Source organism: Leucoraja erinacea, chromosome 1, assembly GCF_028641065.1.
Source record: "Leucoraja erinacea ecotype New England chromosome 1, Leri_hhj_1, whole genome shotgun sequence".
NCBI classification, from domain to species: Eukaryota; Metazoa; Chordata; class Chondrichthyes; order Rajiformes; family Rajidae; genus Leucoraja; species Leucoraja erinaceus.
The window spans coordinates 70,644,219-70,766,114 of NC_073377.1; the positions used below are offsets into that span (position 1 = coordinate 70,644,219).

Consider the following 121,896-nt stretch of genomic DNA (forward strand, 5'->3'; position numbering starts at 1 on the left):
GCCCTGATTTATTCTGGCCTTTTCTCTCCTCCAATCCCACCCCCACCCCTGCACCGCCCCCACCTTGATTTTTCAATCTGAAGAAGGGTTCTAACCCAGAACGTCATTGATTTTTTTTATCTCCAGAGATGCAGCCTGACCCATTGAGTTACTCCAGCGTTTTGTGTCTATCTCAGCCTCCAATCTGCCCCTTTGCCTCCAGTATTCCCCCACGGCTATTCTCCAGTCTCTCTAATCCCACTTTTCCCTCCTCTTCCCAACAGCGGTCTGTTCCACAAAAGCAGTTGCCCAGCAACCAGCCTGAGCTTCTCAATCTAGCACAAAGTGGAAACAAAGCAAAGCAGGACCCAAGAGGAAAAAGATTCAGCTGGAAATAGCCATCAAATCTATCCAGCACAATCCATGTAGAAATTTCATATCTATCCTCCCATTCAATATCTTACAGAAAGATTACACAAAACATCTCTCCATCATTTTCTCAAAAGATAAATTGAGAGAGGTTCTAGGCTTCCTACATTGACACCATCCTTGATAGTGGCCTTTAAACGCCTGGCATCTATTTGATTGAAGTCATGCTGTCAGTCATGTTCTGTATCTTGGCTCTGCTACTTCACTTTGGCTGGTAAATCACTAGTCATGTGGAGAAAGTCATGCCACCCTGGGAAGATGTATACAAATTAGCAAAGAACGTCACACTTTGTTTATATGAGAAACATTGACCTAATAACCCAAAAGGGAAAAAAGTTTATATATTATGGGTAGACAAAAATGCTGTGGTAACTCAGCGGGTGAGGCAGCATCTAAGGAGTGAAGGAAATAGGCGGCATGTCGGGTCGAGACCCTTCTTCATATATTATTATTCATTTCCAATATTTGTTGCATTTTGACAGCTTCCCCAGTACCATTAATGTGCCAAGTCTTGAGCAGGAGGGTTAAATAATTTAAATGCAAGTTGAGCTGTCACAATACTTAAGTTGTTTAAATTATTTAAGATGAAGAAATACGTGGGCATTTTCTAGCTGAGCATTTTTTCAGTCACATAATGAGCTGTGGTCATTAGAATGTTAACCAAATTAGATTTATAAAATTAGATACAATTACAGTAATTGAATCGAAACAGCTATGGTATCATATGACGGCATTATGATAATTTTCTGGTGGGTCTGCCCTGTAAATTAAACATAGGTAGGCATTCCTTTGCTTCCTAAAATAACCAAAAGGCTGCATTATCTACGATAAGGCATATGCTTTAGAAAAACAGTTGTTAATCTACCTGGGTTACAAGGTTAATCCACAGAATGATGGTTGAATACCCTGCAGGATATGTTTTCCAAGCTACTTAGTGCTGTATTTACTTACTTAGTAAGCTCGATGCTGAAGTACACTGGCGTAGATTTTCATTGTTAACATTGTCTCAGTGGGACATAACAAAAAAGCTGTAACAAGGTGTTGGCACATCAGCAACAGAGTCACCTGGGTTTTCCCTCAATTAAAATTAAAGGATGGGCAGGTTCTGCAAGGAATGTGTGACCCTTCCCATCATATCTTCTCTTTTCTATACATTACTCGTGCAATGCTTCACTGCCAAAGAATAAAATCGATTGCAATCATTTAGAACGTGCATCTTTATCCATATATTTCACATGTCAATATTCAGTAAGAAACAAGATGTATGGCGCTGGCATTGGGGTGGGTGTGGGAGAGGGGACATCCACTTTGTCCAACCCACTCATTAAGGAATGCATGAGATTTTGTGCAAAAATGCCACTTCCAAAGGGCCCCGACACAAAACGTCACCTATCCATTTTCTCCAGAGATGCTGCCTGAACACTGAGTTTAGTTTAGTTTTAGATTAGAGATACAGTGTCCCTTCAGCCCACCGAGTCTACGCTGACCAGCGATCCCCGTACACCAGCACTATCCTACACAATTGATTAGTACGGGTGTCAGGGGTTATGGGGAGAAGGCAGGAGAATGGAGTTAGGAGGAAGAGATTGATCAGCCATGATTGAATGGTGGACTTGATGGGCTGAAAGGCCTATTTCAGCTCCTATTTCTTATGATCTTATGACATTATGCACAGTTTACAATCTTTATCGAAGCCAATTAACTTACAAACCTGTACGTTTTTGGAGTGTTGGAGGAGCACCTGGGGAAATCCCACGCAGTCACAGGGAGAACGTACAAGCTCCGTACAGACAGCAACCGTGGTCAGGATCGAACCCAGGTCTCTGGTGCTGTAAGGCAGCAACTCTACCACTGAGCACGGTGCCTGCTCTTGCTGGAGTTACTCCAGCATTTTGTGCTATGATGCCCTCTCCAATGTTTATCTGCATCCAACCCCATGAATTAATTGCAAAGTAATGGTTCCCTTCTTAACAAGTCATACATAACCATTGAAACATTAACATTTCCTTTCAACTCCCTCATTTACTTTTCCGAATTTGAATCAAATGCAAAGCCAACAAAATCATCATAGGCCAGAAGAAATCCATGAATCCTTTGCGAATACTAATTTCCTGTTTGGCAAAACCAGCTCTGCTGACTAAGGCGCATGAAGTTTCTTTTTAATACTGAAAGTGACTTGGTTTAAATAATTAATCATTGCAATTTACTAATCAGTGAAGATAAAATGCAAGTCAATAAAGTTACTGTATCTGTCTTAAAAAAAGCAAGAGTTTTTATCTAATTACTGATCGCGGAGAATTCTTCCACCAATACATAACTCTAAAATATGAGTGTGTAAAATTATTCATGCATATTTGGCATATGATTGATTCACATGATCACATGACAGTCCGATGCAAGTGTTGGTCCACATAACAAGGCAGCATTGTAGTGTTTAATGTTACTGATTTAGTAACCTTGCACTAAAGAGACTTGCACTAAAGATTTGAAGTAATGAGTTCAGATACCGTAGTCTTATCTAATCTCAGTTTATGTAATGTTCCAGTCTCGGGACAATTAATTCATTAAAAAAAATAATTACAAATTAATTGGAGGAAATAATGACTCACCTCTTGCAAAACATAGATTTTTCTATTATTTCATTGGTTTCCTTTATTAGCCCTTTTACAGTTCCATTTAAAAAAATCTATATTGTTGTATATTTTTTGTTTGTATTTTTCACTCATCTTTTGTAATATGTATATGTAAGTATCATTACTTTAATGATGCCACATATGAATTGTAATGATTGTTTGTGAATGAGGATGAAACAAGTGGGAGGGTTTAACCCAACTTGCCTCAATATTAAATTTAATTTAATTTGCGGAATAGCCATCTCATAGGTAAACTGCTAATGATGTGTATTTATTTTGCTCTTCCAACCAGAGCAAGGCGGCATTTAGGATTTTAATTTCCATTACAATTAATTAGTGCACTGGAATTAAGATGAGAAAAGACACTTTCCTACAAACACATTCACTGTTGAGGCATGACAAATGTCATTACAGTGTTATTTTCCATGATGATGGGAGTTTGACTTCACACAGAGCCTGCAATGCTGTAATCCATTTTCATTGCAAGACGTACATTTGAGGCATTTAAAGGAATCAGTGAAGCAGTTTCGAAACACTGACATCTTGCTCCCATGGCACACTGAACACGGAACAAACGCAAACCCTCCACATGCTGAGCACTCCAGTGGATGCTGGACTTTCTAAAGGAAAAAGAGACAAAACACATGTTTTTCAGCATTGCCCTTTTTAAAAATCTTTAGAAAATAAAATATACAGGCATAACTTGACTCAGAGAAAAGCAACTAAAATTACTATCAGAGTACAAACACAACATTATCAAAATCACAAGAACATTATTCAAAGTTATCCAAAAAAAATAATTGTCTCAAGTAAGATAGTACATAAACTTGGCCCATGTCTAGATTTACAGGGAAGATTGTAATTATATCAGGAGGGAAGCTGGTGTGTTTCTGCTCAATGGGTGTTATAAAGGAAATGAATTAAGTGTACGGAGGTGTGCCTGGCTACAGTGAGATGTTCTTATTGCAGCACTGCAGAGTAGCTCTGTTATTTGATATCTCATTCTGCAATAATTCTGAGGAGAAACACATTATCCACCGAGTCCAAGTGCCCAGCTGGTTCTATTGATAAATAATTCACACAGCATTACGAAATGTAGAAGGTTGGGGTAATATTGTCCCATCAGTCCCAAATATCCAATTGGTCATATTCAATCTTTAATCTTATATATTATGCTTCTGAGGTAAACTCACCATTTAAGGAAGCAATTTGACCCATTCAATCTATGCCTTTATACTTGACCTACTTCCCTACCTTTTCTCCATATTTTGCACTTTCAAATACTATTCAGTCCTCCTTTGGAAATTCTTAAAGTGATAAAATATCCTAAGATATCAAAAAATAAAATGATCAAATTATATTGTTAATAGGCCAAGGAAAGTAACAGTAGGATATGCTATCAAACGCTTGGGTAAGGAGTCGGCTTTTAAGTAGTGTCTTAGGAGGACAATGGGATGGTGAGGTTCAGGGAGTGAATCTCTAAAGGGCTCAGATTGCTAAAAGCACGGTGGTCAATGGACAAACAAAGAAAGCGCGGTATACAAGAGCACAGAAGGAAATGATCTACTGATGGCTCAGTCTGTAGGTTGTTACAGAGTAAAACAACTGTGAGATCATCTTTATCCAACTCACCAATACACTCGAGGCGGTGATGAATCATAGGGAAAAATTCAAAGATGAAGTTATAAAATCTCTCTTTATCCTCTCCTCAGGGACAAATGCAAAAACTGAGATATCACTCCCCCATACTGCATTTGCATTACTCAGTCCTAATTGTACTCCAATTATATAATTTACAGTCTCCCAGGAATATAGGAATTGTTACATTCTACATGATAAGCACACTCAAAGCATTTGCGGTACCTGTAGAGACCAGCAGTGCACAACAAGATTGTGTGTGTGCAATCTTCATAATTTTCTGCTCATTAATATTAATGTAGAAAGTTGGCAAAAAAAATCTCTCTGCTCCTCCAGTCCTTGGTGTTAAAATTCATTCCCCTGCTATTCTTAAACATATCAAATGCTGATCGCCTGGAGGTTTCTCATCCCATAAAAGGCACTAAGAGTTGTACTGTGAAACTATTGGCTGTTGGCTCCCAAGAAAACATTGTTTTGTTCATGAATTTCTTACCACAACATGACATTTAGCCCAATAATTTTATGGATGAAGAAATCTCTCAATTCACTGATGGTTTCACTTGAAGTGACTAACTCAGCCAAGCATTGTTTAAATCCCACAGGAGACTCAAATCACCATTCAGGCTACTTTTCAATATCACCTACTTTCTATCACACTTTAAAATTATCACAGCATTATTTGAAAATGTGATATAAAATCAAACTCTTAGCTAGATTTTCAGTTTCTTGATGGAGAATGAAGAGTGAATATACCCAACATGCAAGCCAACAGGGCATTATTAGTCTGAAGAAGGGTTTCGGCCCAAAACGTTGCCTATTTCCTTCGCTCCATAGATGCTGCTGCACCCGCTGAGTTTCTCCGGATTTTTTGTGTAACCAGGGCATTATTAAGCCCTTCCCAAATAAAGGAAAATACGCCAACATTCCGAAAGATCCTTAAAAAAATAACAAGGAAATTCCAGGCATCCCAAGGATTGACTTTCTTGGCTCATAAAATACAATGTGATTTTGTCAGAGTAAACATTCTGATATTCTGATATTCTAGAATGTCATTTGCGTTAGTGTGAAGTAACAGTTATAAAATATTAATGAAGCAAAAATTAAACACACAAAAGTAAACATCTGATTCCCACAGAGATTCCTTGGGATCTTCACCTCCTCCATTTGGACCACCTATGAATCATGGCATAGGTTTTACGTTTAGAGGGAGGGGGATACTGTGCTGTATCACACTTTGAATCAATCACAATGCAGCCACAGTGATGCACCAGGAATCACGGAACCTTAACATAGAAACATAGAAACATAGACAATAGGTGCAGGAGTAGGCCATTCGGCCCTTCGAGCCATTCAATATGATCATGGCTGATCATAACAATCAATAGCTCAGAAATGGGCTTTTCAGCCCACCATGTCCATGCCAACTGTCATGCCTGTCTACACTCATCCCACGCCCATATTAAGCCCATGCCTCTCTTTGCCTTTTCTATCCAAGTACCTGTCCAAATGCTTGTAATTGTATCTGCTAACATCACCTCCTCTGGCAACACTTTCTAAATATTTACTAGCCTCTGTGTGTAAAACCTACCCCTCAGATCTCCTTTAAACTTCTCCCATCTCACCATCAGCCTGTGCCTCTAGCTCTCGAGGGCCCTGGAAGAAATGTTCTGACTTTCTCTTTTAGTGATGCTCTTGCAGGAACTACCAGAAAAATTAACGTAGCAAAAATTGTGCCCAACCTCATGTTCAATGGGCTTTAGTGGCTAGCTTGTGCATGATCTAATATTGGATCATTCTCTCATTTATGGTACACTCACTCTCTAAATACACATGCGACAAAAAAATCTGAGCATATCAGACCCCAGAGATGATCTTTCAGGTAGTCACTATCATGCATCCGGGAATTTTAAAGGATTTTACAGTTTGATTCCCTTTAGTCCTGTTTGAGAGTTGGATATTTTCTTGACAACATCGTATACTGGTAATCTCAGACCGTATGCCGTCATTATTGTATTAAGCCCCTGTAAGCATAATTCACAGTGAAACTTTCTGACGATGATATAACTGTTGCATGTGCCTTCTGCTCCTTAGCCAAATCTAAATATAGCTAGGCTATGTTCAGTAAACACGCTACTATAATTTCATTTCAGGCTTTGCATCCATTTTCTGAAACTGCTTCTTTGAGCAATTGTTGCCACCTCAGTTTACAGTTTTAGTTTAGTTTAGTTTAGTTTAGTTTAGTTTAGTTTAGTTTAGTTTAGTTTAGTTTAGTTTAGTTTAGAGATACAGCACAGAAACGGGCCCTTTGGCCCACCAAGTCTGTACCGACCAGTGTTCCCTGTACACTAGGGACAATTTACAATTCTTAACGAAGCCAATTAACCTACAAACCTGTACATCTTTGCAATGTGGGAGGAAACCTGAGCACCCGGAGAAAACTCACACGGTCACGGGGAGAACGTACAAACTCGGTACAGATTGCCCCTGAGGTCATGATCAAACTCGGGTCTCTGGCGCTGTGAGGCAGCAACTCCACAGCCGTACCTCTGTGCCCCGAAAATCAAACTATAGCATGTACAACAGGCAAGACTCTTGATTAAATATTGAACAGCACTGACTTCCTGAGAAATGAAATATCTTTATTTTTTTAATCTTTGGAAGCATGCCCCTGTGCATTAGATTGGAATTAACTGTTTTCAAATTAAATATCATACCATGATTAAAGCAGTTTAATAACAGTGTAATGAAACACTCAACTTGCCCTTAATGTCAAAAGATAATCCTCATTGTTATAAACTGGAGTGCGCTATGTTGTGAAAGTTATTGCCATATTTATAATTTCATATTATGCCTGGGTCGTTTATAAATTCAACAGAACTGAAAAGGTCTGAATCCAACAGCTGCTGGTAGCTTTCATGTCCACTGGCATGCAAAGACAACAGATGTGCTGCATTGGCATAAGGATGGGCATGGTCATGGAGGGAGAGGAGAACTTCCAGCACATTGGCAGAAATGGAGAGGACAATCGCAAAGATTGTGGCCCAAGGAAGATGGCCAATGCCACACACGTATTAATGACAAGGAGATCTGGTCAGGTTCAGTGGGAGGTATATCCAATGCGTGCACTATTACACTCACACGGACATCAAACACAACACATATTCACATCTATTCACCCATGGCAGGAATATCCACAAAACGCAGCAGCTCACTCACCAACAATTTTCATCCTTCTTGCAAGAGGTTGCTTCAACAGCTGACTGCAGTGGCAGGCTGAAGGGGTGTGGGAGAGGGAAAGATCCTACGATGCCCGCATTGCCGTATGTTGTAATGCTGGGCTCTGCCGCATGGGTCCCATTAACCTTCCTACACCCCCATTCTAACTCAGCTCATAATCTCATAATAATGTGTAGGAAGGAACTGGAGATGCTGGTTGACACCAAAGATAGACACAGAATGCTGGAGTAACTCAGCAAGTCAGGCAGCATCTCTGGAGATAAGGAATAGGTGACATTTTGGGTCTGAAGACGGGTCTCCACCTGAAACGTCACCTATTCCTTTTATCCAGAGATGCTGCCTGACCCGCTGAGATACTCCAGCATTTTGTGTCTATCTTCCCTTAACAAACAAGCTGTTTAAGCCCGATCCTTATCTCTGCTCTCCACTCTTTAATATGAGCAGGCCCTTCTCACTTCACATACAAGATATTCTGACAGAGATGCAATGGGCAGAGCAGATCATATTTCACTGCATCCGACACTTGCATCCAACAGATTAGGTCCTAGTACTGTACAGACTGCAGAGGGTGATTTAGAGACAGGGTGCTTAGCACCAAGTGGACTCTGGACAGTCCCGCATGAATGTAGGAACTTGTGTGGCAGCTTACTCACTGGGTAAAATGCAGGAAAATAGGAGGGGGATTAAGTCACCTTGCCCCTCAAGCCTGCCCTGACAATTTTGTTCAGTATATTGTCATGCATACCAAGCTACGGTGAAAAGCTTTCGTTGCTTGCTAACCAGTTAGTGGCAAACAATACATGATTATAATCGAGCCATCCGCAGTGTACTACAATCAAGTCATCCACAGTGTCAATATAATCATGTGTAGGAAGGAACTGCAGATGCTGGTTTAAACCGAAGATAGACACAAAAATCCGGATTCAGATTCAGATTCAGATTCAATTTTAATTGTCATTGTCAGTGTACAGTACAGAGACAACAAAATGCATTTAGCATCTCCCTTGAAGAGCGACATAGCAAACGATTTGAATAAAAAATAAATAATAAGTGTCCGGGGGGGGGGGGGGGGTGATTGGCAGTCGCCGAGGTACGTTGTTTAGTAGAGTGACAGCCGCCGGAAAGAAGCTGTTCCTCGACCTGCTGGTTCGGCAACGGAGAGACCTGTAGCGCCTCCCGGATGGTAGGAGGGTAAACAGTCCATGGTTACACAGAAAAGCTGGAGAAACTCAGCGGGTGCAGCAGCATCTATGGAGCGAAGGAAATAGGCAACGTTTCGGGCCGAAACCCTTCTTCAGACGGGTTTCTGCGGGTAAACAGTCCATGTTTGGGGTGAGAGCAGTCCTTGGCGATGCTGAGCGCCCTCCGCAGACAGCGCTTGCTTTGGACAGACTCAATGGAGGGGAGCGTGGAACCGGTGATGCGTTGGGCAATTTTCACCACCCTCTGCAGTGCCTTCCGGTCGGAGACAGAGCAGTTGCCATACCATACTGTGATGCAGTTGGTAAGGATGCTCTCGATGGTGCAGCGGTAGAAGTTCACCAGGATCTGAGCAGACAGATGGACCTTCTTCAGTCTCCTCAGGAAGAAGAGACGCTGATGAGCCTTCTTGATCAGAGTAGAGGTATTGTGGGTCCAAGAGAGGTCATCGGAGATGTTGACTCCCAGGAACCTGAAGCTAGAAACACGTTCCACCTCCGTCCCGTTAATGTGGATGGGGGTGTGCGTGCCACCTCTGGACTTCCTGAAGTCTACAATGAGCTCCTTGGTCTTCTTGGAGTTAAGGGCCAGGTTGTTGTCAGCACACCATGCTGCTAAGTGCTGGACCTCCTCCCTGTAGGCCAGCTCATCGTTGTTGCTGATGAGGCCAATCACCGTTGTATCATCTGCATACTTGATGATGGTGTTAGTACCATGTACAGGTGTGCAGTCATAGGTGAAGAGGGAGTAGAGGAGGGGGCTCAGCACACAGCCCTGAGGAACGCCGGTGTTCAGGGTGAGGGTTGAAGAGGTGTGCTTGTCTAACCTCACAGACTGGGGTCTGTTGGTTAGAAAGTCCAGTATCCAGTTGCAGAGGGAGGGGTCGATGCCCAGGTTACCGAGTTTGGTGATCAGTTTTGATGGAATAATGGTGTTGAATGCTGAGCTGTAATCGATGAACAGCATTCTTACATAAGTGTCTCTGTTGTCAAGGTGGGAGAGGGCGGAGTGAAGTGCCGTTGAGATGGCATCCTCCGTACTCCTGTTCTTGCGGTAGGCAAACTGATAGGGATCCAGTGTGGGGGGTAGGCAGCTTTTGAGGTGTGCCAGGACCAGCCTCTCGAAGCACTTGGTGATGATGGGGGTAAGTGCAACTGGGTGGAAGTCGTTGAGGCTTGCCGCAGTGGAGTGTTTTGGCACTGGCACGATGGAGGTGGCTTTAAGGCAAGTGGGGACAACTGCTTGGGCAAGTGACAGGTTGAAGATGTCAGTCCAGACGTCTGTCAGCTGCGCAGCACAGGCACTGAGCACGCGCCCGGGGATGCCGTCAGGGCCAGCAGCCTTACGTGCATTAGTCCTACTCAGTGCCACGTACACGTCGTAGGGGGTGAGTGTGAGGGGTTGGTGATCGGCAGGTAGCACAGCCTTGATGGCTGTCTCTAGATTGTCCCTGTCGAAGCGGCCATAGAAGTGGTTAAGCTCCTCAAGGAAGGAGGCGTCGCTGGATGCGGGGGTGATGTTGGAGGGTCTGTAGTCCGTGATGGCCTGGATGCCTTGCCACATGCGTCGGGGGTCGGAGTTGTTGTTGAAGTGCTCCTCAATCCTGAGCTTATGGCAGTGCTTGGCCTTCCTGATGCCCCTCTTCAGGTTAGCCCTGGATGAACTGTAGGCTCGAGCATCGCCTCGAGCAAAGTTGGAGTAACTCAGTGGGATAGGCAGCATCTTTGGAGAGAAGGATTGGGTGACGTTTTGGGTCGGGTATGAAGAAGGGTCTCGACCCAAAACACCACCACCGAGTTGGACTGCAGCGGAAGCTCTGGTTGCTTCACATGGGTAGCAATGAGGTTGGCTGTTTGGTGCACATCTGGATCCTATCAGTTTATAGTACCCGTGTCTGGTTCATCAGGGATCATTAGTATATATTATTGATCTCCAGACTTTCCGCTCTGGTTATGTTATTTCTCCAGTCCCTACTCCACCCTCCCCAACCTTTAGCCCTGCTTTCTACAATCATGAACTAAACTAAACTCAACAACCTTGTACAATGTTTTCTCTTACCATCAGGTTCTATCTTCGCTCTTGAACTGCTCATGGTTAACTTTTTGTCCCCGGATCCATCTCTGAACTTCCACATTTGCAAGGATGCCCTATATTCTAGCCTATCCCCATTCCTTCCCATCAGGGACCAGCTCGGAGATGCTCTATGAATGACCACATGTCTTACAGACAATGTAATACAATTGACAGTCAGCCATGAAATCTGATAGGACTTCATATTCCCAGCACTCTCACATTGCCTGGCTGTTATCACATTCAGCCATTCTGTCCCCTTATAATAATACAAGCATTTACTACACCCTGTACTACACTCATGTACTACATCCATATGTTAATCCCTTAAATTGTTTGCTGATGTGAAATTATAGTTAAAGGAAAATCAGCAAAAAGCTTATTTTGATTTGATTTAGGAGTGGCACATTGGCACAGTGGCCTTGCAGTGGAGTTGCTGCCTTGCAACACCGAGACCCAGGTTCGATCCTGACCTCGGGTGCTCTTTGTACAGAGTTTGTACATTCTCCCTGTGACCGCGTGGATTTTCTTTGGGTTCTCTAGTTTCCTCCCACATTCCAAAGATGTAAAGGTTTGTAGGTTAATTGGTAGATTTGTAAATTTTCCCAAGTGTGTAGGATAGTGTTTGTGTACGGGGTGATCGCTGGTTGGCGCTGACTGTGGACTGAAGGGCATGTTTCCGCGCTGTATCACTAAAGTCTAAAGCCTAGAAGCACTGAGAGAAAAAAAACAATTAGGCAATAAGCATGCAATAGGAAAAGGTTAAATAATGTGGTCTGCATAATAAATAGGGCAAAGAAGCAAAAACATGAATTAATATTAAGATTATCAGAACTTCACAAACAACAATCTACTGTGAATTAGTACAGGCCGTCCCCTGCTTGCAAACCACTGAATTATTGACACCCTTCATATGAATGAGCTCCCACAATGTTATTAAATACAAAACTGCAATATGGTACATCCATTCATTCCTACAACAGCAAAACTAATTTCCTCTTTCTCTCTCCACTTTTAATAATTGTTCTTTCTTATCATTCTTATGTGCTTTTGATGCCATTTATTGCAATGCCATGGAGGTTAGGTTACCAAGCCAAAATGATTTTTATTTATGTTCTGTCTTGTGGACAGAATTCACATCCGGACCTCTGTAATCTCGCTCTTTATCCAGGGACGGCCTGTAATAAGCTCTGCGCTTGTTATTGTAGGAAACAATGCAAGCATGTTAATACATCTGAGAGATGTCTGCTCCCAAAGAATGCCATTATTGTGTCAAAAATATATTTACCTCAATCTTTGTTAAGAGATCTTGCAGCTCTCCTGATTCATTCATTGACAAAATTTTCTCTGCACCCTGTTGGCAAATAAATGCACAATAGCACCAAGAGAAGCTTCACATCAAATCCCCCAAAACTGTTGAGCATTTAACATTTTTTTATAGTACTAATTTAGATTATTTTTGAACTATATGAATAATCACTTGGTGATTATTGTAGCTAGTTAATTTCAAATATATTGGTACAAAAAAAACAATTTCCTTTGCCATAATAAATTATGGGCTCCGTGTATTCTCCAAAGACAATGATTCCCGCTGTGGTTTTGCTGGTACTTTGCTGTGCCCTATTAGTACAGGCCAAGCCAGGGAATGTCAACACTCTGGAGAACCACTGCAGGAGAACCACTGTCAGGCTCAGTGCAGTCTTCACTTGTCAGTGTCAGGCAGGATATGCTGTTTTGCACTGAGACAGTGAATTATGCCTCTTGCTGCCTTCCTAACTCTGGCTTGTCACAGTTGTCACATCCCAGCTGCAGCCCCACTGATGCACATAGGAGACGATGATCAAGATAAATGAAATACAAAACTGCAGCAGATTTTACCCGGATATCTTGCAGATTTTCCTGAGATCCTTTCATGTTGGTATGCACCTTGAGCACTCTGATGCAGCACTGTACACGTAACGTACTGAATTATGTGCAATAATAGTTGTATCTCAGATCAGTTATCAGTACGGCTGGTTACATATACATCCAAGTGTATTATGTGCAAATTCTTTTATGCTGAACATCCAGTTACACTGCGTGGTTAAACATCACCTACCTATGCTGCAAACTGCAGCAATCTACTCAGTAAATAGCCATGTTATCCCTATTTCTGAACATAGATTCAGTTAGCATATCTCCAATTTTGGTTGGATTTTTTTTAAAAGCAAATACAAGACTTAAATAATAGCATAGGTGTATGTCAAGAAATTGCCTCCGCCTCCATCATTTCCTTCACACAAGGATCAATATTTCAATTAGTTATTTCCTGTCTTGTTTAATTATAGCTGCCAATTGTGTTGCAAATAGCTCTTACAAATCACGTGCAGGTGGGCCCGAATGCCTATGTTTGAACCTCCTTCCCAGCATGCAGATTAAATCACTTTATCTTGGCATTATGTTTGACACAAACTTTGTGGGCCGAAAAGCCCTTTCCTGTGCTGTACTGTACTGTGTAGTTTAGTTTAGAGATACAGCATGGAAACAGGCCCTTTGGCTTACTGAGTCCGCGCCGACCAGTAACCCCCACACCCTAACACTATCCTACACACACTTGGGAGATAATAAGCCAATTAGCTCACAAACCTGTACGTTTTTGCAGTTCAGGGAGGAAACAGGAGATCACGGAGTAAACCAATGCACATTATGCTGTAGAAACCTGTAGTCTAAACCCATGCACATTATGCTGTAGAAGTACCTGTAGTCAGGATTGAACCCAGGTCTCTGGCGCTGTAAGGCAGCAACTCTACCACTGCGCCACCATGCCACTGGTTCTATGTTCTATATTCTATACATGACAAATGTCTGGCTACTGTTTGGAATCTGCCCACTGACAAACATGGAAACTGTCTGAGGAGAGTTCTCAGAAAATCAAGCCTATTCTACTAACCAGTAGCTCAGTGAAGTGGAAATACTGACATTGTCTGATTTAAATGGTCCACATTAGTCCTGATAATATCTCTCCCAAGTTTCCTTTAGAATTGTTTCTCCCCCAGCACAGCTCTATTTGCATCACAAAAGCACAGAATGGAATCTTGGAAAACTATAGATTACAATTTCAAATTAAAAAAATCAACACTAAGAAATCTACTAAGATTTAAATCTCAGTGTCAGCAACTTATTTGGAATACAGATTCTATAATCAAGCAAATTATTTTTTACATGCTATTTTATGTTTCTAGATTTTGAACAATTTGAAGAATGAAGGCAGCAAACTAGTCAGAACTGTTAGACTCACACATGGCATGGTAACAGGCATGTGCCCAACTAATTTGGGCACCATCTAAGGAAGAAGGTGCTTTCTCTGGAGAGGGTCCAGAGGAAGTTTACAAGAATGATCCTAGGAATGAGTGGGTTAGCATACACTGTTTAGAAGAATGAACGTACAGAATAGTGAAATGCTTAGATAGAGTGGATGTGGAGAGGATGTTTTCACTAGAGGGACAGTCTAGGACTAGAGGTCATAGCCTCAGAATTACAGGACGTTCATTTAGGAGAGTGTCAAGTCAAGAGTGCTTTGTTGTCATATGTCCTGGATGGGACAATGAAATTCTTACTTGCTGCAGCACAACAGAATATGTGAATATGTAAACATTGTGGCGGCTCCTAAGGGTCGTGCCATTATACTGCCGAACCCCTCGGCACAGGAGTGGTGCAGTCCGGAGGCGGCCCTCAGCCGGAGGGTTTAAAAGGCAGGGTTTGGGTGCCATCTTCCTCTGGTTTCGTCTTCCCTTCAACCGGGAGGAATACAATAAAGGTGCTTCTCAAAACACTGGACTTCGTGCCTCCTTTCGAGACCCACGCACCACATTGGTGACCCCGACGTAGACACAACATAGTACATAGCGGAGGAAGAGAAAAAAAAGAAAAACTTCAATAAATAACAAATAACAAATTATAATATAGTCTTTTGCAGTTCAGAGCCCAGAGCTCATTCGTTGTTGTGTTTAATAGCCTGATGGCTGTAGGGAAGAAGCTGTTCCTCAACCTGGACGTTACAGTTTTCAGGCTCCTGTACCTTCTTCCTGATAGCAATGGTGAAATGAGTGTGTGGCCAGGATGGTGTGGGTCCTTGATGATTTAGAGGCGGTGACTACAATAGATGAGGAGGCGATGAGGATGAATTTCTTTAGACAGAGGGTGGTGAATCTGTGGAATTCTTTGCACAGAAGGCTGTGGAGGTCGTCAGTGGATATATTTAAGGCAGAGATAACCAAGGAGGGTCTCGACCCGAAACATCACCCATTCCTTCTCTCCAGAGATACTGCCTGTCCCACTGAGTTACTCCAGCATTTTGTGTCTGTCTTCTATTTAAGGAGATTCTTGATTAGTACAGGAGACAGGGGTTATATGGGTAGAAGGCAGGAGAATGGGGTTAGGAGGGAGAGATAGATCAGCCATGATTGAATGGCAGAGTGGACTTGATGGGCCGAATGGCCTAATTCTGCTCCGATCACTTATGATCTTATGAACGTGTCCAAGCTTCCCCGTACGAGCTGGTCCCTTTGCCCATATTTGACCCATACTCTTCTAAACCTTTCCTACTTGTCCAAATGTCTTTGAAATATTATAATCGTATAATAATAATTATAATTATAATTTTTTTCAAAGGAACTCGATAGATACTGGTTAAAAGCAGCTTGAGGATTGTTTTGGGCACCACATAACAAGAAAATCATGAATGCACTGTGGATTGTACAGGAGATTTCTGAGCACACAGATAATGCAAAAGAGCAGGTAATCTAAGATAAGACCAAACATTGTTGGCGATGCTCAGCCTGCATCTGTAGAGATTTCCAGTTTCTGCAATTTTTTGCTTTTGGGTAAGCTTTATTTGGAACAGTGGCTGAAAGGCAACTTAATAAGCAAGTTCGGTATTCCAACTACGCATGCCACTACCACATAGGTCATTAGCCACATAGGTCACGGGCTATAAACAGTCTTGGTAACGGTGGTGCTACATTGTGTGCAGGCAAGAGTCCGTGGTCAGGGTCAGGCCCAGCTCTCCGTCGCTGCGGCATCTGTTGAGTTGCTACTAGGCCATCCCCATCCCCATCCCCATCCCCGTCCCCTCCCCAGTGTCCTGTCCCTGTCCGGAGGTGTCTGGGATGGACCAGGGCTGGCGGGGCGGCCCTGGATTTGCAGCCGCTGGCTCCAGCTCGGCTCTGCCTGTCCTCCTGGGTTGGCCGGCAGCCCTCCACCTCCACCCTCCCCTCAGTCCACACCAAGATCCTGCTGAAGATGGACAGCCGCCGGGCGACTCAGAGCCGCTGCTGCTGGAATCATCCTGGTCGGAGAGAGAGCCTGCGGACGGGCACCTGCCGGCCATGGGCAGGCCGGGCGCCCCCTGGAGCTGCTGTTAGTGGTGCTGGCGGCAGCAGCAACCTCCTCTCCCTCCCATGCCCAGCCCCAAGCCCAGAGTCCGGGCCAGCTCCAACTCCAGGTGGGGTGCTGGGCCGGAGGAGGCGGATGAGGCTGAGCCCAGGCTGGCGCTCTGGCAAAGGCAAGGCCGGGGCCCTCGCTCCTCCTCGGGGTTGTGGATGAAGTGGCAGCGGGTACCGTAGGGGCAGAAACCGGTGGTGTGCAAGGTATGTCTTGTACTTGGGGTGGCGGCTGAGGGAGCGCAGCTCGGCCAGGCCGTGGACGAACTGGCACTTGTCACCGTGGTGGCCCTTCGGGGAGCGGGTTCCTCTGGAGTTGGAACGAGGTTGGGCTGGAGTTGGTGCTGGCTGCTGGTCTGGGGTCGCTGGTGTCGTTGGTTCGGGCTGTCAGTTGGCCCGACGGGAGAGGCGGAGGTGACCTGGGGACCGGTGTCCCGTCGGGCTGGACATCTCTGGCCAATCCCCGGGTGGGGATGGAATACTCGAGTGGGGAATGGTCCAGTAGTGGTTCGGCAGCGCTCCCCCACCCCCAGTCACCCCCCCCCCCCCCCCGCGGGACTCTCCACCCCCCCCCTACCCCTTGGTCTTCCCTCCCCACCGATCTCCCTCCCCCCAAGTCTCCCTCACCCCCCCCCCCCCCCCCCCCCCCGTCTCTCACTGAAAAATGACAAAAAAATCTGACCCAAATTATACTCACTGAATCTACAGCACTTTGTTCGATCTTTATTTATAGCATTCGATCTTTGACAAATCCCATGATTCCTTGCATTTTTCGGAATACCAAACTCACTTATAATGATGTATGGAATTATGAGGGCTGAGATAAAGTAAATACAAGGGACAGTGGTATAGGTGCCGAAGGGTCCCGATCTAAAATGTAATCCATATTCTCCAGAGAGGTCATCTGACTAGCTGTTACGTCAACACTTTGTATCTTTTGTTTTAAATAGGAAGATTAAAAAATATATATTTTTGTGGGGATGTGTGCTTATTGGCAAACTCTATGTAGGTATAAATGCCTTTGACTCTTTCAGTCAAGAAGGAATTTGGAGAATCCTTCATACGTTTGGCTGCTCTCAGGAATTGAGTTCTACAAGTATGACATATGACATGGGAGCTGTACTGTGGACTCATGGAATTATGGACTCATAGAGGCAGATAGAAGGGAAACAAGCCTTTTGGCCTACCAAGTTTCTGCTGATCATCAAGCATCCATTTACTCTAACCTTAAAAGGATGGGTGTCTGAGGTTATGGGGAGAAACCAGGAGAATGTCCATCTGAAGACAAAATCTCCAAAGATCAAGTCTTCAAATCTGGCACAGTTATTCATTTATTGTGCATTCAATTTTATCAAAATTGCACACCTAACCTCATCACCAGAAAGATGAAATATCAGTCTGTTGTCATTATTCAAATTCATAATTATACAAGAGTAATAATAAGGACGGAGTGGCAGAGCAATTCTGATAATGTCAGCTGCCTTCCAATTATGTCATGTTGACCATTTTCACATTGCCTTGGATCACACTGGCAGTTTGACCAGGCATTTCACAGAGTAATTTAAACGTGTGCCTGTCCCACTTGCCGATTTTTTCGGCGACTGTCGGGGTCATTGACTAAAGTATCAGGGTCGCCAAAAGATTTTGAACATTTCAAAATCCTGCGGCGACAAAAAAAATGTTGCTACACATGAGGAAACACCGCGTGTCAATACATCATCACACCGCGTCACACCGCATCACGCCGTGACTTTTTTGGTGACCTAATACGTCAGTCAATGATGCCAACAGTAGCCGAAAAAAATCACTGTGGGAAATACTTTTTAATACAGAGAGTTGCGAGTCTCTGAATTCTCTGCCTCAGCGGGCAGTGGAGGCCGGTTCTCTGGGTACTTTCAAACGCGAGCTAGACAGGGCTCTTGATGATAGCGGAGTCAGGGGATATGGGGAGAAGGCAGGAATGGGGTACTGATTGTGGATGATGAGCCATGATCACATTGAATGGTGGTGCTGGCTTCAAGGGCCGAATGGCCTACTCCTGCATCTATTGTCTATTGTCTATTGGGACAAGCCCTTGATGTAATTCATGCATCAAACACAAAGATGATATCATATCATATCTATATACTATTAAAACTCTGTGTGTGGCTGTGTGTGTTTATTTGTGAGTGTCAGATTTGGCCTTTGATTCCTTAGTCCACCGAAACCACATGCTAAAACTCCGAGATTTTTCCCATTTCACTAGCGAATTCACTTTTACATTCACTAATGCACTCCTCAAAACATTTGGACATTTTTATGTACACATTTTAAAATAAAATCCTCCCCCCCCCCCGCACTCATTTTGTCGCTTCCTGCTGGCCAGCGACCATAACGGCTGCTGACGCCGGGCTCTGCTCGAAAAACGGCAACATTTTTCCCAACCGGTGTCTGAAGCACGTTCAGGGACCAGACCCAACGGGTCTGCACTTGATCTAGTATATATTAAAACCGTGTGTGTGTGTGTGTGTGTGTGTGTGTGTGTGTGTGTGTGTGTGTGTGTGTGTGTGTGTGTGTGTGTGTGTGTGTGTGTGTGTGTGTGTGTGTGTGTGTGTGTGTGTGTGTGTGTGTGTGTGTGTGTGTGTGTGTGTGTGTGTGTGTGTGTGTGTGTGTGAGAGATTTTTCCTTTGAAACGTATTTTCTCGAAAACCAGATGGAAATTTAACTTGCGATTTAACTTACAATTTCGGAAATCGATGCCTCCCTAAATTTGATCAATTATTTCCCCAGATATTTAATAAAGTTGTTCACAAAACAAACTGTGTTTTTTTTTCAAACCGCTGCGGCAGCTGCATACGTCACAATGCCCTTGCTCGCGGCACCACCCACTGCCCCCACCCCCCCTCCGCCCTTCTGTCTCTGTCCCTCTCTCTCTGTCTCTCCACATTCTCTCTCAGTCCATTCTCTCTCTGCCCTCACTCTCTACCCCCCCTCCCTCAATAATATTAATATAATATCAAGGGGGGGTAGTTAACGTGTGTGTGGGGATGGTTCGTGCGTGTGACGCTGCATGCCGCCTCTCCCAGCCCCCCACCGCAACCGGGCGTTGGAGGAACAGACCCAACGCGTCTGCACTTGGTCTAGTAATTCTTTATTTTCCTCTTGAGAATTCTTTTAAGAACATTGTAGGGAATCGTTAATTAAACTGAGCCTTCCCATGACACATCATGAATGGAATATCTGCAAGATATATCCCTTACCTATTTGGATTATCCCCTTCTCCACAACACAGAAAAATATACCAATCTCCACCTGATCTTAATAACAATGTACAAGGCATGATTTGTAAGTTTGTGAATGACATGAAAATAGGTGGTATGTAGATTTTTTCCAATCGGGAAGGTTGGGGGCTAGGCTTCAGGGGTTAGGATTATCAGAGAAAATTGAAGCGTCAGGCTCTCTTGAACATTGAGATATTGGATGCTGGAAGGAAGAATCAGTGATGGATTAGACTTCACAGGATTGGGAGATCAAGTTCGGGACCTCAAATGATGCCACAGAATCGTGGTTATAGAGTCATGCAGCATGGATACAGGCCCTTTGGCCAAACAAGATCCCCCATCTAAGTCCGTCCCATTTGCCTGCATTTCTTGCAGAGTTGATGGTTATCAAGAATTGCAATAGGATTTTGATGAGCTGGGCGATTGGGCTGAGGAATGGCAAATAGAGTTTAATAAAGATACATGTGAGGCATTATATTTTATTCAATCAAATCAGAGGGAACCATTTGAATTTCCAGGCCACTGTGATAGAGGGAATCAGGGGCAGCAATAAACTCAAAGGGCTTTACTAATTCCGCCAGTGCAACCAGGAAAATTAATTCAAAATTTCACTTGGCAAATTTATGCAATTGGTCACCGGAGATCGTCATACAGGTGCACAACCTTTTATCCGAAGATCCAAATAACGAAAACCTCCGAATAGCGATATTTTTTCGGTCCTTGAAGAAAGGTCCTTGAAAACGTTCACCGAGGGCGGCCCGCAGAGGTGACAGCGGAACCTCCGGTCGGTCCTCGAAGAAAGGGGAACTAAATCCCCATTCATAAAAGAGAAGGTGAGGGTATATTGCGCGGGAGGGTTAATAATTGACAATATGCTGCTACCTGCCAGCTGAGTTAAAATGTTCCCACGGTAGACTCACGATACACAGTGTATCGTGAGTCTTGCGTGGGAACCTTTTAACTCAGGGTGCAGGCAGCAGTAGATTGTCGCTCCCTTCAGCTTCACCCCACCTACACCCCTCTGCTTCCCGGCCATGTGTGTGACCCCTTCCCTCCCCTCTCCAGCTCCCCGCTCATTGCACCGGCGCGGGGGCTTTGTACTGTCTTCACGTCGCGATGCTAGCAGCACAGTGCCAGTCACCGGAGACGTCAGGACCAACGGGACACCGACCCCCAGGCCCACTGCAAGCACGGAGATCCCAGATCAGCAACTCCAGCCCCGTTCCAACTCCAGAGGAACACGCTCCCCGTATGGGCAGAAGCTGATGGTGTGCAAGGGGTACGTCTTGTTCTTGGGGTGGCGCAGCTCGGGCTGTGGGCGAACTGCCACTTGTCGCCGTAGCGGCCCATCGGGGAGCGGATTCCTCTGGAGTTGGAGGGGGAGGGGGGGTATTGTGCTGTTTGATCGCCCCCTACTATTCCAGGGACAGGGAGACAGGACGTTCACCGAGGGCGGCCCGCAGAGGTGACAGTGGAACCTCCGGTCGGTCCTCGAAGAAAGGGGAACTAAATCCCCATCCATAAAAGAGAAGGTGAGAGTATATTGCGCGGGAGGGTTAATAATTGACAATATGCTGCTACCTGCCAGCTGAGTTTAAAAGTTCCCACGGTAGACACGATACACAGTGTATCGTGAGTCTTGAGTGGGAACTTTCTAACTCAGCGTGCAGGCAGCAGTAGATTGTCGCTCCCTTCAGTTTCACCCCACCTACACCCTCTGCTTCCCGGCCATGTGTGTGACCCCATCCCTCCCCTCTCCAGCTCCCCGCTCATCGCACCAGCGCGGGGGCTTTGTACTGTCTTCATGTCGGCGATGGCAGCCAGCAGGCTAGTGCAGTCACCGGAGATGTCAGGACCAATTGGACGTCGACCACCAGGCCCACCGCAAGCACGGAGAACCCAGAGACCCACAGCCAGCAGCAGCCCAGCCCAGCTTCAACTACAGAGGAACATGGGTTGCGGATGACGGGGCGCAGCTCGGGGCGTCGTAGGGGCCCATCGGGGAGCGGGTTCCTGTTGGTCCTGACGTCTCCGGCCACCTGCTATCCTCCGGGAACTGTACCGCCCTTGCAGGAGAGTGGGGTTGTTTGCAGTTGCAGAGGGAGGGGGCAAGGGCGGTACAGTTCCCAGTCTCAGCTCCAGTCCAGGGGGGTGGCCGGAGACGTCAGGACCAACGGGACAGCGACCCCCAGGCCCACTGCAAGCACGGAGATCTCAGAGACCCACAACCAGCAGCAACTCCAGCCCAGCCCCGCTCCAACTCCAGAGGAACACGTAGGGGCAGAAGCTGATGATGTGCAAGGTGTTCTTGGGGTGGCGCAGCTCGGGCTGTGGGCAAACTACCACGTCGCCGTAGCGGCCCATCGGGGAGCGGATTCCTCTGGAGTTGGAGGGGGAGGGGGGTATTGTGCTGTTTGATCGCCCCCTGCTATCCCAGGGACAGGGAGACACAGCGGCGTTTTAGACTGGTGGGCAATCACTTCCAAAGTTCTGCCCACACAGTCAGTACACCTCTCCTACACTGCATTTCATACAAACATTTATTCTGCATGAAAAAACGACATTGAAGACTCAAACTCGCGACCGAGTAACTGCCGGGATCAAGGCGCAAACTCGCGACCTTGCGGATATGAGCCGAGCACTCTACCACTGAGCCAGCCATTAAAATCTACGCTAAAAAAATTCCATTCCGAAGACCGACAAATTCTGAATTACGAAAAGTGTCTGGTCCCAAGGCTTTCGGATAAAAGGTTGTGCACCTGTACATGAAATAATTAGCAAAAACATAAAAAATAATATGTTTGGTGCGTCATCCATAGCAAGAATCTTTCATTAATTCCTGAAATAAATATGATTGGTAAAACATTGAGTCAATAAATCCGCTGTTAGCTTTTAATAAGTAAATGCTTAAGCAGGAGGCTACAGGCCAGACCTCCAGAGTCCATTGTAGCCCGAAGATACAGTTTGAGATTTCTGGCAAGAGGCTGGCCAGCAGTATTTCTTTACAGAATGTTTCTGTTGCTACTAATCCTACACGCTGTTGTGAAAGGAGGGGGTGGCTCCATTTTAATAGCATTTATCAATATAAAAAGAGAAAACATTTTCCAAAGCAATTTGGAATCACAGCAAGCAACAAACACTTGGTACATTCTGCCCCTGCTCATTCCCGAGGACCAGAGAACTGGAGGGGAGAGAGGAGGGAGTTATCGATGGCAGACGCAAGACCAAAGGACTGGTTAGAAGAATCAAGATCTTACGTTCCGCGCCCTCAAGGTCAGCTGGGGGAGGCATCCCCGGGGCTCAAAGGCTGAATGGTGGCCGGGTAAGGAGAGGGATGATGGTTCGCTGGACGATGCAGATGGACGCTACTGCTGCAACGGGCCTTTATAACCACCTGCAGCTAGGACTGGAAACCTGGCGACTATTGCAGTTGGTCTCAGTGGGCTATTTTTATACACTTTGTACTTAATCTGGGAATGTATTCATGTACTGCGATGCATGCAAAAAAAAATTCCTGTATCTTGGTACTTGTGATAATAAAGCATTGAACCATTGAACCTTTGCTCCATCTCTATACATATAAAACTCTGATCTTGGATGTGTATTTATTTGTGTGATGTTCACGTGCGATTCACATCTCCTAGAAAACACTAAGCTCTAACGGTGAAATTTTAACATTTTCAGATAGAGATTTACGCTGAATCTCCTTATCTGAAAATTTCATGCATGATTTCTCGAGTTATTTATGAAAATGTTCAAATAACTTAATGAGCTGATGACGTCACAGTGGGTCTGCTCGCGCGCCATGTGCGCACTATTTTCCACGCGCACCTGCTGCGCACTGTTTTCCACGGGTTACACCACCCCCAACTCGCAGTCATTTGGTCGCCGCCCGCTCGCCATGGGCCCTGCAGCCTGCTCGCCTTGTGCCCCCGCAGCCCGACTCCCCTCCTCCCTCTCCCCCTCCTCCTCTTCCCCCCTCCCCCCTCTCCCCCCACCGCCCCCCCACCCTCCCCCCTCTCCCCTCCTGCTCCACTTCTCTTTCCCCCCCTCTCCCTCCTCCCCCCTCTCCATCCTCCCCCCCTCTCCCCTCCAGTCTCCCCCCCCCTCTCACCCCTCCCCTCCCCCCTCTAACTCCCCTCTCTCCTCCCCCTCCCCCTCCCCCCTCTCCCCCCACTCTCTCTCCCCCGTCTCCCTTACTCACCCCCTCTACCCACTGTGTGTGGAGGGGTGGTTAGTGTGTGTGTGAGACGCCGCAGGCCGCCCCCTCCCCGCAACTGCGTGTTGAGGGGACAGGACCCAACGGGTCCCACTTCGTCTAGTTGATTTTATATTTTTATATTTTAAAGATACAACATGGAATAGGCCCTTCGTCCCAGTGATTCAGCACTGACCAACGATCACCCTGTATACTAGCACTATCCGACATACTAGGGACAATTTACAATAGCCAATTAACCTACTAACCTGTACGTTTTGGGAGTGTGGGAGCAACCTGGAACACCCGGAGAAAACCCACGCAGTCAAAGGGAGAACGTTCAAACTCTGAACAGACAGCACCCGTGGTTAGGATCAACCCCAGTTCTCTGTTGCTGTAAGGCAGCAGCTCTTCCGCTGTGCCACTCTGCCACCCACAATTGCCTATTGTGTTTGTGGAGTTTGAATAACAAAAAAATAACTTGCACATTATCTTGAACATTACACGTCATTATTAGTTCAGAGAGCCCAAGAATACATTTATACAATTTCATTTCAATGCAGGAACCAATTTAAAACCTGGGATGAATGAGGGGACAGAAGTGTCTCCTTCCCATTTGTGGTGCACATACATATAAAATAGCTGTGGCCAACAGGTCCTGGTGGGAGAGCATATACACAACTAGAAAGATCATGTACATCGCCAGGGACATGGGTTCGATCCTGACTATGCGTACTATCTATATGGAGTTTCTATGTTCTCCCTGGCATCACGTGGGTTTTCTACGAATGTTCTGGTTTCCATGTACATTCCAAAGACATGCAGATTTATAAGTTAATTGGCTTCTGTAAATTGTCCCTAGATTCTTGGATAGAACTTGTGTATGAGTGATCGCTGGTCAGCACAGACTCGGTGGGCCGATGGGTCTATTTCCACGATGTACCTTTAAACTAAACTAAAGTAATAACTAAACTACATAAAGTAACTTCAAAAATCCTCAAATGCTCCTTCCACTTTAAATACAAAAATCTTTTAATTAAATTATTGCCGTGTAAGCTTTAAGAGTCAGTGCACAATTAAAGCATCACCTGCAAGTTGTCACAAACCATTACTTCGCCATCTCATCTCAAGAACTGCAGGGATTCATAAAGGTAGCTCACCAATACTTTCTCAAGGAAAATTAGGGATGAATAATGAAAGAGAGAGAGAGAGAGAGACAAAAATAATTCCTTTTGTATCTCCCTTTCCCCTGACTCTCAGTCTGAGGAAGTGTCTCAACCTGAAACGTCACCCATTCCTTCTATCCAGAGATGCTCCCTGTCCCTCCGAGTCACTCCACCATTTTGGTTCTGTCTTCGAGACAAAAGGATTTGCAGATGCTAGTTTACAAATAAAACACAAATAGAGGATTAACTCTGTCGGTAAGGCAGCATCTCTGCATTACATGGACAGGTGCCATTTTGAGTTGGGACTATTCATCAGACAAAGTAAGAAATGGCTCGGCCTGCAAAGCCCATGGCCTTTGAATGAATAAAAAAAATAATTGATCAAGTTTTGATTTCACTTTTCGCTACACCTGCCCATCCATTTCACCATTATTTTAACCCCCATAACTTCACATTTTATATCTGATTCACACTCTTCGCCCAATTTAATTATGTGTGGTTTTGTTTGCCTCCAGTTATCTCAATGAAACTTTCAACACTGCAAGATATTGATTTCATCCAAGAGCTGTGGGCAGAGAATTAGAACAATGAACAAAACAGATTCGCTGTGGGAATTGGGAGAGCATGGTAACTAGTAACTAGAAGAGGTAGGAGGTGCTGGGTAATTTAAACCAAGGCTCAATATGAATATCAATATATAAATAAATAAGTCATCATTGGAGTTAGTTGGATCTCAAGCAATAACATTAAAAATCCATGTTTGCCAACATTAAAGAGAGCTGAATTGCATTAAATAAAATCTAGTTTACATAAGTAATGAATGGTTAGAGATTGACAGTGTTAGAAGACAGAGGTTCATGATAGATGGATAATATTCAGGCTGGAGACGTGTGACGAGTGGAGTTCTGCTGGGACTTGTGCTGAACCTCTGTTGTTTGTGATATATATAAATGACTTGGACGTAAATGTAGATAGGTTGGTAAGTAAATTTGAAGATGTCACTAAGATTGCTGAGGTTGCGGACTGTGAGGAAGGCTGTCAAACTCTTTTCGGGAAATAGATCAGCTATAGAAATGGGCAGAGAAATGGCAGATGGAGTTTAATTGGAGCATAAGTGTGAGGTATTGCACTTTGAGAGGTTGAATGTAAAAGGAAAATATGCAATTAATGGCATGACCCTTAACAGCATTGATGTACAGAAGGATCTTGATGTCCAAGTCCTAACTCCCTGAAAGTGGCAACATCAGTAGTAGATAGATTGATAAAGAAGATATATGGTACGTTTGCTTTCATAGGTTAGGGCATTGAGTGTAAGAGTCAGGAAGTCATAATGCCACTTTATATGACTTTGCTTACGCTGTATTTGAAGTATTGCATGCAGTTCTGGTCGCACCATTATAGGAAGGATGTAGAGGCTTTGGAAAGGGTGCCGAGAAAATTTACTAGAATTATGCCCAGATTAGAGAGGTATTAGCAACAGTGAGAGGTTGGACAGACAATTGCAACACTGGAGGTTTCAGGGTACAAGTATATAAAATTATGAGAGGCATAGATAGAGCATACACAGAATATTTTTTTCAAGATGGAAAATCAATTAATAGAGGACTTTGTGGCAAGAGAGGCAAGAGAGTTTAAAGAAGATGTGCAGAGCATGTTTTTTTTTTATTGAGGGTGGTCAGTCTCTGGAATGTGGTGCCTGGGATGATGATTGAGGCAGATGGGATTGTGGCCTTTAAGAGACTTTTGGATAGTTGTATCAATATGTAGGTAATGGAGGGATATGGTTTAAATGCAGGCAGATAAGAGTTGGTCTTGACATTATGTTCAGCACCGACATTGTGGGCCGAAGCGGCTGCTCTTGTGCTGGACTGTTCTATGTTCTACATAACAAGACATAAGGGGATACTAAAATAATGAATTTAGTGAAGGAAAATGAGGCATTATAAATAAACCTGAATCAAAACAAATATATCTACTAATTATAATGTAGGTCTCAAATATGTGAAATGAAGTCTGGAAGTGACAGCAGTGGCGGCTCGCCTGCAGTCCGTTTGGCTTTTCTTTTTTTGTGTGTTCTTTTGTCCTGTTATTTTAATTTGTTCAGTTTATTTTAGTTGTGTATGTGTGGGGGGGTGGGAGAAACTTGTTTTTAGTCTCTTCCTTCGGGGGGGGATGCGACCTTTTCTTGTCGTATCCCCCGTCTCCGTCTGTGCTGAGGCCTAATGGCGGAGCTGGCGGCCTCCAACTGGCACCGACCTCGAGGCTCTGGAGGCAGAGCCAGGACACAGAGCAGAACCAGAGGAGGTAGAGAAATATGTGTGCAGGGCAATTGATCGACCTTACAATGTTCATAATAACTGTAAGGATAAAGAGGATGTCTTCAGCTGACAGCAGTAGTGGGGAGCTTGATTTGACACATTGGAGAAGGGCTGTCTAAAGGTGGAAGAGTAAATTAAATGTAATTGTTATAGCCAATTCAATAAATAAATGGAGGATAACAACCACAGTAGCTACAATTAAGAGTATCTAAAAGTGTGTTGTCAATGGGGGAAGGGCATCTCAAAGTGGCAGGAAATTAATTTGGAAAGGAAGGAAGATAAAATTATTGTTGTAGTTCATGCCAGGCCTAAAGGTATAAGAAATATAAAGGAGGAGATTCTGCTGAAAAAGTAATCTGGGCGGAGAAACCAAATTGTAAAGAATGGCCTCAGATGTGGGAAGATCAGCTTTAGTGGCCAGTGGATTGACATTAGGAAGATGGCATCAAGACTGAAGACCTCTTTAGGATTCCTCACAATAACAGCATTAATAAATAGGGGCATCGGTCACAGAAAAAAAATCAGCAGGAGTAAGAAAGGACAAAACCATTACAGGCCTCCTATAGGCAATGCCAAGGAAACCTGCATTGATCTGTGGAATAGAGAGGCAAATGATAGGTTGCTTCCAATGAAGACTAATTTTCTCATTGATTCAGAAAAGCACAGTAGCTTCTCGGCACCCTTTCCAAAGCCTCCACATCCTTCCTATAATGGGGCGACAAGAACTATATGCAATACTTGAAATACAGCCTAAGCAAAGTCATATAAAGTGGCAGATGTGGTGAATTTCCCGAGTACATTCAGAAGAGTTTTCGTGAAGAACATGTTCTATCACCAGCACAGGCCATGGTGTTATTTTGTGGTAATGAGTTTAGAATTGGGCTTAGTTAATGATTGACTAGCATCTGGCATGACATGATCAACTTCAAGTTGGATTCGGAACATCGGAGATTTAACAGAGTCACCTGTACACACAGATTTTCACGGGAATGGATATTGTACAATTGTTCTCTCAGCTCCAGGCTTCAGACAAAAAGGAATCGTGTTGGGAGTTCAGTGGTGGGTGTCAGAATGCCTGACCTGAATTTTCATTTCTTCAATTCAATGTTAACTTGAGTTCTGACAGAATGTTTTTAAAAATCAAAAGCATGGGGGAAGCTCACCTTTCCCACGTTCAAATCGCCCCCGTACAGAGATTAGATTGTTTGTGTTAGGTGAAGGAAAAACATGTTCAAGAACCGATGTTATGGCAATTAATATATGCCTGTTGGTTGTTACTGTTTAGCAAAACATATTTAAATGTGTTGATTAATGCCGACCACAGAGTCTTAGCAGTATGCTACCCAGCAGTACGCCTGACAGTTCCGTGAGAAATGTTAATTTCCTGTAATTCAAAGTGATTAGAGTAAATCAGTGGGCTTCCTGAGAGCGAGTTACGTTATTTACTGATCTATGAGAATTAAAGGGAACTGAATTGGGTTCACATTAAATATGGGGGTGTGGATAGCAATGTGCAATGAAGCTTTCTGTAGGGTTTCTGAAGTAGGCGGCACAGCAGTGTCATCCTGGATGCTCATTTATATAATGCCTGCCTGCCCCCAGCTCTTGTCGTGGTGCTGAGTTGCTATATGACTCAACAGGGAACCTATGTGTGGGTCGTAGCACCAACTAAAGGCAGTCTATGACAATAAACTAATTCACGTTCACAAGTTATAGGAGTTATTAGGCCATCTTGGATATGAATTGTGTGGAGTAAGACTTTGCTATTGACAATGGCTCTCACTGGCATGAATGTTAATAAATACTGAAGTTCACAAGTTATAGGAGTAGAATTAAGCCATTCGGCCCATCAAGTCTACTCCGCCATTCAATCATGGCTGATTTCTGTCTCCTAATCTCATTTTCCTGCCTTCTCCCAATAACCCTTGACTCCGGTTCTAATCAAGAATGTATCTCTCTGCCTTAAAAATATCCACTGACTAAAGAAGTTCCTCCTCACCTCGTTTCTAAAAGAGCACTCTTTAATTCTGAGGCTATGACTTCTGGTCATAGACTCTCCCACCAGTGGAAACATCCTTTCCACATCCACTCCATGCCTTTCATTATCCTGTAAGTTTAAATGAGGTCCCCCCTCAACCTTCTAAACTAAAGTGAGTAGAGGCCCAGTGCTGGCAAATTCTCATCATATGCTAACCCACTCATTCCTGGAATCATTCTTGTAAATCTCCTCTGGACCCTCTCCAGAGCCAGCACACCCTTACTCAGATATGGGGCCCAAATTTGCTCACAGTCAGGGCCGGCCTTCGGGGGTGCGGGGTCCAACTGGGAACCATTTTGGTGAGCCCCAGGTTCCCAGCCAAGGTCTGTCAGCCCAGTTATTTAATAATAATAATAAATACTTTATTAATCCCCTTATTCAGGGGACATTCAGATGTCCTTGCAGCACACTAATAAAAATACAACATAGCATTCAAGAGGTTTAACATTAAAACATAAAAACATCCCCCCACAGTGGTTCCCACACAAAGTCTTGTCCACCCAGAGTCGGGCCTATAAAAAAAATTAGTATATATTATGAAATTGTACACCGAGGAGCTATGGATTATACACTGTGTGAATCTCTCCTGCTCCCGTTTGACTGTCAGTAGCTCCGCTGGCTTCCAACCTTTACCGTAGCAGCTAATTAACATTAAACTGCATTATGTGATTGGACACAATGCCCTTGGAGACAGCGGCTGATTGAACGGGAATTTTATAGATTGTCCAATTTGATTGGATGGGAATTTTAAGGCAAGCTGGTTGGTGATTGGACGCAACCACCTTAGAAACAGCGATTGATTGGCCGCCAAATAAAATTGACACATAGGAAAACAAAAATCGCTGGTCGGTGCAAACTCAGTGGACTATAACCATATAACCATATAACAATTACAGCATGGAAACAGGCCATCTCGACCCTTCTAGTCCGTGTCAAACACATAATCTCCCCTAGTCCCGTATACCTGCGCTCAGACCATAACCTTCCATTCCCTTCCCGTCCATATAACTATCCAATTTATTTTTAAATGATAAAAACGAACCTGCCTCCACCACCTTCACTGGAAGCTCATTCCACACAGCTACCACTCTCTGAGTAAAGAAGTTCCCCCTCATGTTACCCCTAAACTTCAGTCCCTTAATTCTCAAGTCATGTCCCCTTGTTTGAATCTTCCCTACTCTCAGTGGGAAAAGCTTTTCCACGTCAACTCTGTCTATCCCTCTCATCATTTTAAAAACCTCTATCAAGTCCCCCCTTAACCTTCTGCGCTCCAAAGAATAAAGCCTTAACTTGTTCAAACTTTCTCTGTAACTTAGTTGCTGAAACCCAGGCAACATTCTAGTAAATCTCCTCTGTACTCTCTCTATTTTGTTGACATCCTTCCTATAATTAGGCAACCAAAATTGTACACCATACTCCAGAATTGGCCTCACCAATGCCTTGTACAATTTTAACATTACATCCCAACTTCTATACTCAATGCTCTGATTTATAAAGGCCAGCACACCAAAAGCTTTGTTTACCACCCTATCTACATGAGATTCCACTTTCAGGGAACTGTGCACAGTTATTCCCAGATCCCTCTGTTCACCTACAATCTTCAATTCCCCACCATTTACCATGTACGTCCTATTTTGATTTGTTCTGCCAAGATGTAGCACCTCACACTTATCAGTATTAAACTTCATCTGCCATCTTTCAGCCCACTCTTCCAACTGGCATAAATCTCTCTGTAGACTTTGAAACTCTACTTCATTACCCACAACCCCACCTATCTTAGCATCATCTGCATACTTACTAATCCAATCATCCAGATCATTGATGTACATGACAAACAACAGTGGACCCAACACAGATCCCTGTGGCACCCCAATCGTCATTGGCCTCCAACCTGACAAACAACCATCCACCATTACTCTCTGGCATCTCCCATTCAGACACTGTTGAATCCATCTTGCTACTCCACCATTAATACCCAACCATTGAACCTTCTTAACCAACCTTCCACGAGGAACCTTGTCAAAGGCCTTACTGAAGTCCATATACACAACACCCACTGCTTTACCCTCATCAATTTCCTGAGTAACATCTTCAAAAAATTCAAGAAGATTAGTCAAACATGACCTTCCAGGCACAAATCCATGTTGACTGTTCCTAATCAGACCCTGTTTTTCAAGATGCTTATATATATTATTTCTAAGTATTATTTCCATTAATTTGCCCACCACTGACGTCAAACTAACAGGTCTATAATTGCTAGGTTTACTCTTAGAACCCTATTTAAACAATGGAACAACATGCGCAGTACGCCAATCCCCCGGCACGATTCCCATTTATAATGACACTTGAAATATTTCTGCCATAGCCCCTGCTATTTCTACACTAACTTCCCTCAATGTCCTAGGGAATATCCTGTCCGGACCTGGAGACATGCACTTTTATATTTCTCAAAAGTGTCAGTACTTCCTCTTCTTTGAATCTCATAGTTTCCATAGCTACTCTACTTGTTTCCCTTACCTCACATAATTCAATATCCTTCTCCTTGGTGAATACCGAAGAAAAGAAACTGTTCAATATCTCCCCCATCTCTTTGGGCTCTGCAGATAGTTGTCCACTCTGACTCTCTAATGGACCAATTTTATCATTCATTATCCTTTTGCTATTAATATAGCGGTAGAAACCCTTCGGATTTACTTTTACCTTACTTGCCAAAGCAACCTCATCTTCTTTTAGCTTTTCTAATTTCTTTCTTAAGATTCTTTTTACACTCTTTATACTCCTCAAGCACCTCATTTACTCCATTCTGCCTATAATTATTGTAGATCTCCCTCTTTTTCCGAACCAAGTGTCCAATTTCCCTTGAAAACCATGGCTCTTTACAATTTTTACGATTTCCTTTCAACCGAACAGGGACATAAAGATTCTGTACTCTTAAAATTTCACCTTTAAATGTATTCCATTTCTCTTCAGGAAGTGACTATTCGCCTCCAAAGAGCAACCCTTTGTTAGGTGGCTTCACTAAATGGTGTGACTCAATATTCCTCCAGCAGTTTTTTTATTTTGTTCAAGATCTGCAGCATCTGCAGTCGCTTGCGATTTAATACTATGTTCTGCTGCGATCTAACTAATGGATGGCCTATGCTGAAGCACACACAGCATTGATATGCTAATACGACAATTAGCAAGAATATTGAACAATACAGTAACACGTAGCTCAGAGGACACTGGGGTTTAATTTTCATGAAGCAAGTCACTTTTGGCAACGATACCAGTTTTAAAAAAGGCAGACTTTGCACTGACCACTTGAAAATAAATCAGTGATTAACTGGCAATGTTAACGTGATGGTGTGCCTGCCACCAAAGCATCAGGCACCGTGGGAGGAAGGTGGGGGAGAGGGAGATGAATGTAGAGGGACAGGGGGTGAAACAAAAAGATAAAGAGCTGGTTTCAGTCCAACAGCAGTACAGTCACAGGGCTAAGAGGCTGAAATGTGTCAGGCTGCTATTGGACTGAAACCAGCCCTTTATCTTTTTGTTTCACAGAATCACTTCAAGCCCGATCTCTGCATTATAAGTGCAACATGAACAGTGATGGAAATGGGTTTTAGGAACTAGAGCTACGCTAAGGTCCGTGAGGCTGAGGTTGGGAAGGAGGGGGAGGAGGGGGAGGGGGGAGGGGAGGTGGGGGAGGGGCGGGGGGCGTAGACGCTATAAGCCACCAGTGAGAAATTTTATTGAAGATAGACATAAAGCTGGAGTAACTCAGCAGGCCATGCAGCGCAGCGACTCTGGAGAGAAATCCCTTCTTCAGACTGAACTGAACTCTCGTCGGTGAGAGTACTTGTGATTGTCTGAAGAAGGGCCTCGGCCAGAAATGCAACCCTTTCCCCAGAGACCATGCTCGTTCCGCTGAGCCACCTTCAACTTCAGAGCCAAAAAAAAACAGAGTGCTGGAGGAACTCAGCGGGCGAGGCGGCTACCTCACCCGCTGGCTTCTCCAGCATTTTTGTCTACCGCAAAACGTCAATGATTCCGGAAATGCCGAGGCGACAAGGTGAGAGAGAGGGAGTGAGAGAGCTAGAGAGAGACAAGATGTAGTGGGAGTGAGAGAGCGTGAGAGAGAAAGAGAGGGAGGGAGAGACCGAAAGACAGAGAGACACAACGTGTGTCATTAGGTGAATGACTAACCTGCACACCAAGGAGAAGCCCCTTCTCGCGGTCTGGAGCCCTCAATCATGATGGTGAATATTAAGACATTCTCAATGTGTCATCAATGCGTCGATCTACATTCCTCAGTAAATGTAATTGTGTTTTAAACACGTATTAATGATGCCGCTTGAATTTTATTCAAAGGAACGCGGCGTCATTAATACTTGTTCAAAACACAATTACATTTACTGAGGAATGTGGATTGATGCATTGATGACACATTGTATAACTACTTGTTAGCTACTGGCTGTTAACAAGTGCTAACAGTAGTAGTTAACAAATCGTTTGTGTTTGATGGCCGTGCAGCGGTTGTTATCCATGTTCGTTTAAAAAAAAAAAATCCGGATGGCGAATTAAAAAAAAAATCTTTATTTAACAAAGCGAATTAGTATTTCCATATGAAATACGGAATATTAGTGGGGGGGCCCCCTTAGGTGCGGGGCCCAATTGGGAGCAATTGGTCCAATTAGCTTAAGGCCGGCCCTGCTCGCAGTACTACAAATGCGGCCTGACCAGCAACTTACAGAGCCTCAGCATTACAACTAATCCAAATCAGAATCTGAAATGTGAAGTCTGCATGAATTAAAGCCAGCCTGCGCCTTTTACAAGGAGGTATGCAGGTGTACTAGGCCTATGGGACTCATTCTGACAGAGCAGATTTCAAGCCGTTCCAATGCAGAATTGGAAACCATGCTGACTGTTAATCGGGTGATAATGGAAAGATTAATTGAAAACTTACCGTTTGAAGTTTGATCTTTATTTTATGAGAAGTTGAAGTGAGGGATTATGTGAAGAGCCCACCAGCCCGCATGTGCATCAGCTTCAGAGCAACTGTATGACACCACAGACCACTTGCACAAACTTAAACTATAGAAAGATTAATAACCGTTGACTTACCGAATGATCTTTATGAGATTCAGGGTTGGAAGTGGAGGGCACGTAGTCCCTCACTTCAACTTCTCATAAAATAAAGATCAAACTTCAAACGGTAAGTTTTCGTTTAATCTTTCTATTTTATATCGAAGTCACGTGAGTGACTACGTGAAGCCTTCAAAGCTCTGTGGTTTCATCCAGTAAACCAATCTGTGTGAAACACTTAAACAGATAAACTATAAATGGTAGAAAATACATGGGTTATTTACAACATGATGCTAACTTGCATACATGGCCATTGCCATTAATCGGCCCACAGTCCCAATTGGCTGTGAGTCAGACAATAACTCATGCAACATTGTTCAGAATACTATCTCCAATCATCCAGGCATATTCCACCAAATGTTATAACTTCTGAAAGTGCACTATGTAAGCCTCCTTCTGTTGCCAGAAGATGATCAAATGGGAATATCCATTCTATTGGCTGCTAATGAGCCAGCCCCCTTGGAAGAGTGAGACTTGAAATTATTTGAATTCACACCCGCTATTAGCTGCTTGCACTCTATTCATGTTGAGAAGGTCTGCATCAGCAATCTCTTGAGAAAACTATTAAATAACAATGAAGAAACTATCTTTCATCTCATAGGTACTAGCAAGCTCAGTGTACCTGTATACATAATAACACCCCCAATCTCCGATCTGGTGGGTATGCTGTCAACTCCAAATTGTACCCAAGCATGCCTGTTTTGCTTTATGAGATCATTCCCATAACAAGCTACCCTCATGTCAGTTATGACCCAGAGACCGAGCCGGAGATTGAGTAAAGACTGTGTTCTTTGTGCTGAAGTCAGTTGCTAAAGCATAATCAACTTAAAAGATACTGCTCCCATTAGGAATACGGATGAATGTCTGCATAATAATTTACTGATACACATTCCACACTACTGACAATAATTTATTGTCCCACTTATGGTACTAGAGAGAATGACAAAGGAGCACAAGCAGTGTCAATTGTGCTGTAACATAATCGCTTCTCTAAGCCCAAACTGAAAGAAACACAAACCTCTGCTACTTCTGTTTAAAAGTAACTCACATGTCTTCTTCACAAACTTTCCATACAACCGTGTAGAGCTAGCTACACGAGAAATAGGCTGAACTAGCCATCACTCGTGACTTTGAGTAAATAAGAGCTTCTTTCAGCTGTCTTTTACAATGGACACCGTGAATGAGTAGGCTAAATTGGCACTATTAAAATTCATGTTGCCTTATCTTTAATATCATAAGAGGCATCTACTGATAAAACCCCTGAGTCTTATCAGCTGCAAAAGCATGTTGTCTATAAACTCCATGACACAATGCCCTTTTGATCTGAGTAGGGCAGCATTAGCTTTAGAATCTTTGTAAATAGCCTACGCCTGAAGACGACCCCTAGGCAGTGACTAAACTTTCCATCACTGGCTTTGTCATCAAAAACACCAGATATATCTGTGCCTCTCGTGTATAGATATGGAAAAGTATGCATCTTCAAGACCGATTGAGGCCATAAATCCTCTGAATCAGCTAAATTGCTGAAAGACAATTATCCATGTTAAACTGGTTAACCAAACACATGATAAGACTAGCTAAATCCTAACTTGATTCGGCATGCTACATTTTCTTCCCCTGAGAATTCTCAAAACTTTCTGGGGTTAAAGCCTTTCGACTTTGGTTTTGCCTCAACTGATGGCATTAACCTACAAACCTCCAGTGTCTGACAGAATCAGAACATACACCAGATCCTTATGCGACTAGAATTGAAGCGTAGCATCCACTTGGTGTGGGAATACGAGTTCCCTGTCAACTCCTCACAGGCAGAATCACCCTCAGATTGGAAAATAACATAATGCAACCGTGAACCAGGAGTTTCTGCCGCAATCCTCTGCCTGGAACGACCTACCTCAGTTGCCAGTGTGCACAACACATTCTCTTCACCAAGGTGAGCACAATGGCCCTGGCCTAAAAAAGGCCTCTGGCTAGGTCTGAATTGAGTAGGCCTGGTGTTCCAACCAGACTCAGAGTAATGATCCCTGCCATTTGTTATATATAGAGGTGGTTTGCCCGCTGAAATACTGAAGCCTTATCCACATAGGATGGTTCTGCCACCCCCACAGCCGTCTAAAAATTTTCCTGCACGTCTTAAACTTGCTAACATAAGTCCTCTTTGAAGAGATACTTTGCAGGCTGCATGTTACTGGCCCTGCATAAATGAGCAAACATTTTTAGGAATACCTCAGGCAGATACCTCTGTGCAGATACTAGTGCCATAAGCATGAGCGTTTTTAATGTTAATTGCTCAAGGCTGAGGGATCTTGCTGGTGGTCTGTCCCGAAGGTATGTCAGCACAACACTGATGTCCCAAATTTGAGTATATCTAAGCTTGGGGGGCTTGATGTTATATATGCCCCTCATCAGTTTGACCACCAGCGGATGGGACCCCATGGGCTGATGTCCTGCAGGTTTGAGGTAGTTGGAGAGGGCACTACGTGCCGTGTTGATGGCACTGTAGCTCATATCCTCATGGTGATGTAAGTAGGCCAGGAACTCGAGAACATTGGCTACTGTGGTTGTTTCGTAAGAAGTCCCTGTTTCTTGGCAGTACCTCTCCCATTTCTTGATGTTGGTTAGGTACTGCCTCTTTGTAGATGTTCTCAGGGATGCTGACATGGTGGTGATGGTTTGTTGCGATAATCCCAGGTCCAGATAGGGTCGGTTTAGAATCTGCAACCCAGGAGTTTCATGTCTTGATGGCATGGATGGCTTATGCCCGACACTGGGTGAGTCAATAGCCCTGGATGACTGGGAAACACCATTGGTGATTCCACCACCATGTCATGGAGTACTGGGAACCATGGCTGTGTAGGCCAGTCGGGCACCACCAAAATTCCAGATGCTGAATCTTATAGCATTTTGCGGAGGCAATTTAGCTCCAACTGCGTATCACATAAAAGTGATGATGGATCTTCTGCACTATCGAGAGCTGAACACATCAACTGCCCTTGCAAAGGCCGAAATGACATCAGGGACCAGTCTTTTGGATACGCTGAAATTTTAAATCTCTGCCCACGTATCACCACTGAGCTATCCCAAATAGTGAGATTGACATTTGGAACATCCAACGTCAGGTAGTTCATCTGGACTGACATATTTCCTAGCCGTATCCAGCATACCCCTCCTTAGCTGATAAGAAGTTAAATCACTGATGCTCTTTGCCAGATCTTCTCCAGTGGATCTCCTATTCCCGACGGGATGGCAAATTATGTGACAAGAGACGGAATTCTCTTGTATCCTTCATAAACTGCAGGATATCCCCCATAAGTTCAGGGGATTCGAAATCCTTGTCGATATCCCCATAATCGGAGTTACCTATGTAATAATTTCCAGTACTCCCGTCTACTGAGCGGGAGCTAATGTAACGCAACCCTGAACCAGGTGTTGCTTCCCCTCTTCTGAGCGGGAGATATAACGCAACCTGTAGCAGCTTGTAAGTGTCTCCCGAGCCTGGAGCACAATTGTATTATATACTGACTGGACAGGTCGCACCTGCTAATGACTCCGAGTCCAGCCTAGCTCCCTTCTGGGGCCATAATGGAGGTGAGCCTGCTCCCTTGGAGCCCCAAAATGGAGGTGAGCCTCAATGGCGGTAGCTGCACCGGCCATGCCGTCAGCCTACTGAATCCGGCCACCTGCTCCCACTCAGAGCCTAACGGCGGTAGCTGCACCGGCCGAGCCGTCAGCTTATTGATTGCAGCCGCCTGCTCCTTTTTAGAGCCTCCACGGCAATAGCTGCACAGGCTGTGCCAGCTTCTCCGGGCCCTCTGCACCTATTTTCAAAGTAGCAGCCAGGTCCTGAAACCAAATTCCGTACCTGCCAGTGTCTCTGACCCCTGGTCTCCCTCCTTGTTGGAGCTTCAGGGAATTTCCATTGCAGTTTAAGTCTGACCACATATTGAGCCCCATAGGACAGACAGCTCCTGCTCCTACAGCCTCTTTGGAGCCTTGCTAGAGCTTACTGTGCAGGGCACACTACCAGTTTTACTCCCAGCCTGGTTAGCCAGGCCGCTCCTTTCAGCCCTTTCTGTTCCTTCGGAGCCTCAGTACTTAATTTGACAGTCTTCTGCCTTTTTTGGCTGATCGCGCTGCCAGTTTCTTCCAGCCTGGATCGACAGGCTGCTCGTTTGGCCAGCTGCTCCTTCAGAGCCTCAGCTGGCTCACTGGACAGGTCATGCCTGCCAGTGCTGTAAGCCTGAACCAACAGGCTGCTAAGCAATAATGGCGATAGCTGCACTGGTCGAGCCGTCAGCCTAATGAATGAAGCTGCCAGCTTCCTTTTTATTCATTCATCTATCTAGTTATCTAGTTATCTATTTATTTATTATTTGTTTAAGGCCTTGTTCCGGCTGAGTCGTCAACCGATTAAATTCCAGCCACCAGCTCCTTTATGGAGCCTCCACAGCGGTCCCTGCCCCGGCTGAGCCGGCAGCCGCTATTTATAGCCGCCAGCTCTGTACTGAGCCTCCACGACGGTCGCTGTCCTGGCTGCGCCGGTTTAAACCAAAGATAGACACACAATGCTGGAGCCTGACTGACTTTTCGGGTCGAGACCCTTCTCCAGAATGAACACATTTCAGGTTGAGACTCTTCTTCAGACTGACCATGAGTCAGTCTGAAAAAGGGTCTCGACCCGAAACGTCACCCATTCCTTCTCTCCAGAGATGCTGCCTGTCCCGCTGAGTTACTCCAGCATTTTGTGTCTACAGTTGAACATGTGATTAGCAACAGAAAGGGCCCCCTGTTATGTCTTAGTTTGTAGTTTAGAGATCCACCATGGAAACAGGCCTTTCAGCCCACTGAGTGCATGCCGACCATGGATCACCAATTAGCATATTTAAGCAGCTACATAATAGAATGAACAATTGTTGAGACATAGAAATGGGCACTGAATGGAAATTTGCGATTATCCTGAATTTGCTTTATTACAGCACTTCACTACACCAAACTATCCTGTACTCTAGGGCAGCATTGTGATGCAGCAGAGCAGCACAGTGACATAGAAAGTGTGGTACAGTGGTGCAACAGGGCAGCACAGTGGCACAGCTGATGGAACAGCTGCCTCACAGCACCAGTGACCCTGGTTCAATCCTGACCTCGGGTGCTGTCTGTGTGCAGTTTGCATATTCTCCCTGTGTGTGCGTAGATTTCCTCCAAGTGTTGAGTTCCCGCCCACATCCCAAAGACATGTGGGTTTGTAGCTCATGTGGCTCCAGTTAATGTTGCTCTGTAAATATCCCCTCTTGAAAAAGCTAGCTTCTTCCAGCTTCGCATGATAGCTAAAATAAAACCATTTCTCCAATTTGATGACTTGGAAAAGATCATCTACTCATTTATCTCCTCCCGCCTCTGCAACTCCCTTTACACTGGCATCAGCCAATCATCCCTGTCCCACCTGCAATTGGTCCAAAACGCCGCAGCGAGACTTCTGACGGGCACCCGAAAAAGGGACCACATCACCCCGATTCTGGCCTCTCTCCACTGGCTCCCACTGAGGTTCAGAATCAATTTCAAGCTCCTCCTTTATGTATACAAAGCCCTTAATGGGCTTGCTCCCACCTACATTAGAAATCTGCTAACCCACCATACTACCTCCAGGTCCCTCAGGTCGGCCGACTTGGGGTTACTGGCCATCCCGCGGTCCAGGCATAAGCTCAGGGGCAACCGCGCTTTTGCGGTTGCAGCACCGAGACTATGGAACAGCATCCCTCTTCCCATCAGACCTGCCCCCTCCATCAACTCTTTTAAGTCTAGACTTAAAACTTATTTTTACTTACAAGTGTTTCTTGAGGTCCTTGGAGGGAATGCTGTATGTATGTATTTATGTATGTATTGTTAGATCTATGTACCACTGTTTGTAGCACGTTAGTACCTGCATTGATGTAAAGCACTTTGATTCAGATTCAGATTCAATTTTAATTGTCATTGTCAGTGTACGGTCAACGAGAGTTGTTTTTTAATGTGCTATAGAAATAAAATTGACAATTTGACTAGTGTGTTGGGAGTGGGAAAGTGAGATAACAATGAGCCAGTGTGAATGGGTGATCCAAGGTCGGCATGGACTCAGTGAGCTGAAGGGCCTGTGCTATGCTAAATGCTAAGACACAACTGGAGGTCCTTTCTGTTGCTAATTACATTTTCAACTGGTACTAGGTTAATTAACACCCAATTAACAGTCCTAGCATCAAATTAGCATTGTATATTCTGCAATATCACACCCAGTCTGTTCTGCTTACTTCTAGTGTGTGTTCGCTTTGCATACATGAGAATGCCTGCATCAAGCAGCATCTGGTATGATTTGTAACATAAATACACAAATTTACAGCAGTTATTTCATTTAGTTTAGTTTAGTTTAGAGATACAACGCGGAAACAGGCCCTTTGGCCCATCGGGTCTGCAATGACCAGCGATCCCTGCACATTAACACAAGCCTACACACACTAGGGAGAAGTTACACTTACACCAAGCCAATTAACTTACATAACTGTACGGCTTTGGAGTGTGGGAGGAAACGGAAGATCTCAGAGAAAACCCACCTGGTCACGGGGAGAACATACAAACTCCCAACAGACAGCACCCGTAGTCAGGATCGAACCTGGGTCTCCGGCACTGCAAGCGCTGTAAGGCAGCAACTCTACTGCTGCACCACCATGGTCACCCATTTCTCATTGAAATGGATTGTGCCAATAAACACACACAATGCAAATTCCTAATTCATCAGTGGAGTTTTATTAAGGTGCTGGCTATTTGTCTCAGCAACAAGTATACCATTTTGGATATTATTTGGTGGGGGTAGGGGGGAATGTGATGGGCAGGGGAGGTGTGGCCACTCAGAGTAAAGCGGCTGCAGTAGCCAGGTTTTTCGCTCTGATGCACAGCAGGGAAGAGTGGAGACAGGGACAGCTAGGTGATAGAGATTTACACAGGAGATTCTGTGTCTGCCAAAGGGATCTCTGGATGGTATTAGTAAGGATCTTGATTAGTAAGGGCATCAAAGTCATTTTTACAAAAGGTTAGGGAGAAGAGGCAGAGAATGGGGTTGTGAGGGAAAAGTAAATTAGCCATGATTGAATAGCGGAGCAGATTCGATGGGCCGAATGGCCTAATACTGTTCTTATGGCTTATTGTGGAATGGTATGTTGTATCTCTGTTGCCAGGGTTAAATATTTCTCTGAATGGCTGTAAAAAATTCTCAAGTTGGATGAGTAGCCAAAGGTCCTTATCATGCGTCTATCCAACATAAATGGCTCAATTGTAATCATGTATTGTCTTTCCGCTGACTGGATAGCATGCAACAAAAGCTTTTCACTGTACCTCGGTACACGTGACAATAAACTAAACAATATTGGCACTAACAACATATGGAGAAAAAGGGACGAGGTCCTGTAGAGTGAATATAGAGAGATAGGCAGAAGATTAAAAAGCGGGACCTCAGAGTTGGCAATCACTGGATTACTTCCAGTGCCATGTACTAGTGAGAGTAGGAATAGGAGATTATCTAAAGTGAGCTAGCATAGAAAATTTGCATTAAATTAGGAAATAGAGAGTGGTAGCAAGGGTTTGCTTTGCAGACTGGAGGTGGTGTGCCACAGTGAATGGTATCGGGATCAGTGTTATTCACTAGTTAGGTGAACAATTTGGATGTGATTGTAGGTGACATAATTAGTAAGTTTGCAGATGACACAAAAATTGGTGAAATATTGGACAGTGAAGGAGACTATCTGTAATTACAATGGAATCTTGATCAAATGGGCCATTAGGCTGAGGAATGGTAGATTAAATTTAATTCTTATACGAGCGAGGTGTTGCATTTTGGTGGGACAACCCAGACCAGGACTGCAGATATATAGTTCCTTGAAGGTGCTAAGCAAAGATCATAGAGCGGAGATCTTTGGTGCTAAGCAAGTGGATAGCATAGTGAAGAAGGCATTTGGCAATTTGCACAGTCAGAGTATTGAGAATAGGAGCTAGGACATCACGTTACTATTGTACAAGATGTCGGTAAGGCCACATTTGGAGTACACGCCACATACTATGGGAAGGATTAATTAAACTGGAATGGGTGCAAAAAAGGTTTATGAGTATGTTACCATGTCTGTATGTAATGAGTTACAAAATTATAATTATAATTGTAATCCAAATTAATCAATATTTCGTATTGGGAAAATCCTAGAAATTATAGATTTGTTTGACTGTCTTCGGATGCAATGAAATTAGTCAAATCTATAATTAAAGACAAAGAGAATGTGCACCAAGAGAAATCCAAACTAATTAGCAAAAGCCAATGTGGATTTGTAATGAGCAGGACATGTTTAATGATTCAGACACTCGTTTTGATGACTCACCTAACGCCCCCGCCCCCCCCCCTTCGGACAGCCATGCCTTTGGTATGTTTTATGTGGGGGGGATGGGGAGGGGGGGGGGGGTTCGGGGGGGGATACTTTTTTTCAGGTTCTTACCTTCCCGGAGATGTGATCAATTTTCGGATCACATTCTCTGGGATCTGCGGCCTAATATCAATGGAGCTGGAAGACTCCTCGGACTGTCGTGATCCCCATCGCGGGGCGGGAACTTAACATCGGAGCGGATCCCTTGCCTGGGATCACTCCCACTGTGATCAGCATGGACTTACCAACAAGGGCTTGCAGTGTCAGTTGAGGCTAGTCGGGAGCTCCTACGCCGCGGAAGGCTCGACCAGCCCCAACGCGAGGTTCACCCGGCGCGGGGGAGCTAACGTTCCCCCAATGCGGGAGCGGATCGCCTCGATGCGGAGGACCCAAATGCCTCTGGCTACGGGAGTCAAGATCATTCCGTCAACGGGGGCTTGAGGCCCACAACCGAGGAAGAACAAAATGAAGTACTTGAACTTTATTTTGCCTTCCCATCACAGTGAGGAATGTGTAGGAGTCACTGTGGTGGAAGTTCGTTAAAATGTGTTTTTGACTTATCTGTTACTTTTAATTGTATGACTGACCTGGACAATGAAATTCCTCGTATGTTGCAAAACATACTTGGCAAATAAAGTGTGATTCTGATTCTGATTATCTTCAATTACAATGGAATCGATCAAATAAGACAAAGGGCTGAGGAATGGCAGATTAAATGTAATTCTGATAAGGGCAAGGTGTTGCATTTTGGTGGGACAACCCAAAGTAGGTGTTCTGTAGACCAGATACACTTAGGAGTGCAGATATATAGTTCCTTGAAAGTGCTGAGGAGGTAGACAGGATAGTGAAGAAGGCATTTGGCACTCAGTATTCAAGTATTGAGAATAGGAGTTGGGATGTCATGTTACTGCTGTACAAGATGTTGGTAAGGCCACATTTGGAGTACCCTCTACAGTTCTGGTCAATATGCTATGGGAAGATTTAATTAAACTGGTATGGGTGCAAAAAAGGTTTATGAGTATGTTACCGAGTCTGTATGCATGGAGTTATATGAAGACGCGGGAGAGGTTGAGTTTTTTCTCCGTGGATTGAGGGTTGCCATCATGGAGGTATATAAAATCATGAGGGGAATAGATAAGATGAACAGCCACAGTCTTTTGCTCAGGGTAGGGGAGATTTGAACCTGAGAGCATAGGTTTAAGATGAGTGGAGACAGATTTAAAAGACACAATAGACAATAGACAATAGACAATAGACAATAGGTGCAGGAGTAGGCCATTTGGCCCTTCGTGCCAGCACTGCCGTTCAATGTGATCATGGCTGATCATCCCCAATCAGTATCCCGTTCCTGCCTTCTCCCCATATCCCCTGACCACTATTTTTAAGAGCCCTATCTAGCTCTCTCTTGAAAGCATCCAGAGAGCCTGCCTCCACCGCCATCTGAAGCAGAGAATTCCACAGACTCACCACTCTCTGTGAAAAAAAGTGTTTCCTCGTCTCCATTCTAAATGGCTTACTCCTTATTCGTAAGCTGTTGCCTTGGTTCTGGACTCCCCCAACATCGGGAATATGTTTCCTGCCTCTAGCGTGTCCAAGCTATTAACAATCTTATATGTTTCAGGACACCCGAGGGGGAAATTTTTCACACAGAGGGTATTGTGTACATGGAATAAGCTGCAAGAGGAAATGATGAAGGTGGGTACAATTACAAAATGTAAAGGTATATGAATAAGAAAGGTCTGTTGAGTTATGGGTTAGACACAGGCAAGTCGAATGAGCTTAATTAAGCAACTTTGTCTGTATGGTCAGAAGGGGCTGATTCTGTGTTGCATTGCTCTATGACTGGATTGTAAGATGGTCCAATAAGTACTTGCACTGAGGGTAGTGTTTAAGAAAGAACTTCAGATGCTGGAAAAATTGAAGGTAGACGGAAATGCTGGAGAAACTCAGCGGGTGAGGCAGCATCTATGGAGCGAAGGAATAGGTGACGCTTCGGGTCGAGACTGAAGAAAGTTCTCAATCCGAAATGTCGCCTATTCTGCTCTGAGGGTAGCCATTGTTTTTATTATTGGGTAGCACATTAGTTCATGCTATTCAAAATACAAAATCTATTTCAGTAAAACAGTAAAAACAGATACCAAAAGAGAAAATACTGGAAACACTCAGCAGGTTTGGCAACATCAAGAGAAATCGGAAACTGTTAATGTTTCAGGTCTATGACTCTTACACAAAACTGGCAACGTTTGGCTTTGTCGAAGGGTTGCAGATCTGAAACGTTAACTGTTTCTCTTGCTACAGATGCTGACGGACTTCTTTGAGATTTTCCACCATTTCCTGCTGTTACTTCAGACTTCCAGCACCTGCAATTTTTTTGGTAGAAGCAAAATACTGGCAGTATCATATAATAACAGAAAAGGCTCGGGGTACCCAGCAAGCCAGCCAGCTTCCTTGGAGAAAGAAACAATATTAACATTTCAAATGAAATGATTTACCGTAGGATCATTGACTTGAAGTCTGTTTTTCTCTCACGGATATTGTTTGATGTGGATAATAATTCCACAATTTTCTGTTTTCATTTCAGTAGATATGGAATCGTAGTGCCCTAAGCGTAATTTTTTTTAACATTCATCATTCTGAAATATCTTGAAAAGTGGTCAGAAAAATGTCACCTACAGAATTGTACAAACACCAATAGTGATCATGAATTCAGCAGATATGTGAGAAGGTTGGAAACTGTAGTGGCATATAAATAACTTTCTTTGGAGTAGCTTTTCTTACATGGAAATCTGTATTTCCCATATCTGGTGCAATTAGTTTATCTTCACAATTGGTAGTTTCTTCAAAGAGTTTATTGACTAAATCAATTCTGTAAATTCATGTCCATTGACCATGATTCTTCCTAAGAGTTCAATGGTCTGGGTGGTACAATTTAACTGTAGGTCAGTTAAATGGCCTCATCACATCACCAAATAGCACTTCATGCCAAGTGGGCACCTCACTTCTATTCTGCCATGTCTGGGCCTCAATATATCAATCAGATGATAAACTATTTGTTTAAGAAGGAACTGCAGATGCTGGAAAATCAAAGGTACACAAAAATGCTGGAGAAACTCAGTGGGTGCAGCAGCATTTATGGAGCGAAGGAAATAAGCAACGTTTCGGGCCAAAACCCTTCTTCAGACTGATGGGGGGTATGATAAGATGATAAGCTATGTTCGGTTACTGCAAAGTAGACTGGAGGTGCAATCACAATGTTAGTACAGGGGGTGAAATGAGCAGCCCAGATCACCGACCTTGTTCCTTTGTTGTCCAGAGCAATATGTCTATACTTCCTGGCCCAATTGCCAATTACTGAGACTCTTTGGTAGTACTGCCAGCCAAAATCCAGGGCAATGTGCACATGACATGCTCCATTGGGTTGCTTTCCAAAATGTCTCTGCAACTGTGCAGTCAATGACTTTGAATATTATAAGATATAGAATGTTATCCTATGCTATGAGGGACTGTAAGGCCTATAACGGATTATGTTCTGGCTGCCAAACTGTAAACTCCATTAAGGATGGAACTTATCAGATCAGGATTGCTCTGCAATTCTCTGCCATCTCACAAAAGCTTTTCCCATAAGAGTCTGCCAACCTCTAATATTAAATTAATTGTTCTAACTTGCCTTTCAGAAGATTTCATGAAAACCTTACGCTGGAGACTAATGGGACAACAGGAAGAATCACACAGTTGATTAAAGTTGATTAATGTCACCCAGAGGGTGGGTGTGAAGAGCAAAATTGGTTGTTGGCCAGGAAATACCCCAGACGAAACACGCCATTTCCACGCCATTTGTGGGCTCTTTTTCTGGATTAGCAATGAAGAATCTTTAATTAAGGGACTGAGATGGTACAAAATGGATGTAATACCAAGAAAGACCAAATAGAATTCAAAGAATAAAAATCCAATTGCCACAGGAATATCAACCTAAGGCAACTCATCGCAACACCAAAGCGTCCAAAGAATTAGTAGCACTAAATTAAACCAACCAATCATGAATAGATAGCTCATCAAATTACAACTATTATTTCTCTCTGAGTTTGTTTGCTCGTGTGTCAGACGATGACACACGAGCTCGCTGTTGGCTTCTTGAGTAATTGGCGATTAAAGTTTATTATCGTCATGCATACTAAGGTACGGTGAAAATCTTTTGTTTGTGAGCTGTTCAATCAAATCAGATAATACTATACATGAGTACAATCAAGCCAAACTCAAATGTAAAAGGTAGAGTGAAGAGAAAGATACAGTGTAGAATATAGTTCTCAGCATTATAGCATAAGAGTTCCAGATAAAAAAAAATCCAATGTCTGCAATGGGGTAGGTTGCAGGATCAGGGCCGTACCCTCACTTGTTGAAGGACTGTTCAGAAGCCTAATACTTAAATGCTGTAAATAAAGTTGATACAATGGCAAAAGAAAATTGTGTTATTTTGTGGCCAAGGGGATCAGAGGGTATGGAGAGAAGGCAGGTACGGGATACTGAGTTGGATGATCAGCCATGATCATATTAAATGGTGGTGCAGGCTCGAAGGGCCGAATGGCCTACTCCTGCACCTAATTTCTATGTTTCTATGTCTATGTTTCCAAAATCAGTTCCATCCTCTTTGGGCCATTTAAGCTGAATTTCTCTCTCAGCCCATGACTTTCATTGGTAGCTCAAGCTGGTACAGAATTGGCACTAAATGTAAAAAAAAACTTGCTTCATCATTGAAATGGTGAAACTCGCATGTCTGAGTTTAGATTTTTTAAGATTTAGAGATACAACGTGGAAGCAGGCACTTCGGCCCACAGTCCGTGCCGACCAGCAATCCCTGTACGCTAGCATTATCCTACACACTAGGGACAATTTACAATTTTGCAGAAACCAATTAATCTACGAACCCATCGGTAATCTTCCTCCCACACTCTTTGGCGTGTGGGAGGAAACTGGAGCACCCCGAGAAAACCCACACAGGTCACAGAGGGAACGTATAAACTCTGTACAGACAGCACTCGTAGTCAGGATCGAACCCAGGTATCTGGCGCTGTAGGGCAGCAACTTACCACTGCGCCATCGTGCAGCCCTTAAACTAAACTAATCTAGTTTTGTGTAGGAAGGAACCGCAGATGCTAATTTACACAGAAGATCAACTCAAAATACTGGAGTAAATCAGCGGGCCAGGCAGCATATCTGGAGAGAAGGAATGGGTGATGTTTCGGGTTGAAACCCTTCTTCAGACTGAAAGTCGGGGGAGAAGAAGTTGCAGTTTTGCCCTTAACTCTTCACATTTTTAATAGCAAATACCGAGAAAGGCATTTGGTTAGAACATTTCAACTTACCCCCAAGTAATAGCCATCGATGAACACTACAGGCAAGGAAGGAGATTCATTTGCCCGCTTGCATCGTTCTTCTAACTCTTTTCCATAGTCACTGTTCAAGGCTATATTTTTTTCTTCCAATTTTATTCTGTGATTTTGGAAGATTTTCCTTACTAACTCACAGCGATCAAATGTTGCCCGCACAACACGAAGGCTAGTTGTGTAGATTACTATTCTTCCAAATTCTAGAGTGAGTGGTGGCTGCAACAAATAAAGAGAAGTCTCAAAGATAGCATTGCCTGTATCTTATTGTGTTAACTTTCTAAATAACTTATATTTTCAAATAACTTTGTTAAGTTCTCTACAAACTTGCACACTCTGCATCCACCACAAACAATTCCACATAGCTTAGTTTAGTTTAACTTAATTTAGTTTAGTTTTGCTTAATTTAATTTAGTTTAGTTTAAATTAGTTCAGAGATACAGCGTGGAAACAGGCCCTTCGGCCTGCCATGTCCTCGCTGGCCAGCGATTACTCCTGTACACTAGCAATATCCTACTCACTAGGGACAATTTACAATTTACAAAAGCCAATTAAAATAAAAACCTGTGCGTCTTTGAAATATGGGAGGAAACCGGAGAAAACCCACACGGTCACAGGGAGAACGTACAAACTCCTGTCAGACACCACCCGTAGTCAGGATTAAACCCAGCTCTCTAGTGCTGTAGGGCAGCAACTCTACTGCTATGCCACTGTGCTGCCCCGGGATTCTAGACTAATGGACTAGAGGAATAAAGAAGTTTTAGGAAAACAGGAGAAATATATCTCTAAGCAGACTTGTAAAGTATCATAAACATAAGACAAATCATGAGAGGTAGTATTGAATTTATTACCCATTGCTCTTCAGCGAGATTTTATACCAACCATGACCAGGGAGCTTGTACACCTGAGCTAATCTGTATTATACTAAAGGGCCTGCCCCACCAGCGTGCAACTGCATGCGGCGAGCGCGACCAAACCGGAAGCGGGGGCCGCGCGGAGGCCGAGTGAGTGACGTGAAGTTCGAGCGAAGTCCGCCGGATGTTCGCGCGTGACGTACGGCATCAAGACGCTGCATATGCCCATCGAGGCGGTGCCTCAATGCGGCTGCGGTCCGGCAAGCCGTTGCCGCGCAGAATTTTTGAACACTGTCAGTTTTCCGGAAACCGGCGCAATGTCGGGACCAGCTCCGCACAACTCCATGCGGCTCCAGCGATCAAAGTGGGACCGGCCCCCCCGCGAGGCCGTATGGCTCAAGCAACCACGTTAGGTCACGCTTGCCGCATGCAGTCGCATGCTGGTGGAAGGCCCTTTAAACTCTTCCCTTTGATCTCAACATTCTAAATGTCTGTGTGAGCCAGGGTTGTGTTGGCATTCTGTTAATCTCCTTAATTTGTATCTTCTTCCAAACACTTGGCCACAGCCTTTCCATTTTCACACATGCTACTCACATTTTCTCCCCCGACCGGATACGTATCTTCTCAAGGCATTTTAACCGATATTTCTCGTTATTAATCTTTTAAAAACAACTTCAAAATATTAAAGTTTTCAACGTTCTAATTTTGAAGAAAAAAATGCTGACTGACGTCACAATCATTCCAACCGTCTCAGCCCCGCTTGGATCCCTCACCCTCTCCATCTCTACCCTCCCTCCCTCCCACTCTACCCCCCTCTCTCTAACACCCTCCCTCTCTGCCCCTCTCCCCCTCTACCGCCCTCACCTCCATCTCCCTGTCTACCCCCTCCTCCTGCAGCACTCCAACCCGTTCAGGCCCGCATGCTCAGCTCCGCGCACACAAGGAGGGCTCCAAGTACTGGATTCGGTACGAGGGGCCCATCGTGGAGAGTTACATCGGCTTGATTACCGTGACCCCTATGGCTCCAGAGGGGAGTTTGAAGGGTTTGTGGCGGTGGTGAACAAGGACATGAGTGCCAAGTTCACCTGGCTGGTGGCCTCTGCTGAGCGGCTGCTGCCCCAGCTACCCTGGCTACAGCCCTTTGAGAAGGAGCAATTCCTCAAACCCGGCTTCACCTCCCTCGATGTGATCACCTTCGCTGGCAGCGACATCCCAGCCGGCATAAATATCCCCAACTATGACGGCATCTGTCAGACGGTGGGGTTTAAAAACGTCTCACTCGGTATTGAGCTGGCAGTGGCCTGCCCTCTCTCTGTCTCTACTCTCTCTCTGTCTCTACTCTCTCTCTGTCTCTGCTCGCTCTCTGTCTCCATAAATGAACAAATTACACCCATCAGTTCACTCTTAATTTAAATGTTTGTTTGTTGGGTTTTTTCTGGTCCCTAAGGAGGAAAGTGTGTTGGAGGAAGGTGGGAATGAAAACATTTTTAAATGTCAGGCCATATTCCTATCCACCTAATTGTGGTTTCAGCAATTAAAGTCTTCAAGGAAGTTGAAGAAATCAATTTTAATAAAATGCCTATTTATAAACCTTGGCAGATGGATTTTTCACAGATTAAAGAATCTCTGCTGGTAAACAGCAATGCAAAGTGCCAGACTTGTGATGTTCTTTCCAATTCTCGCATGAAATTTAAAAAGGCACTGAAATTGGCCATCCTTTCATGCCCATCTCCTTAATGCTGAGTGCACGTACAAGGTTGCCAGAGGGTCAATAGGAGGAAGGATATTTCCACTGGGTTCAATGTGAAACACTTTCCCTTTCCAATGAGCTCCAATTTTCACAAAAAGGGCACTCGCATATACACACCAATGGCCCAATCCCCTCCTGCGATTTTCCATTTGCTCCCATCGATCCTATACTCAATCCCTCATAATTTGGATTCCTCTACCTCCCAAACCCAATCTCCTGTCTCCCATGTCACCAAATTGGAAATTCTCTGGCTGTCCCTAATCCAATCGAAAAACCGCTGAACACTGACAAGTTGCACCATCCTCCCCCACATTCATGCCTAACCCTCTGACCTCCCTTTCAGCCACTCACTGTTTCCCACTTAACTGGTTTTCAAGTAGTCAACATGCACAAAGACATTTAAAAAGGTGTCCTCTGGCAACTTTCACCCCTTATGTTCTGGTTTCCTATCAAGAATACTTACTGAATCTCAAAGCAAGGCCCCATCTCTCTTCACACGTGGCTTTGATCTTGGAGAAAACATGACAGCATCTGTGCCAAAATATGATAACCTGGGGATATTTCTGCTTGATTTTAAATCAGATCACCTTTGGATCAGTACTTCTAAGTGTATCAATTAGACTGTCTAACCACTGCAATTTCCCTCGTTGCCTGTTAATAATAATATGCTTTTAATTGTCCTTTTTAGTAATGCTGGAATTTAAGTGAAAGATAAACGTAGAAACATGGAAATATAGAAAATAGGTGCAGGAGAAGCCCATTTGGCCCTTCGAGCCTGCACCACCATTCAATATGATCATGGCTGATCATCCAACTCAGTATCCTGTACGTACCTTCTCTCCATACCCCCTGATACCTTTAGCCACAAGGGCCACATCTAACTCCCTCTTAAATATAGCCAATGAACTGGCCTCAACTACCTTCTGTGGCAGAGAATTCCAGAGATTTACCACTCTCTGTGTGAAAAAAAAAATTCTCATCTCGGTCCTAAAAGATTTCCCCCTTATCCTTAAACTGTGACCCCTTGTTCTGGACTTCCCCAACATCCGGGAACATTCTTCCTGCATCTAGCCTGTCCAACCCCTTAAGAATTTTGTAAGTTTCTATAAGATCCCCCCTCAATCTTCTAAATACTAGCGAGTACAAGCCGAGTCTATCCAATCTTTCTTCATATGAAAGTTCTGACATCCCAGGAATCAGTCTGGTGAACCTTCTCCGTACTCCCTCTATGGCAAGAATGTCTTTCCTAACAAAGGCTATATGTAGTAAGTTAACATCTGCAAATATTAATTCCTGATTTTGACCCACTCTCTCGGTGTAAGTGCACAACCATACACATTTATAAGATGGTGTGCCCCAGATGGTTTTTATCGTAAATCTTTATATTAAAAGTAATGTATTCTGATTAGCTTCCATATGTATGTAAAGAGGTTTTAGTGAAACAAGTGATGGTCCTCTATATTCAGAATCAGTACAATTTACAACGAGAAACTATAAATTGGTAGCACAATTAAACAAATACTTTGGTTCTGTCTTCATGGAAGGAGATTTAAAAAATCAGAGAAATGCTAGGGAACCAAGAGTCAACTGAAAAGGAGGGATTAAAGAAAATTAGTATTATCCAAAAAACTGGAGAAATTAATGCACTGAAAATCAATAAATCCCCAGGGCCTGATAGCCAGCACCACAGAGTACCATGAGATAAACGTCACCATGGAAATAGTGGATACATTGATTGTCATCTTCCAAAGTCCCATAAATCACAGAACAGTTCCTACAGACTGCAAACATAAAACCACTATTCAAGAAAGGTGGGAGCGAGAAATCAGGGACTTCAACATCAATAAGATTAATGTCAGTTTTAGTGGAAATGTTGGAATCTATTATATCAGGTAATTTACTATCGAGGACCAGAAGATGAAGTTGAGGCACCCTAAGTTGAAGGGGAAAAGATTTCATAGGAATCTGAGGGGTCTTATTCACACAAAGGGCAGTGGGTGTTTTTCACACAAAGGGTGGATCCCAAAGTAACATTATCAAATTTGCAGATGACACAAAGCTGGGTGGCAGTGCGGACTGTGAGGAGGATGCTATGAGAATGCAGGGTGACTTGGACAGGTTGGGTGAGGTTGGGTGAGATGCATGGCAGATGCAGTTTAATGTGGATAAATGTGAGGTTATCCACTTTGGTAGCAGAAACAGGAAGGCAGATTACTATCTAAATGGTGTCAAGTTAGGAAAAGGGGAAGTACAACGGGATCTGGGGGTCCTTGTTCAACAGTCAATGAAAGTAAGCATGCAGGTACAGCAGGCAGTGAAGAAAGTGAATGGCATGTTGGCCTTTATAACAAGAAGAATTGAGTATAGGAGCAAAGAGGTCCTTCTGCAGTTGTATAGGGCCCTAGTACGACCACACCTGGAGTATTGTGTGCAGTTTTGGCCCCCTAATTTGAGGAAGGACATTCTTGCTATTGAGGGAGTGCAGCATAGGTTTACAAGGTTAATTTTCGGGATGGCGGGACTGTCATATGCTGAGAGAATGGAGCGGCTGGGCTTGTATACTTTGGAGTTTGGAAGGATGGGAGGGGATCTTATTGAAACATAAAAGATTATTTAGTGTTTGGACATGCTAGAAGCAGGAAACATGTTCCCGATGTTGGGGAGTCCAGAACCAGGAGCCACAGTTTAAGAATAAGGGGTAAGCCATTTAGAACGGAGTCGAGGAAACAATTTTTCTCACATAGAGTTGTGAGTCTGTGGAATTCTCTCCCTCAGAGGGCGGTAGAGTCCAGTTCGCTGGATACTTTCAAGAGAGAGTTAGATAGGCTCTTAACGATAGCGGAGTCAGTGGGTATGGGGAGAAGGCAGGAATGGGGTACTGATTGGGGATGATCAGCCATCACATTGAATGGCTCGAAAGGCCAAATGGCCTACTCCTGCACCTATTGCCTATTATCTATTGTGTATGCAACAAGCTGCCAGAGGAGGTAGTTGAGGCTGAGACTATCTCATCATTTAAGAAGCAGTTAGACAGTTACATGGATAGGACAGGTTTGGATGGATATGGACCAAGAGCAGGTGGGACTAGTGTAAATGGGACATGTTGGCCAGTGTGGGCAAGTTGGGCTGAAAGGCCTGTTGTACATTGTATCACCCTGTATCACTCTATTGAATGGCAGAGTGGACTTGATGGGCCGAATGGTCCAATTTTGCTACTAGAACTTATGAAACTTCAGAAATTATGGGACTACTTAGTTCTGTCGAGTACATGCTATTTTGCTGTTTAGCTTGCATTGTGGTCCTTTAGTTTCACCAGATTTGTACCCACTATTAGTTGCTTCGGCTGTTATTCCCTGCAGGACTTTCTGTACTGCTCATTAAAAAAAGGGTTGATCCCATGGTTTGGCTGTAATAGTACAGTTAGAGATGCACCAGTTCACAAGGTGACAAGTTTATTTATTTCTGCCCATGGTCCACGGCATCTCATACATGCCCAGTTTTCAGTTGCTCAATGTGTTCTGAGTGTATCCAATTCAGCACAGCTGTAGTGCCACACAATGAATATCCATGGCATGTGCAAAGTCGACACCTTGACTTCACAAACATCGTGCAGTCGCCATGTCTACCACTGGTATTAAGGATATATGCATCTGCCTCGGAGAGATTGCTGATCGAGTAGATTATCCTTTGTGTTAGTTCACTCACTGGCTGTTGCAGTATTTCATGGCTCAGCTGGCAAAGGTGTTAACAAAGGAATGTCAAATATTGAAGTCCTCCACCCAGAGTATATTTTACTCCTTTGACTACTAAAATGTTGTTCAATACAAGGCAGCACTGATTCATCATCTGAAGCAGGGCGATATGTGGCAATCAGAAGGAGGCTTCTTTGCCAGTTTTCACCTGATTTCATAAGGTCTGTGGTCAACATTGAGATGTCTCAGGGTTACTCAATCCCACCTGAAAACACAGTACCACCACCAACTCTGGGGACACGGGCCAGGCAGTAAGAGCGGAACTCTCTATCAAACATGGAGGAGACGGGGGGGGGGGGGGAACATTTTTTTTGGCGGCCACGCGCGCATGCGCGCACTCACACACACGCGAGGCTTCAGAGGCTCAATCCAGCGCTAAAAGCGGAGATTTCAAAATCGGGATCACAAAAACTTGGGGGGGGGGGGGGTGGATGTCCACCACTTCTCAAAACATGGGGGTGGCGTGTCCTCTCTGGCCCTCCCGGGTTCCCCGCCCCTGCCAGTCGGTAGGAGACTGGATGTACTCAGGCCTCACATGAAGGAATCTGTGAAGATAATTTATATCTAACAGCAGCTCTCAGATATTTGTGAGAAGGAGTTTACAGGATTAACTGGGTTGACATTTCTTTGACTGAGTATTTGATGCATCTGAATTGAGAACCCAGGTCAAGTCTGTGGTCCATCAAGCTTATTTTGTTTATTACTTTTACATTGCAGTTATGAAAGGCAAACACATTGTTATATGTCTAGGATCACATTGTACACCAGATCAGGTCAGGATATCAAACATACCCAAAAAGGGTGAGTGAGATCAGTTTTTAAACAACAACTGGTGTTTCATGGTCTTCACTCACTGAGACTCGTCTTACAAAAGTCTGGGTTATTGGATTTAAATTCCACAGCTGCATGAGATTTAAACTCACATTTCTATGTTGCAAGTCCAGTAATTTATCCATGACACCACCATCTTGTAGGTTGGAGATAGCACCTTGTGCTTTATGGACTTACTAGTGTTGGACTCAGGAACCAAGTACCCATTGGCCCATGCAGAACCTGTAAACTAACCCACCAAGGGATACTGGGCATTTCTAGTGCCATATTTTCTTTGATCACATCGATCAATTTATGATCAGTTCATGTTACTATTTTTGAACAATTTATATTACTGCTTTCAATCAATTTGTCATTGATCAACTCACTCTATACTTGCTCATACATATTCCCATGATTTAGTGCAAGATTTTATACCATTATCCATATCTATTATTTTGCGTCAATCGTGAGAAGTTGACTTCATTGACAAGATCTCACTTATTTTGCATCCTAATCTCTTTTGTCAAGGTTGTTTTGCACCACCTATGTAATCCACCACAGTCCTGGTGAAAATAGCCCCATGTAGTAAGCTCCACAATTTTCACCAAGCAACAATAAAGGAATAATAATATGTTTCCACGTCAGTAATTAGAAATATCTACAAATTTTGAAACCGTATCTCCAATTTCAGAAGACAAATCATTGTTTAATGTATTAAACAGCAACAGCCCAATCACAGATCCACAATGAACACTTCTGTACATACTCTGCCACAAAAAAACATTTTCTTCCTTAGATGTCCCATATTCTCTCATTTCAAACCAGCTTGCAACTGCCAACTTGACCAAGAAGGTCTGGTGTTACATTTTTCTAAAGCACATCACCAATATTATCATAGGTCAGGAAGCATTGAAGAAAAAGGATGGGTGACATTTCGGGTCAGGACCCTTCTTCAGACTGTATGAAGAAGAGTCCCGGCCCAAAACATCACCCATCCTTTTACTCCAGTGATGCTACCTGAACCGCTGAGTTAATCCAGCACTTTGTGTCTATCTTCAGTATATACCAGCATCTGCAGTTCCTTTCCAGCACCAATATTATCATTGTCTGTTTCGTGTTACACAATAACACATGCCGGAATATACCATCAGGTCCTTTAAATCTGCCACACGATTCAATATGATCATAGCTGATCTCCCCAGGTCCAAACTCCAATTATGTGCCTGGTCCCCAGTCCTCTATTCCCCAGCCTTTCAAAACATTATAAACCTCTTTAAATACCTCTTTTTTTGAGATGAGAAGAACTTTTTTTGAGATGAGAAGAACTTTTTTCGAGATGAGAAGAACTTTTCTCGAGATGAGAAGAACTTTTTTCACGCAGAGAGTGGTGAATCTCTGGAACTCTCTGCCACAGAGGGTAGTTGAGGCCAGTTCATTGGCTATATTTAAGAGGGAGTTAGATGTGGCCCTTGTGGCTAAGGGGATCAGGGGGTATGGAGAGAAGGCAGGTACGGGATACTGAGTTGGAGGATCAGCCATGATCATATTGAATGGCGGTGCAGGCTCGAAGGGCCGAATGGCCTACTCCTGCACCTAATTTCTATGTTTCTATGTTTCTATACATTCAATGATCCAGTTAATGTAACCACACTTTTTAAGAAAGGAGGGAGAGAGAAAACAGGGAATTATAGACCAGTTAGGCTGACTGAGTAGTAGGGAAGATGCTTGAGTCAATTATTAAAGATGTAATGGCCGTGCATTTGGAAAGCAGTGACAGGACCTCCGGTGGTGCTGTGGCGACCTAAGACATGCGCCATTAAGCTCCGCTCCGTTGAAATCGCTAAAACAGGCCGAAAATACATAAAAACGGACAGAAGAAATCGTTTACCGGCAGACGCTTGTTGTTGCATAAGTGACATCATCAGAAATCGACTCCGGTATTTTAAATGACCGGTAGCAGGTACCCCAGAAGACTTCATAAAGTTCCAAAAGGGTCTAAACCACCTCGGAAGAAATGCCCTGTGGAAACTGTGGAAAGTGAAGAAGCCTCTGAAGAAGAAGCCTCCACTTCAAGTATGGAAGCAGCTAAACAACCTTTGATGGAAGAAATCAAAGCTTTATTGGGTGAGCAACTTGTGGTTATAAAGTCGGAGATCGCTGCTGGAAGAACAGAAATCTGTGAAAAGATTGATAAGATAGATGTCCGCATAGAAGAAGTGAATTCCTCTCTGAAGGGGGAAATTAAAAGTCTCGAAATTGATATCAGCAGTAAGTTGGAACCCATTCTCGTTACTTCTAAACAACATAGTGAGCCTTTCGAGAATTGGAAGCTGCTACTACCGAAAATGCTCAGACAACACACAGACTGATGGCTGAACTGGAGAGTATTTCTGGGCAGCTTGCCAAGGTGGCTGAAAAATGTCTTGATCTGGAAGGGCGTTCTAAACGGCCGAATTTATGAATTGTTGGGGTGAAAGAAGGAAAAGAACAGGGGAGAGACCCTCGTGATTCTGTGTCCCAATTACTCCAAGATGTACTTAACCTGGATGAAAAACCCAAATTGGATCGGGCACACAAAGCTCTGAGAACCCAGCCAGGACCCACAGCTCAACCAAAGCAGCTGATTCTGAAGATACATCCCTCCTATGTTTTAGAAGACATCATGAAGAAAGTTGCCAACAACAGAAATCTGAGCATTGAAGGGGATAACATACGAATCTTCAGAGATTATCCAGCCGAAGTCGTCAAGAAAAGAGCACTCTTTACCAAGTCGAGAATTATTCTGAGGGACATACCAGATCTCAGATACGGTCTACTGCATCCAGCCAAACTGAGAGTTACATATAAAGCGAAGGAACACCTCTTTACCGATCTGCATAAGGCATTCAAATTTGCCCAAGATACTGCTGATTCCGTCAAGGATAAGTAACTGTCTTACTGAGCTTATCTCATGATGCCAATCAAGAGGACCAAATTGTATCCACACTGATGTCGTACGGTGACTTTAATTCGTTCTAACTGTATCCACTTATACAGTGGTCATAACAAAGGTTAAGGGCCTGTCCCACTTACGTGTCCTTGGCACGCAAATTACCTAACCTCGTGATCGTGTTGAGGCGCACAGGCATCGTATGGCCGGGCGGGGCCGGTCCCACTGAGAAGCGCGGAGGGGTATGTAGTTGAGCGCGACATCGCGCGGGGCTCCAAAATTTTTGTAGTGAACAAAATCTTTGCGCGCCAACGGCCTGTCGCGGAACTGATGGCCAAAGTGGGACAGGCCCAAGACCCTGGCGCGACGCAACGTGTCACCTCCAACAGCAGCAGAAGCAGGCAAACGATCACCGAACTCGTCCTGGGGCTCACGGCCGTTGTGGTCCGGCTCCGCCCCCACTTCTACTCCCAGAGCGGGGCCAAGATTGAAGATAGACACAAAATGCAGGAGTAACTCAGCAGGACCGGCAGCATCTCTGGAGAGAAGGAATGGGTGATGTTTCGGGTCAAGACCCTTCTTTTCAGACTGAAGAAGAGTCTCGACACGAAACGTCACTCATTGCTTCTCTCCAGAGATGCTGCCAGTCCCGCTGAGTTATTCCAGCTTTGTGTCTATCTTCAAATGATGTCACACGCTCCAGACAGCTGTGCGTATGCATATAATCACACCCGACCTTCGCGGGACCATCGCGGCTCAACGTGACCACGAGGTCATGTAATTTGCGTACCAAGGATATGTAAGTGGGACAGGCCCTTTAGGGTTTACACCGGGTTTATAATTCATTTATATTGTATGCATTTATACTGTGTTTATATTTAATATACTTTTATAAGATTGCCGACACAGTGTCGGTTAATACTCCAAACAGAGAACCTGAGAGACCGTATGACAGAGAGAGAGAGAACAAGGCGGGGAGAGGTAGGGGCAGAGTTGTAAAGAGAGAGAGAGAGAGCGAGAGGGAGGGAGAGGGAGTGATGTAGTGTAATAGAAAGTCAATGTAAGTGAGAGCTGGTCAGAGGAAGTTTTGGGAAGGTTTGGGGGACTGGGGAGTGATGGGGTGGATGAGAGGGACAGGGAGAGGGAGGACAAGAGAGAGAGTGTGGGTAAGTGCTGGGAACAATTGAGAACATTTTGGTAAGTGATTTTGGCAAGTTCACACATTGAATTGGAATGTGTGGGAAAGCTGGTGGGAGACAGAGGGAGGCGGAGAGGGAGGGAGGGAGGGAGGGAGGGAGAGAGAGATTGCTTTGTCTATGTAAACCACATCTGTAATCAACAACCTGTCGCAAGCTTACCAACTCTGAATCATTTAATAGCTTATTTAATATACTAATATTAGTAAGTTACACAATAAGTCTCGTATATTAATCTAATATCCAATATTTTGTTATCAGATTTATTGTATGCTTTTATATTGCGTTCATATTTAATATGCTGTTATAAAGCTGCCGATACAAAGTTGGTTAAAATGTTAAACAGAGAACTTCACAGATTGCATGACAGAGCAAGAGGGAGTATGGTAGAGAAAGGGAGGGGTAGGGGTAGAGCTGTAGAGCCTCAGATCACGTACTAGTAGGATGAGGAACAGTTCTACAACAATACAATCACATTGCTGAACTCGGAGTCCCGCCGATAGATTTCTCTGGTCCCTCCGTCCCCATTGTTTAATTATTCTGTATTTCTTGATTATTCTCTCTTTCTATTTTTATTTTTATTTTTTTATTTTTCTTTATGCACAACTACTACGGACTGACGCAAAACTGCATTTCGTTGTACTCATACTTGTATTTGTGCGATGACATTAAAGTTGAATTGAATTGAATTGAGTTAGAGATAGAGGCAGGAAGAGGGAATGCGGGAGTGTTATTGAGAGCCATCGTAAGTGAGAAGTAGATAGGAGAAGTTGTGGAAAGTTTGGGGGAAGGCGAGAGAGACAGGGAGAGGGAAGAGGGAGAGAGAGAGAGAGAGAGAGAGAGAGAGAGAGAGAGAGAGAGAGAGAGAGAGAGAGAGAGAGAGAGAAAGAGAGAGAGAGAGAGAGAGAGAGAGAGAGAGAGAGAGAGAGAGAGAGAGGTGTTGAGTAAGTGTTGGAAGGCATGGAGTAAGTTGTGGAAAGTTTCGGGGAATTTTAGAAATTGTGTAAGCTCCGGAATAGTATTAAGTGTTTTCTTGAAGAACAATGGGCTGTCAAAATTTGGTCCATAAACGTTAAGGAGGATCGCTTTAAAAAAATATAATTCACCCACCAAGTATAATATATCTACCATCGATATCCGCAATAGTTGATATATGTTTAAAAGGTATGCCCTTATGGATTAAAGTTGCAACCCTTCAGGACTTATGAGAGAATGAGGAGTGATACTTCTCACTGGGGAGACTTTAAACTAGAATGGTTGGGGGGAGGGACTCATGTGGAGAAAGCTAGTAGACAGAGTGTGAGGCAGGAGGCAGAGAAGGGAAGCACTCGGACCCAAAATCTAGGGGAGAAAGAAGAAAAAGAAAATAAACAGAGAATAAGAGGGGGTGGGTTTCTTAAATGTGTATATTTTAATGCTAGGAGCATTGTAAGAAAGGTGGATGAGCTTAGAGCCTGGATTGACACCTGGAAGTATGATGTTGTGGCGATCAGTGAAACGTGGTTGCAGGAGGGCTGTGATTGGAAACTAAATATTCCAGGATTTCGTTGCTTCAGGTGTGATAGAATTGGAGGGGCAAGAGGTGGAGGCGTTGCATTGCTTGTCAGGGAAGGTATTCCAGCAGTGCTTTGGCAGGATAGATTAGATGGCTCATCTAGGGAGGCTATTTGGGTGGAACTGAGAAGTGGGAAAGGTGTAGCAACACTTATAGGGGTGTATTATAGACCGCCAAATGGGGAGCGAGAATTGGAAGAGCAAATATGTAAGGAGATAGCAGATATTAGTAGTAAGCACAAAGTAGTGATTGTGGGAGATTTCAATTTTCCACACATAGACTGGGAAACACATTCTGTAAATGGGCTGGATGGTTTGGAGTTTGTAAAATGTGTGCAGGATAGTCTTTTGCAGCACTACATAGAGATACCTACTAGAGAAGGGGCAGTGCTGGACCTCCTGTTAGGAAATGAGACAGGACAGGTGGCGGAGGTATGCGTTGGGGAGCACTCCGGGTCCAGTGATCACAATACCATTAGTTTCAATATAATTATGGAGAGGGTCAGAACTGGACCTAGGGTTGAGATTTTTGATTGGAGAAAGGTTAACTTTGATGAGATGCGAAAGGATTTAAAAGGAGTGAATTGGGACATTTTGTTTTATGGGAAGGATGTAGAAGAGAAAGGAGGACATTTAAAGGGGAAATTTTAAGAGTACAGAATCTTTATGTCCCTGTTCGGTTGAAAGGAAATCATAAAAATTGGAAAGAGCACTGGTTTTCAAGGGAAATTGGACACGGTTTGGAAAAAGAGAGAGATCTACAATAATTATAGGCAGCATGGAGTGAATGAGGTGCTTGAGGAGTATAAAGAATGTAAAAAGAATCTTAAGAAAGAAATTAGAAAAGCTAAAAGAAGATGTGAGGTTGCTTTGGCAAGTAAGGTGAAAGTAAATCCAAAGGGTTTCTACAGCTTTATTAATAGCAAACGGATAATGAGGGATAAAATTGGTCCATTAGAGAGATAGAGTGGACAGCTATCTGCAGAGCCAAAAGAGATGGGGGAGATATTGAACAATTTCTTTTCTTCGGTATTCACCAAGGAGAAGGATATTGAATTATGTGAGGTATGGGAAACAAGTAGAGTAGCTATGGAAACTATGAGATTCAAAAAAGAAAAAGTACTGACACTTTTGAAAAATTATAAAAGTGGATAAGTCTTCAGGTCCCGACAGGATATTCCCTAGGACATTGAGGGAAGTTAGTGTAGATATAGCAGGGGCTATGACAGAAATATTTCAAATGTCATTAGAAACGGGAATAATGCCAGAGGATTGGCGTACAGCGCATGTTGTTCCATTGTTTAAAAAGGGTTCTAAGAGTAAACCTAGCAATTATAGACCTGTTAGTTTGACTTCAGTGGTGGGCAAATTAATGGAAAGAATACTTAGAAATAATATATATAAGCATCTGGATAAACAGGGTCTGATTAGGAACAGTCAACGTGGATTTGTGCCTGGGAGGTCATGTTTGACTAATCTTCTTGAATTTTTTGAAAAGGTTACTAGGGAAATTGATAAGGGTACGCAGTGGATGTTGTGTATATGGACTTCAGTAAGGCCTTTGACAAGGTTCCTCATGGAAGGTTGGTTAAGAAGGTTCAATGGTTGGGTATTAATGGTGGAGTAGCAAGATGGATTCAACAGTGGCTGAATGGGAGATGCCAGAGAGTAATGGTGGATGGCTGTTTTTCAGGTTGGAGGCCGGTGACTAGTGGGGTGCCTCAGGGATCTGTGTTGGGTCCACTGTTGTTTGTCATGTACATCAATGATCTGGATGATGGTGTGGTAAATTGGATTTGTAAGTATGCAGATGATACTAAGATAGGTGGTGTTGTGGATAATGAAGTAGATTTCCAAAGTCTACAGAGAGATTTAGGCCATTTGGAAGAATGGGCTGAAAGATGGCAGATGGAGTTTAATGCTGATAAGTGTGAGGTGCTACACCTTGGCAGGACAAATCAAAATAGGACGTACATGGTAAATGGTAGGGAATTGAAGAATGCAGGTGAACAGAGGGATCTGGGTATAACTGTGCATAGTTCCCTGAAGGTGGAATCTCATGTAGATAGGGTGGTAAAGAAAGCTTTTTGGTGTGCTAGCCTTTATAAATCAGAGCATTGAGTATAGAAGTTGGGATGTAATGTTAAAATTGTACAAGGCATTGGTGAGACCAATTCTGGAGTATGGTGTACAATTTTGGTCACCCAATTATAGGAAGGATGTCAACAAAATAGAGAGAGTACAGAGGAGATTTACTAGAATGTTGCCTGGGTTTCAGCAACTAAGTTACAGAGAAAGGTTGAATAAGTTAGGTCTTTATTCTTTGGAGCACAGAAGGTTAAGGGGGGGACTTCATGGAGGTCTTTAAAATGATGAGAGCGATAGACAGAGTTGACGTGGATAAGCTTTTCCCATTGAGAGTAGGGAAGATTCAAACAAGAGGACATGACTTCAGAATTAAGGGACAGAAGTTTAGGGGTAAAATGAGGGGGAACTTCTTTAATTTGGTGATAAACCGCACTTCTGGCACGCCAACTGAGAAAAATGGAAAAGGATCACACGCTTCAAAACATTAGATCAGAAAAAGGTGAACTGCTCACACTACCCAAAGGTATTAACGAAAGATTCCTAAAATTCAATCAAAATCTATGTGCATCAAACACATCAGCCGACTCTGTAAAGATCAAGAACTTTCATGACAATTGCAATCTTCCATCACTTAATGAGGAGGAATAAGAAGAATTAGGTGCTGAGATTACAATAAAAGATATTGAAGAGACCATTAAATCACTGAATAGTAGGAAAAAAACATCAGGTCCAGATAGATTCAGTAATGAATTCTATTAAAAAAATCAATTATTTAATTTCCCCACGCCTACGAGCCCTTTATATACATGCTTTTAAAGGACAGACCTTACCACAAACCCTTGCCAAATCAACCATTACATTAATACCTAAAAAAGTCAAAAATCTTGAAGAGCCTGGATCATTCAGAGCAATAGCTCTTCTAAATACAGATCAGAAAATATTAGCTAAGACTTTAGCAAGAAGACTAAATTTGTACATTAGTAAACTAATACACTCAGACCAAACTGGGTTTATACCTAAGCGACATTTGTTTCATAATTTGAGATGCCTGTTTAATATAATGTATTCACACAGAACGATAAATGAAGACTTCACAATTATTTCTTTAGATGCAGAAAAAGCATTTCACCAAGTAGAATGGGCCTATCTCTTTACAGTGTTGGAAAAATTCCTAGGAGAAAATTTTATTTCATGGATAAAGCTGTTATATAATAACCCGACTGCCAGAATATTGGCTAATCAAATTCTGTCACCTAAACTTCAATTATCTAGGGGTAATAGACAAGGATGTGCCCTTTCACCAATGCTATTTGCCTTAGCCATAGAACCCTTAGCTGAAAATATAAGAGTACATCCGAGCATTCACAGATATAATACTAAACATACCAATAACAAGATTTTGTTATATGCAGATGATGTACTTTTATACATCACCAATTCTCAAGTCAGTATCGCAAATATATTAAACCTGATAGAACAATTTGGTTCCTTCTCAGGGTATAATGGAATAAAAGTGAAATTATGCCAGAAAAATACAAGACCCTTTATATCTCCAAAAATTCCCTTTCAGAATTGTTACTGAAAAATTTAAATACCTTGGAGTCTATGTGACTAGAAAATACACCTCTCTATTTCAAACAAGTTTCCCACCATTAATTACTAAATTAAATGCCCTTATTCAATTTTAATCCAATTTAATTTCTTTATTCAATTCAACACTCACTATTTCCCTTATAGGTAGAGTAAATGCCATAAAGATGATTTTCCTTCCACAATTCCTATATCTATTTCAATCAATATCGATTTATCTCCCTAAAAGTTAAAAAAAAAACTTGATTCTGTTATTACAAATTTCATTTGGGACTATAAAACCCATAGAATACACAAACGACATTTATGTAAATCTAAGAAAATGGAGGTTTAGCACTTCCCAATTTCCTTTTCTATTACTGGGCGACTAATATTAAAAACTTAATCGACTGGATGGATGATACATGTCAACAGGTAAACTGGTTAAAAATGGAGAGGGAAGATTGTTTGCCTTTTAATATAGGCGCGATTCTTCTTTCTCCAACACATCTGAATAAATAAACGTATGAGCAAAATCCGATAATACACAGTACCCTACTCATTTGGAAACAGTTGAAATCAAACCTCAAACTGAGAAATTTCTCTCTCCTTTTACCAATCGCTAATAATCCCTCATTTAAACCATCTATTTTAAGTAAGGTAACAAACTTAAATCCGATGTCAGGGATGGTGAGGGGGGGAGGGTGGGAGGAGGGGGGGGGGGGGGTGGGGAGGGGGGGGGGGGGGAGGGGGGGGGGGGGGGGGGGGGGGGGGGGGTGGGGGGGGGGGGGGGGGGGTGGGGGGGGGGGGGGGGGGGGGGGGGGGGGGGGGGGGGGGGGGGGAGGGGGGGGGGGGGGGGGAGGCGGAAAGGTATATCTCCAACCTCTTTCCTTATTTCTTTTCTTTTCTCTTGTACTTCTTTGGTAGTTTAGGAGTCTTTTTCTTGCTTTCTCTTATTTTACTTCTCTCTCTTCATCTGTTCTTTTTTCTCTCTTTTTTTCATTTATTTCATTTTTTTAAATTGGATTTAGGTTCTAACGTAAAAATGAAACTGTACAATAATTGTATAACTGTTATGTCAATCACTTTATTCCTGTCCAATCGCTTCTAATAAAATAAATTAAAAAATAAAAGAAAAAGCAGTGACAGGATCGGTCAAAATCAGCATGGATTTATGAAGAGGCAATAATGCTTGGCTAATCTTCTGGAATTTTTTGAGGATGTAACAAGCCGAATGAATAAGGGAGACCCAATGGATGTGGTGTTTCTAGACTTACAAAAAGCCTTTGACAAGGTCCCACACAAGAGATTAGTGTGCAAAATTAGAGCACATGTTATTGAGGGGAGGGTATTGACATGGATAGAGAATTGGTTGGCAGACAGGAAGCAAAGTGTAGGAATTAATGGGTCCTTTTCAGAATGGCAGGCAGTGACTAGTGGGGTGCCACAAGGCTCAGTGCTGGAATCCCAGTTAATTACAATATATAATAACAATTAAGATAAAGGAATTTAATGTAACATCTCCAAGTTTGCGGATGACACAAAGCTGGGTGGCAGTGTGAGCTGCGAGGAAGATGCTATGAGGCTGCAGGCTGATTTGGATAGGTTGGGTGAATGGGCAGATGCATGGAAGATGCAGTATCATGTGAATGAATGTGAGTTTATCCACTTTGGTGGCAAGAACAAGAAGGCAGATTATTATCTGAATGGTGTCAGTTTAGGGAAAGAGGAGGTGCAACAAGACCTGGGTGTCTTAGTACATCAGTCACTGAAAGTAAGCATGCAGGTAGAGCAGGCAGTGAAGAAAGCAAATGGCGTGTTGGCCTTCATTGCAAGAGGATTTGAGTGTAGGAGCAAGGAGGTCCTACTGCAGTTGTACAGTGCACTGGTAAGACCAAATCTGAAGTGTTTTGTGTGCAGTTTTAGTCTCTTAATTTGAGGAAGGATATTATTGTTATTGAGAAGGAGTGCAGCGTAGTTCACCAGGTTAATTTCCGGGATGGCGGGACTGAAATATGATGAAAGAATAGATCGATTAGGCTTATATTCATTGGCATTTAGGATGAGAGGAGATCTTATAGAAACGTATGGCATTCTTAAGGGATTGGACAGGCTAGATGCCGGAAAAATGTTCCTGATGTAGGGGGAGTCCAGAACCAGGGGTCACAGTTTAAGAATAAGGGGTAGGCCATTTAAGACTGAGATGAGGCCAAACTAATGTTTCCATTAGTGGGAGAATCATTAGTGAACTGGAGATCATAGCTTCATAATTAAATGACGTTCTTATAGGAAGGAGATGAGGAGAAATGTCTTTAGTCAGAGGGTGATGAATCTGTGGGATTCTTTGCCTCAGAAGGCTGTGGAGGCCAAGTCAGTAGATATTTTTATGGCAGAGGTAGATAGATTTTTGATTAGTACAGGTGTCAGAGGTTATGGGGAGAAGGCAGGAGAATGGGGTTAGGAGGGAGAGATAGATCAGCCCTGGTTGAATGGCAGAGTAGACTTGATTGGCAGAATGGACTAATTCTACTCCTATTCCTTATGACCTTAAGACCTTTTCACCCAGAGAGTTGTGAATCTGTGGATTCTCTGCCACAGAAGGCAGCAGAGGCCAATTCATTGGATGTTTTCAATAGAGAGTTAGATATAGTTCTTAGGGCTAACGGAATCAGGGGATCTGGGGAGAAAGCCGAAACGGGGTACTGATTGTGGATGATCAGCCACGATCATATTGAATGGCGGTGCAGGCTCGAAAGGCCGAATGGTCTACTCCTGCACCTATTTTCTAAGTTTCTATGTTTCTAGACCCCACGACTCTCCAAGTGAAGAATTCTAGAGATTCACCACATCTTACTTCTTCAAACAACTGGATGTTTACTAAGAAATTGCTTTTTAGAAATCTATCTTGACTTACTTTTAACCATATAGCCATATAACCATATAACAATTACAGCACGGAAACAGGCCATCTTGGCCCTACAAGTCCGTGCCGAACAATTTTTTTTCCCCCTTAGTCCCACCTGCCTGCACTCATACCATAACCCTCCATTTTATTATATTTGCTGTCCCTGAATGTTTGCTTATCTGATCTTTCAGAGGATTCTTTGGTTCTTTCTTAGAATTAATGCTAAGCTAAACAGTGATAAATCAATTAACTTGTTTTATCTCTATTTTTTAAAGCACTGCAGTACTTTCACTTCCCAGCTCTCTAATACATTCTGTCTGGAGTTGTCCATGTGGATACTCATAACATATTATTTTCTGCTGTCTCCTGTAAGATATTTTTGGAATTAGTGATTAGAACCCAAGATTTACTCTGCAATATATTTGACTAATTTGTTTAGTGCAGCATTTCTTTATCAGTTCAGTTTAGTTTATTGTTGTGTGCTAAGCAGTCAGCAGAAAGACAAAATATAATTACAATCAAGCCATTTACAGTGTATAGATATATGATAAGGGCATATCATTTAGTGCAAGGTAATGCCAGCAAAGCCGTTCAAAGGTAGTCAGAGGGTCATCAATGAGGTAGATAGTAGTTCAGCACTGCTCTCTGTTTGTGTTAGGATAATTCAGTTGCCTGATAAGAGCTGGAAAGAAACTGCCCCTGAATCTGGAGGTGTAAGTTTTCACACTGCTATACCTTTTGCCTGATGGGGTAGTCATATTTTCCTTGCTGGTGTGCAGTTTGTTCTTAAAGAGACATGAGACCTTAAGACATAAGAGCAGAATTAGGCCATTTGGCCCATCATGTCTGCTCTGCCATTCAATCAAGGCTGATCTATTTTTCACTCTCAACCCCATTCTCCTGCCTTCTCCCCATACCCTCACCATCCTTCCTATCAAGAATTAAACAATCTCCGCAGAAAATATATCAATGTCCTGGCCTCCACATCCGTCTGTGGCAATGAATTCCACAGATTCACCATCCACTGGCTATAGAATGTCTGCCTCATCTCCATCCTAAAGGTGACAGTTTTCTTTCCCAGGATAAGGCTGGGAAAGCCTTACCAGCCTCTCGAAGCACTTGGTGATGATGGGAGTAAGTGCAACTGGGCGGAAGTGGTTGAGGCTTGCCGCAGTGTAATGTTTTGGCACCGGCACGATAGAGGTGGTTTTAAGGCAAGTGGGGACAACTGCTTGGGCAAGTGACAGGTTGAAGATGTCAGTCCAGACATCTGTCAGCTGCGCAGCACAGGCCCTGAGCACGCACCCGGGGATGCCGTCAGGGCCAGCAGCCTTACGTGCATTAGTCCTACTCAGTGCCACGTATACGTCGTAGGGGGTGAGTGTGAGGGGTTGGTGATCAGCAGGGAGCACAGCCTTGATGGCCATCTCTAGATTGTCCCTGTCGAAGCGGCCATAGAAGTGGTTAAGCTCCTCAAGGAAGGTAGCATCACTAAATGTGGGGGTGATGTTGGTGGGTCTGTAGTCCGTGATAGCCTGGGTGCCTTGCCACATGCGTCGGGGGTTGCAGTAGTTATTTAAGTGCTCCTCAATCCTTAGCTTGTAGCTATGCTTGGCCTTCTTGATGCCCCTTTTCAGGTTAGCCCTGGATGAACTGTAGGCTCGAGCATCGCCTGACCTGAAAGCGGTGTCCCGCGCATTCAGCTGATCCTGGCACACCTCAAAGGCTGCCTACCTCCCACACTGGACCCCTATCAGTTTGTCTACCGCAAGAACAGGAGTACGGAGGATGCCATCTCAACGACACTTCACTCCGCCCTCTCCCACCTCGACAATAGAGACACCTACGTGAGAATGCCTACATCGATTACAGCTCAGCATTCAACACCATTATCCCGTCAAAACTGATCACCAAACTCGGTAACCTGGGCATCGATCCCTCCCTCTGCAACTGGATACTGGACTTTCTAACCAACAGACCGCAGTCTGTTAGGTCAGACAAACACACCTCTTCAACCCTCACCCTGAACACTGGCGTTCCACAGGGCTGTGTGCTGAGCCCCCTCCTCTACTCCCTCTTCACCTATGACTGCACACCTGTACATGGTACTAACACCATCATCAAGTATGCAGATGATACAACGGTGATTGGCCTCATCAACAACAACGATTGTTCCCTGGACAAGGTCTACTCCAACATCAAGCTGGGCTATAGGGCTAGACCACTACCACACCTGGGCCAGTCTGACCATATGTCCCTGCTCTTAATTCCTGCATATGCCCCCCTCAGGAAAACCGCTCCTACCATTACAAAGACCATCACAACCTGGCCTGATGGTGCTTCTCAGCAGCTGCAGGACTGTTTCGACAGGACCAACTGGGAGGTGTTTGAACACCGGGACCTGGAGGTGTTCACAGACAGTGTACTGTGCTACATAAAAAACTGCATGGACACGGTCACAGTGGACAAACAGATCCGGGTCTACCCCAACCAGAAGCCCTGGATGACTCGGGAGGTCCAGCGGCTGTTGAAAGAGAGGAACACCGCTTTTAGGTCTGGCGATAGGGCTTTATACAGCACGGCCCGAGCTAACCTGAAGAGAGGCATCAGAGAGGCCAAATCAAATTACAGGAGGAAGATAGAGGACCACCTGGACAGTAATAACAGCAGGCAGGTGTGGCAGGGGATCCAGTATCTCACCAACTATAAGACCAACCTTGGAGCTGTTGAAGGTGACGCCTCGCTGGCAGAGGAGCTGAACCACTTCTTTGCTCGCTTTGAAGTGGAGCCACCCGAGACAGCCACATCACAGCACATGGTCTACAGCAGCCTACCCCTCAAGATAGAGGAGCATGAGGTGAGGCGCACTCTGCGGGCCATCAATCCAAGGAAGGCTACTGGTCCGGACGGCGTCTCTGGACGCGTGTTGAAGGACTGCGCAGACCAGCTGGCTGGAGTCTGGACGAGGATTTTTAACCAGTCTCTGGCCCAGTCTACTGTTCCACCCTGTCTGAAATCCTCCACCATAGTCCCCTTGCCCAAAAAAAACAACATCTCCAGCCTCAACGACTACCGGCCAGTCGCACTCACACCAGTGGTGATGAAGTGTTTTGAAAAACTGGTCCGGGGTCACATCACATCACTTCTGCCCCGAAGCTTTGACCCCCACCAGTTTGCGTACAGAGCAAATAGATCTACAGAGGACGCTGTAGCCACAGCTCTCCATGCTGCACTGTCTCACCTGGAGCAGCGGGGGAGCTACGTGCGGATGCTCTTTGTGGACTACAGCTCTGCTTTTAATACTATCCTTCCCCACAAACTGGTGGACAAACTGGGGGACTTGGGACTTCCACACTCCACCTGTACGTGGATAAATAGCTTCCTGTCGGGTCGAAGCCAGAGAGTCAGAGTGGGCCATCACACATCCACGGCCCTCAGCCTCAGTACCGGCTCTCCACAGGGCTGTGTACTGAGCCCCCTGCTCTACACCATCTACACGCATGACTGCACCCCCGCCCACCACAGCAACACCATTGTCAAATTTGCGGATGACACTACAGTGGTGGGACTCATCTCCGCGGGGGACGAGTACGCCTACCGGGATGAGGTGGAGCAGCTGACAGTGTGGTGCGAAGAAAATAACCTGCTCCTCAACACCTCAAAGACGAAGGAGGTAATAATAGACTTCAGGAAAAACAAAACGGACATGGTACCACTGACCATCAGAGGGGACTGTGTAGAGAGGGTGGCGGATTTCCGCTTCCTGGGAATCCACATTGAGGAGGACCTGACGTGGAGCGTGAACACCACTGCGCTGCTGAAAAAGGTCCAGCAGAGACTGCACTTCCTGCGGGTGCTCAGGAAGAACAACATCACTCAGAGGCTGCTGCTGTCCTTTTATCGGTGCTCCATTGAGAGCATACTAACATACTGTGTATGCGTGTGGTACACCAGCTGCACAGTGGCTCAGAGGAAAGCGCTCCAGAGGGCCATTGACAACGCCCAGAGGATTGTCGGCTGCCCTCTCCTTACCTTGGAGGACCTACACAGTTCCCGCTGCACCAAAAAAACCCAGAATATAATAAAGGACATCTCCCACCCCGGACACTCCCTGTTTGAACTGTTGCCGTCAGGCAGACGGTACAGATCCACAAGGACAAGGACAAATAGACTACAAAACAGTTTTTACCCCACTGCTATAAAAGCACTAAATGTGGCCGCCAAGGAACGCAGGGGCGATACAGACTAAGGGACTGTGGTAACGGTGAAATCGACAGAAGGATGGAGGGTTGGGTGTGTATGCGTGCTTTGTCTGTGATTTTTATTTATTTGCTTATCTTTATTATTTTACCGTGGATGTTTCGTTAGCTTTAGAAATGTTTGAATGCTGCACTGACTGGCTGACATTTTAAATTTCGTTGTACATGGCCCATGTTACAATGACAATAAAGAAACTATTCTATTCTACTATTCTATTCTATGAGTCGACCTATAGGGAGGAGGTCCAGCTCCTAGCAGCATGGTGCGCTGACAACAACCTGGCCCTTAACTCCAAGAAGACCAAGGAGCTCTTTGTAGACTTCAGGAAGTCTAGGGGCGGCACGCACACCCCCATCCACATTAACGGGACGGAGGTGGAACGTGTTTCCAGCTTCAGGTTCCTGGGGGTCAACATCTCCGATGACCTCTCTTGGACCCACGATACCTCAACACTGGTCAAGAAGGCTCACCAGCATCTCTTCTTCCTGAGGAGACTAAAGAATGCCCATCTGTCTCCTCAGATTCTGGTGAACTTCTACTGCTGCACCATCGAGAGCATCCTTACCAACTGTATCACAGTATGGTATTGCAACTGCTCTGTCTCTGACTGGAAAGCACTGCAGAGGGTGGTGAAAATTGCCCAACGCATCACCGGTTCCTCGCTCCCCTCCATTGAGTCTGTCCAAAGCAAGCGTTGTCTGCGGAAGGCGCTCAGCATCGTCAAGGACTGCTCTCACCCCAAACATGGACTGTTTACCCTCCTACCATCCGGAAGGCGCTACACGTCTCTCCGTTGCCGGCCCAGCAGGAACAGCTTCTTCCCTGCGGCTATTACATTACTTAACTCTGCACCTTGGTGATTGCCAGTCCCCCCCACCCCCCCCCCCCCCCCCCCCCCCCCGGACACTCCTTCCCCCAGAAAAATTGAAAAACTGCACTACTACTACTGTTTGTACATATATATATTACTCATTATTCTATGTTCGCTCTTCTGGGTGAGATGCTAACTGCATTTTGTTGTCTCTGTACTGTACACTGTACAATGACAATAAAGATTGAATCTGAATCTGAATCTGAAGGCTGTCTAACACTAGAGGGCACAGGCCTGAAATAACCAAATTGAAATGAAGCCGAAACGGCAATTAAGCAAAAGTGCAAACTAACTGAAAGACTGCGTCGCCTAAAAGCAAACTCACCGAATGGCCGCTCTGCTGAAACGCCACCTACCCGAGAGGTGGCGTCGCCTACAGGCCAATGAACCGAATGCTGCTCTACAGAAAAGTCAAATAATAGACATGACGTTGCCGGGGGGCGGGACTTGTCAGTGATTGGTCCAAACCCCCGTGCCCATCACATCACTGTCGAGGGATGAACATTGTCCCAAACCTCCGCTCCACCCGACCCACAGCCCGCGGAGGGTGGCCGTGGGAGAGTGGCGGCTGTCCCGAACGATGCACACCTTCGGCCGCTTACAACTTGGTGCTTGGGTTCACATTGCCCAGTCACCTATGGCTTGTGTGGGAAAATGAACCCCACGCTCCTGTCTCCCATCACCCCTTCTCTCTCTCCCCTCTCTCTCTCTCTCTCCCCCCTCTCTCTCTCCCTTCTCTCTCTCCCACCTTTCTCTCCCTTCTCTCTATCTCTCTCTCTCTCCTTCTCTCTCTCCCTCCTCTCTTTCTCCTCCTTCTCTCTCCCCCCTCTCTCTCCCCCCTCTCTCTCCTCTGTCTCCACTGGCGGGATGGTGGGGGACATCCACTCTCCCACAGCCATGGCTGCCCTCCACCTCATCTCCCCCATACAGCCGCACTGTGACTGTAAATCGCAAGTGTGCATGACAACAAACAATTTTACCTCCTCCCCCCCCGACAACAAGAAGCACATTTTATTTGTTACCGTCTCGTTGCTTGCGGAATGCACAAAAGCTTCCAAGTACAAAATAGCAGATAATCTGTAAACTGTTTTAACCGAAGATGGACACAAAAAGCTGGAGTAACTCAGCGGAACAGGCAGCATCTCTGGAGAGAAGGAATGGGTGACGTTTCTGGTTAAACATCAGACCTGAAGTCTGAGTCTGAAGTCTCGACCCGAAACGTCACCCATTACTTCTCTCCAGAATGCCCAGTCACCCAGTTGTGTGGGAAAATGGCCCCCGCCCTCCTGCCAATGGAGACAGAGGAGAGGGAGAAGTGGGAGAGAAAGCGGGAAGGGAGAGAGAGGGGGGAGAAAGAGGAGGAGGGGGAGAGAGAGGAGGGGAGAGAGAAGGGGGAGAGAGAAGGGAAAGGGGAGGGGGAGAGCGAGAAGGGGGAGAGAGAGAGAAGGGAGAGAGAGGAGGGAGAGAGAGAAGAGGGGAGAGAGAAGGGGAAGATGGGAGCATGGGGGTCATTCTTCCATATAAGCCATAGGTGACTGGGCAATCTGAACCTAAGCACCCCTCGGGACAGCCCCCACTGTCCCACGGCCACCCTCCGCGGGCAACGTCAAGTCTGTTTTTTGACTTTTCTGTATGCGGCATTCAGTTCATTGGCTTGTAGGTGACGCCGCCTTTCAGGTAGGAGCGTTTCGGCTCAGCAGCCATTCGGTGAGTTTGCTTTTAGGCGACGCAGCCTTTCGGTTAGTTGGCTTCTAGGCGTCCCGCCCTTTCGGTTAGTTTGCATTTAAGCTTCCCACCCTTTCTGTTAGTTGGCATTTCGGCTTTGTTTCTATTCACTTATTTGGTGTTTTGGCTTCATTTCCATTTGGTTATTTGGCTTCCACTTCTTTGCTTCGGCTTCTCGCCAGTCGGCGCCATGACCGGGTACCGTCTGTAAGGAGTTTGTACGTTCCCTGCTGTGACTGCGTGGGTTTTCACTGGTGCTCCAGTTTCCTTCCACATTCCAAAGACGTACAGATTTGTAGGTTAATTGGTTTCTGTAAATTGTAAATAGTCGCTTCTGTGTAGGATAGTGCTAGCGTATGGGGTGATCACTGGTCGATGCAGACTTGGTGGGCCGAAGGGCCTGTTTCTGCGCTGTATCTCTAAACTAGGGTGGGGTTCCCACTGCCTCGATTCCCTGCAAACAAAGAGCCCCCTTGCTGGTTTCCCTCAGTCTGGTAGAATAAGTAATAGAAGCTCGGGCAGGCTCCATGTCCTTGTGCCTAGTTGCACCGTCCCCTTCTCCTCGTGGGGTTTCAGTGGCCCTGCGTCTTTCCGCAAAGTGACCTTCAATTCACTCAAGCTTGCGCTTCTGGTATTTTGAAAATGCCAACACTGAGCAAATAAATCAGAAACCGAAAGAAAGGCAAATCAATGACCAAATGTTATTTTAAATAAATATTTTAATAACTTAAAATTAAACTTGTAGTTATTTATAGTTACCTGATTTTAAGTCATCTAAGTGCGCACAACAGTTTAAATTAATATTATATAGCAGGCACAGAGCCTTACAATTAATTGGCCTTCCAGCTTCAGCTCTTACCTGCCTGACACTTTTCCAAGTCCTTTTTAACTTAGAGCCAATGAAGGGAGAAATTTAGGCCATTGCATCTGCAAGTTATTGCACCATGTATTATGTTCAGAGAATGACATAAGACTGTACTGAGAATTGAGTGGATGAGAAAATGAATCATATTTAAATCAGCTAATGAAATGTGCAAAAAAAGAACATCCATTCCAAAAAAATTGTAACCTCCTGTTTTCTATATTAATGATGTGATGATGAATGAGTTTGATTCACCTTTTATTTTCTGTGGCTATCGTGACATGAATGCATTAAATGCTTAATGCATTTAATCAATTAATCTATAACTTACTGGTTGGATTCACAAAGCACTTCGAAGCTCAGTGGATAAGGGACTGGAAAGAACATAATCAAAGGGGCATTTAAAAAAAGAAGTTTCATAAGTTCATACGTGATAGGAGTAGAATTAGGCTATTCAGCCTATCAAGTCTACTCTGCTATTCAATCATGGCTGATGGGCCACATGGCTTCATTCTGCTCCTATGTCTTATGGTCTTATGGTTTATCTACTCCATCAATGCCTCTCACAACTTTATATACCTCATGTCCCTTTAAGAACTCCCCCCCCCCCCCCCCCCTCAACCCCATTCTTCTGCCTTCTCTCTATAACCCCTGATACCTGTACTAATCAAGGATCTATCTATCTGAAACATGAAATTTAATCTTTAATTGTTTTAACAAATTTTGTTGTTGCCAGTTTCTAGTCCAGCTTGCACAGAGCGCTGGTTAGTGGTTGCACTTTTGTTTATCAGCCAAGGAGTTACTCAGCTGTTCGGGTTGTGGCTCTCACACATTCAAAAACCCACCCAGCTCAAAAATAGCCAGTGGTAGGAATTAGGAGAAATTTGCAGAGAGATCCTAATTTGCCCTAATTTTCAGTTTCCAGTCTCCATGTCTCTGCGTGAGACTCAGGCATTTCAACAAATTCTTACGCTCTCACGCTGATCACAAATTTCTCACGCTCTGACGTGAGAAATTCTGTGATCAACATAAATTTCAAAACTCATATCAACTGCATGGGCCGCGGGTGTTGGAGAGCCAGGGCAGAGGGAGCGATGGAAGCAGAAGCAGCGGTGGCAGCAGACGGGGATGGGTTGCCGGGCTGGTGAATGTTTGCCGGGCTGGCGAGTATAAGCCAGACTGGCGAATGTAGGCCAGGCTGGCGAGTCGCTCGCTGCAGCTCCCGCCATGGAGCAGTCTCAGTGCAAGAGTCCCAGGCCATCGGAGGCGTCAAAAGCGTTGCGCCGCTGCTTTTAGAGTCTATGTGCCAAATTCGTCCTGGTGACCGGCATGGATCAGGCAGCGTCTCTTTAGAGAAGGACTGCGTGATGTTTCTGGTCGTGACCCTTCTAAGGGTCTCAACCCAAAACATCACCCATTCTTTCTCACCAGAGATGCTGCCTGTCCCACTGAGTTGCTCCAGCATTTTGTTTAAACTCTTCGGTTTAAACCAACATCTGCAGTTCCTTCTCACACAATGAGACCCAACAAGACAACTTTGAAGCAAGTACCGCTCGGGTGGCGGAGGGACGGAGAGAGAGGGGATGTTTAAAAAATCAATATTCATACTCAATCGGGGAAATTAGTCTTTAAATTGTCTTTGAATTGATATTTTCGTCCTCTTTAAAGGTAAGTCTTGGATTCATGTATCGCGGGAAAAAATAAACAAAGGCAAGATGGTAAATATAAACTACAAATTAACTTCAGAAAATGAAACTTGTAGAGATGAACTTTGCCCTTCACTTCACAAAGAATAACCTCAGGGTTTATGCAGTTAAATGTCATTCAAATACTCTGCATCCTTGGGATAATATTGTTCATATTCAAATCCGATAGGTAAGTCTTGATTTGTTCAATACTATAATTAGTTCAATGATACAGAGTGGAAACAGGCCCTTCGGCCCCTCAAGTCCGTGCTGACCATCGATCTCCCGTTCACACTGGTTCTATGTTATCCCACTTTCTCATCCACTCCCTACACACTAGGGACAATTTACAGAGGGCCAATTAACCTACAAACCCGCACGTCTTTGGGATGTGGGAGGAAACCGGAGCTCCTGGAGGAAACCCACGCGGTCACGGGGAGAACTTGATAACTCCACACAGACAGCACCCGAGACCAAGATCGAACCCAGGTCTGCGGCGCAGTGGGGCATTAATTGTAATGTTAATACTTGGGCCTCCGCTGATATGCCGGAATTATTACACAATATTACTGACTATTAATCCATTGTATTATTGATGATATATGTTGCGCCCGTTCTCCTTTTTCTGTACATTGTGAGCGGCTTGCTTGCATTAACCGGACCGCACGCAACTAAAGCTTTTTGTTATTCTCGCTACAGGTGGCAATAGTAAACTAAATCAATCTATTTACATGTATCTGTGTGTTGTTGCTTTAGCCGGCCTGTTAAGGTGCAACAACTTGGAATGTCATGGTTCTGATGTCGCTGCACGTGACAACTAAATACTCTTGTCTTCATTCTACACTTGAAATTACCACAATGACATTTAAACGGCATTTGGACAGGTACACATGTAGGAAGGAACTGCAGATGCTGGTTTAAACCGATGAGAGAAGGAATGGGTGATGTTTCATGTTGAGACCATCCCTCAGACCTGAAGTCTGAGTCTGAAGAATCTCGACCCGAAACGTCACCCATTACTTCTCTCCAGAATGCCCAGTCACCCAGTTGTGTGGGAAAATGGCCCCCGCCCTCCTGCCAATGGAGACAGAGGAGAGGGAGAAGTGGGAGAGAAAGCGGGAAGGGAGAGAGAGGGGGGAGAAAGAGGAGGAGGGGGAGAGAGAGGAGGGGAGAGAGGAGGGGGAGAGAGAAGGGAAAGGGGAGGGGGAGAGCGAGAAGGGGGAGAGAGAGAGAAGGGAGAGAGAGGAGGGAGAGAGAGAGAAGAGGGAGAGAGAGGGGAGAAGATGGGAAGATGGGAGCATGGGGGTCATTCTTCCATATAAGCCATAGGTGACTGGGCAATCTGAACCTAAGCACCCCTCGGGGACAGCCCCCACTGTCCCACGGCCACCCTCCGCGGGCAACGTCAAGTCTGTTTTTTGACTTTTCTGTATGCGGCATTCAGTTCATTGGCTTGTAGGTGACGCCGCCTTTCAGGTAGGAGCGTTTCGGCTCAGCAGCCATTCGGTGAGTTTGCTTTTAGGCGACGCAGCCTTTCGGTTAGTTGGCTTCTAGGCGTCCCGCCCTTTCGGTTAGTTTGCATTTAAGCTTCCCACCCTTTCTGTTAGTTGGCATTTCGGCTTTGTTTCTATTCACTTATTTGGTGTTTTGGCTTCATTTCCATTTGGTTATTTGGCTTCCACTTCTTTGCTTCGGCTTCTCGCCAGTCGGCGCCATGACCGGGTACCGTCTGTAAGGAGTTTGTACGTTCCCTGCTGTGACTGCGTGGGTTTTCACTGGTGCTCCAGTTTCCTTCCACATTCCAAAGACGTACAGATTTGTAGGTTAATTGGTTTCTGTAAATTGTAAATAGTCGCTTCTGTGTAGGATAGTGCTAGCGTATGGGGTGATCACTGGTCGATGCAGACTTGGTGGGCCGAAGAGCCTGTTTCTGCGCTGTATCTCTAAACTAGGGTGGGGTTCCCACTGCCTCGATTCCCTGCAAACAAAGAGCCCCCTTGCTGGTTTCCCTCAGTCTGGTAGAATAAGTAATAGAAGCTCGGGCAGGCTCCATGTCCTTGTGCCTAGTTGCACCGTCCCCTTCTCCTCGTGGGGTTTCAGTGGCCCTGCGTCTTTCCGCAAAGTGACCTTCAATTCACTCAAGCTTGCGCTTCTGGTATTTTGAAAATGCCAACACTGAGCAAATAAATCAGAAACCGAAAGAAAGGCAAATCAATGACCAAATGTTATTTTAAATAAATATTTTAATAACTTAAAATTAAACTTGTAGTTATTTATAGTTACCTGATTTTAAGTCATCTAAGTGCGCACAACAGTTTAAATTAATATTATATAGCAGGCACAGAGCCTTACAATTAATTGGCCTTCCAGCTTCAGCTCTTACCTGCCTGACACTTTTCCAAGTCCTTTTTAACTTAGAGCCAATGAAGGGAGAAATTTAGGCCATTGCATCTGCAAGTTATTGCACCATGTATTATGTTCAGAGAATGACATAAGACTGTACTGAGAATTGAGTGGATGAGAAAATGAATCATATTTAAATCAGCTAATGAAATGTGCAAAAAAAGAACATCCATTCCAAAAAAATTGTAACCTCCTGTTTTCTATATTAATGATGTGATGATGAATGAGTTTGATTCACCTTTTATTTTCTGTGGCTATCGTGACATGAATGCATTAAATGCTTAATGCATTTAATCAATTAATCTATAACTTACTGGTTGGATTCACAAAGCACTTCGAAGCTCAGTGGATAAGGGACTGGAAAGAACATAATCAAAGGGGCATTTAAAAAAAGAAGTTTCATAAGTTCATACGTGATAGGAGTAGAATTAGGCTATTCAGCCTATCAAGTCTACTCTGCTATTCAATCATGGCTGATGGGCCACATGGCTTCATTCTGCTCCTATGTCTTATGGTCTTATGGTTTATCTACTCCATCAATGCCTCTCACAACTTTATATACCTCATGTCCCTTTAAGAACTCCCTCCCCCCCCCCCCCCCCCCCCCCCCTCAACCCCATTCTTCTTCTGCCTTCTCTCTATAACCCCTGATACCTGTACTAATCAAGGATCTATCTATCTGAAACATGAAATTTAATCTTTAATTGTTTTTAACAAATTTTGTTGTTGCCAGTTTCTAGTCCAGCTTGCACAGAGCGCTGGTTAGTGGTTGCACTTTTGTTTATCAGCCAAGGAGTTACTCAGCTGTTCGGGTTGTGGCTCTCACACATTCAAAAACCCACCCAGCTCAAAAATAGCCAGTGGTAGGAATTAGGAGAAATTTGCAGAGAGATCCTAATTTGCCCTAATTTTCAGTTTCCAGTCTCCATGTCTCTGCGTGAGACTCAGGCATTTCAACAAATTCTTACGCTCTCACGCTGATCACAAATTTCTCACGCTCTGACGTGAGAAATTCTGTGATCAACATAAATTTCAAAACTCATATCAACTGCATGGGCCGCGGGTGTTGGAGAGCCAGGGCAGAGGGAGCGATGGAAGCAGAAGCAGCGGTGGCAGCAGACGGGGATGGGTTGCCGGGCTGGTGAATGTTTGCCGGGCTGGCGAGTATAAGCCAGACTGGCGAATGTAGGCCAGGCTGGCGAGTCGCTCGCTGCAGCTCCCGCCATGGAGCAGTCTCAGTGCAAGAGTCCCAGGCCATCGGAGGCGTCAAAAGCGTTGCGCCGCTGCTTTTAGAGTCTATGTGCCAAATTCGTCCTGGTGACCGGCATGGATCAGGCAGCGTCTCTTTAGAGAAGGACTGCGTGATGTTTCTGGTCGTGACCCTTCTAAGGGTCTCAACCCAAAACATCACCCATTCTTTCTCACCAGAGATGCTGCCTGTCCCACTGAGTTGCTCCAGCATTTTGTTTAAACTCTTCGGTTTAAACCAACATCTGCAGTTCCTTCTCACACAATGAGACCCAACAAGACAACTTTGAAGCAAGTACCGCTCGGGTGGCGGAGGGACGGAGAGAGAGGGGATGTTTAAAAAATCAATATTCATACTCAATCGGGGAAATTAGTCTTTAAATTGTCTTTGAATTGATATTTTCGTCCTCTTTAAAGGTAAGTCTTGGATTCATGTATCGCGGGAAAAAATAAACAAAGGCAAGATGGTAAATATAAACTACAAATTAACTTCAGAAAATGAAACTTGTAGAGATGAACTTTGCCCTTCACTTCACAAAGAATAACCTCAGGGTTTATGCAGTTAAATGTCATTCAAATACTCTGCATCCTTGGGATAATATTGTTCATATTCAAATCCGATAGGTAAGTCTTGATTTGTTCAATACTATAATTAGTTCAATGATACAGAGTGGAAACAGGCCCTTCGGCCCCTCAAGTCCGTGCTGACCATCGATCTCCCGTTCACACTGGTTCTATGTTATCCCACTTTCTCATCCACTCCCTACACACTAGGGACAATTTACAGAGGGCCAATTAACCTACAAACCCGCACGTCTTTGGGATGTGGGAGGAAACCGGAGCTCCTGGAGGAAACCCACGCGGTCACGGGGAGAACTTGATAACTCCACACAGACAGCACCCGAGACCAAGATCGAACCCAGGTCTGCGGCGCAGTGGGGCATTAATTGTAATGTTAATACTTGGGCCTCCGCTGATATGCCGGAATTATTACACAATATTACTGACTATTAATCCATTGTATTATTGATGATATATGTTGCGCCCGTTCTCCTTTTTCTGTACATTGTGAGCGGCTTGCTTGCATTAACCGGACCGCACGCAACTAAAGCTTTTTGTTATTCTTGCTACAGGTGGCAATAGTAAACTAAATCAATCTATTTACATGTATCTGTGTGTTGTTGCTTTAGCCGGCCTGTTAAGGTGCAACAACTTGGAATGTCATGGTTCTGATGTCGCTGCACGTGACAACTAAATACTCTTGTCTTCATTCTACACTTGAAATTACCACAATGACATTTAAACGGCATTTGGACAGGTACACATGTAGGAAGGAACTGCAGATGCTGGTTTAAACCGATAGACACAAAGTGCTGAAGTACCTCAGTGTGTCAGGCAGCATCTCTGGACAATAGACAATAGACAATAGGTGCAGGAGTAGGCCATTCGGCCCTTCGAGCCAGCACCGCCATTCAATGTGATCATGGCTGATCATCCCCAAACAGTACCCTGTTCCTGCCTTCTCCCCATATCCATTGACTACGCTATTTTTAAGAGCCCGATCTAGCTCTCTCTTGAGAGCATCCAGAGAACCTGCTCTGAGGCAGAGAATTCCACAGACCCACCACTCTCTGTGAGAAAAAGTGTTTCCTCATCTCCGTTCTAAATGACCTACCCCTTATTCTTAAACTGTGACCCCCTGGTTTAGGACTCCCCCAACATAGGGAACATGTTTCCTGCCTCTAGCGTGTCCAAACCCTTAACAATCTTATATGTTTCAATGAGATTCCCTCTCGTCCTTCTAAATTCCAGAGTGTACAAGCCCAGCTGCTCCATTCTCTCAGTATATGATAGTCCCGCCATCCCGGGAATTAACCTTGTAAACCTACGCTGCACTCCCTCAATAGCAAGAATGTCCTTCCTCAAATTAGGGGACCAAAACTGCGCACAATAATCCAGGTTTGGTCTCACTAGGGCTCTGTACAACTGCAGAAGGATCTCTTTGCTCCTATATTCGATTCCTCTTGTTATATCTGGAGGGAAGGAATGGGTGACGTTTCGGGTCGAGGCCCTTCTTCAGACTGGTCTGGTTAATTGGCTTGGTATAAGTGTAAATTGTCCATAGTGTGTGTAGGATAGTGCTAATGTACAGGATCGCTGGTCGGTGCAGACTCAGTGGGCCGAAGGGCCTGTTTCCGTGGTGTATCTCTAAACTGAACCCTGTCCGGCTAGCAGGGTTGTGTAGGGCTGAATGCCAGGACACGGTAACATCTGTCTCTGATCTCCACAAAGCCAATCACGATTAGGGCCGCGCCGCAGATCAATGGGCCTCTGGTGCTTGAAGTTAGTCCATAGACACAGAGAGGAAATTGGACGTTACTCCGGATTTTTGTGTCTATCAGTGACTTGGAGAGTGGGCTGGGTAACGAGTGACGCAGCTGGTCGCGGCTCCACTAATCTACACTATTCCGAAGCACTTATGTGCCTGGCCAACTGAGGCGACTCTTTAGGCGACTGTCAGGGACTTACTAGCATTCACCTAAGACCGCTTGCGACAACCTACGGCAACCTCCGACAGCAAAAATTGTTGCCACTGTCGCTTGTAGTCGCCCACAAGATCGCCTAAGTGGGACAGGCCCTTCAGGCTGCGGCTCGGTGCACCCCTCGGGTTTGTTCTCTCGCAATTTCTCACTCCCAACTCTCACCCAATGTTGGCAGCCCTGCCAAAAGATGGAGAGCGTGGAGGAAAGTGGCGCTGTCAGGGCAGTCCACATCTTTCACCAGCTCATTGGCACTTTTCACAATTCCATAATGACTGTCTAAGAACTTGGCCCTCATCAGACCTGGTGTCTCTCCGCCGTAAACAGAGTTCACCTCCTGGACGCTCCACTCGTAGACCACCCGCTCCTTCCTGGAACGGATATCAAACAGCTGTAAACCGCTGGTGGGACTGTGCCGGAACGCGAACTCCCAGTCAAAGTAGCGAGCGTGGTTGTTTACAACGTGGTATCTTGGTCCACGTGGCTCGAACTGGAGGGGGCCGTAGGTTTGAAACTTCTGGCGATGTCTCAGCGAGGAGTAGTTGGGATCTGAATCCGTCCTTTGGATCTCTCTCGCTCTCTCATCCCTCTCCCTCACCTTCTCGCCTCGACATTCCCGGAATCATTTGCCGTTTTGTGGGGTCAGCTGCATCTGCGGTTCCTTCCTGGGGAGTGGGGTGGGGGGAACCCTGGGCCGTGGCGGCTCCTGGTCTTTGTATTTGGGGTTGGTCTGAGGTTGGAGAGCATTCAGAATGTGGTGTGGAATATGGGATTATGGTGAGAACACCAAGGTGAAGGATGCAGGGTCTTCAAAGGTTTGCACGGAAATTTTGGAGCTTCAGGGTGTTCGAATCGGCCAACTGTTTTTTCCCTCCCATATCTTTGGATTGCAGGTGACAAAGGTAAAGAAATACATATCGCCCAATCCATCGCAAGACCAGCCTCGCTCCTCTCAACACCATCTACCCTTCACAATGCCTCAGAAAAGTTGCTACCACAATAAAAGACCATTCACACTCGGTTCTTCTCTCTTCTTCCCTCTTCTCTCAGGCAGAACATATGAAAGCTTGAAAGCGTGCAGAACCAGATTGAAGAACAGCTTCTTTACTACTGTTGTCACTCTTGAATGGCCCTCTCTTTTGCTAAGAATGTATTCTTGATCTTCCAATCGACTTCATTGTGGCTCTTGCATTTTTATTTCTCTGCAGATTCTCGATTGCTGAGACATGATATTCCACCTGAAGTATTTATTCATTTGTGGTATTATTTGCCCGGATAGCACCCTAAACAAATTTGTCTACAGTATCTTAGTATATGTCAATAATCAGAATCGGAATCAGAACCAGAATAGTACTTTATTTGCCAAGTATGTTTTACAACATAAGAGGAATTTCATTTGCCAATAATAAACTAATAGTTGTACCAATCTTTAGTTGTGACAGTAGTCCTTCTTAAACTGTTGCAATCCAAATAATTCCTCATATGTCAGCCTGTTATTCATTGATTACAGCTCGGCATTTAATACAATCATCCCCTCCAAACTGGTTATCAAACTCTTAGAACTGGGTCTCTGCGCATCCCTCTGCAATTGGATCCTCAACTTCCTCATTCACAGACCACAGTCTGTTCGTATTGGTGGAAATGTGTCAGCCTCGATAACAATCAGCACGGGAGCACCTCAAGGCTGCGTGCTCAGCCCCGTGCTGTACTCACTCTATACCCATGACTGCGTAGCCGGTCATAGTGTGATCTCCATCATCAAATTCGCTGATGACACCACTGTTGTGGGACGTATCACTGATGGGGACGAGGCAGAGTATAGAAGTGAGATCGACCGACTGACCAAATGGTGCCAGCACAATAACCTGGCCCTCAACACCAGCAAAACCAAGGAACTGATTGTGGACTTTGGAAGGGATAGGATGGGGACCCACAGTCCCGTTTATATCAATGGGTCGATGGTGGAAAGGGTCAAGAGTTTCAAATTCCTGGGCGTGCACATCTCTGAAGATCTCTCCTGGTTTGAGAACACTAATGCTCTCATAAAGAAAGCACATCAGCGCCTCTACTTCCTGAGAAGATTACGGAGAGTTGGGTTTGTCAAGGAGGACTCTCTCTAACTTCTACAGGTGCACAGTAGGGAGCATGCTGACCGGTTGCATCGTGGCTTGGTTCGGCAACTTGAGCGCCCAGGAGTGAAAAAGACTACAAAAAGTAGTAAACACTGCCCAGTCCATCATCAGCTCTGACCTCCCTACCATCGAGGGGATCTATCGCAGTCGCTGCCTCAAAAAGCCTGCCAACATCATCAAGGATCCACACCATCCTGGCCATGCACTCATCTCCCCACTACCTTCAGGTAGAAGGTACAGGAGCCTGATGACTGCAATGTCCAGGTTCAGAAACAGCTACTTCCCCACAACCATTAGGCTACTGAACTCAACTCAAACAAAACTCTGAACATTAATAGCCCATTATCAGTTTATTTACACTTTATCTGTTTTATTTATTCATTTGTGTATATATTTATACAATGGTATATGAACACATTGATCTGTTCTGTATTCATGTCTTCTATATTCTGTTGTGCTGAAGCAAAGCAAGAATTGCATTGTCCTATCTGGGACACATTCCAATAAACTCTCTTGAAGTAAAGTCCAGGCAGGGACTTCAAAGATTCTGATCCGTGATAGTGTTCTCACAGTGATATATATTCAAATTAGGATTAGCAGGAACATGCGATGATCCTTGTATGAGAATGGTGATCCTGCAGCATTCTAGCATATGTTTATTAGTACTGGCCAAACGTAACATTGCTGGAAGTTGACTATTAAGCACTGATGAGGTGGCTCTGTCCTTGCAGTTGTTAGAGATACTTTCAATCAGAAGGTGCAGAGGACCCAGGGTTTGCTTTGTTCATGTAGCTGTAGTGTTAAAATTATTATATTAGTTTAGTTTAGAGATACAGCGCAGAAACAGGCCCTTCAGCCCACCGGGTCCACGCCGAATAGCGATCCCCATATATTAACAGTATCCTACACACATTAGGGACAATTTACGCATACATAAAACCAATTAACCTACATACTTGTACATCTTTTGAGTTTGGGAGGAAACCGAAAATCTCTGAGAAAACCCACGAGGTCATGGAGAGAATGTACAAACTCCTTAAATACAACGCCTGCCGTCCGGATCGCACTGTGTCTTTGGTGCTGCAAACGCCGTTGTACCACAGTGTTGGTCCATTTAAATCCATGGGTAATGGATGGATGGTTTTGCCATCGATAATAACATTAAAGAAAGTGGATTGAGCTTTCTATTGTTCTCGACAAGCGTTACCTGGCAACAAGCTGGGCAGCTGCCTCGCAGCCAAGAGTGGATGTTATCAGGTTTCCTTTATAAGTTAGCATTTGCTGCTCCATTATCGGAGGCCATAAACACATGAATCAACAACAGAGTGTCCACTCCTGAACTTAGGATGGAGGGTAAGTAACAACTAAAAAATTGTTAGGAGAGAGAGAGAGAGAGAGAGAGAGAGAGAGAGAGAGAGAGAGAGAGAGAGAGAGAGAGAGAGAGAGAGAGAGAGAGAGAGAGAGAGAGAGAGAGAGAGAGAGAGAGAGAGAGAGAGAGAGACCGAGAGAGAGAGAGAGAGAGAGAGAGAGAGAAGAGAGAGAGAGGAAGAGAGAGAGAGAGAGAGAGAGAGAGAGAGAAGAGAGAGAGAGAGAGAGAGAGAGAGAGAGAGAGAGAGAGAGAGAGAGAGAGAGAGAGAGAGAGAGAGAGAGAGAGAGAGAGGCAGAGAGACAGACAGACCGACAGACAGACAGACAGACAGACAGAGAGACAGACAGACAGACAGACAGACAGACAGACAGACAGACAGACAGAGAGAGAGAGAGAGAGAGAGAGAGAGAGAGAGAGAGATAGATAGATAGATAATAGATAGATAGATAGATAGATAGATAGATAGATAGATAGATAGATAGATAGATAGATAGATAGATAGATAGATAGATAGATAGATAGATAGATAGATAGATAGATAGATAGATAGATATCACCAAACTCTATCTCTGCTACATTGACGACTGCATTGGTGCTACCTCCTGCACCCATGCAGGACTCACTGACCATCTATTTTACCACTAACTCCATCCTGCACTCAAATTCACATGGACCTTTTTCGACATCTCCCTACCGTTTCTAGACCTCACCATCTCCATCACGGGTAACAGGCTACTGACCGACATCTACTACAAACCCATGACTTCCATGGCTATCTGGACTACACTTCTTCCCACCCTGGTTCCTGTAGCTGGGTGGCAGTGAACTGTGAGGAGAATGCTATGAGAATGTAGGGTGACTTGGACAGGTTGGGTGAGTGGGCAGATGCATGGCAGATACAGTTTAATGTGGATAAATGTGAGGTTATCCACTTTGGTAGCAAAAACAGGAAGGCAGATCACTATCTAAATGGTGTCAAGTTTGGAAAAGGGGAAGTACAATGAGATCTGTGGGTCCTTGTTCAACAGTCAATGAAAGTAAGCATGCAGGTGCAGCAGGCAGTGAAGAAAGCGAATGGCATGTTGGCCTTTATAACAAGAGGAGTTGAGTATAGGAGCAAAGAGGTCCTTCTGCCATTGTACAGGGAGGGCCCTAGTGAGACCACTCTGTGTGCAGTTTTGGTCCCCTAATTTGAGGAAGGACATTCTTGCTATTGCGGGAGTGCAGCGTGCAGTTTACAAGGTTAATTCCCAGGATGGCGGGACTGTCATATGCTGAGAGAATGGAACGGCTGGGCTTGTATACTCTGGAGTTTAGATGGATGAAAAGATATTTTATTGAAACATATAAGACTATTAGGGGTTTGGACACGCTAGAGGCAGGAAACATGTTACCGATGTTCTCTGCCTCAGAGGGAGGTGGAGGCCGGTTCTCTGGATACTTTCAAGAGAGAGCTAGATAGGGCTCTTAAAGATAGCGGAGTCAGGTGATACGGGAGAAGGCAGGAACGGGGTACTGATTGGGATGATCAGCCATGATCACATAGAATGGTGGTGCTGGCTCGAAGGGGCGAATGGCCTACTCCCGCACCTATTCTCTATTGTCTATTGTCATTTGTAAATATATCTTGTTGAGTGTTTCCAGCATTTTTCTCTTTTTCATTTCAGTTTTAATTTATTTTCCATTTCTGCTGCTCACAACCTGGTCACTGCTGTTGGCCTGCTCCACCTCACGTGTCCCTTCAACGCTGGCAGGTTGGGTTCATGGAATTTGACTGGTGGACAGCACTGCGGGAATGCCTTTGCCAGAAGACACTTCACCATGACTTTCTCAGGTGCATTTAGCCATGGACAATAAACATTGGCCTCGCCAACACCTCCCAAAACATCAGAGGTTAAGGGGTAAAGACAGGAAAATGGGGCATGGAGGGAGAGATAGATCAGCCATGATTGAATGGCAGAGTAAACGATGGGCCGAATGGTCTAATTCTATTCCTATCACATGATCTTATGAGGTTAATTCCCGGGATGGCAGGACTGTCATATGATAAAAGAATGGAGCGACTGGGCTTGTATTCACTGGAATTTAGAAGGATGAGAGGATATCTTAAAGAAACATATTAAATTATTAATGGATCGAACATGCTAGATGCAGGAAACATGTTCCCAATGTTGGGGGAGTCCAGAACCAGGGGCCACAGTTTAAGAATAAGGGGTAGGCCATTTAGAACTAAGATGAGGGGAAAAAAATGTTTCAGAGAGTTGTGAATTTGTGGAATTCTCTGCCTCAGAATACAGTGGAGGCTTATTCACTGGATGCTAGCAGAATCAAGGGGTATGGGGAGAAGGCAAGAACGGGGTACTGATTGTGGATGATCAGCCATGATCACATTGAATGGCTGTGCTGGCTCGAAGGGCCAAATGGCCTATTCCTGCACTTATTGTCTATGTATTTATGTATCTGCGAAAATATAATTTATTTTTCTTCTATATCTCTATGTGATTGCTTACAATTAGCTGGGTGACTAGGCCACTCCGTCAGGCATTAACAGTGAATCAAATATCTTAAGATGTGGGTCACAGCGATTGATCCAGATAGTGGTGACATTTCCCATCCTCTGAAGGATATTGTTGAACCAGCAGGGTATTCCAACAACCTGACATGATTTATGTTTTTGCTGCTAAATCACAAGCATTAGATTTACTGGCTTTGGCTTCATAATATGATTTGACTGCTGTTCCATTAACTGATGGCTGGGTGGTTGTTATGCAGGGTTGAACAGACTTATGGAACAGGAGAATGCAAACAAAACTATGCTGGACTTCTTCTCAGCCATCAAATTCCAACATGGACCATTTTCCTATTTGCAATTTCAACTCCATCTATTTCATAAACATATACATGAGCATACATATTGTCACCAGCTGTATGCAAGGTGGGCCTTTGTATATTTTACAGCATGCGTCTACCTACATTAACCTTTCATCTTATTTATCAAGTATCTACCTACCTCTCCGTTAAACTATTCAAAGACTGTTTCCACTGTACTTTGAACAAGAGAGCTCTGCAGAGACATAACACTCTGAGAAGCATTGGTCTTCTCAGATGCCATAAGTAAGCCCCTTTCCCCATTAATAGCCCTGCCCCACAGTGCGAGTTCATTCCAAAAGCTCTCCCGAGTTTATAAAAATCAAACTCATGGTAAGCACGGAGAATGAACGTAGCGGGTACGTCGGAGCTCGGGGACGTCTCTTAGCGCTAACGGCAGGTACTCGGGAAGACTCGCTAAAGGCAGGTAAGCACGGGAAGACTCGTGAAGATTTTTCAACATGATGCAAAATGCCCACGAGAGCCCCGAGTACCGACGAGTGGCGATTATCGTAAATCTCTGAGTTCGAATCAGGGCAAACTTGGGAGAACTCTTGGAATGAACTCGTATCGTGGGACAGGGCGTTAACCGCTAAACACAGTTATCGTAAACTCATTAAGATTAGTGGTGGAAAGTGATGTCTGAGGTGTTCACTTTCTCATTTTGTACTCATTCAGATTCAGATTCAATTTTAATTGTCATTGTCAGTACAGTACAGAGACAACGAAATGCATTTAGCATCTCCCTTGAAGAGCGACATAGCAAACGATTTGAATAAAAATAAATAATAAGTGTCCGGGGGGGGGGGGGGGTGATTGGCAGTCACCGAGGTACGTTGTTTAGTAGAGTGACAGCCGCCGGAAAGAAGCTGTTCCTCGACCTGCTGGTTCGGCAGCGGAGAGACCTGTAGCGCCTCCCGGATGGTAGGAGGGTAAACAGTCCATGGTTGGGGTGAGAGCAGTCCTTGGCGATGCTGAGCGCCCTCCGCAGACAGTGCTTGCTTTGGACAGACTCAATGGAGGGGAGCGTGGAACCGGTGATGCGTTGGGCGATTTTCACCACCCTCTGCAGTGCCTTCCGGTCGGAGACAGAGCAGTTGCCATACCATACTGTGATGCAGTTGGTAAGGATGCTCTCGATGGTGCAGCGGTAGAAGTTCACCAGGATCTGAGGAGACAGATGGACCTTCTTCAGTCTCCTCAGGAAGAAGAGACGCTGATGAGCCTTCTTGATCAGAGTAGAGGTATTGTGGGTCCAAGAGAGGTCATCGGAGATGTTGACTCCCAGGAACCTGAAGCTAGAAACACGTTCCACCTCCGTCCCGTTAATGTGGATGGGGGTGTGCGTGCCACCTCTGGACTTCCTGAAGTCTACAATGAGCTCCTTGGTCTTCTTGGAGTTAAGGGCCAGGTTGTTGTCAGCGCACCATGCTGCTAAGTGCTGGACCTCCTCCCTGTAGGCCAGCTCATCGTTGTTGCTGATGAGGCCAATCACCGTTGTATCATCTGCATACTTGATGATGGTGTTAGTACCATGTACAGGTGTGCAGTCATAGGTGAAGAGGGAGTAGAGTCATGTCATGTACACAATGTAAGGAAAAGTAAAACAATGTTTATAACATGGGGATTAAGAAATATAAATTTCAAATATGAAAACTTATCTTGAGAATTTTGAATGAAATAATTACGAGAGGTGAAAAAGCTTTTATATCAAAGTTTCTGTCAGAAATATTTTAGATTTATTAACTGTATTTCGTGTACTCAGTGAGTGTTCAGTGACTGAAATTTAAATAGGAAATATGATTTTTCTCTGCTCTGCTGAATAACAATTATTGCAATGCACAGAAATACAAATATTAATCTCTGCCTGTGATTCTGTTCCTGTACAAACATAATTCTTATTTGGTTTTCCTTGTACCTGATGAAGTCTCAGCAATGTCAATTTCATGCAAGTTTCAACTTTCCACCAAGAGTCATTCAGAAGCACAATTTTCCTACAAACTCCTGTCTTTGTGACGTTGATTCATAGTACAAGCTTCATTCATCCAAAGGGGCAAGTTCAAGTTTATTTAACAGAATTGAAAAATATAATTTAGCTGCTTAAGGATTTGATAGAGAATTCTGTTGAAATATCAGACTGATTGGTGAAAATATTGTTTCACACTGCGTAGTCCAACTTCCACCACAACCACCCCATTGCTACATTTTATGTGCAGTGACCGCTGATCGGTGTGGCTCGGTGGGCCGAGGGGCCTGTTTCCACACTGTATCTCTAAAATAAACACAAAAAATGAAACTATCTGCCTTTCTCTATATACAAAGAACTGCAGATACTATTTTACAAAAAAAGACACAAAGTGCTGGAGTAACTCAGTGGGTCAAGCAACATCACTGGAGAACATGGACGCACGACATTTCGGGTCGGGACCCTTATTCAGACTGATTGCAGTTGGGTGAGAAAGCTGGTAGAGAGGTGAGGTGGGATGAAGCCAGGCAAGTGATAGGTGGATGCAGGAGAGGGGAGCTTTGGCAGATTGTTGGACAGAGGTCAGCGGTGAAAAGACAAAAGCTGGTGACATTAGGAGATACAGAGAGAACAGTCATGAAATGTGAAAAGGAAGCAATATAGGTGGAAAAGGACAGAGGCAGAGGAGGCGAAAGGCAGCAATGGATGTGCATCCAGGTGGCAAGTGGGACACAGGGAAGAGAAGGGAGAAGAGGGGGTGGGTTGTTTGTAGGTTAGTTAGCTAAAATTGGGTAATTATGTGCTCATACTGTTAGGTTGCAGGCTAACTGTCTTTGACTATATCGTCCAGTTAAATAATGCGGCTGCCTTTAAAATCCAAGTTATTATTTCTCTTTATGCTGGGGCATATCCAGAGAAATCTCATATTTGCCCAAAGCAATTGAATGAGACTTCAGGAAATCCCAGCATTGGAATATAATCGCTGGAAATGCAATGCAGGTATAAAGCTTCTAGTCAAAGAGATGTCGTTCATGAACATATCTGCTTTGGACGTAGTTCAGTTCTCAGTTCAGTTCAGTTTAGTTTAATGTCATGTGTACCAAGTTACAGTGAAAAGCTTTTTGTTGCATGCTGACCAGTCAGCAGAAAAACAATACATGATTAAAATCGATCCATTTACAATGTATAGATAGACGATAAGGGAATAATGTTTCATGCAAGGTAAAGCCAGCAAAGTTCGATCAAGGACAGTCTGAGGTGATCAAAGAGGTAGATAGTAGTTCAGCACTGCTCTGTGGTAGGATGATTCAGTTGCCTGATAGCAGCTGGTAAGAAACTGGGTAGATGTTATTTGAAAATATACAATAATTTTTTGTAATACTTTGGTTTCTAACTTGATAATATTTCCTCATTTTTCTTTTGGATAAAGCAAAAAAATAGTCAAGTTCTCGAAAGATAAGCAAATCGAATCCTATCCTTCCTGCGATGTATGAATTGTAAGTTAGGAAATTGTGCAAACTGAACTTACATAAAATAGTTATAAATATGATTAAATGTTCTACCTAATACTGTGAGCGAAACATGTTCTATTAAAGCTCTGCCTTTGAACCTGAGATTTTGAATGAAAGTGTGAATAAAAAACACAATAGACAATTTAATGGGCAATTTTAATTAGGTTTTTATCAACTATTTTATTTGAAATTTTATTTTGAACATTATAAATATCAACTGTAAATGTTTACCAAAATTACATGAAGTGGTTCATTAACAAGCTAATAGTAAAATATTTTCATTTTCATTTTCTATGTCAAAATGTTAATATCCTTGGAAATCATTTTCTATATAAATATGAATATGTTTAGATTGAATTATTTTTGCATTATGTTAAGTAATTGTTAGTAATTTCTACATCAAATTTTGGCTTCAAATTCCTTTCAGGATCAAATACTTGTGGATGTGAGAACTGTTTGATCTGAAAATGATGCAGCGAATACTGTCAATTAAATAAATTAATGAGGTGATTTTCCATGCTGTGGGAAAGGTAGGACTAGACCCTGTATGACAATGAATAGTTGTATTTCATGGGTGATGTTCTAATATATGAAAATATGAGCAAGGCTCAGAATCATGAAAGGTATTCAAAATTCCAGTCCTGCACTTGATCTTTAGAAATGTATCAATGAAGTGTTTCATAAAATATTTTAGTTGAAGTCAGAAGTATTATTATGAAGTACAATTCAATTGATAACTAGTTAAGTGAGTGGGAGCGTTTCAAAAGGACACATATGGCAAGGATTGATATAATCGCTGGGGTGTACTGGCAAGTCATGCTTGCGGCGGGAGTGTACCGGCAAATCGCGCTTGTGGCGGGAGTGTCGCGGCAAGCCGCGCGGATCCAATCCACCCGCCGAACAACCATGCTGCCGACCGAAATGCACCTTGGTAGGCCTGACTCGCCTGACAGGCCTCCCAGGGGACTGCGGAGAAGCTGGACAGCGAGGCCTGTCTGGGCAGAAGAATCCTCAGTGGCGGCGGTGATGGGTGCCTCGACGTAGGCGGAGGTGGAGCCTCGGCGGCAGCATGAGCCTAGGCAGCAACGGGAACCTCGGCAGTGGTGGGGCCTCGGTGGCAGCAGGAGCCTCGGCAGTGGAGGGGCCTCGGTGGCAGCAGGGGGAGCCTCGGCAGTGGTGGGGCCTCGGCAACAGTGTGAGCCTCGGTGGTGATGGAGCCTCGCGACAGACTTGCGATCAGGGGTTGATGAGTGTGAGGGGGGAGGGGAAGACAATGGGGACCCGCGCATTGGTTTCGTATCATATCGTATCGAATCATACCCTATTATAGTTGCAAATAATCATGTGGAGAATTGTTAAAAACAGTATAATATTACAGATGTATCTGAGTGACCATAAACAGTTAAGGTTCATTGATTTCCATTGGTACTTGGCAAATGGACAAAACATAATGGAAATGAAATTCACTATTGGAATTTGTTACACATTGTTAGAGTGTTGTTATTGTATCTACCTCAACTACTTCCTGCCACTTAGTTCAGATTAGAGATACAACGTGGAAACAGGCCCTTCGGCCTTCCATAGAAACATAGAAAATAGGTGCAGGAAGACGCCATTCGGCCCTTCAATCCAGCACCGCCATTCATTGTGATCATGGCTGATCATCCACAATCAGTAACCCGTGCCTGCCTTCTTCCCATTCCCCTTGATTCCGCTAGTCCCTAGAGCTCTATCTAACTCTCTTTTAAATTCATCCAGTAAATTGGACTCCACTGCCTTCCGTCGCAGAGAATTTCACAAAAACATAACTCACTGGGTGAAAAAGGTTTCTCATCTCAGTTTTAAATGGCCTCCCCTTTATTCTTAGACTGTGGCCCTTTGGTTCTGGAGTCCCCCAACATTGGGAACATTTTTTCTGCATCCAACTTGTCCAGTCCTTTTATAATTGTATATGTTTCTATAAGATTCCCCTCATCCTTCTAAACGCAAGTGAATACAAGCCCAGTCTTTCCAATCTTTTCTCATATGACAGTCCCGCCATCGCAGGGATCAATCTCGTGAACCTACGCTGCACTGCCTCAATCACAAGGATGTCCTTCCTCAAATTAGGGGACCAAAACTGCATGCAATATTCCACATGTGGTCTTACCACGGCCCTGAACAACTGCAGTATGACCTCTTTACTCCTAAAATCCTCTTGTTATGAAGGCCAACATGCCATTAGCTGTACCTGCATGTTTACTTTCAGTGACTGGTGTACAAGGACACCCAGGTCTCGTTGAACTTCCCTCTTTCCTAATCTGACACCATTGAGATAATAATCTGCCTCCCCCAATCACAGGGGAGAACATACAAACTCCGTAAAGACACCAGCTGTAGTCAGGATCAAAACCGGGTCTCTGGTGCTGTAAGGCAGCAACTCTGGTGCTGTAAGGCAGCAACTCTACCGCTGCGCCACCGTGCAGCTCAATGGCAGCTCATTTCACCTGCCCACCAGCCTCTATTGAGAAAGCTTCCCCTCAGGTTCTCCCTATTAAATCATTCCCCTTTCACTTTAATCATATGCCCTTGAGTTCTTGATTCCTGGGTAATACCTTTATACACTTCTATAAGGCCAGCCATCAGACTCCTGCACTCCCAGGAATAAAGTCCTAGCCTGGCCAACCTCTTACTGTAACTCAGCCCCTCCAGTCGTGGCAACATCCTCATAAATCATTTCTGAACACTTTCTAACTTAATGGCATCTATTTCATGTCAGAGTGACCAAAATCAAATACAATTCTCCAAGTACAGTCTCACCAACACTTTGAATTATTGTAACATAATGACCCAACTTCTATTCTCAATTCCCTGACCAATGAAGGCCAGCATGCCAAAAGTCTTCATCATTGCTCAATCATTAATGCCACTTTCAGGGAACCATGTATTTGTCCTTGATCCCTCTGCTTGTCAATACTCCCCAAGATCCTACCATTCACTGTGAATGTGCTGCCTTGCTTTGACTTTCCAAAATGCAACATCACACACTAATCTGGAAGGACAATATTCAGAGATGGTCTTGGCATCATGTTGAACACGGTCATTGTGGGCCGAAGTGCCTGTTCTTCTGCTGTTCTATGTTCTACATTCTGTCGGAATTAAACTCCATTGGTCAATCTTCTGCCCACTTGCCGTGCTGATCTTAATGTCCCTGTCCCACTTAGGAAACCTGAACGGAAACCTCTGGAGACTTTGCGCCCCACCCAAGGTGTCCGTGCGGTTCCCGGAGGTTGCAGGTGGTTGCCGGAGGTTGCAGGTAGTGGAAGCAGGTAGGGAGACTGACGAAAACCTCCGGGAACCTCCAGGAACCGCATGGAAACCTTGGGTGGGGCGCAGTCTCCCGAGGTTTCCGTTCAGGTTTCCTAAGTGGGACGGGGCATAACTGTCTATTTTGGTGTTAATAAATATCTTTAATGCTATTGTTACTAAAGTAACAGGTTTTTTTTAAAGAGTTAATACTGCATGATCTGATGAAGGCAGAGAAGGTAAATGATCTAATTTTACTTCTTGAATGAAAATTAGCAAAAGTAAATTAAATGTTTATGCTTGAAAAGTTCCACAGAATTCTGGTCCAGGAAACTGAGTCCCCAATTTAAAATGGGGTCATGAGCAGATGGTGGTTGGGTGGAGGAGAGAAGAACTGTTATCAAAGGACCAGTGTGAAATAAGAGTTGATATTGCACTTATACCATGCAAGCTCATCACCAAACGTGCGGGACTTGGGGTCAGCACTCCTCTCTGCAGCTGAATCCTCGACTTCCTGACCAATAGACCCCATTCAGTAAGGATAGGGGACAAATCATCCTCCACGATAATCCTCTACACGGGGCATCTGTAAGGTTGCATTCTCAGCCCCCTTCTTTACTCCTTGTACACCCACGACTGTGCAGGCATGTACAAATCTAATTCAATTTTCAAATTCGCAGAGGACACTACCATTATGGGCCAGATATCAAATAATGATGAGACGAAGAACAGGAAGGAAATTGTGAACCTTGTGTCCTGATGTTGAGACAGCAATTTTTCTCTCAATGTCAGCAAGACAAAGGAGATAGGGATGGATTTCAGGAAGTGAAGCGGTACACATACCCCAGTTTGCATTGACAGCGCCAAAGTAGAGATGGTTGAAAACATTTAATTCCTCGGAGTAAATATCACCAACAACCTCTCCTGGACCAACCATATTGAAGCAACGACTAAGAAAGCACACCAATGCTTCTACATCCTTAGAAGGCTGAGGAAGTTTGACATGTCCTGTCAAACTCTCACCAACTTCTACAGATGCACCAGAGAAAGCAGTTTATCAGGATGCAGCACAGCTTGGTTTGGGAACAGCCCACAAGACCAAGACAGCAAGAAATGGTAGCGAATTGTGGACGCAGCCCAGACCATCACACAAATCAAGTCCCTCCTATTGACTCCATTTATACCTCACGCTGCCTCAGCAAGGCCAGCAGCATAATCAATCGCACCCTGGCCACTCCCTCTTCTCCCCTCTACCATCAGGCAAAAAGTATAAAAGTATAAAAACACACACCACCAGATTCGGGGACAGTTTCTTCCCAGCTGTTATCAGGCAACCAAATCATCATAGCACATCCAGAGAGCAGTGCTGAACTACTATCTATCTCTTTGATGACCCTCAGACTATCATTGATCGGATTTTGCTGGCTTTACCTTGCACTAAACGTTATTCCCTTATCACATTGTCATACAGTGTAAATGGATCAATTGTAATCATGTATTGTCTTTCTGCCGACTGCTTAGCATGCAACAATAAGCTTTTCACTGTACCTCAGTACATGTGACAATAGACTAGACTGAAACTAAAGGCTGATACTTATTTGTATTTGATGGAACAAATGACGGCCACCCACTCTTTGTGTCTTATGCAGAATAGGTAGGAGTGAAATACAGTATGGTGCACAAATGCACAAATTATTAGGAATACTACCTCGGTGGTGCAGTGGTAGAGTTGCTGCTTTACAGCGCTTGCAGCTGCCGGAGACCTGGGTTCGATCCCGACTACGCATGCAGACTGTACTGAGTTTGCACGCTCTCCCCGCAACCTGCGTGGGTTTCCTCCAAGATCTTCGGTTTCTTCCCACACTCCAAAGACGTACCGGTATGTAGGTTAATTGGCTCGGTGTATGTATAAATTGTCCTTAGTGTGTGTAGGATAGTGTTATTGTGCGGGGATTGCTGGTCAGAACGGACTTGGTGTGCTAAAGGGCCTGTTACCATGCTGTATCTCTAAACTAAACTACCAAATCACAAAGTGATGAAGGGATTTAGCAGGCCAGGCAGCATCTGTAGAGAGGAATGGACAGATGAAGAGAGATGGATCTTGTCTGGCCATTTCACTCCACAGATGCTACCTGACCTGCTGAGTTCATCCCGCACATTTTATTTCAAGCATCTGCAGTTTCTTGTTCCTCCTTTAGAAATAGTAGTTCAGGTTAACAGACCCATAAAAACTGAAATGTGTAGGAAGGAACTGCAGATACTGGTATAAACTGAAGATAGACACAAAAAGCTGGAGTAACTCAATGGGTCAGGCAGCATCTCTGGAGAAAAGGAATAGTTGACGTTTCAGGTCAAGACCTTTCTTCAGCCTGAGAGTCAGGAGAAATGGAAACAAGATATATAGATGGTAATATTGAAAGATATAGAACAAACTAGATGAAGTGGGACCTGTTGGGTCCTTGTCACACAGGAGGCTTGGTTCCCCACAACAATATTCCACCACTCACCCATAGCCCCCAACTGCACATTTCCCCTCATCTCTTGCACTCTCTCCCCCTCCTCTTCAGCCTCCCTCTTCTTTCCTCTCTCCTCCTCCTCCTCCCCTCCCCAATCCCTCCCTCACCTCTCCGTCCCTCTCCTTTACCCTAACCTCAGTCACTCCCTCCCTCCCTCCATAACACCTCTCCCCTCCCTACCCCCCTCCTATCCCTCTATCCCCCAACTCTCCACTCCTCACCTCCCCTATCCCCACCACTATCCCTCCTCACCTCCCCCACTGCCCTCCTCTCCCTCTATTCCCCACTCCCTACCTCTCCCACTCCCTCCCTCCTCCGCGTGGCCCGGAGGAGCATCAGCCGTTGGAGCCGATTGAGCCAGGCCTTGGAGCAGCCCGGAAGCACCAGCAGCTACGGCCACGCCGGCATGTGAGCGGGGGTTGTGTGGGGGGGGGGGAGAGCTCGGAGAAAAGACGGGGCAAGAGCCATGGGGCAGAGTGTTGTATCACGGGGAGGGGGGCAGGAGCCAGAGAGGGGGACCAGAGGGGAAGGAGATGGAGCTGTAGGGCATTGCGATGGTGGTGCGTTAGACGACTCACACCGGGCGATGAATGCTCTCCTCCACCGAGATCAGATTCACCGCTTTCCGTTTGGTGACATTGCCGCACCAGGCCAGGTCGCTTCCAGTCCCTCCAAAAATTATGTCCGGTTGGGGACCTCCGCCGGCCTCCCCCAGCTCCGGTAAAGACGCGATGGCACAGGAAGGGGCGGACCTTCCCGCGGAGTGACAGGAGAAGAGACTAATCCGCATGCCGCTGGTTGGCAGGAGAGGAGAAACCTCGCTAACTTTTACGATATACCGCCGATCGGAATGAAACTTGATGCACCCGCTGCACAGGAGAACTGTGGTTGAGCTGGCAAACAATCGTAGCCCTATTGCATACCGTGTTTGCGCAAATAGAAAACCCGTGCAAACCAGAAGAGCACAATAACAGAGCTTTAGTTATGTATAGATAGAATAGATAGATAGATAAAGGAAAGATATGCAGAAAAGTAACAATTCTTACATTCATTTGTTAATTATCCCTCTATATCACCGTCTCTATCTCTCATAAGGTCATAAAGTCATATGTAATAGGAGCAGAATAAGGCTATTCGGCCTACTCCGCCATTCAATCATGACTGATCTATCTCTCCTTCCTAACCCCATTCTCCTGCCTCCTCATCATAATTCCCTGACCCCTGTACTAATCAAGAATCTATCTATCTATTCTTGCAAAATATCCATTGATTTGGCCTCCACAACCTTCTGTGGAAAAATTGTGGAAGTTGCTACCCAATGGCGCAAAAAGCTTGAATGCATTTAAGATGAAACCACCCAAGTTTCCGAGGGAGAAAGAGAAAATTTATACTGAGAAATTGAAGTGAGTGGGAAAAAGCTTGTGTAAGTCAAAGAGGCCCATCTCCATGCTATAACAGCTATGTATTTATCTATCACATTCTGCAGTGGTTAAACCTCTCTCTGCTCTGCCTGCAAGAGTTATAAACTGTGGCAAAAGGGTAGTATTAAAAAAAAGGACAATGTATTTTGGTTGAACAGGTACTTTGGATTATAACCATATAACCATATAACCATATAACAATTACAGCACGGAAACAGGCCATCTCGCCCTACAAGTCCGTGCCGAACAACTTTTTTTCCCCTTAGTCCCACCTGCCTGCACTCATACCATAACCCTCCATTCCCTTCTCATCCATATGCCTATCCAATTTATTTTTAAATGATACCAATGAACCTGCCTCCACCACTTCCACTGGAAGCTCATTCCACACCGCTACCACTCTCTGAGTAAAGAAGTTCCCCCTCATGTTACCCCTAAACTTCTGTCCCTTAGACTCAGGATTCGATCTTCATGAAGGAGGACACAAACAATCTTCCTGATATAGTAGTGGCCAGAGGAACTGGGGTGACGGAGGAACTGAGGGAAATCCACATTAGGCAGGAAATGGTGTTGGATAGACTGATGGGACTGAAGGCTGATAAATCCCCAGGGCCTGATGGTCTGCATCCCAGGGTACTTAAGGAAGTGGCTCTAGAAATCGTGGATGCATTGGTGATAATTTTCCAATGCTCTATAGGCTCAGGATCAGTTCCTGTGGATTGGAGGATAGCTAATGTTATCCCACTTTTTAAGAAAGGCGGGAGAGAGAAAACGAGGAATTATAGACCAGTTAGCCTGACATCGGTGCTGGGGAAGATGCTGGAGTCAATTATAAAAGATGAGAAAGCCGAACATTTGAATAGCGGTAACAGGATCGGTCGAGTCAGCAAGGATTTACGAAGAGGAAATCATGCTTGACTAATCTTCTGGAATTTTTTGAAGATGTAACTAGGAAAATGGACATTTGCTGAGAGAATGGAGCAGTTGGGCTTGTACACTCTGGAGTTTAGAAGGATGACAGGGCATCTCATTGAAACATATAAGATTGTTAAGGGCTTGGACACGCTAGAGGCAGGAAACATGTTCCCGATGGTGGGGGAGTCCAGAACCAGGGGCCACAGTTTAAGAATAAGGAGTAAGCCATTTAGAACGGAGACGAGGAAACACTTTTTCTCACAGAGAGTGGTGAGTGTGGAATTCTCTGCCTCAGAGGGTGGTGGAGGCAGGTTCCCTGGATGCTTTCAAGAGGGAGCTAGATAGGGCTCTTAAAAATAACAAAGTCAGGGGATATGGGGAGAAGGCAGGAATGGGCTATTGATTGTGGATGATCAGCCATGATCACATTGAATGGCGGTGCTGGCTCGAAGGGCCAAATGGCCTGCTCCTGCATATATTGTCTATTGTCTATTGTATTTATTGAGATTAGTTCATGAGGCTGGAAGCTCAACAACTGGAAAAATAATTACTATTTACAAATTGGACTTCCAAACCTATTGACGTAAATTGAGGATTGGAAAATCATAGGACAGGGAAATATCAATTACATTTAACAGGAGAAAATGCATTTTATCACAAAATGACCCGCCAAATAAATACAATTTACAAAAGCTTATCGACATGATAAAGATATTACGAATATGGTCAGTCACAGTCCCAAAACAAAACGGAACAGTTGCCTTTCTTATACAATGAGTCCTTTCAGAACAAAGTCAAAGTATTGTTTCAAACTGAAAACAAATACCCTCAGTAAAAAAAAGAAACAAAATATTAACCTTTCCAAAATTTGTCAAATAGAAATTCACACGCAAGACATTTACCAACATCAACTTCCTGCTATTTCAATCGTCAAAACTGTGTTCTAACTGCAGATGACCTTTGACATTGTTACATCATGTGTTTACTATAACAAAACACAAAGGAAATTACTTCTGCTGTGCCCTGCTTGCATTCCTGACACAAACATGCACTGTGTTCAGAAGAGAAGAACCGGAAAGCAACTAGCTCGAAACCCATTGACCTATTTATGACCATAGTGTCCCAGAATAACTCCAAATTAAATCTAATGCATGGGCAGTATTAGATATTGGTACCACCTCACTTTTCCTGCTAAGTTATAAGATGCTTGATAACATCATTACGATTACTGTATGATAATGAATATTTTGACATGACACATTTAAAGAAATATTAGATGCCAGTAATGGCATTCATTAACATTACAGGAAGCAAAAGCCAATTAGAACAATCTTTATATTCTTAGTGACATACCTGAACAGCACCATTTGACAAATTACTGAAAAGTGCCTGTCCGGCACTGACTTTGTGTTTGACACCTCTCACTGTGCCGTTTTTACTCAAGATATTAATTCTCTTTCTATAGATTCCTCTGTCCTTTGCGTTACCCGCCAGCAGAAGCATGTCATCACATTCACTGTCACTGCCATCAGTTTCCAGGGGGAAATGCTGCTGGTTACATCCATTCACTTCACTGTGGCCGCTGCAATGCTCGCTCTTGGAGATGCTGGCACATTTAGGCACCTGCAAGCCCACCAGGTCTCCGTCAGTGTACACTTCTTTCAGCACCCTTCCACTGTTCGCAGAAGATATCCGAAACCTGACTTTTTTTTGCCGGTGTTCTCCTTCCGTCTTCATTATGCCATTGAGCCCAGAGTTTTCCATTGAAGAATGAAGTTCACATTGTTTTGGTTTCAAATAAAATTATCTTGCAGCCAGCTGAAGATCTGCACGTCGATTTTTCCTTGATGTCAGCAGGTATTTCGCACATAGAGCACTCCCATCACCATGCAACAGTGTGAAGGAGAATATAACTGGTGCTGATCCTGAAAACGTTCTACTTCAATAATGAATAAGATTACATCATAGTCGCCTTTATAACAGCAGAAGGTAACATGATATCGATGATTAAATATTTAAGTCGCCATTGTGTACTCTCTGTGTAACAACCAAATGTGAGAAAGTATTTAAAAATATTTAGTTTCAACACAACATTCCCCTCCGATTCATTTTGAAACCTTCTCCAGATATAATGACCATTGTAGCAAGTATTTGACTTTAGTGCTGGGATATTGAGAATCACCTTTGCTAAATACCATAAGAATTCAGCAGCTGGAGAGGGCCCCCTGACAAAACATGTTTAGAGTTCTCTCCACTACAATAAATGGCAGAAATAAATTTTATTCGGTTCTGGATAATGCATATGAATATTCGTCAAAGGAACACAAGATCAATGGATAATTAAAATGGGCAGGAACATTAAGGGACTTGCTTGCAACTCAACTTCAGCCTCTTATTTTGATAAATCATGGTTGCATAGTTGGAATGAGCTCCTTCCAAAGGCAGTTCATTGCTTGGCTCATGACTCTTATGAATGCATTGGGAATTACATATACAAATGGTGTGCTAGTGCTTCAGTTTTTCATGTTAACATACCACCAACAAAGTACAATTCAGTCCCACAAAAGGTACAATGGCTGCCACATCAATAAAAACAATATAACAATGTGTTTTTCACTTCGCAGTTTTGAAATATATAATTGAGAATGTTCATAAAATGATTTTACTGCTGGCAAACAAACATGAATTGTGAAATGAAAATACAAAGTGCTGGAAGCTCTTCAGCAGGTCATGCAACATCGGTGGGCAAAGAAATAGAGTCAACATTTCAGATCTAGGACCTTGCAAGGAACCTGCATCAGAACAGTAAGAGTGAGAAAGCGATTTTATTAAGCTGCAGAAAGGGAAAGAGTAAAGGAACCTTTCATAGCGTGCTAAACAGAATTGTCAAGGTTAGCCAGTGATTAACCAGTGGTAAGAAACAGAATAGAAAAGAAGCAACAGATTGAAGCATAATGGAGGAATATGGATCATGTTCACTCCAACGCCCACTAATGGCTCTGCTTCCTTTGAACACATAGGAAGTTTGGCAAGTCCCCTACAACTCTCACCAGCTTCTACAGCTGCACAAAATAAAGCATTTTACGAGGATGCATCACAGCTAGGTTTGGAAACAGCTCCATCCAAGACCACAAGAAATTGTAACGAATTGTGGATGCAGCCCAGACCATCACACAAACCAACCTCCCTTCCATTGACTCCATTTATACCTCACGCTGCCTCGGCAAGGCCAGCAGCATAATCAAGGATGAATCGCACCCTGGCCACTCCTCCCCTCTCCCACCAGGAAAAAGGTATAGAAGAGTGAAAAAGCACACCACCAGATTCGGGGACAGTTTCTTCCCAACTGTTATCAGGAGACTGAATTATCTACCACAACCAGAGAGCAGTACTGAACTGCTATCTACCTTGCTGGCTTTACCGTGCACTAAACGTTATTCCCTTATCATGTATCTATACACTGTAAATGGATCGGTTGTAATCATGTATTGTCTTTCTGCTGACAGGTTAGCACGCAACAAAAAGCTTTTCACTGTACCTCGATACATGTGACAATAAACTAAACTGAACTGAAAATGTGCAGGCTGACGAGATTATTTATCTTGGCATCATGTTCGCCATAGACATGGTGGGCCAAAGGACCTGTTCCTGTTCTATGTTTTATTTTCTATGTTCTACGTAAAGGTACATCCACTTCTGTGGATACAATGAATCATTAAGTCTAAATGGAAGATAAGGTTTCTCAAGCCTACATTGGGGATCTTTGGAGTAATGTAGAAGGTTAAAGACAGAAGTGTCAGAATAGGAATGGGATGAAGCAGTAAAGTAACAGACGACTGGAAGCTCAGGATTCCCTTGTTTAGTTTAGTTCAGTTTATAGTGTCAGATACGCCATGGAAACAGGCCCTTTATTCTACCGTCCACACCAACCAGCGATCCCTGTACACAAGCACTATCCTACACATTAGCGGCAATTTACAATATTTGCCAAGGTCAATTAATCTACAAACCTGTACATCTTTGGAATGTGGTAGGAAACCAGAGCACCTGGGGAAAACCCACATGGTCACAGGGAGAACATACAAACTCTGTACAGACAGCACCCGTAGTCAGGATCGAACGCGGGCCTTTGGAGCTATAAGGCAACAACTCTACTACTAGGCCACGGAGCCTCGCCTCTGTCACCCTGTGCCGTTCCTCTGCACCACTGTGCAGCCCCCTGTGGACTGTATAAAGTTCACCAAAAGATTCCTGTGCCTCCATTGCAGGGAATACCACATTGTGGTAATGCACTGCATTATAAGATATGCAAGTGAATCGCTGCTTCACTGGAAGGACTGTTTTGGGGTCCCCAGATGATGAGCAGGGAAGAGATTAAAGGACAGGTGTCGCAATGCATTGAGTTGAATTAAAAAGTGCTTTAAGAAAGTGCCTTGAACAGAATTCCACCTGCAAGCATATCTTTCACTTCCCCTCCCTTCTGGCATTCCAAAAACGTCACCCCCTTCACAACTGCTGGATCTACTCTTCCATTTCCACCATTCTTTCTTGTTTCATTTCATTTGCTTTGTCATTGCAATCTCAAAAAGTGCAAAATTTGCCCTTTCAGAACATTGAACACAGAACTACAGCAAAACAGTACAGGGCAGCACGGTGGCACAGCGGTAGAGTTGCTGCCTTACAGTGAATGCAACTCCGGAGACCCGGGTTCGATCCTGACTACGGGTGCTGTCAGTACGGAGTTTGTTTGTTCTCCCTGTGACCAGTGTGGGTTTTCTCCGAGATCTTTGGTTTTCTCCCACACTTGAAAGATGTACTGGCTTGGTAAATTGGCTTGGTAAATGTAAACTTTGGTTTGGTAAATGTAAAAATTGTCCCTAGTGGATATAAGATAGTGTTAATGTGCAAGGATCGCTGGTTGCCGCGGACCTGGTGGGCCGACAGGGCCTGTTTCCGCGCTGTATCTCTGAACTGAACTGACCTGAACAAAAGAACACACCTTTCTGTCCACAAAATCTGTGCTGAACATGATGCCAAAATCAATTCTTCATTGCCTGCACATAATCCACCACCCTCCACAACAAACTTTATTTAGCAGGTACCCAAAAAAGCTGGAGAAACTCAGCGGGCGCAGCAGCATCTATGGAGCGAAGGAAATAGGCAACGTTTCGGGCCGAAACCCTTCTTCAGAAGAAGGGTTTCGGCCCGAAACATTGCCTATTTCCTTCGCTCCATAGATGCTGCTGCTCCCGCTGAGTTTCTCCAGCTTTTTTGTGTACCTTCGATTCTCCAGCATCTGCAGTTCCTTCTTAAAAACTTTATTTAGCATCTGGGCTCATTATAATCCTCGTGGTCTGATGTTTTGCACTTCAAAATAAGTTTAAAAACAAAGAAAGTAGGATGAAAATAGGAATATAGGATGAACATAAATGAGTGGCTGATTGTCAGAGCAGATGAGGTGGGCAGAAGGGTCTGTTTTCATGCTGCATTTTCCTATGACTCTATGACAATATATAAATTATGATTTGGTGGAACTACATTTTACACTCACAATGGAGTCTTTGTTCTATAATCATCAATATCTGAATTGGATCCCTATTTTTTTATGATATAATTTTTCAAAATTATCATGTTAACCTCAGGATTTTTTGCAACATATGTTTTAAAATCCGGTAATTATCACACTGACACGTTTGGCTTCTGCCATAAGTATTGTGAATGATGTCATTATATTTTCATCAGCTCATTGAAAATCTGTTCCAGAGCAATGGAACTTTTGTTGCCGTTTGTAATGAAAACAGATGGATATGAACCCACTGCAGGTTCTGAAATATGTTGTGGCCTTACACTGTGGGGTGGAAATTCAGAACTGTAAAATCGGTGAACCATAGAAACATAGAAAATAGGTGCCATTCGTTCTTTGAGCCAGCACCGCCATTCATTGTGATTATTGCTGATCATCCACAATCAGTAACCTGAGCCAGCCTTCTCCCCACACCCCTTGATTCCGCTAGCCCCAAGAGATTTATCTAACTATCTTCTTAATTCATCCAGTGAATTGGCCTCCACTGCCTTCTGTGGCAGAGAATTCTACAAATTCACAACTCTGTGGGTGAAAAAGATTTTTCTCATCTCAGTTTTATACTTAGACTGTGGCCCCTGGTTCTGGACTCATTGGGAACATTTTTCCTGCATCGAGCTTGTCCAGTCCTTTTATAATTTTATATGTTTCTATAAGATACCCTCTCATCCTTTTAAATTTCAGTGAATACAAGCCCAGTCTTTCCAATCTTTCCTCATGTGACAGTCCCGCCATCCCGGGGATTAACCTCGTGAACCTACGATGCACTCCGTCAATACCAAGGATGTCCATCCTCAAATTAAGAGACCAAAACTGCACACAATACTCCAGATGTGGTCTCACCAGGGCCCTGTACAACTGCAGAAGGACCTCTTTATTCCTATATTCAAATCCTCTCATTATGAAGGCCAATTAGCTTTCTTCACTGCCTACTGTACCTGCATGTTTACTTTCAGTGACTGGTGTACCAGGACACCCAGGTCTCGTTACACTTCCCTTTTTCCTAATGACACCATTGAGATAATAATCTGCCGCCTTGTTCTTGCCATGAAAGTGGGTAACCTCACATTTAATTACATTATACTGCATCTGCCATGCATTTGCCCGCTCATTCAACCTGTCCAAGTCACCCTGCAACCTCCTAGCATCCTCTTCGCAGTTCACACTGACACCCAGCTTTGTGTCATTGCAAATTTGTTAGTGCTACTTTTAATTCCATCATCTAAATCATTAATATATATTGTAAATAGTTGTATCCCCAACACCGGGCCTTGCGGCACTCCACTCGCCACTGCCTGCCATTCTGACAGGGGCAGGTTTATTCCTACTCTTTGTTTCCTGTCTGCCAACCAAATCTCTATCCATGTCAATACCCGACCCCCAATACCATGTGCTCTAATTTTGACCACTAATGTCCTGTATGGGACCTTATCAAAGGCTTTCTGAAAGTTCAGATACACTACACCCACTGGCTCTCCTTCATTCATTTTACTTGTCACGTCACCAAAGCCTGGCACTTCGGTAAATAAAAGACCAGCTCCTGCTGCTCAATAAAATGTTCTTCAAGTTCACAGAAGACGAGAAGAATAACACAGCATAAGGTGGCAGAAGCATAATCCTTTCTGCAGCAGGGAAATGTGACAGAACCTTGCATCTCAGGGACATTTGCAAGGTTTCACTTTGCAGCTATAGATTGCAGTCCAGCAAAACTGGAATTTTGCAGACAAGCAGGTTGGCAAAGTGAGGAGGTAGCTACAGAAATATACAAGGATGACATACTTTTCAATAAAAGGCTTTGAGAATGTCATTCAAAGACCAGAAAAAACACTTGTCATTTATTCACATTTAAAATGTAAAAAACAAAAATTAGCCAGGTATTTCTGTGGATAATAGAAACAGCTAGGTACTGTGTGTTCCACAGATCAGGAATGTCCCATATCATGTACTGATTGAGATGAGGTTAGAGCAACTGTAACTAGTCTCATAGCACGACCCTTAACAACAGTGATGAACAGAAGGATCTAGGGTCTAAATCCATAGCTGCCCCAAAATGGCGACATAAATAGATAGAGTTGTAAAAAGGCGTATAGTATACCTGCCTTCATCAGGCGGGGCATTAAGGTTGAGAGTCAAGGAGCCATGTTGCATCTTTATAAGACTTTGGCTAGGCCGCATTTGGAGTATTATGTGAAGTTCTGCTTGCCCCATTACAGGAATGATGTGGTGGCTTTGGAGAGAGTACAGAAGAGAATACATTGCCTAGATTAGAGGGTATTAGCTATAAGGAGTGGATGGATAAACTTGGATTGTTTTCTCTGCAGGGAGACTTGATAGAAGTATATAAAATTAAGAGAGGCATAGATAGGGTAGACAGTCAGAATCTTTTTTCCCCAGGGTGAAAATGTGAATGACTAGAGGGCATAGGTTCATACATGTATAAAGGAAAACGTTTAAAGGAGATTTAAAAAAGGTGGGCGTCCGAAACCCACTGTGTGGTGTGGTGGTGGAGGCAGATATGATGGCAGGGCTACCAACTCTCACGCATTGAGCGTGAGATTCACGCATTTCACACGTTTCTCACGCTCTCACGCTGATCACAGTGTTTCTCACTCTCCAATTTTTTTAATTAAGAAAGTCACGAAAAATTCAATTCGCCCAAGGCTTCCACACTCACCAATGAGAAAAGTTTTCTGTCAACGGGTTTCCCATAAAGAACGAGAAATTTGATTGGTTTAAGCCCATCGCACACTATTTAAAATGGCAAATTCTGCTGTGCGAATGATTCCTTTTGACATTCAGTTGCTGGAAATTAAAATTAAAGCAAAAATTGTTTTAGAGGTGAGTAAAAACCACGATACGTGATTCAAGAACTAGAGGGCATTGCTTTAAAGCAGGGGTGTCAAACTACCGGCCCGCGAATGGGGCGCAATCCGGCTTGCGGATGATTTGGGGAAAAAAGGAGTTTAGTTTATAGTCTAAAGGTGAGACATGGCGGTGGTCCCAGAACCAACCCCTGAGGCACCGCTCACACATCCCACCCTCACCTCTGGGCGGCTCAGTGTCCGTCGGCCTCTCTGTCCACACCCCATGGTGTTTTAATCCCGGCCCGGAGCTCGGAGCGGACCGGGTGTGTGGGGGCGTTGGTGCCGCCTCCGGAGCTACGGGGATGAATCTCGGGCTAAGGCTCCGCACCGTGGGCCACTGACCCTCACCTCCCCCGGACCCCAGCTGGACACTGAGCACCTGCGCCGGCCCGCATTACCGGGGTGGGGCGGGGGGAAGAGATGGGGGGGGGGAGAAATGCTCCCCGGACGTCGCCAAGTCTCCGAATGTACTGTATTGTATTGTATTCAAATTTATTGTCATTGTCTCAATTTGAGACAATGAAATGAATTTCCCTTACAGGCAGTATCATAAAAAAAAATCATTAAAAATAAATAAATAATAAATAAATAATAGAACATATTAAAATGAAAATTGAATTTTAAAAAAAAGCACAAACACAGAAAGTCCACGACACAACATAACATAAATAGCACCAAGGTGAGGATGGCACCATAGTCCAGCCAGCCTCCCCTCCGTTCTTCCCAGATGTTCATCCGTGGCCGGGGCCTTCCAAGCACCCGCAGTCGCCGCCCCGGGTGGCCCGATGTTCAGCCCCTCACGCCGGGCTGGTGGAACGCCGACGCCGAACCCCAACGGTGGATATCCTCCTCCTCAGCGGCCCGGACCTCCTGATCAGCCGCCTCCCGCTGCCGGAGTCTGCAGCTCCTGAGTCCACAGGCCGAGCCGGGCAGAGTCACAGGACCCCGCGTTGTTTGTCAGCGCCGCCCGCGTTGGGAGCTCCGCAAACCGCAACTCCATGATGTCGGCAGCAGGTCCAGCACTCCGGGCTCCAGACGGCGACCCCCGGTAAGGCATCGCCAGCCCCGTGATGTTCCAGCGCTGTCCCGCCGCTGCTGGAGCTCCGGTCGATCCCGGCAGGAAAGGCCGCGCCAGTCCAGGTAGGTAGGCCGCTGGGGGGGGGGGGGGGGGGGGGCGGGCGAGGACGCGACTCGAATAATAGTCGCGTCCTCACCAGGAAGCGGCTGAAGGACGGTATCCCCCGCTCCATGCCCTCTTCCCCCACATAAAAACACACCAAAAAAATACAAAAAACACACTTTTACATAACTAAATAAACAAAAAAACAATAAGATACTGGGCTGTAGGTGGAGGCTGCTGGCACCAGCGCCACCGGAAGTACAACACTCTGCTCACTCTGGGTGTTGTCGCCGCTTCACAGACACACACTCTCACACCCAACCTAACACACACTGACACATACACTGGCACACACAAGGTTAAAGGGATATGGGCCAAATGCCGATAAATCGGACTAGTTTAGATGGGGCATCTTGATCTGCATGCACAAGGTGGGATGAAGGGCCTGTTTCCATGCTGTAAGACTATGACACATTGAAGAAAGGGTGAATTTACTCTGGACTTCCCTAACATCGAGAACAATCTTCCTGCATCTAGCCTGTCCAACCCTTTAAGAATTTTGTAAGTTTCTATAAGATCCCCTCTCAATCTCCTAAATTCTAGAGAGTATAAACCAAGTCTATCCAGTCTTTCTTCATAAGACAGTCCTGACATCCCAGGAATCAGTCTGGTGAACCGTCTCTGCACTCCCTCTATGGCAATAATGTCCTTCCTCAGATTTGGAGACCAAAACTGTACGCAATACTCCAGGTGTGGTCTCACCAAGACCCTGTACAACTGCAGTAGAACCTCCCTGCTCCTATACTCAAATCCTTTGCAATGAAAGCTAACATACCATTCGCTTTCTTTACTGCCTGCTGCACCTGCATGCCTGCCTTGAATGACTGGTGTACCATGACACCCAGGTCTCGCTGCATCTCCCCCTTTCCCAATCGGCCACCATTTAGATAATAGTCTGCTTTCCCGTTTTTGCCACCAAAATGGATAACCTCACATTTATCCACATTATACTGAATCTGCCAAACATTTGCCCACTCACCCAGCCTATCCAAGTCACCTTGCAGTCTCCTAGCATCCTCCTCACAGCTAACACTGCCCCCCAGCTTAGTGTCCATCCGCAAACTTGGAGATATTGCCTTCAATTCCCTCATCCAGGTCATTATATATATATTGTAAATAGCTGGGGTCCCAGCACTGAGCCTTGCGGTACCCCACTAGTCACTGCCTGCCATTGTGAAAAGGACCCGTTTACTCCTACTCTTTGCTTCCTGTTTGCCAGCCAGTTCTCTATCCACATCAATACTGAACCCCCAATGCCTTGTGCTTGAAGTTTGTATACTAATCTCTTATGTGGGACCTTGTCGAAAGCCTTCTGGAAGTCCAGATTCACCGCATCCACTGGTTCTCCCCTATCCACGCTACTAGTTACATCCTCGAAAAATTCTATAAGATTCGTCAGACATGATTTACCTTTCGTAAATCCATGCTGACTTTGTCCAATGATTTCACCACTTTCAAAATGTTCTGCTATCCCATCTTTAATAACTGACTAGCAGTTTCACCACTACGGATGTTAGACTAACTGGTCTGTAATTCCCCATTTTCTCTCTCCCTCCCTTCTTAAAAAGTGGGGTTACGTTTGCTACCCGCCAATCTTCTGCCCGCCAATCTCTGGAGAGAAAGAATGGGTGATGTTTCAGGTCGAGACCTTCGGACTGAAGAGGTTGAAAAACAGCCATATAGATGTAAAACACAATGACTGGAGATGTGTGTTATCCAACTAAGGGCAGAAATCAGAATCATGTGCTCATCTTTATTGACGTAACACCTTAATATATATATTACAGAAAATATAATTTAATAGGGGGGCACAGTGGCACAGCGGTAGAGTTGCTGCCTTACAGCACCACAGACCCAGATTTGATCTTGATTACAGGTGCTGTCTGTGGAGAATTCGTACATTCTTCATATAGCCACATGGTTTTCTCTGGATATTTCGGTTTCTCCCACACCCAAAAGAAGTGCAGGTTTGTAGATTAATTGGCTTCTGTAAATTGTCCCTGGCGTGTAGGATAGAACTGGTGTATGGTAGATTGCTGGTCGGTGTGGACTTGGTGGGCCTGTTTCCATATATATGTTTTACATATTTTAATATATATGTTTTACATATATATATCTTAATTTCATTGAGCCATATACTTGGTTGAATAGGTGACATTATTTTTGTCGTTTCTATAGTCAAAGAGTAAGGTTGATTAACTTATTTGTGCAGAACAGTGATGAAAGACCAACTCCTCTTGCCTTGTTTCTATGTTTTTATATATACTCGGTATACTAGACTAAGTGGGACCCGTTGGGTCCCAGCATCACACGGGAGGGCTGGTCACCAATGCAATATTCCACCTCTCCACCAATTCCTATACTGCTCACCAGTGGGGGGGGGGGGGGGGGAAGAGGCTTTCTGTTGCGCTAGTATGGGTGTTGCGGGCTGAAAGTACTGGTTTCCAGAGGGCTAGTAGAGACATTGTGGGCCGTATGGATGTTTCGGCAGGCATCCAACTGTTGCAACAATTTTAAAAGCCAAGCCAAGGCAAACAATTGGGCTGCAGCCACCCGACAACCAAAATTCATTTTGTGAACACAAACTTGTTAAAAAAAGGCGAGGCAAACAATTGGGCTGCAGACAACCTTCAACCAAAATTCATTTTGTGAACACAAACTTTTTAAAAAGGGCTGCAGCCACTTTACAGCCGCATCGAGGGGACTCACCGTGGAGTAGACCTGCGTTCAGTGTTATTCGCAGCTCAGAGAGCCGTGACCATCTCGCTTACCTGGGTCTGGCAGAGACTGACTGTGGCACAACACTTCCTGGTTTTATAGTCCCTCCCCCTTCCACCAGCGGGGGCAGCAGAGAGAAGGGGGAATCTTGTAAAAACATTAATATATCTCTCATTTTTCATCGACGGAGAGGCGCTACAGGTCTCTCCGTTGCCGAACCAGCAGGTCGAGGAACAGCTTCTTTCCGGCGGCTGTCACTCTACTAAACAACGTACCTCGGTGACTGCCAATCACCCCCCCCCCCCCTCGGACACTTATTATTTTTTTTAATTCAAATCGTTTGCTATGTCGCTCTTCAAGGGAGATGCTAAATGCATTTCATTGTCTCTGTACTGTACACTGACAATGACAATTAAAATTGAATCTGAACTGAATCTGAATCTGAATCTGGAGTTGGAAACAATGGTAAGTGCCTACCTGCAGTACATCGCGTGTAATCCATTTGGTGTAGCGTAGCAACAGTACGGGTCATGGGTCGTGACCCGACTGCCGTGAAACCTCCCTATATGTGTGTGTGTGTGTGTGTGTGTGTGTGTGTGTGAATATATATGTGCGTGTGTGTGTGAATATGTGTATGTGTGTGACATGTGTACGTGTGAATATGTGTGTATGAATATGTGTGCGTATGTGTGTGTGAATGTGTATGTGTGTGTGTGTGTGTGTGTGTATATGTGTGTGAATATGTGCGTGTGAATATGTGTGTGTCTGAATATGTGTGTGTCTGAATATGTGTGAGTGTGTGTGCGTGATTATATTGTGTGTGTGTGAATATAGTGTGTGTGTGTGTGTGTGTATATGTGTGTGAGTGCATGTGAATATATGTTAGTGTGTGTGTGTGTGTGGGAAATAATATAGTATTTCGTAGTTCAGAGCTTATTTGTTATGTTTAATAGCATGATGGCTGTCAGGAAGAAGCTGTTCCTCAATGTAGATGTTATCGTTTTCAGTTCCACAAGCCGTGAGAGTCAGTCGGTCTAAAGGACATGAGTTAATCCCAAGGCAGTGAGTGAGGCCACAGGTCATGAGTAAATCGCTCACTGCCCCCTCTCCTCCACTGACATGCCCCACCTCCGCCTGGCTATAAGATGTACCCCCTACTGAAGCCGCCCTCATACCCTGCATGAGCCCCCACCCCCCATTTCTCATCAGCTCACGAAAACCCCCACCTGAAGCTGTGCCCCTCCCTTGGCTGCACAATGTTTACCACCCCCCACCCTGACAGCCCCTACCTCAAAAAAATGTTTTGCACAAAATCTTCAGTGTTCATTAACAACTGAAATTGTCTTTCGGCTGCTTTTTCAACATCATGTCAGGAAATGTTGGAGGTCAAGGTGATGTGGGTATTGCTGTAGTATCCTCTAGGATAGCAGCTACATATCTGCCTGGTGGAAGAACTACACATTCTCGATTCAAGATACCCATCCAAGTGGCCGAGGATACATTGTGCAACATCGAGAAGATCTCTAAGACGGCCCATTTCACGAGGCAAGTGAAAGTCATTGTTTGGGATGAATGTCCAATGATTACGAGAGAATGCTTTGAAGTTGTGGACAGAACTCTTCCAGATGTCTTCAGCAACACCAAGCATTTTGGTGCCCCCCTGCCAGTACAGGCCTCAGTGACAGAGCTGCCAGCCCAAAAATCCATTCCTCCCACAAACTCCATACTAGCCCTCTGGAAACCAGTACCTTTGGCCCAACATACTAGCTCAACAGAAATATGAAGGGAAATGTCAAAGGTTTCCTGAAGGATGGAACATCGCCCAAGAATGTTGTCATTAATAGCGTGCTTCGTTGAATGATGACTTCTGAGATATTCTCAGATTTTCCTTCTTAAAATTTGACCGCTGACTTTCTCTATATTAAAATTGTCTCTTTTTATCAACAGGAAATAGTCATCAAGAGGCAGCGAGCAGCAAAACACAACAAGACGCAACAAGACACAACAAGTAAAAACTTAATAAATCTCATCTTTAAAATTTAAATTGTTCTTATATTTTAAGAGTCATTCACATTTTAAACTTTAATAAAACCATTTTACAATTTTAATGCTGTGTGTTCTTAATCACAATAGAACCTAATAGGCAGGAATGGCTGCTCTGTGGGAAAGCCACTAAGAGTGCATGGGGGGAGGTTGTTTGGAGATGCACTGAATGTGTGGGTGGGAGGGGAATGGCAAGGAGCAGAGTGGGGTGGGGGTGAAGGTAGGTGGGATGACTGAGTGAACTGCCAGCGTACCAGGCGTGAGTGACTGCACTGCCAGCCCAGCCGTGAGTTAGTGAACTACCAGCCCACCAGCTGTAAGTGACTGAACTGCCAGCCCAATAATCCATTCAGTCCACCCTCTTCCCCCTTCTCTCTTACAGCCTGTCACCTGTTTTGGGCAGAATTTCTGGCCATTTCTCAGCCGCCAGCCTGCCAGGTCCGAGTGATTGTACTGCCAGGCCTCAGTGACTGAGCTGCCAGCCCTCAGTGACTGTGCTGCCAGCCCAAAAATCCATTTGGCCCACAAACTCCATACTAGCCCTCTGGAAATCAGTACCTTCGGCCCACAACACATACTAGCGCAACCGAAAGCCCCCCCACCACTGGCCAGCAATTTTGGAATTGGTGGAGAGGTGGAATATTGTGTTGGGTCTCCAGCCCTCCCGTGTGATGCTGGGACCCAACGGGTCCCGCTTAGTCTAGTTAGTAATGTAAATTAGCCTAAACTTATTCATACCTAATCCAATCTAAAGCACAAATGTTGCATTCAAGTGTAACTTAAAAGACTCGCTACAGTATGTACCAGATTGCACAATTTGAAGCTGAAAAATGAAAAATCTCCCTACCGTAGGAGGGGGTGAAACCCCCGTCCCACACCCTCCGCCCCCTCCCACCCCCACCCCCCCCCCCCCCCCCTCGGTTGCTATGCTTCCTCACAATCTCTCGCTGTCAACTCTCACCCAATGTTGGCAGCCCTGCCTGCGATGGTGGCATTTAAGAAGCTTTTCTGTAGGCACTTTGATATGAAGGGAATGGAGGGGTATGGAACATGTGCAGCAGAGGAGATTAGTTTGAACTGGCATCATGTTTGGCACAGACATTGTGGGCTGAAGTGCCTGACCTTGAGCTGCACTCTTCTATATTTCATTTTCTAATGCTCTAATTTCAAGGGCAACTTTTGTACATTCAGAGATGTGTCTGAATGAATCAGAAATGGCAATAGCAACTTTGTACATTTCACGACATCAGAAAATATGGGCAAAATATATGGCTAAGAAATTCAATTGTGTAAAGTGTTGGCCTGAAAACCCAAAATCTGCGAGTGGTTTGTTCGTGCCCATTCCTTTTATTTATTTATTTATTTATTTATTTTTATTAGAGGCAATTGTACAAGGATAAGACGATCGGCATAACAATAATGCAATTATTGTACAGATTCATTTTTAACCTTATAACCTAAATTTTAAAAAAAAAGAATAAAGAAAAAAAGGAAAACAAGAAGAAAAAAAAGAATTAAGAGATAAAGTAGAAAAGGGCAGGTAAAAGACCCCTAAGCTACCAAAGCAGTGCAGAAGAAAGAAAAGGAAATAAGAAAAGAAAAGATGGAGATACTGTATACCTTCCACCCCCCCCCCCCCCCCCCCCCCCCCCCCCCCCCCCCCCCCCCCCCCCCCCCCCCCCCCCCCCCTCACCCATCACCCCCCATCGGATTTAAACTTAAATTTGTGTTTAACCATTCTGTTGTTGTAAAATTTCAGTAAAGAAATTGACCTGTTTTTTTTCTCCAAGACAAGCCTAATGTTTTCCAAGTGTAGTGTCTCGGACATATCTGTAATCCACATCTTCACTGTGGGGACTGTTGTCTGATTCCAAAATTTAAGTATTAATTTTTTCGCCATTATTAGGCCGTAATTGAGGAAACGTCTTTGAAATATCGTTAGCTTAGACCTCTGACATACCTAATGTATGCCTCTGACATGACATACATAATATGATCAGTTTTATAACTGGGTCCAATTTAATTTTAAGTATTTAGGAAAAGGTATCAAATATTCCCCTCCAGAAGTTTTGTAACTTTCTGCAGGAAACGAAAGAATGGGTTGTAGTCGCTTCTTGGAGGAGACATTTATCACAAATAGGAGAGACATTGGGAAGATCTTGTTCAATTTGGACTTTGAATAATAGAGTCTGTACCAGTATTTTAAATTGTATCAGGGAGAGCCTAACATTAAGAGAGCAGCAATGTATGTATTAAAGGCTTTCCTCACAACTATCCTTTGAGATTAGTAAACCCAATTCATCTTCACAAGCATTTCAGAAAATGGGATGTGTGCAGTTAAAAGGGTATTGTAAATGTAGGATATTAACTTACTTGTATCTGCCTTCCTATTCATGCATTCGTCTAATATATCTGGGCCCAGAGAATGACAGTCTTGTGTGTGTGTTTTCACATAGTGTCTGATTTGAAGATAATCTAAAAAAATTACTAGCTTTCGAATGATATTTCTCCTGTAACTCTTCAAACGAGAGGAAAATCCCCTTCTCGTAAAAATCTCCCAGCGTTTTGATTCCTGAGTTTTTCCATTGTGCAAACGCCTTATCTAAAGTAGATGGTTTAAACGAGGGATTGTTAGCGATTGGTAAAAGTAGGGAGAAATTTCTCGGATTGAGAGTTGATTTCAACTGTTTCCAAATTCGTAGGGTGCTACTAATTATCGGATTTTGCTCATACGTTGATTTATTCAGATGTATTGGAGAAAGAAGAATCGCGCCTATATTAAAAGGCGAACAGTCTTCCCTCTCCATTTTTAACCAGTTTAACTGTTGACATGTATCATCCACCCAGTTGATTAAATTTTTAATATTAGTTGCCCAGTAGTAGAAAAGAAAATTAGGGAGTGCTAATCCACCAGCACATGGTGTTATTTTGTGCATTAACCAGCATCTGCAGTTCTTTGTTTCTAAGGTCCTATTCTTGTTGCTTGAATCAGTATCTGCAGAAGGCAAGACAATTCTCAAACCAGTTCAATAAAGCACTCGAAGAGTCCTATGCTCTTTCTCATGACCTTACCCCAGCCTATCTAAAAGCTGACTTGAGTGCATCAAAGAATACATTTTCCTCTGAGCACTCTCGAAACATTTATAATTTAACAATCATGTATTTCGGTGCAGCTCTTTATGTGTGTTTGCATCTAAAATATCTGAAGTGTAGCCAGGAGGTATAAACAATTGCAAATGCAAATAGTGGCTAAAAATCAAATAAGAAGAATATATTTAACGGCATCTAAACCAATTGGAATCAATCGAAGCATTTTCTTTTCCATATATTAATCCGCTTTCTGTACAAAATTTGCCTTACTGGCTCTAGAGCTCATACTGGTTCTGATATTATTTTTCATGTTCTTACCACCTTCTGAATGAAAATGCATTTTCTAAACACTTTGTCCTCTTTTTGGTGATTATCGCAAAGTTTCCTTCTAGCTTTCAAATTACTAACCAATGTAAATAGTCCTTCCCAATTTATTTTATCGAAGACTTCACAATTCTGAATTTTCATCAGTCGCCCTTCTAAACATTTCTTCCATGCTTTTTGTATTACCTGCAATTTTCTGCCCCGTTATGTCCAGTGACACGGATCATTGTTTACAACTTTCCATACAAAAGAAAGACGCATTATTGCTCTTTGCCCTTTGATCGATTTCTTCTCTGCATTTTTTTAAATATCAAATGATATATTTTTTATCACAGCGATGACGTCATCTAGACACCCTTAAATCTCTATCCTAAATCTCCCTCAATTTTTAAATCACACTTTTCACAAGCTTTTGTCACTGCTTAAATGCCACACTTTACATTAAGTTTGATCTTACTATCGTGCTGGAAAACACCAAGGACCACTTTATGGCATTAAGGGCGAAATTCTAAATGCAAGCTGACATTGATTAAGGCACCATTTATTTATTTGTTTATTTGTTCCGAACAAGTAAAGACATAAATAGGTATAAATAACAACAACTAAATCGAAGTAGTCAAACAATTGGACATTCCAGGCAATATTTGCAAAGCAATGAAAAGCATAAAGCAAAATTTAAATGTCCAACACTATTTCTTTACAAGCTCGAAAAGGAGTGAGAAGAAGAATAACTTATTTAATCTCACCCCTTCTCCATAAACCCTATAAACCATCATAAATTTATTGAATTGGTCAGAGACAACTCACTTTTCACATGTTCTTGTGGGCATACAATTTCCAAGAAACCATGCAAATCCCTGTTTTCGGAGGCAACAATAACTTTATCTTATGTCATCACCTCTTGAAGCTTATTCACTCTTCCCACCACACTGGGGAATATAAAACTAAGCTGTGTGATATGTTGATTGCAAGACTTTTTCTTTTCACAGTTTCACTGGTAAACTTGTGAATGGATGATTGATTGCTGTATTTGATCCTTGAAAAAAGTACTTGGTGACACAAATAATAATTGGATCTGTGCAGAGAGAGGTTATATAATCTTGTGGAACTGATGAACTGTGAAAGTAAAATATTACTGTTTTCAGTAATACACTGATCAGTTCACTGCTGTATGGTCAGCTAAATGTGTATATAAGAACACATTGTTATTGTTGAGGCACAAGGAACAACTAATAGAATAGAATAGAATAGTTTCTTTATTGTCATTGTAACATGAACCATGTACAACAAAATTTAAAAATGTCAGCCAGTCAGTGCACCATTCAAACATTTCTAAAAAGCTAACGATACATACAAGGTAAAATATTAAAAGATAAACAACTAAAATAAATATCACGAAAATAGCACGCATAAACACCCAACCCTCCATCCTTCTGTCGATTTCACAGTGTACCACAGTCCCTTAGTCTGTATCGCCCCTGCGTTCCTTGGCGGCTACATTTAGTGCTTTTATAGCAGTGGGGTAAAAACAGTTTTTTATGCTGGAATATTAAGCAAACACAAACAACAGCGACTCCGCCCCCCCCCCCCCCAATGACAATGTCTGTGACAAGCTACGACCAATGTCACCTGGCTTCAACCTGCATCATCCTGGCGACAATCTATGACAGCACCTATAACAAGCGAAGACAAGCTACGCCTGCCCACAGTCGCCGAAAAGTTTTAAACATTTCAAAACCGGCGTGACCAGAAAAACGTTACGACTCTATAGGTGACTTGCGGAGACTACTCACGACCATACAGGCGTCACCCAGCGACCATGTGGCGACAGTCTAGTAACTAGTAGTTGTCAAAAAAAAATCGCCTAAGCAGGACAGGGGCTTTATCATTCTACCAACAACGAGAGAGCAGCCCTGAGCAACTATCTACCTCATTGGACGTATCGGACTACCTTTATTCGGACTTTACTGAAGGCCCAAACACCAAAGTACAAGAGATTAGAAAAGGATGTGGGGGAGAGCATATGGTCAAGGGAGCCCATTCCTAATTATTGAACTGCTCTTAGAAACATAAAAACATAGAAAATAGGGGCAGGAGTAGGCCATTCAGCCCTTCAAGCCTGCACCGCCATTCAATATGATCATGGCTGATCATCCAACTCAGTATCCCGTACCTGCCTTCTCTCCATACCCCCTGATCCCTTCAGCCACAAGGGCCACATCTAACTCCCTCTTAAATGTAGCCAATGAACTGGCCTCAACTACCTTCTGTAGCAGAGAGTTCCAGAGATTCACCACTCTCTGCGTGAAAAATGTTTTTCTCATCTCGGTCCTAAAGGTCATCTCGGTCCCCTCTATCCTTAAGCTGTGACCCCTTGTCCTGGACTTCCCAACATCGGGAACAATCTTCCTGCATCTAGCCTGTCCAACCCCTTAAGAATTTTGTAAGTTTCTATAAGATCCCCCCTCAATCTCCTAAATTCTAGCGAGTACAATCTGAGTCTATCCAGTCTTTCTTCATAAGAAAGTCCTGACATCCCAGGAATCAGTTTGGTGAACCTTCTCTGCACTCCTTCTATGGCAATAA

The 121,896-nt window shown here is 44.2% G+C and overlaps 1 protein-coding gene across 1 annotated transcript; it reads right to left on the reverse strand.

Annotated features, from left to right (window-relative positions):
- Positions 1-3,093: 3,093 nt before the first annotated feature.
- grxcr1a (glutaredoxin and cysteine rich domain containing 1 a) lies at positions 3,094-103,441 on the reverse strand. Its single transcript, XM_055636879.1, has 4 exons — positions 102,864-103,441; positions 48,503-48,742; positions 12,475-12,540; positions 3,094-3,661 (listed from the first exon to the last, which is right to left on the reverse strand). Exons 1-4 carry the CDS (start codon positions 103,272-103,274, stop codon positions 3,458-3,460), a joined length of 921 nt encoding a protein of 306 aa, XP_055492854.1. The 5' UTR covers positions 103,275-103,441; the 3' UTR covers positions 3,094-3,457.
- Positions 103,442-121,896: the final 18,455 nt, after the last annotated feature.

Coding starts and splice junctions, on each gene's coding strand:
- grxcr1a (XM_055636879.1), bottom strand. CDS start 103,274: ATGGAAAACTCTGGGCTCAATGGCATAATGAAGACGGAAGGAGAACAC. Junction 12,541..48,502: donor TCGATGGCTATTACTTGGGG/GTAAGTTGAAAT, acceptor ATTTGCCAACAG/GGTGCAGAGAAAATTTTGTC. Junction 3,662..12,474: donor ATCTCTTAACAAAGATTGAG/GTAAATATATTT, acceptor TTTTTCCTTTAG/AAAGTCCAGCATCCACTGGA.